General features: G+C 52.3%; 7 protein-coding genes across 11 annotated transcripts; 5 read left to right on the top strand and 2 right to left on the bottom strand.

Annotated features, from left to right (window-relative positions):
• Positions 1-1219: 1219 nt before the first annotated feature.
• WDR81 (WD repeat domain 81) lies at positions 1220-18659 on the top strand. 2 transcript variants are annotated; one of them, XM_079955363.1, is made up of 11 exons: positions 1220-1349; positions 2458-6125; positions 6366-6473; positions 7184-7374; positions 9460-9650; positions 9873-10026; positions 10551-10683; positions 11354-12043; positions 12828-12973; positions 14450-14629; positions 17373-18659. In XM_079955363.1, exons 2-11 carry the CDS (start codon positions 2483-2485, stop codon positions 17694-17696), a joined length of 5760 nt encoding a protein of 1919 aa, XP_079811489.1. In that variant the 5' UTR covers positions 1220-1349; positions 2458-2482; the 3' UTR covers positions 17697-18659. The 2 variants fall into 2 exon arrangements, with proteins under 2 accessions (XP_079811489.1, XP_079811490.1); XM_079955364.1 differs by lacking the exon at positions 1220-1349 and adding an exon at positions 1915-2047.
• Positions 18660-19579: 920 nt separating this feature from the next.
• SERPINF2 (serpin family F member 2) lies at positions 19580-29842 on the top strand. Of its 2 annotated transcripts, none has more exons than XM_079955678.1 (9): positions 19580-19735; positions 20560-20656; positions 20996-21046; positions 23038-23413; positions 24215-24355; positions 25378-25581; positions 27238-27380; positions 27657-27861; positions 28870-29842. In XM_079955678.1, the coding sequence occupies exons 2-9, from the start codon at positions 20582-20584 to the stop codon at positions 29205-29207; spliced, it is 1533 nt and encodes a 510-aa protein (XP_079811804.1). In that variant the 5' UTR covers positions 19580-19735; positions 20560-20581; the 3' UTR covers positions 29208-29842. The 2 variants fall into 2 exon arrangements, with proteins under 2 accessions (XP_079811804.1, XP_079811803.1); XM_079955677.1 differs by having other exon boundaries at positions 23014-23413.
• A 3508-nt stretch (positions 29843-33350) lies between these two features.
• On the top strand, positions 33351-41438 carry SERPINF1 (serpin family F member 1). The gene is made up of 8 exons (XM_079955768.1): positions 33351-33510; positions 35916-36010; positions 36386-36578; positions 36665-36820; positions 37368-37571; positions 37811-37953; positions 39947-40157; positions 41022-41438. Exons 2-8 carry the CDS (start codon positions 35924-35926, stop codon positions 41276-41278), a joined length of 1251 nt encoding a protein of 416 aa, XP_079811894.1. The 5' UTR covers positions 33351-33510; positions 35916-35923; the 3' UTR covers positions 41279-41438.
• A 617-nt stretch (positions 41439-42055) lies between these two features.
• Positions 42056-45522, bottom strand: LOC307204304 (SET and MYND domain-containing protein 4-like). Its single transcript, XM_079955933.1, has 4 exons — positions 45055-45522; positions 44388-44504; positions 43195-43318; positions 42056-42404 (listed from the first exon to the last, which is right to left on the bottom strand). Exons 2-4 carry the CDS (start codon positions 44494-44496, stop codon positions 42230-42232), a joined length of 408 nt encoding a protein of 135 aa, XP_079812059.1. The 5' UTR covers positions 44497-44504; positions 45055-45522; the 3' UTR covers positions 42056-42229.
• A 1713-nt stretch (positions 45523-47235) lies between these two features.
• LOC307204201 (pigment epithelium-derived factor-like) lies at positions 47236-52822 on the top strand. The gene is made up of 7 exons (XM_079955769.1): positions 47236-47394; positions 47770-47962; positions 48049-48204; positions 48752-48955; positions 49195-49337; positions 51331-51541; positions 52406-52822. Exons 1-7 carry the CDS (start codon positions 47308-47310, stop codon positions 52660-52662), a joined length of 1251 nt encoding a protein of 416 aa, XP_079811895.1. The 5' UTR covers positions 47236-47307; the 3' UTR covers positions 52663-52822.
• Positions 52823-53439: 617 nt separating this feature from the next.
• LOC307204118 (SET and MYND domain-containing protein 4-like) lies at positions 53440-66681 on the bottom strand. 3 transcript variants are annotated; one of them, XM_079955540.1, is made up of 12 exons: positions 66540-66681; positions 65740-65807; positions 64833-64972; positions 64004-64148; positions 62342-62431; positions 60496-61627; positions 58965-59147; positions 57537-57712; positions 56439-56574; positions 55772-55888; positions 54579-54702; positions 53440-53788 (listed from the first exon to the last, which is right to left on the bottom strand). In XM_079955540.1, the coding sequence occupies exons 2-12, from the start codon at positions 65740-65742 to the stop codon at positions 53614-53616; spliced, it is 2421 nt and encodes an 806-aa protein (XP_079811666.1). In that variant the 5' UTR covers positions 65743-65807; positions 66540-66681; the 3' UTR covers positions 53440-53613. The 3 variants fall into 3 exon arrangements, with proteins under 3 accessions (XP_079811666.1, XP_079811667.1, XP_079811668.1); XM_079955541.1 differs by lacking the exon at positions 66540-66681 and adding an exon at positions 66092-66479; XM_079955542.1 differs by lacking the exon at positions 65740-65807 and having other exon boundaries at positions 66540-66650.
• A 506-nt stretch (positions 66682-67187) lies between these two features.
• RPA1 (replication protein A1) lies at positions 67188-101811 on the top strand. Its single transcript, XM_079955616.1, has 17 exons — positions 67188-67319; positions 68737-68784; positions 70164-70242; positions 71974-72082; positions 74359-74447; positions 75755-75865; positions 78540-78669; positions 79880-79982; positions 82311-82379; positions 83239-83431; positions 85658-85797; positions 87198-87346; positions 91343-91475; positions 92558-92734; positions 96904-97011; positions 99983-100069; positions 100842-101811. Exons 1-17 carry the CDS (start codon positions 67287-67289, stop codon positions 100953-100955), a joined length of 1872 nt encoding a protein of 623 aa, XP_079811742.1. The 5' UTR covers positions 67188-67286; the 3' UTR covers positions 100956-101811.
• Positions 101812-122152: the final 20341 nt, after the last annotated feature.

The following is a 122152-nucleotide window of genomic DNA, read 5'->3' as shown; positions in this document are numbered from 1 at the left end:
ATTGTTGTGACGATAATTTGGGGAAGGGGAGGAACAAGGAACAAGATACACAGCTTTGAACTCTTTGGAGCAACAATTTGCTGTAAATGAATTGCTTTTAGCAGCAGCTGAGATTTGCAGAGTAGTGGGGGCCAGGAAGGCAACCCCCCCCCCCGCAGAACTACAAGGGCTTCATGCAAAGGTGGCGACTCCCACCCCCACCCTTCAGATGTTACTGGACCTACAACTCCCAGCACCATGACCTGCCCATTGGCCATGCTGCGATGGGAGCTGGAGTCCAGCAAGATTTGGGGTGCCCCAGGTGCCCCACCACCCCATAGATCTGATCTTCAGAGAGGGCCCTGGAGTGCTTGTACAATCCAGGGAGGTCACGACCCGACCTTTGGGAACAAAGGAGAAAGCTTCCAGCAGCCTTTGCCCACCCGCTGGGGCTGATGGGAGTTGAAGTCCGAGGCGCCTGGAGGGGCAGAGGGTGGGCTCGCAGGCTCCTCTTCCTCGCGCAGCCTGCCCACCTTTGCCGGCTGTGTAGCAACAGCCGCCACCGCGGAAAAGGACGAGGGTGGCGCCCCAGCAGTTGCCACCAGGGGGCATCGCAGCTCCAGATGCTACAGTGGTGGGTGCGGGGGGGGGGGGAGAAACGGGGGGGGGGTCGGGTCGGGTCTGGAGTTCCCGGGCGGGTCAATGATGTTCCTTCCAACCCGCCCACGCACCAAACTCAAATTCAAAAGAAGGGCGGGGAGGGGGGATGCAGCACGGCAGAGACGGTTTGTGGCTTTTTTTCAGCTTTATAAGGCACAGTATGGATTGTGACCCGCGCCCATCATTCGGGGAAAAATCGTCAGCACATTTCCTTAACTAGACATCTGAGGCGCAGGTGTCGTGATCGCAAAAACAAAACCTCAGAGCGGTTTACAAAAAGATGAAGCAATAAAATCGAGACATTTTTACAGCGTTGCTTTAAAACAGATGAAAAGTTAAAATATTAGATTAAATCCCCCAGCAACTTCCATCTGGGTGGACTTGAGTAAACATTACTCTTCTCAGCAGCTGCCCAGCGGAATAGTGATATCAATAGGCAGGAAGTTCCAAATTTACGTAAATTGGACGTAAATTTAGGTCAACTCGCTCCCCGCGCCCGCCTCTCGAGCGCGCGCCCCCGTGCCTCCTTGGCTGCGCGTGCACGCCGCTCCCCCCCCCTCGGGCCACGTGGAGTTTGTGTCTTTCCCCAGGAAGCGGCGCCACGTGACCCGCGCGTCAGCTGACCCAACATGGCTGTGAGCGGAGCGAGATCGGCCGCCGCCGAGGAAGGCGCCCCCTCGCGCGCCGCCTGAGCCCCGCGCCCACGCCAGGTGAGGCTGCCCCGCCGCCCCTGCTCGGCCCCGAGCCTCGCCCAGCAGCGCTCCCCGCCAGGGAAGCGGGGCAGGCGGGCCTCTGAACATGTGCAGAGTGCCTTGCTGGCTGCCGGAGGTAGGGCAGGCGCGTCCGGCGGGAAGGGGCCGGGGAGGGAAGGACCCGGGAGGGTCCGCCGCTGCCCCGACCCCGGAGCTGAGGGAGGTTGGAGGAGGGGGCCGCCCCACGCCCGGAGTCCGGGCTTGGACCCTCAGCTCGTTTCCCGCGTGGTCCTGGCAGCCCGGTCGCCCGAGCATGTGCAGAGTGGATTTCCCCTTTCCGCGGGGCAGCGCCGGCGAAGCGCTCTGTCAGCTGACAGTTTGCAGCGCGCGAGGCGCGTGATGCGAGGCAGCCTCGGGCTGGGCGCTTCCTCAGTTCTTGGAAATTAATCGTCAAGGAGCTGGTGCCTTTCTCCGGGGTGGGTGGGATCCCTTGGCCTCGTGGGAAGGGGGGTGCCGGGGAGCGAGGTGGGCCTCTGGTTTGATCCTGTCTCTGAGCTCTGCTTGGGCTCAGCTGCCCCTTGTTTGCACGCAGAAGCTCCCAGGCTCAGTCCCAGGCAGCAAATCCAGGAAGGGCAGGGAATGGCCCTGGCCTGAAATCCTGCAGAGCTGCTGCCAGTCAGAGCAGGCAGTCCTGAGCTAGATGGACTCATTTATGTGTAGGTCTCTTATGAGACTGGGCAGCCGCTGTTTGGTGAATGGACCAACATGGTCGGAGCTGGTGTCTGGCGGCTCTCTTCCATAGAACCACAGAACTTTTAGAGTTTGGAGGGACCCAAGGGGTCATCCAGCCCAACCCCTTGTTCAAATGGGGCTTGGGTTCAACAGGCGGCCCACAGGCATTCCAACTTTGCCACAGGCCTCTGGCTGTGAGCCGGGATAGCTCAGAGGGCAGAGCATGAGACTCTCAGTCTCAGTCCGGGTTGTGGGTTTGAGCATTGCAGGGGGGGTGGACCAGATGCCCCTTGTGGTCCCTCCCAGTTCTCTGATTCTAGCCACCCACCCCTTCCACAGACATTCTATGTTCTGCCCCAGTGATCTGTGGCTCTTTGTGTCTCCCCCTCCCCAGGGAATGCTGCTGTGCTGCCCCCAGGATGGACACCCTCCTCAGGCAGGTGGAGAAGGACTTGGGCATTGACCGCAGCCAGCTGGCAGCTGCCACGGGGAGCTCCCACGTCATCGCTCTGGTGCCCACCAAGTGGCTGGCCGGCCTGAAGGAGCGGGGGGTGCTGCCCAGCCTGTGCCCGCACCCCGAAGGGCTCAGTGATGTGGAGGTGCGCACCTGCCTCCAGCACTCGGTGCAGAAGCTGCCGTCCGGCTGGACCCGGGTGGAGATCCACGGCCTGAGGAAGGACCGGCTGTGCTACGGGCTGGCTGTGGTGCCTGGCGACCCGAAGGAGCCCCCGGAGACGCTCCATGGTTTCATGCGCCATGTGGCTTCTCAGAACTACCGGAACCTGTGGAGCCAGGCTCACCGCCTTTACGTCCGCCCGTACTGCCACGCGACCACCCCGCCCACGGCCCCTGCCCTGGAGGTGCTCTGTGGGGCCCTCCAGAGGCTCTACGGCTGCCCCATCGTCCCCGTGGGCAGGGGCGCCCCCTCCTGCACCTCCCCGGCCAAAGAGGGCGGTTGCTCGCCCGGCAGGTGCCCTCCTCTGCGCTGCCCCAGCATCCTCCCGGCGGAGGCGCTGCTGGAGTCCCCAGAGATGTTGTACGTGGTCTTCCCCTACGTCCAGTTCTGCCTCCATGACATCGTGACCTTCAGCCCGGCCAAGCTGACCAACAGCCATGCCAAGCTCCTCTTCATCCTCTTCCAGGTCCTGCAGGCCATGGAGGCCTGCCACCGGGCAGGGCTGGCGTGCGGGGCCTTCTCCTTGCACGACGTGGCCGTGGACGAGAAGCTGTGCGCCCGGCTCAGGGTCCAGCTCCGGGACTACGAGCGGGACGAGGAGGAGGAGGAGGAGGAGGTGGCGGCAGAAGCGGAGGCGGGTACTGCAGGGAGGGACCCGCTGGCGGACGGAGGCGGCATCCCTGCAGCGCCTGGGAAGGGCCTTGGGCAGCTGGTGCTGGAATGGGTGCACGGGCGCCTCAGCAACTTTGACTACCTCCTGCACCTGAACCGCTTGGCCGGCCGCCGGGCGGGTGACCCCAACTACCACCCGGTCCTGCCCTGGGTGGTGGACTTCAGCACCCGCAACGGCCGCTTCCGGGACCTTCGGAAGTCGAAGTTCCGCCTCAACAAGGGCGACAAGCAGCTGGACTTCACCTATGAGATGACCAAGCAGGCCTTTGTGGCCGGGGGCGGCCTGGGCGGGGAGCAGCCCCACGTGCCCCACCACATCTCTGACGTCCTCTCTGACATCACCTACTACGTCTACACCGCCCGGCGGACGCCCCGGGCCGTGCTGTGCTCCCACGTGCGCTCCCAGTGGGAGCCCAACGAGTACCCGGCCAGCATGGAGCGCATGCAGGGCTGGACGCCGGACGAGTGCATCCCCGAGTTCTACTCGGACCCCACCATCTTCCGCTCCATCCACCCGGACATGCCGGACCTGGAGGTGCCGGCCTGGTGCGCCTCCCGCGAGGAGTTTGTGGCTGCCCACCGGGCGCTGCTGGAGAGCTGGGAAGTCTCCCAGGACCTCCACCACTGGATCGACCTCACCTTCGGCTACAAGCTGCTGGGCAAGGAGGCCGTCAAGGAGAAGAACGTCTGCCTGCACCTGGTGGACGGCCACACCCACCTGGCCAGCTACGGGGTGGTGCCTCTCTTTGACCAGCCCCACCCCCGGCGCCTGGCGGGGAGCTGCGCCCTCCTCTCCGCCGAAGCCCCACCCATCACCAGGCCCCTCATCCCACCTGTGCAGGAGACGAGAGTCCTGGAAGGGGGTGCCCCCAAGGGCCAGGCCAGCAATGGGGCCGGCGGGCCGGTCGTGGAAGCGGCGCCATGTGAAGGCGTGTGGGCTGGAGGTCGGTTCACAGTGGCGGCGGAGGAGGAGGTGGAGCAGGGGGCGGAGGCGCTGGAGGCCCTCCCTGCGGGGGCATGCCGGGCCACGGAGCTGCCCGGTCCCCCCGCCCCGCCCCCGGGGATGCCCGCAGAGGGCAAGCACCTCGGCCGCAGCAGGACCAAGGCGGGGGCTCCTCCTGCGGAAGGGCTAGAGGCCAAGATCGTCGTTCCCGAGGGCTGCAACTTCCTGCAGGCCTTGGAGGAGTTGGAGAAGCTGGAGGCCTTCCTCCTGAAGGGGCTGCACACCCAGGTGGGCCGGCCGGAGCAGCGCCAGCCTCGCTTGCCCCCGGGGCCCTCGGACCTCTTCCAGAGAGACATGCAGGCCCTGGGGGTTGTGGTGGTCGAGATCGTCTTTGCCCCGAAGCTGCGGGCGCTGGAGCCCGGGGCGGCCCTGGCGGAGCGCTTCCAGGCGGCTCGGAGGCTGTGCCGCCAGCACCCCAAGGACATCCCAGCTCCTCTGCAGCACCTGCTGGATACGCTGCTGCGGCTGAGGGTGGCGGATGGGCAGCTCGCCAGGGCGGGGTGGGGACCGCTCCTGTTTGACTACCCCCCTGTCTGGCAGGGCCTCCCTCCGCCCTGCCCCTGGCAGCTGCGGAGCTCCTTCAGCGCGGTGCTGCCCTTCCCCACCTACTTCCCGGCTCTGCACCGCTTCATCTCCACCTACCTGTCTCGCCAGGCGGAGGCCGAGGGCCGGGAGCTGGTGTTCCAGCTGTGGCGGCAGCTGGAGGGCGTCCTGAGCAGCATCACCCCCGAGGGCCTGGAGATCCTGCTGCCCTTCGTCCTGGCGCTGCTGTCCGGGGAGCGCACTGCTGTCCACGCCGCCTGGTACCTCTTTGAGCCCATCGCCAGGGCCCTGGGCCCCCGCAACGCCCACAAATACCTGCTGAAGCTGCTGGTGGGGGCCTACGAAAACCCCCGCTGCCTCCATGGGCGATTCTACCTGTACACCGACTGCTTTGTGGCGCAGCTGATGGCGCGGCTGGGCCTGCAGCTCTTCCTCTCCGCCTTCCTGCCCCACATCCTGCAGGTGCTGGTGGGGTCCGAGGGGGCCGCCCCGGAGGAGAACAAGGCCCTGCTGGGGGTGACGGAGGAGGAGGAGGACGACGAGAGCGGAGGGGGCAGTCCCGGGCCCTGCTCCTTTGGGGAGGAGGCCAAGGCGGAGGCGGAGAGGGGCTCGGCCCTGCAGCTGCTGGGCTACATGTCCGGGGTCAGCCTGCACGACCAGGCTGACCTGCCCGAGAGCGAGGACTTCCAAAACGGGCTCTACGTGGCCGAGGCTCTGCGGGGCACGGAGGAGGAAGAGGAAGAGGCTGCGGCAGCCGAGGAATCCCTCAGCCTGGGCCGCCTGAGCGACAAGAGCAGCGCCAGCGAGATCTCCCTGGGGGAGGACCGGTCAGCCGCCGACGGGGAGTCCCAGAAGGACAAAGGGAGCCTCAAGTCCCTCGACAGCAGCCAGGACCTGAAGCACAGCGAGGAGGAAGAGGAGGAAGAGCAGGAGGAGGAGCAGCCGCAGGAGGAGGAAGACGAGGGCCAGCAGGATGGGGAGGAAGAGCGTGATGACGCCACCACTGTGGTCGCGGAGGAGCTGACGCTCTCCTTGGGACTCAGCGCCTCGGTGGAAGCCAGCCTGGCAGAGGACAATGATGGCGAGGAGGAGGAGGAGGAGGAGGAGGACCGGGTCGGACGGGGCTTGTTGGACCAGGAGGGGGACAAGGAGAGGAGCATTCTGCTGGGTGAGCCAAGGCTCCTTCCGGGGGTGGGGGGGGCCCTAGTCATTCATTCATTGATTTAAAAAATTGTATACCATAGTGGTTTAGAGTAACATAAGTTATAAGCAAAAGAAGAATTCAAAACAAACGCCAGCAGGGACTGGGGAGGTGCTGGGTTGCCAGGCTTCGCCCGCAAAGGGAGCTCCCTTGGGTGTGGGCAGGGTGCCGTCTAACCGCCCGCTCCCGCCCTCTCTTGTCTCCCAGACACAGCCTGCAAGATGGTGAGGTGGCTCTCGCCCAAGCTGGGCCCCACCACCACCTCCCACTACGTGGCCAGGAACCTCCTCCGACTCCTGACCTCCTGCTACATCGGTAATTCTCGCCTGTGGGGTTATGGGGCGGGGGGGGGGGCGGGAAAGGAGGAGGCTGCTTTTCATGGGTCTGGGGGAGGCCTTCTGTTGGAACAACCTTTGCCAACCTGGTGCCCAAGTGGGGCGGGTGGGCAGTTGGGGTCTAGAGTGAGTTTAGCCTGCAGAAGAGGAGATAGAAGAGCCATCTTCCTCTCTCTCTCTCTCTCTCTCTCTCTCTCTCTCTCGAGGGCTGTCACATGGAGGAAGGCGCAAGGTTGCTTTCTCCTCCCCTGGAGGGCAGGACCTGAACAAACAGACTCCTCTTGCAGGAAAGGAGAGTCCAACTAAAAACTTTCTGAGGGTAAGAGCTGTTCAAAGTGGAACAGATTCCCTCTGAAAGTGGTGGACTTGTCTTCACTGGGCTCCAGTTTTCTATCAGCTGCAGCAGCTGGCATGGGCAACCTGGTCAGGGACAGGGACAGGTGTTAGAGCCCAGCAGCCCCACAGGCATTCCCCAGACGGCAGGACTTGGACCAGGGGCACTGAGGGTCTGAGATGCCCCGGGGTTTGTGTGTGTGGACCCTCCTTCACCAGGGGCGTGTAAGCAGTGGCTGAACGGCCGCCTTTCAGGGCTGCTGTCGCAATCGGATTTCCTGCCTTGGGAGCGGGTTGGGCTGGATGACCTTTGAGGGTTCCCCTCACATTCTCTCTCTGCTCTTTCTCCTTCTGCAGGTCCTGGCAGGCAGCAGTTTGTGGCCGGGGCTGAAGAGAGCAGCCCTCTGAGCTCCGGGAACATCTACCAGAAGCGGCTGCTGGTGGGGGATGTGGTGTCCGAGCCGGTGCTGGCCTGCCTCATCCACCTAGCACACCTGTATGGGGAGCCCGTCCTCACCTACCTGTACCTGCCCTATATCAGCTACCTGGTCAGTGTCTCTATCTGAGGGTGACTTTCAGGGCTCCAGGCGTGTCTGTGGGGCCCCTCCACTTTCCCTCTCTCTTCATCTTCCTTGGAGCAAAGTTCCGATGGCCATCTGCCAGGGATTCTGTACCTGAGATTCCTGGATCGCAGGGGGTTGGACTAGATGACCTTGGGGGGTCCCTTCCAGCTCCAGGATTCTCTGATTCCATCTTGCCTTCTCCTACACCATTGCCATATGCTGCGTCAGACCCCGGGCCCACCTGGCACAGTCTTGTCCAGACAGCAATGGCTCTCCAGGGTTTTGGGCAGGGAGTGTCAGTGGGGCTGCTGCTGGGGATTGAAGCTGGGACCTTCTGCATGCCAAGCAGGTGTTCTGCGCTACTGGGCCCTTACCCAGGGCTCTCTCTCATATCCTTCCACTCCAGCACCATTTTTGGGCAGCCTGAGCAGCTTGCTGCAGGGAACACGGGATTCTGTTCAAGATTTCAGCAGCCGGAGAAGCTTAGCTTTAAAAACAAAGCAGCCCAAGCAGACTCGCCTTCCCAAGTTTCTAGCCCTCATGGCTTTAGGGAGAAGCTGAAATGTACCTGAGCAGTACATAGCGAACTCCCAGAGGGCGGGAGTGGGGGGCTGAGCAGAGGAGGGGCCAGTGGGACAGAAGATTGGGCAAATATATGCCAACTAAAGTCCTAGATGTTGCCCCCCCTTCCAAGGAGGGAGTTTGCCTTGCTTTGTGTCCTGGGGGGGGGGGGTGGCAGCTCAGGGAGGAATTTCATTTATTATTATTATCATTTCAAAACCCAAAAAAAATTACAAACATCAAATTCAAAATCCATATTCATTTTCTAACATAAGCCTATTACGTAGATTACCTAAATTAAAATATATCTAATTGCTCTATGCTTCCCTTTGCTGTATGTAAATACAAAGTAATTAACAAATTATAAATTATATTATAGATTCCCATATACCTTCCACTCCCCTTCACCCATGTGTGATCTCAATATTTTACTTCTTCCATCTTGTTGTGTTGTTATAATTTAATAATTATTCAATTGATTCTATTGTTATTTTCTTGCTTACTCCTGCACATTTTACAGGTTCTCTATTAATATTTCAATTCCGGAACCATATTTTTTCAGGGAGGAGTTTCGTTTCCTCCCCGGCGGCTGCTCTGAAAGGAGAAGCTGACTCGCGTTCAGCCTTCTGCACACTCACTTGTTCTCTCTCTGTGTGTGGAGGTCACACTCTGCATTGGGGGACACTTCCCCATTTTAAATTTTTCCCACCATGGAGGGTTGTATTCAGCAAAGTCAGAGGAGGGAGCAGCCCCTTCGCTGGGTGGGAGGAGGAGGAGGAGGAGGCGGCCTCCGGGAAGAGCTGCGCTGAGCCTCACAGCCGTGACGTCCACTTGGCCAGTTTGGCACCAAGGGTGAACCACAAAATGGCGCCCCCTCCCACTAGGGGCAAAGGGGTGGGTGAAGAGCTACATTAGGAACAAGAGGGGAATCAGCCGGATGGTTGAAGTGGGAATCCAAGGACACTGAATCATGCCAGGAGACCCCTGGGGGCGACTACTCAGGAGGTGGCAGATCCAGCCTCCAAGCAGCGCACCACAGCCATGGCGGCCAGAGGCGGCAGCAGCAGCAGGAGGTGATGCCTTCCATGGAGACTGGATCTGCTGCCGCTGTGGATCCTGCCATCTGAGGCAGTCACCTCAGCCTGCTCGTGAGTGGGCAAGGCAGGGGTGCAAATGAGGCCACGGTCTGTTTCATGGAGGAGAAGGCTATCCATAGTTGCTTGAGGACCAGGTGCTGGAAAGCACAGGAGGGCTCTTGTGCACGGATCCTGCTTACAGGTTTCCCCCAGGGGTTGTACTAGATGACCCTGGAGTCCTTTCCAATTCTACCACTCTATGATTTTTCTCAAGTGCCATAGGAAAGGCAGCGGTGACTCTCAAGGATTTTAAGGTGGGGGTTGTCCCCAGCCCTACCTAAAGATGCCTCCTGGGGATTGATCTGAGGACCTTCTGCATGCCAAGCAGGCGTTCTGCCGGTGACCCACCTGGGACCTCCTTTCCCTGTTCCAGGTGGCTCCTGGGGGCGGAGCAGGTGTTGTCCGGCTGAACAGCCGCAAGGAGGCCGGGCTCCTGGCCGCCATGACACTCACCCGCAAGATCGTCGTCTACCTCTCGGACACCACCCTCATGGATATCCTGCCCAAAATCAGCCAGGAGGTCCTTCTGCCTGTCCTGGGCTTCCTCACCTCGGCCACCATCAGGTGAGAGGCTGGGGCGAGAGACCCCCTCTGGCATGCAGCAGGAGGGACCTGTCCCAGGCATCCCTCTCTGGCCACGAGGGCCTCCGCTCTGGAGGCGCTGGCTGGGAGAATCCTGCAGCCTCTGCTGTGCCCCCAGAGCCCTTGTGGGGGAGACTGGGCGGTGTGTGCTGGGATGTCTCTCTTGGGCACCCTTCTTGGCTGACGCCCCACCTCCCCCTCCAGCTTCCCCAGCGGGGCCCAGGCCCGCGTCGGCTTGTGCCTCAAGACCATCAGCCTCGTGGCGCTGGTTTGCTTGCGGATCGGGTCGGAGATGGTGCAGCAGCACCTCAGCCAGACTCTCCGGACGTTCTTCGAGACGTTTTCGCTGCTGGAGCAGGTGAGTCGGGAAGGGAGGGCAGAAGGTCGGGGAGCTTTTTCAGCCTCTGTTGATGGGGGGGGGGAGAAGGACCCCTGGCTCTGGCAAGACTTGAACTCGTGGCACGTGGAAGTGGGATGGAAGGGGTTCTTTCTCATGAGAGGCATCAGGTCAACCCAGGAGACGTTTCTCAGGCCACAAACGTCCAGAAAGTGATCTTTCCTCTGCAGAGCCAAAATGGTCTTATTCGCTGTACGGATCATATCTAGGGAGCCTTGGTGGCAGAGGTTGGGGAGAAACAAACACTGGGTTCCAGTTTCTACAATGCTTTCATGGGGTCTCTTCCAGCTCTACAGTTCTATGAAAAGTGCAGGCAGGGGGGAAATGGCCTCTTCCAAAATGCAGTGCTGTTCTCAGGGCGGCTGTTGGCGCTGGGTGGGAATCCTCTCCCAGAGGTGGGTGCCAGCAAGGCGGAGGTTTGTCTGACTGGTTGCCCCCTCCTCCTCCTCCTCCTCCTCCTCCTCCTCCCCCCCCCCCCCGCCCAGGGTGTGACACAGGAGCCGCCTGCCCTGCCGACGAGGCTGCTGCCCCCGGACCCGTCCGCTGTGTTGGAGCTGCAGAAGGTTTTCAGCCTGGAGATGGCTTACATCACCTTTGTCCCCTTCTCCTGCCTGCTAGGTATGGTGTGAGGCTTGACTCTCCTCCCCTGCTCTCTCTCTCTCGATCCGTGTCTCTTGTGCTCTTGCAGACACATGCACGCACACACGCTCTGCACCTTCTCAAATGGCTCTGGGTGTGAGTCTCGGGCAGCAGGCACAACAGTGAGTCTTGTGGCACCTTGAAGATCGGCCCAGCCTGTGCCCACCTGGTGCCCTCCAGCTGTATTGGGCTGCAGGGACTGGGGTGGCCACGTTGCCCAAAACATTGGGAGGGTGGCAGGCTGGCAAAGCAGAAAGGTATAAGTGTGTTTTTTCCCCCATCTCCTTGAGATGACCTGAAGGCCCCTAAGGAACATCCATTCTTCCTTTTGGACCCTGGACATCTTGAGGCAGTGAGTTCCACAGGTTAATTTGCAGCAGTTTGAATAAACTTTTTTATTCTAGAACTGCATGGGAGAGGGATAAAAACGTCTCCCTGCTTCCTTTCTCCAACCTGTGCACAATTTTTATAAATCCCTCCGACTGTTTCTCTCCCTCCTTTCTAAAAACTTGACAAGCCCCAGACTCTGTTGCCTTCGCAGCTCCTTGACCCCCTTGCGCTTGGTGAGGAGAGGCCTTGGAGCTCCCTGGCCTTGCGTGGGGCCTGGATCCATACCCAGAGCTCTCCCACCTTCCTCCCTTCTCTGCAGGCGACGTGATCCACACCCTCGTCCCCAACCATGCGCTGGTCGGGCGGCTGGCTGGCCTCTACCTGGAGAGCATCAACCCCCGAGGCCTGGCTTCCCAGAGCCAGGATGCGGCCGCGCTAGGCCCGGGTTCCTTGGAGCAAAGCACCCTGGGTGCAGACCCCTCCTCCGGCCCCTGCGAGGACACGCACTCTGGGACTTTTGGGAGCGTGCTGGTGGGCAACCGGATCCAGGTCCCCACGGAGGCCCAGCAGGAGGCCTCGGGGAGCCCCGGCAGCTTCTGCCCCACGGCGGGGCGCCGGGAGGAGGGGGAGGCCCTGAAGCAGGAGCTGCACCGCAGCGCCCACCACCTCTGCGGCAACTGGCTGGCCTACTGGCAGTACGAGATTGGGGTGAGCCAGCACGACGCCCGCTTCCACTTCCACCAGATCAAGCTGCAGAGCTTCGTGGGCCACGCGGGGGCCATCAAGTGCCTGGCCCCCCTGGGTGGGGAGGACTTCTTCCTCAGTGGCAGCAAGGACAAGACGGTGCGCCTCTGGCCCCTCTACAACCGGGGGGACGGCACCTGCGAGGAGGAGCCCCGCCTCACCTACGGGCACCACAAGAAGTCCGTCTTCTACGTTGGCGTCCTGGAGGCCCCACAGCACGTGGTCAGCTGCGACGGCACCGTCCACATCTGGGACCCCTTCACTGGTGAGGTGGGGGAGGGGGGCTTGGCCGGGCCACAGGAGTGTGGCCCCCTGTGGCTGGGTGGTGTAATAATAAAAATAATAATAATAAATTTTATTTATACCCCACCCTCCCCGGCCAGAGCCGGGCTCAGGGTGGCTAACACCAGTAAAATTACAGTAAATACATAATGGGGCGGGGGGGGGGGGGGAGAGAATAAAACAAAAAAAACCCAATTTAAAATGCAGCCTCGTTTTAAAAGTAGCCGATAGAGCAAAACCATAAGGGGAGGGAAACATAAGGGTCAGACTGAGTCCAAACCAAAGGCCAGGCGGAACAGCTCTGTCTTGCAGGCCCTGTGAAAAGATGTCCAGTCCCGCAGGGCCCTGGTTTCTTGTGACAGAGCGTTCCACCAAGTTGGGGCCAGTACAGTGGTATCTCTGGTTACAAACTTAATTCGTTCTGGAGGTCCGTTCTTAACCTGAGGTACCTTAGCTAATGGGGCCTCCTGCTGCCACCACACGATTTCTGTTCTCATCCTGGAGCCAAGTACTTAACCTGAGGTACTATTTCTGGGTTAGTAGAGTCTGTAACCTGAAGTGTCTGTAACCCTAGGTACCACTGTACTGAAAAGGCCCTGGCCCTAGTTGAGGGAAAGCGGGGCTTGGAGCCTCTTCGGAATGCCTCATCTGGTGACGCCCGTGTGCCAGGAGGAAAACACACCAGAGGCGGATTTGGGGCAGCACAACCGGCTCTGGAGCCAGCTGCCCCTTTCGCCCCATCTGAGCAGGCTGTCTCTCTCTTGCAGGCAAAGTCGTCCGCACGTTTGAGGCGCCTGACTGCAAAGTGCCCATCACGGCGGTGAGCGCTATGCCGCCTCCCTACACCAGCATCAGCATGGCCAGCGCCGACTCGGTCCTGCGCTTCATTGACCACCGGAAGCCGGGACTCCAGGTACACTGAGGGTTCGTTGCGCCTGGGGCTGCTTTAGTCGGCGGAGGTGGGGGACATTTCCTGCTCCCCATTGGTCATGCCTGTGAAGAGGAGGCCGTAGCCTTGGGACAGAGCAGCTGCCCTGGTCCAGCTTCCCACTGGAAAGGGGTCTGAGAGCAGGCGATGGTTTTCTCTTCCACAGACACTAGGGAGCCAATACAGGCAACTCCCAATTTATGCAGCAGTTACGTTTCCAAGGAATCTCATGCTCATGTGAAATTGCGTATGTTTGAATTAAATCTTGATCACTTTGAAAAAAAATAAATCTTGATCACTCAAATATAACCTAAAATTATCATTTAAAACCTTAATCATTTTTGCAGTACAGCTTTTCCCCTAAGTTTTATGGCAGTCCCCCTTTTGATGATGTTTTTGGGTCGTTCCGAGCTTGGCGTGTTGCATGAATACGTGTAAATGGGGTGTCGTTGCCTGTACTGCCAGGACTGAGCTGGATAGAGAAAGGCAGGAAGGCAGCTCAGAATAACAGCCTTGTCGAGTCCTCCAATCCAACTCCCTATAATGTCAGAATCACAACAGAAGCATCTCTGGCAGACGGCCAGCCAACTTGACGGGACATTTGGAAGAATGTCTTGGTGGTCAGAGCTGCTCAAAAACCTCCGCTGCCAAACAGCTCTTAGGAAGTTCTTTCTAATGTTCTGCCAGAATCTTTCTTGCCATTTGGTATCTGTTGGTTCGGCTCCTGCCCTCCAGAACAGCAGAAAACAAGCTTCCGCCACCTTCCATGTGGCAGCCCTTCAGAGACGGGAAATGGCTCTCATGTCACCTCCGAGTCTCTTTTCCGGGATCCCTCAGCCGCTTCCCTATGGGATCTGTCACTCGGAGACAAAACATCTGCTTTGCATGTAGGTCTCTGGTTTGCTCCCAGCCTCTTGGAAAAGTGTCAGGTGATGGGGAAGACCCTTCCTTGCCTGAGGCCCTGGAGAGATGCTGCTAGTCAGAGCAAGCAGTACTGGACCAGATGGACAGGGAGTCTGGCCTGCAGCCAGGCAGTGCCCTGTGAGGGTGGGCCTGGGGGCTGGAGGGGCCTCACATTTATCTGGGAGTCATGAATTGTGACCCCAAGCGACAACTTTGGGAGTTGGGAGGCACCCAGCTTGCAGGCAGGAGGTCCCCAGTCCAGCCCCACACCAGTCCCCTCACTTACAAAGGGGGCCACGTGGCAGGTGCTGGGAGGGTCTCCCTTTCCCAGGGCCCTGGAGGGCCTGACGTCGTTCCCCTGATCCTCTGAGGCAGAGCAGTGGCCTTGCAGGCAGAAGGTCTCAGGTCCAATCCCTGATGGGGAAATGCTGGGGGGAAACCCTGGAGAGCTGCTGCTGCCAGTCAGAGCAGGTGACACCGGGGGAGAATTGCCACAGGTTCTGACTGGGAGAAGCTGCTTCTGACACCCCTCTGCCTCCCCTCCTTCTGTGCCCCCAGCATGAATTCCGCCTGGCCTGTGGGGCCAACGCTGGCCTTGTCCGCTGCCTGGCCGTCAGCCCCAGTGGCCGGAGCGTGGTAGCCGGCTTCTCCTCTGGCTTCATGGCCCTGCTGGACACCCGGACAGGCCTCATCCTGAAGGTGTGGCCAGCACACGAGGGAGACATCTTGCAGATCAAGGTAAGGGGCTGGGCTGGAGGGGTTCATTTGGGTGCATCCCCCCCCCGCCTCGTTCGTCTCAAAGGCAAATTCGTTTACAATTGACCTTTCAAATGCTGGCCAAAACTAGGGACCATCCCATCATAAGAACCCAAGAATAGCCCTGCTGGTTCAGGCCCATCTAAGCAACCTCCTGTGGCCAACCAAGGCCACAGTTTTTGAAATAAAAGCCAGGAATTAGGAGGTGTGGGAGGGCATCCCAGGCGATGCCTGGAGGCACCACTGTGCCCATGGGCACCACCCTGGGAGCCCCAGATTACCTCTCCTGGTCTGACCTAGATGCCTTTTCATTCTCGCTCAGAGATCGGCTGCCCCCCTTTCCCCACTGCTGCACCTCGGACAGCTGAAGATTCCCTTCTGTGGGTCCAAGGTATCGCCTGGTGCTCTTGGGGGCTGGGCTGAGGGACTCGGGTTAAGGGAGCACAAGGAGCCAGGCAATGCTCTGCATGGGGGGGGGTCTCAGGCCCCCTGCCCCAAGGCCCTTGCAGCTTCAGATCTGACACAGGGGCATCATTCACCGTAGCCTTGTCTGCTTACGTGTCTCCAGTGCATTCCCAGATTGCACGCTGAAGAAACCGGGGAATCTGGTATTGCAATGTTGCACACAGACAAACAGAAACCCCTGCCTCCAGCCTTCATGATTCCAGAGAGGAGGGCGGTCGCATGTGAGCAATACCTTGTGGAAGGCGTCCGGTTGTGGAGCGGCTTGTGCTGCGTGGGTGTGGAAGTGGGGTTAGGGCATTGGGGGTTTGGCCGGTTGTTCCCTCTGTTGATCCTTCTCTGGGGGCCATTTCTGAGCTGGTGGGAGGAGGACAAAGGTCTTGTGTGCCAGAGGAGGGGAAGCCGAGAATGTGTGTGTGCTGGCGGTCCCTGCTTTTCCCCCTTAGCACTGGCCGGCTGCCCCCATCTGAATGGCTAACCCTTCTCCCTATTTGCCTTCTCCCTGGGCTGCCCTCCATGTCCTTCACCCAGAGCCAAACAACCCAGCTGCTTGCTGTTCCTCCGCTGACGGGAGGCCCTCGGCCACAAAGCCCCACTGGCAGTTCCCAGGCACTGCTGCTGTCAGGGACTGGGCTGGCTGGGGCATCTGCATCCTGTGTGGCAGCAGGGCCGGCCCACCCACTCTCGCTTGGACTACTGCCATGCGCTCTGCGTGGGGCTACCTTTGAAGGTGACCCAGAAACTACAACTAATCCAGGATGCGGCAGCTAGACTGGTAACTGGGAGCGGCCGCTGAGACCACATAACACCGGTCTTGAAAGACCTACACTGGCACCCAGTATGTTTCCAAGCACAATTCAAAGTGTTGGTGCTGACCTTTAAAGCCCTAAACGGCCTTGATCCAGTATACCTGAAGGAGCGCCTCCACCCCCATTGTTCTGCCCGGACACTGAGCTCCAGCGCCGAGGGCCTTCTGGCTGTTCCCTCGCTACGAGAAGGCAAGTTACAGGGAACCAGGCAGAGGGCCTTTTCAGTAGTGGCACCCGCCCTATGGAATGCCCTCCCACCAGATGTCAAAGAGAAAAATAACTACCAAACTTTTAGAAGACATCTGAAGGCAGCCCTTTTTAGGGAAGCTTTTAATGTTTAATAGGTTATTGTATTTTAGTGTTTTGTTGGAAGCCGCCCAGAGTGGCTGGGGGGACCCAGCCAGATGGGTGGGGTATAAATAATAAATTATTATTATTATTATTATTAGGCAGGCTGCCTTGGCTGGCAGATGCTGAAGGCGGTATCCCACAGGCGCCCTGCTGCCTCTGCTGCCAGCGGCACTGGATTCCGGCAGAATGTTGCCAAAATCTCACGTGATCTTGCCGGAAACTGCTGCTGCTACAGCAAGGGGGGCTTGGGCGGCCGCATGTTCTGGCTTTGCCTCAGGCGGCAAAATGGGATGTGCAACCCCTGTGAGGCAGCCCCCTGGTTCTTCACAACCGATTCTGCATTGGGAGGGGTGGCCTTTGGGAAGGCCCTCCCCACCAGTTCTGCGGAGGCAGTGAGATGCCAGTGGCCGGTTTTGGTTTTGCCACTCTTGCTGGAGAGCACGCTGAGAACGGTGGAGGAGCTGGCAGCACTGGAGTCCTCCATGAAGCATGGGTGGGTGGTGGGTGAGTCCCCCATTTAGTGCTGGGGCTGAATACTAGCCAGAGCTCCTACCTGGAGCACAGGAAGTGAAATTATTTATGTCATAAAATTCATTCACCGCTTGATTGTTAAAAAAGAAAGAAAAGCAAATCATGAAAAATCCGCAAGTTCTTTAAAACAAACAAAAACCTAAAATACTAAAACGGATTAAAATTACCACAACTTTCTGGGCCATCTTGCCTGAACGTGAAATTTTCGTGCTGGAAAGAGTCGAGTGCAGGGGTCTGCCTCATATCAATAGGCGGGGAGTTACAAAGGTTAGGTCCCACCACACTCCAAGGTTGAGTTCTGAGCAAACGTGGGACGGGTGTTATATGTGGCCAGTTGTGGCAATGGAAGAAGTTGAGTGGGCATATGGAGCGTAGGACGATTCTGCTGGGTAAGGAAGAGTGCCTTGAGGCATGTGCAAAGTGCCTTTCTCCTGCCACTTTGTAAAGCAGGATTCAGTGGTGGGGTGCACCTTCCCATTGCGTCAAAGGACTGCTGCCCCCCACATTCTGGGTGGGGTTCCTGGGTGTGGGCCGAGATGCCCCTGAGCTGACGGGTGACGTTTCCCCCACAGGCCACAGAGGGCAACGTGCTGATCAGCTCCTCCTCCGACCACTCCCTGGCCATCTGGAAGGAGCTGGAGCCGAAACCCCTTCAGACCTACAAGCCGGCCTCCTCGGAGCCCATCCACACCTTCGACCTCTACGGCAACGAGGTGGTGGCCGGCACCGTGGCCAACAGGATCAGCGTCTACGCCCTGCAGGAGGCGCTGTCCCCCAGCATCACGAAGCTCAGCTCCGAGAACTTCCGGGGCACCCTCACCAGCCTGGCTGTCCTGCCCACCAAGTGCCAGCTCCTGCTGGGCTCCGACAATGGCACCGTCCGGCTCCTGGCGTAGCCCCGGCGCTCTCCTCCCTTCTGGCAACGGGGGCAGAGCCCCTTTGTGGGAGGACTGGGGGTGGGTGAGAGAGAGGGCAGGGGGCTTCGAGGAGACCTCCGTGCCGGCTTTGACTCTCTGCAAGCAGGCTGCTAAGCAGCCAGAGGCCCCAATCCTCTCATCACCGTATGTGCCTGACTCTCTCTGGGGAGTGGGGTGGGCATTCGCTGAGGAACCCACGGAGGGCAGCAGCTTTGGTGCCCTCTTCCACTGCCCCTCTCCAACGCAGCATTCCTGTTCTTGAACTTTTTCGATTGTGTGTGTGTGTCGCACAAGACTTCTTCTGTCCTCCTGGCTCCCCCCACCCATCCCATATGCCTCTCCCCCCCCCTGCAAGAGCTGGCCTCCGTGCAAAGAGAGAAGGCTTTGCACCTGGACGGCGGCAACACCTGGGCACCGAGGGCTCCTCCAGTTGGACTATGGAGAGTGCCTTCTCTCCACCCTGTGGAGAATGGTCCTCATGTGTTGCTTGGAGAACTGGAACCCTTAGGACCTCCTCCTCCTCCTCCTCTGGGAAGGGGTCAGCCTCTTTCCTGGCTGACCAGCCCTTGCAGATGCCCTTGCCACCCAGTTCTCCAGTCTCCCTGTCTTTGCTCAAGCCCAGTGAGGATGCAAACACACACACACACACACACACAGATTCAGTGGTCCAACTGCCCTGCCATCTTGTGTACTTGGGTGCCACCAAGTGCCATGTTCTGTCTCGCTCTGCCTGTCCTCCTGGAATGATATTTTTCCCATGGGGTGGGAGTGGCAGGGAGTCAGCTTGTGGGAAAACCCCCCACCCAGGCAAGGGTCAGCACACCTGTGCAAGTGCTTGCCCCCTTTTCCTGGGGGGAGGGGAGCAGACCCCCCCTTGCTGATTAACTGATTGCAATAGATTATATATATATACATATTCTAATAAACACCCTGGAGCTCGCAGTTGCCTTCTCTCTCTCTCTATGTGTGGCATGAATTTGGTGTGCTGCTGCTGCTGCTTCCTTCTCTCCCCCCTCCCCAGACCTCCTCCTCCTCCTCCGTAAGGGACAACAGGGCGCCACAAAAGGGCCAAGATGTTCCAAAACTTTCTGTGGTGACTCAAAAGTTAATCTGTGCTAGATAGTGAGACAGCCTGGCTATTTATTTATTTAGTAAGCGTATGTCCGGTCCCTGACAAGAAACAAACACACCAGATAGTCAAGGAGATGAGTGCCCTCTAGGCCAGGCAAAGCTGCAATTCCTGACTTCAAGGGGTTGGACTAGATGACCCTTGGGGTCGCCTCCAGCTCCACAATTCCATGACTGTTGATTTCAAAGGAGGCCTCCAAAGGCCAAGCAGGGAGGAATTATTAGGGTAGCATTCCGCTAAGTTTTGCCGGGAGTGGACCTGCTAGAAATCATTGGACTTCACTTGGGCATGTTCCTCAATTTCTCCCAAGGCAGGCTGCTTGTTCAGCTCTTGTTTTCAAGGGGGGGAGTGCATGTCCCTTTTGCATGCAGAGTTTCGAGAGTCGTCTTTCCCTTTCTTGCTGCCCCCTCCCCAGATGCCTCTGCTTTGGCCAGGATCCAGCGGGCGGGTGCTTGAGGGCTGGGTGGTCCCAGCTGGGCCGGCTGAGGAATGCCGCGTTGCTCGCCTCTGCACGGAGGCTGCAGCTGGGCTCGGGGTGCAAAGGGCCCCCGTTCTTGCCCTCTAGGAGGCTCCCCAGCCCACCCCAAACACACGTCGGGCAACAGGCAGGGAGGCGGTTCGGTCCTGTTGCTCAGGTCCCTTCCTACGCCGCCACACAGTTCCCGGAGAAATGTTTAACCAGATGCAGAAAAAGTCAATATTTGCCCACGGAGGGTGGTGAAGTAGTGAGGAAGGGGGAGAGATTCCGCGAGTAGGCGTTGCTCCTGCAGCTGGTCCCTGGCGAAACTTGGGGGCCACTTCTGCAAAATCGCCCCCCCTCCACGAAGCTGGCAGTGGTGGCGGCGGCGGCGGGAGACAGGCGCAAGGAAGAGCCCCGTGCAGGACCAACGTGAGATGGGGGGCTTGAGCTGGGGGGGGGGAGGGGAGCCGGAGCGTGGAGTCCTTGCGCAATGGGCAGTTTGGGTTCCTCTGAGTGAAGACAGAGAAAGGCTGCTTTGCTAAGCGGGGCTTTGGGGGAATCTCCTGGCTCTGCTTTCCTGGCTTTTATTATTTTAATTTAATTGCATTTCATATCCCACCAAGGAGCTCAAGGCGGCATGTCCAATTATCCCCCTCCTCATTTAATCCCCACGACAACCCTGCGAGGTAGGCTAGGCCGGGAGGCAGGAGTGACTGGCCCCCAGGCTCACACCCCGTGGGAGCTTCATGCCTGAGCTGCGGGATCTGAACCCGGGTCTCTCCCGAGGTCCGACACTGACTCACTACGCCACCCCTGGCTTCTGTGGCCGTGGAAGGGAAAGAGCACATGCCCTCACGCACCGGCTGGAGCTTCCAGCACCCCCTCCTGCCCTTTCTCTCGGCCTGCAGCTGGGGGGGGCGGGGGGCTCAGCCTCCTTCACTCCCAAACTTGCGCCCAGGAAGCGTTAAGGAGCCGAGCGAGTCCCTGAAGAGCTTCGTTTCAAAAAGCAAGGACAGCCACCCACCAAAGTCCCAACTCCAAGGGACGCGGGGTGGAATTTAAACGTAGTCTAGAAGAGGATGGTGACTGGAAGGGGGGCTTGCCGTGGAGATCTCCTTTTGGGGGGCAGGCAGGGGGTGAGCTGAAGGGAAAGCGTCTGGGGAGGCTGTGAGTCCCTCTCTCGGGTCTGTCTGGAAGGGGGGACGGGACCCCGAAGCCACCCTAGGCATCACTTATCCGCCCATCTCCGGCAGATTTCCACCCCTCCGTCGAAAGATGGCTGCCCCGCCCTGGCCTCTGCTGATGCTCCTGCTGGCCCGCCTGCCTGCTCTGCGCGCGACGCACCACGGGGTAAGTCCCGGCCACGGTCCGGCCAGCTCCTCCTCTCCGACCGGGGCAGAAGAGCCCAGCCGAGGGAGACTCGCGGGGAGACAGGCAGGGGCAGGAGAGGGCGTGGGGACCAGGGGTGGGGGGACTGGCCCCTGGAATGTGCTGCTGGTCTCCCAAGTGGGGGGAGCTTCCTGTGGAACAAACCCCCTCGCCTTGGGAAGGTGGTGGAGGTCTTTAATCAGGAGGTTGGTTGGCCAGATGTCAGGGATTTTTCAGCCGTGGCTCTTGCACTGCAGGAAGTTGGCTACAAGACCGTTGGGGGGGGGGATCCCTTCCAACTCTAAGATTCTATTATTTTAGGTCTCGCTTGCCCATGCCTTTGAAGATGACGGGCAGAGGAACATTCTCCAGGTAAGGGGAGATGAATCTCACAGCTTCTCTTTTCTAAAGATTTGTTTATTTTTAATTAAAAGGCAAATACTGTCGAATTCGGGACTTGGGAATGGAGAGCAGGGTGGGTAACATTGCTGCGTGATGGTTCTGGTCCTGGGTCATCACCACATTTTAATCATATATGGAGGCCAACACCAATGGCGTGAGCAAACATAGCCAGTCCCAGAAGCAGAATTTAGGTTGACAAGTAGAAAGTTCAAAGACAGGACCTGTTGAGGCAGCATTCTCTAAAAAGTTCCCCACAGAAGGGCTTGGGCACGTGGCTGTCAGGAAGAAGGGCTTGGTTTTGTTTGGGGCTGGGGGGGCATCTTCTGGAAGGTGGGCCTCTGGACAACCAGGGAGCCAAAGCTGTGCAAAAGGAGATGGTCGAGAGGATGAATCGCTGCAGGAGATGTAGGGCAGATTTCTCAGCCTCGAATGACATTTTCGAGAAAGGGAGTTTTGGGAGCAGAGGCAAAAACAAGAGAGGAGATGGCAGGCCGTGCTGGATAATTTGGATGGTATTGCCTAAGAGCTCTTAAGGAACTCAAATGTGAAACTGATCTTCTAACAAAAATATGTACCGTTCCTAAGAGTGTCCTTGGTCCCAGAGGACTGGAAAGCAGCCAGCGCAACACCAATATTTACAAAGGGATTCAGGAAGTTACAGGCTTGGCGTCTCTTCCAGGTAAATTGCTGAGAAGTACTATTAAAGGTGAAATAATCAAGCACATGCAGGATTTCCTCAGCGGAGACCCCACACTGTCATGAGGACTCCCTGCCAGAAGAAGCTTTTAAAAAGGGCCTTGCAAACCTAGTCAATTCAGGCGGCTTTCTCCCAAAGCAGCTGTGGAGAACCGATCGCTGGCCCTTCAGATGCTGCTGAACTAGAACTCCCATGATGATAGGAGTTGCAGTTCAGAGACGCCTGGAAGGGCACAAGCTCTGTCTTAAAGGACCTGACAGTGACACTGATGCTGAAACTTCTTTCAGGTTTTTTCTCCAGGCCTATGCTGCTTTTAAATGATTGTTTTTTGCTGAAATGTGATTTTGTGTGTTGCTTATATTTTTCTGTATGCTGCCTTATGAGGGTTTAAGGAATACTTAGGCTAGCTCTGATTCATTTATGTGTTCTGTCTCTGAAGACCAGCTGCTGGGAATCACAAGGGGGGGGGAGAGTCCTGCCGTTGCACCTCAGGTCCTGCTTGTGAGCTTCCCTTGGGGCATTTAGATGCCACGCTGAGGACGGGAGGCTGGACCAGATGGGGCCCCTTTAGTTTGATCCAGCAAGGCCTTTCTTATGCTTATGAAAACTACCATCTATCAGGCCAGTCTCTGTGTCCATGCAGTCCAGCACTGCCTGCTCTGACTGGCAGCAGCTCCCTGGTCTCCCGACGAGCAGAGAACTTGCCAGCTTTTAGGTAAAGGTAAAGGTACCCCTGCCCGTACGGGCCAGTCTTGACAGACTCTGGGGTTGTGCGCCCATCTCACTTAAGAGGCCAGGGGCCAGCGCTGTCCGGAGACACTTCCGGGTCACGTGGCCAGCGTGACATCGCTGCTCTGGCGAGCCAGAGCCGCACACGGAAACGCCGTTTACCTTCCCGCTGGTAAGCGGTCCCTATTTATCTACTTGCACCCGGAGGTGCTTTCGAACTGCTAGGTTGGCAGGCGCTGGGACCGAGCAGCGGGAGCGCACCCCGCCGCAGGGATTCGAACCGCTGACCTTTCAATCGGCAAGTCCTAAGCGCTGAGGCTTTAACCCACAGTGCCACCTGCGTCCACCTGCCACCTGCCAGCTTTTACCCAGTGTGAAAACAAGGTGCTTCTTTCTTTAGAGGGTGAGCCTGGGCCCTCTTGCCTGGCCAGCCCATCCTCTGCCCCTCGGCTACCCAGATGTCTCCTTCCATCCCAGACTTAGCTGCCCATTCTTTCCCCCCCACCCTCAGCTCCTAGGGCCCGTTTATTCACAGGGCGATGAAGCAGATGGATTGGTGGAAGAAGCATTGCTGCCAGAGGTTGCTTTGCCTGAGGCGGAGGTGCTCCCACCTGCATCCGAGACCCCAGAGAGCCTCCTTGGCACCATGCTGCCACCCTCTGATCCAAGCCTGGCAGAGGAGGTTTCAGCCACAGAGCTGGGCGAGCCCCAGAGCTCTTCTGAGGCAGAGGACGACGACCGTGGAAGAAGCTGTGACAGGGACATCCCTCTGGAGAAGACGCAGGCGGTGGCCGAGGCTGTGATGAAGCTGGGTGCTAAACTCCTGCGGCAGGTGGAACTGGAGAACAGCAAAGGCAACCTCTTCTTCTCTCCCCTCAGCATCAGCCTGGCGCTGGCTCACTTGGCTCTAGGTCAGTATCCCCAAATCCCTCAAAGACAGCCTGTTTGTTGACTTCTTCTGAACTCAAAAGCAAAGGTGCTTTTCGTGGTTAACAGCAATGAAGGGTTTTGCTTTTAGGATGTGGAAAAGGTGAGATGCTGCTCTCCCTCCAAGTAATGATGGCTCCTATGTGCATCTCTCCTGTCATCTCTCTGAATGAACAACCAGTGGCAGGAGAAATGTCCAGCAGGGGTGAAAGCAAAGCAGGCTGCCAGCCGCTGAGTGCTCTGGACTCCAGTTAACTGAATTTCCTCCAGCACATGAGCAGCCTTGTTGGCTGCACAGTCTGAGAATTTCTGCAATGGAGATGGGAAGAGTAGGAGCAGAAGACACTGTCTTGTACAGGGTCTGACCAGCAGTCCATCTAGTTTGGTGTTTTCCACACTGTCAGCTGTGGCTCTCCAGGGTCTCAGGCAGGAAGTCTTTCCCAGCCGTTGGGGCTGCACCAGAGACCTTCTGCCTGCAACGCTGGTGCTCTGTTACTGAAGGATAACAGAGTGCTAAGCATAGAAGCCTCCCTCTTCCTGCTTGTGTGATGAAAGGTCTTTAGCCCTCTTCTGCTTTAACATGGGGCCTACAGTGGCAACTCTCTCACTCCTGGCTGATGTGACAAGCGCTTTGGAGCACAGTGGCCCAATGCAAGCAAGAGGGCTTCCATGCCTGACTGCCACGCTCATACGCTCGGTGCTGCTGCATCTGAAGGGTCAGGTTACCACGTTCCTAGGTTAGCTGAGTGTTAACTGTGCTGCTGTTAATCTGGTTTCCCTTTCAGGCGCAGCCAACCGGACAGAGGAGCAGCTGCTGAAGGCTCTGCATGTGGAGTCTGTGCCCTGCCCACACCAGGCTCTGCGCACCGTCTCCCAGCACCTCAGCCAGACGCTCAGCATCGCGGCCCGGCTTTACCTACAGAAAGGTGAGAGGTGTGGGCAGGCAGGTATGGAATAGGAGAAGTCGAGTGAGCCTGCCCTTTGGGCGTGAGAGGGAAGAACGGGCGCTTCCACATGGTGTGGCTTGAATTTCTCTCCTTATTTTACTTATTAAAAAATATTTGTATGCCGCTGTATCATTAAAAAAAATGTATCACAACGGCTCCTACCAATATAAAAACAGAAAGTAGAATCATAAAAAGTTAAAAACAGGTTAAAAGCCAAAGAATTAAAAACAAACATCAGTAGACCATTGTGGGAGATGTATTCTTAACTGCCTGTGTAGGCTTGTCAGGGAAAAAGGCAAGGTATAACAAAATAACAATAATAATATAGCTGGCAGAATATAAAGGTTTTTAGCAGGCATTTAAAAGTTGGCATAGAAGGTGCCACTGAATCTCCAATGGTGGAGGCTAATGACACTAAAAGCTTGGTCTCTTGTTATCAAATGAGCCTCACCAACTCAGGGAACAACCAGCGACACTTCTGTGAGTGATCTCAGTGACTGAGCTGAGGATATATATAAGGGTTCAGGCGAACCTCTACTAAACCTTTAATGGATAGCAGATACTGAGGGATGGGGCAGGGGGAGAAGCTGTATTGGGACTGGAGAGGAATAGTAGTGTTTTTTCTTAACCCTTTTGCCCATGTAATTTTCCCAACTAATGTCACCACCATCCATCTCCCTGCACCAGTAGCAAAGCACCATAATGTGAATGGTGCAAATAGTATTGGTTGGATGGGTGGTAGCAGTTTTCATTAGGATAACAGCACTGGGAGGGGTCAGCACCCCTCTCTGTCCCCATCTGGATCAAGAGTCCCCACCCCGGCAGCTGCTATTCGCAAATAAGTTTGAATCCCGAGGACCTTGAGTGCAGGGGAGGAGGGAAATCCACGCAGCGGCAGTCCCCTGGCCCAAAAATAGGTTGGGGAGAATCCTAGCAGGCTTATCCCAGTCTTAGGGGGAGGGCGGAAACTCCTGACTGCCTCACATCCAGTGCTTTTGCAGGATTCCTAGTGAAAGAGCAGTTCCTGGAGGACTCAGAGACGTTCTACGGGGCCAAGCCAGCCACCCTGTCTGGGAACAGCGAGGCGGACCTGGCGGCCATCAACACCTGGGTGAAAGAGGCGACCCATGGACAGATCCCCACCATGCTGACTGAGCTGCCGGCCAGTGTCGTGATGCTGCTGCTCAATGCCGTGCACTTCCGAGGTGAGCTGGGCTGCTCCTCCCCACCCCCAGCCCCCTGATTTGCTGGGACAGCCAGCAGAGCAGTCAACCTTTAAGTTATTGCAGCAGCCCAAGAAGTAACTGTGTGAACAAGGCCTCTGTTTCTCCCGTTTTAATCCATCCTAATAACTTAATATTGTTGTGATTTTATGGACCGTAGTTTTTACCACCTACAAGAAAAGCAAAATTGTCATAGAATCACAGTTGGGAGGGAGCCCGAGTGTCATCTAGTCCAACCCCATGTAGTAGTAGTAGTTGTTGTAGTAATAATAATTTTATTATTTATACCCCTCCCATCTGGCTGGGTTTCCCCAGCCACTCTGGGTGGCTTCCAACAAAATATTAAAATACAATACTCTGTTAAACATTAAAACTTCCCTAAACAGCGCTGCAGTAGAGACATCACCTTGGCCAATAAAGGTCCATATAGTAAAAGCTATGGTTTTCCCAGTAGTGGTGTATGGAAGTGAAAGCTGGACCATAAAGAAGGCTGATCGCCGAAGAATGGATGCTTTTGAATTCTGGTGCTGGAGGAGACTCTTGAGAGTCCCATGGACTGCAAGAAAATCAAACCTCTCCATTCTGAAGGAAATCAGCCCTGAGTGCTCACTGGAAGGACAGATCCTGAAGCTGAGGCTCCAAGACTTTGGCCACCTCGTGAGAAGAGAAGACTCCCTGGAAAAGACCCTTATGTTGAGAAAGATGGAGGGCACAAGGAGAAGGGGACGACAGAGGACGAGATGGCTGGACAGTGTTCTCGAAGCTACCAGCATGAGTTTGACCAAACTGCGGGAGGCAGTGGAAGACAGGAGTGCCTGGCGTGCTCTGGTCCAGGGGGTCACGAAGAGGCGGACACGACTAAACGACTAAGCAACAACAACAACAAAAAGCGCTGCCTTCAGATGTCTTCTAAAATTCTGGCAGTTGTTTTTCTCTTTGACATCGGGTGGGAGGGTGTTCCACAGGGCGGGTGCCATTACCAAGAAGGCCCTCTGCCTGGTTCCCTGTAACTTGGCTTCTTACAGCAAGGGAACCGGCAGAAGCCCTCAGCGCTGGGCCTCAGTGTCCGGGCAGAACAATGGGGATGGAGACGCTCCTTCAGGTATACTGGACCGAGGCTTTAAAGGTCAGCACCAACACTTTGAATTGTGCTTGGAAACAATGCAGGAATCACAATTAAGGCATCCCTGACAAATGGCCATCCAACCTCTGCTGAGAAACCTCCAGGGAAGAAGAGTCTGCCACCTCCCACTCCACTGTCAAGCCATCAGAAAGTTCTTCCTAATCATTAGTTTCTTGCAATTTGATCCATTGGCTCAGGTCCTACCCTCTGGAGCAGCAGAAAATAAGCTCTTTCTCTATCTTCCCTGTAACAGCCCTTCAGTTATCTGAATATGACTATCATGGCACCTTTTAGTCTCCTATCACACAGGCTAAACATGCCCAGCTCCCTCAACCATTCCTCATAGGGGTTGTTTTCCAGAACCCTCATTATTTCAGTCGCCCTCCTCTCCCCACCTTCCAGCTTGTCAATATCCTCTGCAGTGCCCAGAACTGGAGACAGGACTCCAGGTGGCTTGGTTTCCAGATGCTGCCTTTCCTCTCCTCAACCAATTTTTTATTCCCTCTTTTGGGCAGGGTTTTGGAAGACCAAGTTTGATCCCCTTCTGACTGAGCCTGACACATTCTACCTGGATGATGAATTCACCGTCTCCGTGGAAATGATGCGGGCTCGCGTCTACCCTCTCAGCTGGTTCAACCTGGAGGCCCAGGATGTCCAGGTGGGGTAACAGGGGGGTGGGAACTTTTGTTGTTGACGCTGCCCAAGGGTCTGGCATCAGGTCAAAGTGCCTGGGAGATCGTTGGCCTCCTTCCCTTCCCACGTGGGGTGAGCCTGGGCCTTTCTCCTGCCCCTGGAGCAGACGAGAGGAGGGCTCAAGGCAAAGGCCATCCTGTTGCTGCTCCTCTCCTCTGTTCTCTGCAGTTGCCCTTTCATATCCACAAATAATGTTCTGTTGGGCTGCCCCTGCTGACGCTTCCCTGTGCTTCTCTCCCAGGTGGCCAGGTTCCCCTTCAAGGGCAACACGAGCTTTGTGGCCATCCTTCCAAACCACCCTGAGCAGAACTTCTCTCGGCTGCTCTCCGATCTCAGCCAGGCCAACTTCCAAAGCCACTTCCCCAAGGAGAGGCCCACCATGGTGAAGATGCCCAAACTGCACCTGCAGCACCACCTGAACCTAGAGCAAGCCCTCCGCCAGTTGGGTAAGAGGAGGGAGGGATTGAGGGGGCCAGCCTGCTTCACTGTTCGCCTTTACAGGACGGTTTTGGATACCCTCAGCCACCTTGCTGCCAAACAGCTTGATGGGCCACGCTTCATAACTCCTGCTTTGCATGCAGAAGGTCCCAGGTTCTGTCCCCCTGCCCCAAGCCCTGGAGAAGCCACGGCTGCCAGTTGGCACAGACCAGAGTGGGGGGCTTCACCTCCCGGCAGCCCCAGCAGCCAGCAAGGCCAGCTGTCAAAGATGGTGGAGTCTGCCGTCCAAGGAGAGCCAGAGATCTACAGGTTCTGCACTCCTGACATGCTCTGTGCGAGGATAGCTGGGCAAGCAAGGCAGATCCCTGTGTTAAATACAGTCCCTGCCTTGTGCTCCTGTGACCTCAGACAAACAACATTATCTGAAGACTTGTCTGTTGAAATGGGCGCAGGCAGCTTCTGATATGTTCTGGAGTCCTCACCAGACGGAGGTTGGAAAGAGCTTTCAGACCCTTAGCAGGGCATGTTGGCGAGTGGGTGTTTGTGTCCTCGTTTCCCTCTGCTTCCTCCACAGTGGCTCTTCAGATGCTTCCAGATGGAGGCTTAATGTTGCGAAATGGGCTGCTCAGGTATTGCAAGCAAGTCACTGGCAGCAGTTTTCTTTTTCACTCACGGATTAAACGTGTGTGACTTTTTCCTAACTCTTCCGCCATCTCCGCTCCAGAAGTCCAGGTTCTGTTTCAAGCTAGTCTTGGAAGCAGCAGAAATTCTGCCTCCTTAGTAAAACATACAGGCGCTCCATTTTAACGATTTTAATGCAGTGGCAGAATTCAGGCTGTGGGTGGGGGGAAATTCTCCTCACCCCCCAAATATGTACAGCCCTGAGAACAGTCTTGGGTCACAAACGCTGCTGATGTTCTGCACCAGCACCATCCTGACTGACGGCTGCTTTCTCTCTGGAGAAGCCTGCAGCTTCCCCCTTGGCACTGCCTTCACTCCCTTCTCTTTCTTTGCAGGCCTTGGCGAGCTGTTCTCTGCCCCAAATTTCCACCCCATAACAGAGGGTCCCCTCGTGGTCTCCAGTGTCCAGCACAGAGCTGCCCTGGAGCTTTCTGAGGACGGGGTAGAGGCATCGGCCGCCACCAGTGTCTCCATGTTCCGCTCCCTCTCTGTTTTCAACCTCAACCAGCCCTTCCTCTTCATCATCCAAGAGGACACCACCGGCATCCCTCTCTTCCTGGGCGCCATCCGGAACCCCAACCCCAGCGCCCCTCAGGAGAGGAAGACGAGTGACTGTGCTGTGGGAGATGATGGAAAGCTCTTTCCGTGCTTCACGGACCAAGAGAAGCCCTGAAAGCCTCAGAGGCCTCCAGGATGCATGAAAGCCAGGAGGGCAAGTGTGTTGTGGCCAGTCAGGGTTTTTTTCAGCAGCCTCTCCCCAAATGTCCAGAAAACAAAACAAAAAGCCACCCTTTCACCTAACTGGCTGCTGATGTGGGTTGCCATCCTGTACCCAGTCCTGCAAGCTATAAAATATGGCCCTGTTGACTCATCTTCTTCTCAATGGCCCTTGCGGATGGGATCCTGCACCCTGACCTGCAGGCCTTTGGCCCTAGAATTAAAGCTGAGCAAAAGGTCACAAGGTTGCACCTCCTCCTCTGGTTCTGTGTTCTGCAGGGACACTGGCTGAGGAATCTGAAGCGCCACATATGAATGAGCTGTGAGTGCTGTGAAATAAAAGGATGCAGAGAATACAAGAACCACCACCAGCAGCAGCAGCAGCCCAGGCCCTGGGGAGTTTACGGGCTCACTTCCCATCTTGGCGCCAGCTTCTCTTCAGTATTGCAGCCCCACAATATATCCAGACCACAACTTTTCCTTTCAGGTGGCCACAAAAATGCAACAGAATAGACTGCGTAGTGCTGCACAACTCAAGAAAAAATAAGAGTGTTGGGAATTGCTAGGAAAATAAACCTGCTGGTATCCTAATGCCTGTTGCCACTAATGTGTGTGACTGACCACACTTCGAATCCTGCAAACAGTTCTCAAGAAGGGCATTGCAGAGCACTGTGGAGTCTTTGTTCTCTTTGCTTGTTGGGTTTGTGTAAAGTGCCTCTGCCCTTTCTGTGCAAAGTCCCACTTGGGCTGTTTTACACTTACATTGCTGTAGCAACAGAGCATGTGTGAGAGAGAATATGAATGTGAATGCCAATTGCCTTGATAGACAAGGAGGCTACTGGGTGTGGGGAGAGAATTGCTTGGGGATCTCCAGTGACTCATGGGGGGGATGAGGCTGAGGTTGGTTAAGACTTCCCAGTTCTGTATTCCCAGCTCCTTATTTAAAGCAGCTGCACAAGCAGCCACAATGCGGAACTGAAAGTTGGTATGTGCTTCTTGGCTGCACTCCGGAATCCATTAGACTGCCTCCCCACATTGCACACCTGTGACCAGCAAACTGCTCCCCTCCAGATGCTCAAACCTTCTTTCCATAGAACTTTAGAGTTGGAAGGGAACCCCAGGGTCATCTAGTCCAACCCCCTGCAATGCATGAATCATGGCTAAAGAATCCCTGACAAGTGGCCATCCAACCTCGGCGGAAAAACCTCCGATGAAGCAGAGCCCACCACCTCCTGAGGGAGACTGTTCTAATGTCAAACAGCTCTTCTTGTCTGAAAGGTCTTCCTAATGTTGAGCCAGAGTCTCATTTCTTGTCATTTGAATCCATTCACTTGGGTCCTAACCTCTGCAGCAGGAGAAAACGAGCTTGCTCGCATCTTCCATGTGACAGTCCTTCAGATATCTGGAGATGGCTCTCATATCTCCTCTCAGTCTCCTCTTTTCCAAGCTAAACATACCCAACTCCCTCAACTAGTCCAAGCTAAACATACCCAACTCCCTCAACTAGTCCTCATAAGGATTGGTTTCCAGACCCTTGACCATCTTTGTTGCCCTCCTCTGCACACACTGCAGCTTACCAATGGCATTTTAAAATTGTGGCACCCAGAACTGGACACAGTATTCCAGGTGTGGTCCAACCCAGGCAGAATAGAGCAGTACTATTACTTCCCTTGATCTGGACACTAGACTTCTGTTGATTCAGCCTAGTATAGCATTAGCTTTTTTTGCTGTTGCATCACACTGTGGACTCATGTTCAGCTTGAGGTCTACTAAGACCCCTAGATCCTTTTCACATGTACTACTGGCAAGACAGGTGTCCCCCATCTTCCATTTATGCAGTTGGTTCTTCCTTCCTAAGTTTATAACCTGGCATTTGTCCCTTTTGAAATTCATTTTATTAGTTTGGGCCCAGGTGTCCAATCTGTTAAGGTCATCTTGAATTCCAATTCTGTATTCTGTGGCATTAGCTACCCCCTCCCAGTTTGTTGTCTTCTGCTAACTTGATGAGCACCCCCTCAATTTCTTCATCCAAGTTGTTTATAAATAATGTTGAACAACGACAGGCCCAGGACAGAACCCCGTGGCACCCCATTTGTCACTTTATTCCAGGATGATGAGGAACCCTTAGTGAGCACTCGTTTGGATTCAGCCAATCACCTACAACAAAACCACTTAACAGTTACTTCATCCAGGCCACATATTACTAGCTTCTCTGTAAGAGAATCATGGGGAACTTTGTCAAAAGTCTTTCGGAAATCAAGATACACTATGTCCACAACATTCCCCTGATCCACCAAGCTTATAACTATCAAAAAAAGAAATGAGATTCGTCTGGCATGAGAAACCCATGCTGGGTCTTAGTAGTCACAGCATCCTTTTCTAAGTGCTCATAGACTTAATTATCTGATGTAGGACATTTCCTGGTATCCACATCAAGCTGACTGGTCGGTAGTTACATGGGCCTTCAATATTTCACCTTTAAGAAACTCCCATTCATCTTCTCTTTGAGTATTTCTGTTCATGGGATCTCACCCAGTAGTTCCTTAAGCTTTTTGAAATTGGCCTTCTTAAAGTCCAGAGTACATGTCTGTCTACACTCCGCTTTCCCTTTTTTTCATGAAACCCAAGAGGACATGATCACTTCCTCCCAAGGTTGATCAGTTCCTCAGTTGGTGAGGGTCCGGTCCAAGACAGATGATCCCATTGTTGCTTCTTTCACCTTCAGGGTGATGGTGTCACTGTCAACAGAGGCAACTGAGGAATTTGTTGGACCTTATGTTCTTGGCAGAGTTTGAGTTCCTACAGATATTGGAGTAGTTGAAATCTTCCATGACTACGATATGTCTCCTTTTTGAATGTGTGGCAGTCTGCTCTAGGAAGGTATCATTCAAGTCTTCAGACTGGCTTGGCAGTCTATGGCATAAGATGCTCTTTCCTCATTTTAGAATCCCACTGCTGAACAAGCAAAACACTGCTCTATGCTAGCCAGGGACTGTGGCACCCAGAGGACGAATTCTCAAGGTTAGGTTATTGCCACAAAGGTAAAGGTAAAGGGGATGCGGGTGACACTGTGGTCTAAACCACTGAGCCCCTTGGGCTTGCCAATCAGAAGGTTGGCGGTTCGAATCCGCACGACGGGGTGAACTCCCATTGCTCTGTCACAGCTCCTGCCAACTTAGCAGTTCAAAAGCACACCAGTGCAAGTAGATAAATAGGTACCGCTGTGGCAGGAAGGTAAACGGTGTTTCCGTGCGCTCTGGCTTCTGTCACGGGGTTCCGTTGTGCCAGAAGCAGCTTAGTCATGCTGGCCACATGACTCGGAAAGCTGTCTGTGGACAAACGCCGGCTCCCTCGGCCTGAAAAGCGAGAAAAGCACCACACCCTATAGTCGCCTTTGACTGGACTTAATTGTCCAGGGGTCCTTTACCTATTGCCACAACAGAATTTCCTTGGGCAGAAGCAAATAACTGAGCAAAGCCCTGACCACCGAGAACCAGGACTCCTGCTGAGCCCTTTCGTCTCTCTGCCATCACCAGGTTTTGCCCACACTTCCAAGCCAATCTTTGCAGGGTTAAGGATGAGGAACTTTGCCAAAGTAGCAGAATGTCAGAAAAGTGTTTAGCAGTCTAGCATCTAGGTTATGAAGAAATTAAACTTGGTTGGTTAATTATTAATCTGTCCCAGCATTTGAATAAATACAAGAGTGTGCACCCACAAAGCATGTTCTGTGTCTGCACATGTGTGTGCAGGGTGGGTAATTAAGACTCCACCCCATCTCATACTAGCAGCACACCTCCAATCCCAGGACTCGTTTGCTGGCAAGATGATCTTGGCTCTGCTAGGCTCCCCTTTTCCAGCCTGGGCCAAGCTTCATGGAGCAGGGGTGTCGTCAATGGCTACTGGCCAATGGTGATTATGCTCTGATCCCATAGAAGGGGAGAGCGCTCTTGTACTCGGGTCTTGGAAAGGATGCTGGACTAGATGGGTCTCTCACTCCTCCCTGATCCAGCAGCCAGGCTCTTATGCTCTGCCTCGCAGCACAGCTGTCCATGCAGTGTGGAAAACAAAAGGAGGCTGCTTTAAGAGGGGAGCTGTAACTTGAAGCCTGCTGATGGCTTGGCTGGGCTGGGATAGCCTGTGGGCTGGCAGCTACAGCAGCAGCAGCAGCAGCAGCAGCCCAGGCAGATGTGAAGCTCCACACACACACACTCACACACAGCCTGGTCAAGAAGGACTGCAGTGGAGGACAGGAGCCTGAGGTAAGGAGGTGCTCAGAGGAGCTTATTCCAACTGCCCAGGGGGGTGGGTGGGTGTAAGGCTACTTTCCTTTGGGGCGTAGAGCACAGCGCAGCAGGAAGGCAAAACTCAAAAGGAAAAAAAGGTCATATTGGGGTGGGGTGGGGGACATGGGAGCAATGTCCATTTTTTCACCCTCTTCCGTCAACTTGTGCCCTACTTTAGAAGTATTGTCTCTGCAACAGAAACCAAATGAGAGTTTAAGAGAAAGCACCATCAGCTCCACTGGTTCTGCCCAGGAGGCAGCATCAGTTAAGAGCCAGGCAACACCTCCATTTTTTCACTTGGAGAAAGAAGGTCCCAGTGTGAGATTTTGTAGGAATAGGACTGTTTTTGTAAATCCTACCCAGGGCGCCAGGGTGCTAATGGCAAATCCTCTGACAGCTGCACAAATTCCACCCTGAGAGAACAAAGCCTCAGTCCACCTTTTAAAAAGAAACCTGCCTTTTTATTTCAGACTTGCAGATGGCAGAGATCACCCACCACCTCATCTGACAGCTCCTTTTATCTTGCCTCAGGTGCCTCTGGTGTGTGTGTGTGTGGGGGGGAGAGAAGTTCAGAGTCTAGATTCTTCTCCTTCATAGAAGCAACTTACAAAGGGGGGGGGGGTGGACCACCCTGTCCCAGGAACCACCCAATGTTGGCTAAAGTAGTAGCTCTTATTTTTCTCATTTTGGCTGTGTGCTTAAGTTTTGTGCTAATGGGATCCAGATGTCTAGGCCCACTCAAGCAAGCAAGCAAGCAAGCAGAGTTTCAGCATAGGTTTTTGGCAAATGTGGAAATTCTCAGCCTGGCAATGGTGATCAAGCTGGAGCACGATCATCTCCTTTCTGAGGCCCTCTTCCCCAGTGTGGAATGGGGTTACGACCAACATGCCAATAGCCATTTGCATCTAAATAAGGTATAACACACACACACACACACACACACACACACACACAATCTCTCTCTCTCTCTCTCTCTCTCTTCTCTGGTCACCTCACACAATTAGAAGGGACTGAGAATAAAACTGCCAATGACAGAATGCCATTATAAAAATCTATGGTGTGGCTGCATTTGGAATACGTGTCCAGTTCTGGTCGCTTCATAACAACAACAACAACAACAACAACAACAACTTTTTTATTTATACCCCGCCCATATAGCTGCGTTTCCCCAGCCACTCTGGCGGCTTCCAACAAAATATTAAAATACAGTAGTCCGTCAAACAAACTAGAAAGGGATATTGGACAGCTGGAAAAGGTTCAGGAAAGGGCAACGTTTGGGAAAGGCAGCTAAGAAGAGACTGGACAGAGGTGTCTAAAGCCAAGCACAGTGTGGAGAAAATGGACAGAGAGAAGTTTCTCTCTCTCCTAAGACTAGAACTTGTGGCTTAGGCTGAATGTTGGAAGATTCAGAGTAGAGGAAAGAAAACCCTTCTCTGTGGAACTCGCTCTTGCAGGAGGCAGTGATGGCTACGAACCTGGATGGCTTTAAAAGAGGATTAGAGAAATGCACAGAGGAGAGGGCTATGGATGGCTGCTAGCCACAATGGCTGTGTTCTGCGCCTCCACTATTGGAAATAGTAAATGCCTCTCCATACCACTTGCTGGGAATCACAAGTGGGGAGAAAAGCCTGCTTCAGACATGATCACTCTAGATCTGCAGTAATTTGAAACTTTTGTGCCATCCTGGTGATTTGGCTGCCTTCCCTTTAATTGTAGCCTTTTAAAGACCTAACTACTATTTCCACATAGCCCTTGTGGCGCCAGCTTTCAGGGACATGACTTTGGTGTCTGCTGAGGTTGCAGGCTACCCTTTGGACTGGATGAGGCATTATCTAAGTCTATCCCCTGCAAACACAAGTGATGAATTCATGCCAGAATCCTGCAAAACAAGAGGTCTGCTTCACCTGCCCCAGTCCAATTGTCCCGATGGGAGAAATAGGTGCCTGTGGCAGTCCAAGGAATTGCTGGTCTGGAGTTATTGCACAAATTATTAGAAGTTATAGGGAAGTCTTAAAAGCTCAAGGTTTTGATTCATGTTTAGGACCGTGACAAGCATTGGACTTGAGCTGTGATTCTTTCATTGTTTCTTGCTTGGAATATTCACAAGGGGGTGGAAATAGTAAATATTACTTGTAGTTTTATTGCTTCTGCTGGCTCATGGGAGCAGGGCAGTTAGTAAGACATCAGCAAGTACCAAAGCCAATGCCCACTGCAGTCTTCTCTTTAATGAAACAGGAAGTGAGGTTTTGTTGGTTTGTTTTAAATGAAAGTCCTGGGAAATGAGTTCCTGCCTCAGTGCTCTGTCCTGTATTTGCAGCTCCAGCTACAGAGAAAAGGCTGAGGGGGACAGCAGTTAAACTTGTTTGTTCTTTCCTCTCCAGGCCCCGCCATGCGACATCTGGTGGTTCTTCTGTGGCTGGGACTCCTAGCCATCTCCTGCAGAAGCCAGGACTCTGGTACCAGGAGCAGCCCACAGGTCTGTCTGAGGCTTCAGGGCTCCTCCCAAAATACTGAACACGACCCCTGAGGCATTCTTCATGTCCCCTTTTGTTTAAAAACTAGAAAAACGGGGCAGGGACGGGCTGCATAACCTAGCCCATGGCAAGCTGGGGATGAAAACCCATATGCTGCCTTCTCGCTTTTGTACTTTGAGAAGTCCCTAGGATGTTTCTACAGCGGCCTCTGTTAACCTGATGCCCTCCAGATGTTTTAGACTACAGCTCCCATCAACCCTTGTCCAAAACATCTGGAGGGCGTGGCAGCGGCGAAGGCTCTCTTTAAGGCATTCAGACAAATGGAAGGAGTCTTAGGGACGGGAGAATTCTGAGCAAGCAAATTTTGCCTTTCACAGGATCCTGAACCCGACAACACAGAGGGAACTGAGGAAGAGGACCCCTTCTTCAAGAGCCCTCTCAATAAGCTAGCAGCTGCCGTCTCCAACTTTGGCTATGACCTGTACCGCCAGCAATCCAGCCAGGCTCCCAGCGCCAACGTCCTGCTGTCCCCCTTCAGCATTGCCACTGCTCTCTCTGGCATCTCCCTTGGTGAGCTCAGTTCTGTTCCATCCTTTCCTAATATCACCCATCCCGGGAAGGCGAATTTCACAGGCCTTTTTCTTTGTGGTTTGTAGGGGCAGGAGAACGGACCGAAGGTATAATCTCTCGTGCTCTGTTCTACGACATGCTTGACAAGGCCGGGATCCACAGCACATACAAGGAGCTCCTGACCACCATGGCGGCTCCCTCCAAAGGCCTGAAGAGCGTCTTCCGCCTCATCATGGAGAGAAGTAAACCTTGTGGCCCTGCTCCCCATGTCACAGGGGATGGCAAGGAGGCAGAGTGGGCGGCCACGGGGAACATGGTCCAGCAAGCAGCAATTCCTGGTCCCCAAATCAAATCATCCGTACTTGCAGGATGTACCCATTTGCCTTGGTAGGATTGGATATTTGGGCAGCAGGCGCCACCTAACCTAGCCACTCTATTTAAAAGTCCGTCAGTCTCATGAGCAATTTGGCCCAGGCTGTTTGGAGCCAGTGAGCACCAGCCCAGCCTCAAAGTCCAAGGCAGAATTAACGCCTGCCTTCTGCACAATTCTCATTGTTTTCTACGAAACAGGTCCTGTTGAGAACTGCTAAAGTTACTTCAGATTTAGTGCCTGGAAGGGTTTTTTCATTGGCTGCCTCTGGGCAAGTGGCTCTATACAAGTAGGCTGGACCAGGTCACCTTTGGCTGCCTCCACATCTGTGGCTGCATGAGTACAGGCTGTTAAGACATCACCTCCAAGTACTGAGCAGGATGGGAGCTTTCTAGTCTCATCCCTTCCCACTCCCCTAGGGCTGAAAATGAAAATTGGGTTTGTGAATGAGCTGGACAAGGCCTATGGAGTCCGCCCCAGAGTGCTGAGTGGAAACGCCCGGGCAGACCTGCAAGAGATCAACAACTGGGTGCAGCAGCGGACTGGCGGGAAGGTCACGAGGTTATTTGGCGAGATCCCTGCTGGAATTAGCATCCTGCTCCTTGGGGCAGCCTATTTCAAAGGTAAGGGGAGACATGCCGAGAGAGGTGCTCAAGGAAAGGAGAAGGTAAGGTCCAGTGGCGGGCACCTTGGGGTGACAAGAGGTGTCTCAAATTCCTTGAGGTTAGGATCACAGAGGAGGGTGAAGGCTGGGCTGTGTCTTCTGCTTCTCCCCAGGGGGAGTCACTGTTCCAGCTGAAGCTTTTCGAAGGAAGAGGGAATTAGGAACTCAATAACATTTCTTTCCCTTCTCTAATAACAGGGCAGTGGGTCACCAGGTTTGACACCAGGCTGACTAAGCTGCAGGACTTCCATCTGGATGAGGGCCGGACGGTGAAAGTGCCCATGATGTCAGATCCCAAAGCCATCCTCAAGTACGGCTTTGACTCTGAGCTCAACTGCAAGGTCAGTACAGGGAGCAGACCCTGCAGAAAGGGTCTCCCTGCCTGCTTCACAGTATAAGGGCAGGCAGGCCTTCCTTCACCAGTTGCTCCCTCTCATCACTAAATTTGGGACAAGAAGGGAACAGCTTCATTTGGCCAGCTAAACTAGGTGAGGGTAGCCAAAGCGTCTCAAACCCTCAGTGAGTTAGGGACTTCCCCTGCATGTGAAGACAGGCTCTGGCGGATAGAGGAGGTGAGAGCAATAGTGGTCCAATGGTCAAGAAGGCAGTTTCAGCACGTGCCGTAGAGAGGTGAGGAGCAGGTGGGGTTTGTCAACTTGGGAAGGCAGTCTATCTAGAAGGAAAATTCTGGTCCTAAACCTCCACTGCCTTGTGGGATATCTTCAGAAGAAACGGCTCAGGAGTCAACCCTATACAAGTCCGGAGCGGAGTCCTTAAGATAGTTGGATGGCGCTTTGTAGGTCTCCTTCCAGGAACTCCTGCCGCCAAACATATTGCTCTGCTTTCCTTTGGACCACATAAATGAGGCTGAGAGAGGCATCTTGTCTTCTGGGCAGCCCATATACTGCCCAGACTTGCTCCTCAGGGAAGTCACTTCGGTGCTGCTAGTGGTTTGACTTCGCCTCTGAAGGCACATTCCTTTGTCTCTCAAAACAGACGGATACAAACAACAACAACATTAATTGTTGCACTTTCAGTGGCCCAGATTTGTTATTTGCCCTTGTCCCCCTCTTCTTCCCAAGAAGCCATTCCTGTTTAGCAACGCTGCCACTGAGAAGCGGCCAGATATTGCCATCTGCCCAAGATCCACCCTGAGGATGGATTTGAACCTCTGCATGGATATGCTATTGAAATATAAATGTGTGCCAATGATGTACCTCCATGGGTGGCTCTGCCCTGCTATAAGCTAAAACTGGCCAGCAAAGATTCCTCATTCACACATGTGGAGCAGTCCCTCCCACCCTGTGGCTTCTCTCAGAGGTCCAGGTCAGAGAGCAGCACAATCCATTGCTTGTTTGGGCTGAAGGCCAGGAGAACCAGGCTACATAAGATGGGGATATTTTGGTTCATGAAGAATTGCAAATTTTGCAAGTACAATGGTACCTCAGGTTACATACGCTTCAGGTTACAGACTCTGCTAACCCAGAAATAGTGCTTCAGGTTAAGAACTTTGCTTCAGGATAAGAACAGAAATCATGATCCGGCAGCGTGGCAACAGCATTAGCCCCATTAGCTAAAGTGGTGTTTCAGGTTAAGAACAGTTTCAGGTTAGATACGGACCTCCAGAATGAATTAAGTCCTTAACCCAAGGTACCACTGTATGTCAATTTCTGCAGCACATTTGCAAGCTAAACTTGGAAGCTGGGGATGAAAAAGAAGGGATTGTAAACTGCAGCTTATGCACTGAGAACAACTTTGATTGGGCCATCTCTTTCATTTTCAAAAGTGCCTCTCTTCAAGTGGTAGGACCCTAGCCAGCTGCTGCAATAGAGAATGAAGGGTGTTCTTAAGTGTTGCAGGTACAAATGCCCCATGGATATATGTGTGCGTGTGCAAATATGTGTGTAGGCAGGATTCAAGCCTTCTAAACATCCCAAGACCCCAGTTTCCACCTGCCTACGACTGTTGCCCCGGCTCAGTCAACAACTCCCCCTTTTGCTTCCCAAAGAACTGCACCCATAGTCCCAGTGACAAACACATCCAAAAATCCTCCTCTGGAGCTTAAGCTTCTTCCCACAGGCTGGGAACAAACAGGATCCCCTGGGCCGTGGCAACATTTCTCAAGCCATCTATGATGGCTAAGACATGAATGAGCAGAGGGAAATTAATTACCTTTGTAACAGTGGGGCAGACAGCTCACTCTGCAACGTTCTTTGGGGGGTGGGGTCCTGGGCTGAGCAAGTGGCTCAAAGCCCTGCAAGGAGCACAGATGGAGGAACTCCTTTGAAATGTCAGCACCTAACACCTTTCACTTTCTCCGGCTTCCATTTCTAGATTGCTCAGCTGCCCCTGGCAGGAAGTGTCAGCATCATGTTCTTCCTGCCCCAGAGTGTGACCCAAAACATGACGCTGATTGAAGAGAGCCTCACCTCCGAGTTCATTCATGACATAGACAGGCAGCTGAAGACCGTCCAGGCGGTGCTGAGCCTACCCCAGCTCAAGATGACCTCTGAGACGAACCTTGCCAGCACACTCCAGGAAATGCGTATGTACCCAGCCCAGTTCTGCAGCTGAGGTGGGGCGAGAGCGTCAGTGCAGTGCTGCACTTGGCAAAATAGATACACCCAGTAGGGTGGATGAAGCACTGCAGGTTACAAGCCCCTTCCCTTCCCTTATTTTTGCACTGGCTGCCTTTGAACATGGAAGGCCATTCCTAGTTGCCAAAGCTAATGGACACAAAGATACTCTGTCCACGTTGGGGATGGGCAGGATAAGAGGCACATGCTTTGCCTGAAGAAGGGCCTCAGGTTCGATTTGTGGAGTCTCCAGGTGGACTGTTTCCCTTCCAGTCAGCGCAGACACTGCTGAGCTAGATGGCTTGGTCTAGGGCTGCTTCCTCTACTCTTCCAGTGAACCAGTCTAATCTTCTGAACAAGTAAACTGCACTTGTGGCAGCCATAGGGCAACTGCAGGAAGCAATGTGACCCTTGGTGCCAGTTTTTAGTTTACTGGATGGCGAGAGGTCTAGTATCACTCATGTAACTTCCAGCCAACTGGACTGTACACTGAGGGCCACAGCGCTATGGTGGAGCCCCCGTCCTGCATATTGAAGGTCTCGGGTTCAGATACCTGGATGGACTCCCTGCCTGAAACCCTGGAGCGTTAGTGCCAGTCCTGCCCAAACCAGGCTGAGCTCAGTGGACTTATGGTCTCAGGATAAAGCAGCCTCCTCTTTTCCCATGCACTGCCTTGGTCCAGCCATGTCAGCACCGATCTTCCTTGCTGGCCAACTCTCCCTAGTTTGTCAGTGTTGCCTTCTTCTTTTTGGCTAGGAGCCCAGGAGACGCAGCTTGGCTGCACCCCTGGTCAGTTCTCCCCCCAGCTAATGAGACATCCTCCTTCCTCACAGGGCTCCAGGCACTCTTCTCGACTCCCGACTTCAGCAAGATCGCTGTGAAGCCTGTCAAGCTCACCCACGCACAGCACAAAGTAGTCCTTGAGCTCAGAGAAGACGGCGCACGCCCTGTGTCTGCTCCAGAGATGACCGGACCCCTGAACTTCGCCATAGACTACCACCTGGACAGACCCTTCCTGTTTGTGCTTCGGGACAATGACACAGGCACTCTCCTTTTTATTGGGAAAATTCTGGACCCTCGGAGTGCTTAGACTCCCCCCCCCAAAAAAAACCCCATCAGAACAGCCTGTGGTCATCGGGGAGGAAATGGGTTGGGGGTAGGTAGGTGGGGCCCGACTGCCCTGTTGCACTCTTGTTGTGCCCCACAACTGTTTATGCTTACGTGCTGCAATAAACATGCCCCAAGAACAACTGTGTGGGTCTCGGTAGTTCATTATCTTGTTGGTGACAGAGAAAGCATACCAGGGGAGACAGAATTATTGAGAAGGATGGAAGAGATAGCAGAGAAAAGTTACCTCTGTTCCCCGTTTTTCCTTCCCAGTGTCCAACACAATGTTCTCACCACTAGGCAATACCCTACTCCCCAGGGATCCAGAGAATCTTGTGTGTGCTTTGGGGGAGGAGGGGGCTGCCTTCCAGCAGTCCCGCCTGTACCTCTGGAGGGGCTCTGACCTGTGTGTATGCACCTGTATGAACCAACAGGTACCTCCCAATCCTGTGACTTGAGGACCCCACTCCCCCCCCCGAGACACAGATGCATCTGCCCCTCCCAAAGCATGTATTTGATGGCAGCCACCTTCAATGCACTGAGGAAAATTTCATGGCAAAGGATTGCTGCTTCAGTGGTGAAGAGAGCATGTTTTGCATGGGAAAGGTCCAGCCCAACCATCTCCCAGTGGGAAAAACCCTTCTCCACCTGGGATCCTGCCTATGAGAGGAGACCATCCTGGGTTTGTTGGCCCAAAAGTCTGACTTGGCACAAGGCAACTTTCTATGTCCTCCTTGGAACAAGTGGACAGAGGCAGGAATGGTTTTTCAAGCCTTTGGGGAAGTTTAATGAAGTTTGCCAATATCACATGATTTGCTCCCTGCCTCTGGCTGCCCAGAGTACAAACGGCGTGTCCTTCCCATCATTCAGGTGTCTTCATCCCCGCCAAGGGTACCAAACAGCAGGCTAAGCGGGCGGCCTGCATGTTTCTCACTTACGACATCTTGGGTCTTGCACTGGCAACAGAGGCTCTGCCTCCTCTGAGCAACTCCTCCAGGCAGGCTTTCATCTCTTGCAGCTCTTGCAGCTGGGTACTCTGGGGGCCGAAGTGCCTAGACAAAACATGCTCAGCCTCCTGGATGGTGGGCAGGGCTTCTGGTACAGCACGCCTGGCCACAGAAGAAAAGGAGGAGGCATTCTTGAAAGGGCTGCAGCAATGGCTCCCTCCCCTCAACAGAACCCCAAGCTGAGCTCTGGACCTAATCTCAGCCACCCAAGATGAAGAAGAGTCCAGAAGGAGGAGAGGCTGAAGGGAGGGAGAGCAGGAGGCCTCAGGAAGGATGAGGAGGCAGCGAAAAATAGGGATGGAGGTTCTGGGGAGTTAATTATTAGGAAGAACTTTGTGTTATGTAACAGCAATTTGTCCACAATCTGGACAAAAATCTCTCTGAAAAGCAATTCATCCTGACCGTGGCAGGGAGGGGGAGAGAGAGGGGGGGAAACTAAACCTCCCCCTCCACATGCCTTCCGGGCTTAGCAGCTGCTATTTACATTAAAAATATACATACACATGTTCTTAACATACAATGAACTTCCCATGTGATTCAGCCCTTGAGTAACACAGCGAAGTGCTCAGGCTCTTTTTGGAGGGTTCCAGTGAAAAGTTGGCTCTTGCGGACACTTCCAGAACAGGACTTTCCGCTTTGAATAGAGGCAGGGGTCAGATGAGGCAACCCCAAGACATGCCTCCCAGTCCTATGACACAGGCAAGTCCATTTTCTCCACAGCCCCTAAGGGGATGCAGGGTGGGCCACAAAACCCCTCTGTGTGAACCCTTCAGCTGCTTTCCCTAGGCCAGCACTGAAAAGCCCCTTCTGAAAAGCACGCTGCTCCTGTCCACTGCTATGCGGAAGCATGTACCTTGTGAGCCACCATAGGGAGCGGGGGAGGGGCACTTACCCATTGAAGAGGACTTGTGCCAGTTTGAAGAGCTCCTGGCCTGCTTCTATGCTGGAGGGGCCGTAATGGGCTTCCACAGTCTGGATGCTGCTGCGTAGATGCCCTGCTGCTTCCTGCCACTTCCCTGGGAAAGATTGGGAGCGAGGTAGGAGAAATAATGTGGGAATCATTTTACTGGGCACCAGAGTGCTTCCTTAGCCTCCTCACAGCTACTGCTTCATGCTCTCATTATCTTAAATGCTATCTATTTACGGATTACAGAGGGCTCTAGCTCTAAGCAATGGTGGTTGCCTGTATGTACGTACGTATTATCTCATGGGCTGTTATCATCACAGCCCTGCTGCCAAGCTCCCATTTTAAGATTATATGACCCTTGTAAAATCAATCAATCATGCAAACTTATTACTCAAGTGCAAACTGCCAAATATCAGTGCAAAGTGATGCATATTGGAGAAAACAAGCAGACAGACAAACAAACCCACCCCTAACTCCATATATGCAGACTTAGGGGATCTTAGCTGGCAGGGCTTCGGGTCACCGTGGTTAGCTCAAGGACAATGATAATTCAGAGTCTGATTGTGTCAAAAAAAGGCAGATTCCATGCTGGAGGATGTTGGGGAAGTGGCTGAAAATAAAACTGCAATTATCGTAATGCCTTATGTAATTATTTGTTGCAACCAAACTTGGAATAAACATAGTGTACACAGTTCCGGTCACCCTGATTCAAGAAAGGATATCAGAGAGCTGGCCAAAGGTGTCCTCAAAAGAGGACAAAATGATGAAAAAGCTGGCACACCATTTTTACAAGGAAAGGTTGGTGCATTTGGGCCTTTTCGGTTTAGAAAGACAATGAATGCTGTGTGGGATGTGCTAGGGATATATGCAGTCATGATCAGCTGATGGGCAGGAGAGCTGAAGCAGGCTGCATTGCCTGCACAGGGATTGCAAAGCGCATTGCTTGGGATTCCCAAGGGCCTGACAGCCAGCAGAGCGCTTGGGATTTTGACAGTTGGGCCGGACAGGTTACCTGTCACTCATCTGTTATCATAATTACATCATGTGATTAGCAGGTAGGTTTCTCCATGCACACACACACCCTGCATCAAAGTTGGTCTGCAGGGGTGGGGCCAGATAAGGCTCTGGCTGGCAGAGCCAAAAAGGGTTTCCCCCCTTAGTTTAAAAGAGCACCTTACCCAGGGTGACGCAGGCCTGCGCCAGGCGATCCTCAATCTCTCCCACCATCAAGTGCGCTGGAGAGAGGAATCTCTTGGCATCCAACCTGCATTTCAGAAGCAGCTCCATCGACTGATCTGGAAATTCAAGAAGCCCAGGCCCAATGCAATTGTGAGATGGACACATGACAGCCTTGGCCATATTCACAAGAGGCCTGTGGGGCAGATTTCTATTAAGATCTCTGTATTGTTTTGCATATGTGCGGCTGTGGAGGTTTGCTGTTGAGACAGATAAAAGTGTCACCTTTTGCTTTTAATGTTATTAAGGGCTGATTTGCTGTGAGATGCCTTGAGTGGCTCATAATGCTGCAGAAAGGCGTGGCAGAAACGTTTAAGTAGCTAAACCCAGGGCTTCCTGGTTCCTACCCGACTCTTCTAGATACATAAGCTACCCAGGGAGAGGCCCTGCCTGAGTTTCTTGGGTGTTTTTAAGCCTCACACTTTATCTGGCCTCTCCCCTTCAGAATTTCCCAAAAGGCGGCTCCTTAAGAGGGAACAGCCTGAATACAACAATGCTGCCCCCATGTGGTCATCAGGAACACGACATCGTAGGCAAGGTCATTTCTACTTGTGCCAACTGGTCAGTGAGGAAGCAGCAGCACAGGCACTTGTTGCAGAAGATGCTCACCTGGGTGGCCACACTGCAGAAGCTCCAAGGCTGCCTCGGACTGCAGTCGAAGGTCACAGAGCTGATGCTGGAAGTGATCCTCATGAACTCGTACTTCGCAGGCCCCACTGGAGCAATGGAGCAAACCCTCTGCACCCTGGAAAAACCCACCGGACAGCTCCCTGTTTGTATCACATTACAGAGCCTCATCCATCACACCCCTGAGCCAGGTGGTGCTTGGGGGAAAAGGGCACCCCATAAACTGACTCAGGCACAGATCCAGCCCAATTTATGCAAAAAACGGTTTGAGTGTCTTTGCAGCAAATGACATGAGCGTTACTCTCACAATGAAAAACATTTAGAAGGGCACCGTAACTGGATCAGGCCAAAGGGGCCCCAAGTAGTACATCCTCCTGTTCTCACAACAGCCAACTCAGCAAGAAGCCTGCTATCAGGACCTGAGTGCAACAGCAACTCCCCCCACTTGTGTTTCCCAGGAGGGCATATAAAAATTTAATGAATTAAAAAAATCAACCAACCAACTGCAATTGTTCAGAGGCCTTTACTGCTTCCAGCAGTAGCAGCAGAACACAGCCATTCTGGCTAGCAGCCATCAATAGCCATCTCCTTCTCCATGAATGTGTCTGATCCTGTTTTAAAGCCATCCAAGTTGGCAGCAATCACTGCCTCTTCTGGGAGTGAGTTCCACAACTATGTGTGGAGGAATTCCTTTTCAAATATTCCTTTAGTTATATCATGAAAGGGGAAAGCAAAGGAAGAACCAACTGCATAAATGGAAGATGGGGGACACCTGTCTTGCCAGTAGTACATGTGAAAAGGATCTAGGGGTCTTAGTAGACCTCAAGCTGAACATGAGTCACACAATTAGAAGGGACTGAGAATAAAACTGCCAATGACAGAATGCCATTATAAAAATCTATGGTGTGGCTGCATTTGGAATACGTGTCCAGTTCTGGTCGCTTCATAACAACAACAACAACAACAACAACAACAACTTTTTTATTTATACCCCGCCCATATAGCTGCGTTTCCCCAGCCACTCTGGCGGCTTCCAACAAAATATTAAAATACAGTAGTCCGTCAAACAAACTAGAAAGGGATATTGGACAGCTGGAAAAGGTTCAGGAAAGGGCAACGTTTGGGAAAGGCAGCTAAGAAGAGACTGGACAGAGGTGTCTAAAGCCAAGCACAGTGTGGAGAAAATGGACAGAGAGAAGTTTCTCTCTCTCCTAAGACTAGAACTTGTGGCTTAGGCTGAATGTTGGAAGATTCAGAGTAGAGGAAAGAAAACCCTTCTCTGTGGAACTCGCTCTTGCAGGAGGCAGTGATGGCTACGAACCTGGATGGCTTTAAAAGAGGATTAGAGAAATGCACAGAGGAGAGGGCTATGGATGGCTGCTAGCCACAATGGCTGTGTTCTGCGCCTCCACTATTGGAAATAGTAAATGCCTCTCCATACCACTTGCTGGGAATCACAAGTGGGGAGAAAAGCCTGCTTCAGACATGATCACTCTAGATCTGCAGTAATTTGAAACTTTTGTGCCATCCTGGTGATTTGGCTGCCTTCCCTTTAATTGTAGCCTTTTAAAGACCTAACTACTATTTCCACATAGCCCTTGTGGCGCCAGCTTTCAGGGACATGACTTTGGTGTCTGCTGAGGTTGCAGGCTACCCTTTGGACTGGATGAGGCATTATCTAAGTCTATCCCCTGCAAACACAAGTGATGAATTCATGCCAGAATCCTGCAAAACAAGAGGTCTGCTTCACCTGCCCCAGTCCAATTGTCCCGATGGGAGAAATAGGTGCCTGTGGCAGTCCAAGGAATTGCTGGTCTGGAGTTATTGCACAAATTATTAGAAGTTATAGGGAAGTCTTAAAAGCTCAAGGTTTTGATTCATGTTTAGGACCGTGACAAGCATTGGACTTGAGCTGTGATTCTTTCATTGTTTCTTGCTTGGAATATTCACAAGGGGGTGGAAATAGTAAATATTACTTGTAGTTTTATTGCTTCTGCTGGCTCATGGGAGCAGGGCAGTTAGTAAGACATCAGCAAGTACCAAAGCCAATGCCCACTGCAGTCTTCTCTTTAATGAAACAGGAAGTGAGGTTTTGTTGGTTTGTTTTAAATGAAAGTCCTGGGAAATGAGTTCCTGCCTCAGTGCTCTGTCCTGTATTTGCAGCTCCAGCTACAGAGAAAAGGCTGAGGGGGACAGCAGTTAAACTTGTTTGTTCTTTCCTCTCCAGGCCCCGCCATGCGACATCTGGTGGTTCTTCTGTGGCTGGGACTCCTAGCCATCTCCTGCAGAAGCCAGGACTCTGGTACCAGGAGCAGCCCACAGGTCTGTCTGAGGCTTCAGGGCTCCTCCCAAAATACTGAACACGACCCCTGAGGCATTCTTCATGTCCCCTTTTGTTTAAAAACTAGAAAAACGGGGCAGGGACGGGCTGCATAACCTAGCCCATGGCAAGCTGGGGATGAAAACCCATATGCTGCCTTCTCGCTTTTGTACTTTGAGAAGTCCCTAGGATGTTTCTACAGCGGCCTCTGTTAACCTGATGCCCTCCAGATGTTTTAGACTACAGCTCCCATCAACCCTTGTCCAAAACATCTGGAGGGCGTGGCAGCGGCGAAGGCTCTCTTTAAGGCATTCAGACAAATGGAAGGAGTCTTAGGGACGGGAGAATTCTGAGCAAGCAAATTTTGCCTTTCACAGGATCCTGAACCCGACAACACAGAGGGAACTGAGGAAGAGGACCCCTTCTTCAAGAGCCCTCTCAATAAGCTAGCAGCTGCCGTCTCCAACTTTGGCTATGACCTGTACCGCCAGCAATCCAGCCAGGCTCCCAGCGCCAACGTCCTGCTGTCCCCCTTCAGCATTGCCACTGCTCTCTCTGGCATCTCCCTTGGTGAGCTCAGTTCTGTTCCATCCTTTCCTAATATCACCCATCCCGGGAAGGCGAATTTCACAGGCCTTTTTCTTTGTGGTTTGTAGGGGCAGGAGAACGGACCGAAGGTATAATCTCTCGTGCTCTGTTCTACGACATGCTTGACAAGGCCGGGATCCACAGCACATACAAGGAGCTCCTGACCACCATGGCGGCTCCCTCCAAAGGCCTGAAGAGCGTCTTCCGCCTCATCATGGAGAGAAGTAAACCTTGTGGCCCTGCTCCCCATGTCACAGGGGATGGCAAGGAGGCAGAGTGGGCGGCCACGGGGAACATGGTCCAGCAAGCAGCAATTCCTGGTCCCCAAATCAAATCATCCGTACTTGCAGGATGTACCCATTTGCCTTGGTAGGATTGGATATTTGGGCAGCAGGCGCCACCTAACCTAGCCACTCTATTTAAAAGTCCGTCAGTCTCATGAGCAATTTGGCCCAGGCTGTTTGGAGCCAGTGAGCACCAGCCCAGCCTCAAAGTCCAAGGCAGAATTAACGCCTGCCTTCTGCACAATTCTCATTGTTTTCTACGAAACAGGTCCTGTTGAGAACTGCTAAAGTTACTTCAGATTTAGTGCCTGGAAGGGTTTTTTCATTGGCTGCCTCTGGGCAAGTGGCTCTATACAAGTAGGCTGGACCAGGTCACCTTTGGCTGCCTCCACATCTGTGGCTGCATGAGTACAGGCTGTTAAGACATCACCTCCAAGTACTGAGCAGGATGGGAGCTTTCTAGTCTCATCCCTTCCCACTCCCCTAGGGCTGAAAATGAAAATTGGGTTTGTGAATGAGCTGGACAAGGCCTATGGAGTCCGCCCCAGAGTGCTGAGTGGAAACGCCCGGGCAGACCTGCAAGAGATCAACAACTGGGTGCAGCAGCGGACTGGCGGGAAGGTCACGAGGTTATTTGGCGAGATCCCTGCTGGAATTAGCATCCTGCTCCTTGGGGCAGCCTATTTCAAAGGTAAGGGGAGACATGCCGAGAGAGGTGCTCAAGGAAAGGAGAAGGTAAGGTCCAGTGGCGGGCACCTTGGGGTGACAAGAGGTGTCTCAAATTCCTTGAGGTTAGGATCACAGAGGAGGGTGAAGGCTGGGCTGTGTCTTCTGCTTCTCCCCAGGGGGAGTCACTGTTCCAGCTGAAGCTTTTCGAAGGAAGAGGGAATTAGGAACTCAATAACATTTCTTTCCCTTCTCTAATAACAGGGCAGTGGGTCACCAGGTTTGACACCAGGCTGACTAAGCTGCAGGACTTCCATCTGGATGAGGGCCGGACGGTGAAAGTGCCCATGATGTCAGATCCCAAAGCCATCCTCAAGTACGGCTTTGACTCTGAGCTCAACTGCAAGGTCAGTACAGGGAGCAGACCCTGCAGAAAGGGTCTCCCTGCCTGCTTCACAGTATAAGGGCAGGCAGGCCTTCCTTCACCAGTTGCTCCCTCTCATCACTAAATTTGGGACAAGAAGGGAACAGCTTCATTTGGCCAGCTAAACTAGGTGAGGGTAGCCAAAGCGTCTCAAACCCTCAGTGAGTTAGGGACTTCCCCTGCATGTGAAGACAGGCTCTGGCGGATAGAGGAGGTGAGAGCAATAGTGGTCCAATGGTCAAGAAGGCAGTTTCAGCACGTGCCGTAGAGAGGTGAGGAGCAGGTGGGGTTTGTCAACTTGGGAAGGCAGTCTATCTAGAAGGAAAATTCTGGTCCTAAACCTCCACTGCCTTGTGGGATATCTTCAGAAGAAACGGCTCAGGAGTCAACCCTATACAAGTCCGGAGCGGAGTCCTTAAGATAGTTGGATGGCGCTTTGTAGGTCTCCTTCCAGGAACTCCTGCCGCCAAACATATTGCTCTGCTTTCCTTTGGACCACATAAATGAGGCTGAGAGAGGCATCTTGTCTTCTGGGCAGCCCATATACTGCCCAGACTTGCTCCTCAGGGAAGTCACTTCGGTGCTGCTAGTGGTTTGACTTCGCCTCTGAAGGCACATTCCTTTGTCTCTCAAAACAGACGGATACAAACAACAACAACATTAATTGTTGCACTTTCAGTGGCCCAGATTTGTTATTTGCCCTTGTCCCCCTCTTCTTCCCAAGAAGCCATTCCTGTTTAGCAACGCTGCCACTGAGAAGCGGCCAGATATTGCCATCTGCCCAAGATCCACCCTGAGGATGGATTTGAACCTCTGCATGGATATGCTATTGAAATATAAATGTGTGCCAATGATGTACCTCCATGGGTGGCTCTGCCCTGCTATAAGCTAAAACTGGCCAGCAAAGATTCCTCATTCACACATGTGGAGCAGTCCCTCCCACCCTGTGGCTTCTCTCAGAGGTCCAGGTCAGAGAGCAGCACAATCCATTGCTTGTTTGGGCTGAAGGCCAGGAGAACCAGGCTACATAAGATGGGGATATTTTGGTTCATGAAGAATTGCAAATTTTGCAAGTACAATGGTACCTCAGGTTACATACGCTTCAGGTTACAGACTCTGCTAACCCAGAAATAGTGCTTCAGGTTAAGAACTTTGCTTCAGGATAAGAACAGAAATCATGATCCGGCAGCGTGGCAACAGCATTAGCCCCATTAGCTAAAGTGGTGTTTCAGGTTAAGAACAGTTTCAGGTTAGATACGGACCTCCAGAATGAATTAAGTCCTTAACCCAAGGTACCACTGTATGTCAATTTCTGCAGCACATTTGCAAGCTAAACTTGGAAGCTGGGGATGAAAAAGAAGGGATTGTAAACTGCAGCTTATGCACTGAGAACAACTTTGATTGGGCCATCTCTTTCATTTTCAAAAGTGCCTCTCTTCAAGTGGTAGGACCCTAGCCAGCTGCTGCAATAGAGAATGAAGGGTGTTCTTAAGTGTTGCAGGTACAAATGCCCCATGGATATATGTGTGCGTGTGCAAATATGTGTGTAGGCAGGATTCAAGCCTTCTAAACATCCCAAGACCCCAGTTTCCACCTGCCTACGACTGTTGCCCCGGCTCAGTCAACAACTCCCCCTTTTGCTTCCCAAAGAACTGCACCCATAGTCCCAGTGACAAACACATCCAAAAATCCTCCTCTGGAGCTTAAGCTTCTTCCCACAGGCTGGGAACAAACAGGATCCCCTGGGCCGTGGCAACATTTCTCAAGCCATCTATGATGGCTAAGACATGAATGAGCAGAGGGAAATTAATTACCTTTGTAACAGTGGGGCAGACAGCTCACTCTGCAACGTTCTTTGGGGGGTGGGGTCCTGGGCTGAGCAAGTGGCTCAAAGCCCTGCAAGGAGCACAGATGGAGGAACTCCTTTGAAATGTCAGCACCTAACACCTTTCACTTTCTCCGGCTTCCATTTCTAGATTGCTCAGCTGCCCCTGGCAGGAAGTGTCAGCATCATGTTCTTCCTGCCCCAGAGTGTGACCCAAAACATGACGCTGATTGAAGAGAGCCTCACCTCCGAGTTCATTCATGACATAGACAGGCAGCTGAAGACCGTCCAGGCGGTGCTGAGCCTACCCCAGCTCAAGATGACCTCTGAGACGAACCTTGCCAGCACACTCCAGGAAATGCGTATGTACCCAGCCCAGTTCTGCAGCTGAGGTGGGGCGAGAGCGTCAGTGCAGTGCTGCACTTGGCAAAATAGATACACCCAGTAGGGTGGATGAAGCACTGCAGGTTACAAGCCCCTTCCCTTCCCTTATTTTTGCACTGGCTGCCTTTGAACATGGAAGGCCATTCCTAGTTGCCAAAGCTAATGGACACAAAGATACTCTGTCCACGTTGGGGATGGGCAGGATAAGAGGCACATGCTTTGCCTGAAGAAGGGCCTCAGGTTCGATTTGTGGAGTCTCCAGGTGGACTGTTTCCCTTCCAGTCAGCGCAGACACTGCTGAGCTAGATGGCTTGGTCTAGGGCTGCTTCCTCTACTCTTCCAGTGAACCAGTCTAATCTTCTGAACAAGTAAACTGCACTTGTGGCAGCCATAGGGCAACTGCAGGAAGCAATGTGACCCTTGGTGCCAGTTTTTAGTTTACTGGATGGCGAGAGGTCTAGTATCACTCATGTAACTTCCAGCCAACTGGACTGTACACTGAGGGCCACAGCGCTATGGTGGAGCCCCCGTCCTGCATATTGAAGGTCTCGGGTTCAGATACCTGGATGGACTCCCTGCCTGAAACCCTGGAGCGTTAGTGCCAGTCCTGCCCAAACCAGGCTGAGCTCAGTGGACTTATGGTCTCAGGATAAAGCAGCCTCCTCTTTTCCCATGCACTGCCTTGGTCCAGCCATGTCAGCACCGATCTTCCTTGCTGGCCAACTCTCCCTAGTTTGTCAGTGTTGCCTTCTTCTTTTTGGCTAGGAGCCCAGGAGACGCAGCTTGGCTGCACCCCTGGTCAGTTCTCCCCCCAGCTAATGAGACATCCTCCTTCCTCACAGGGCTCCAGGCACTCTTCTCGACTCCCGACTTCAGCAAGATCGCTGTGAAGCCTGTCAAGCTCACCCACGCACAGCACAAAGTAGTCCTTGAGCTCAGAGAAGACGGCGCACGCCCTGTGTCTGCTCCAGAGATGACCGGACCCCTGAACTTCGCCATAGACTACCACCTGGACAGACCCTTCCTGTTTGTGCTTCGGGACAATGACACAGGCACTCTCCTTTTTATTGGGAAAATTCTGGACCCTCGGAGTGCTTAGACTCCCCCCCCCAAAAAAAACCCCATCAGAACAGCCTGTGGTCATCGGGGAGGAAATGGGTTGGGGGTAGGTAGGTGGGGCCCGACTGCCCTGTTGCACTCTTGTTGTGCCCCACAACTGTTTATGCTTACGTGCTGCAATAAACATGCCCCAAGAACAACTGTGTGGGTCTCGGTAGTTCATTATCTTGTTGGTGACAGAGAAAGCATACCAGGGGAGACAGAATTATTGAGAAGGATGGAAGAGATAGCAGAGAAAAGTTACCTCTGTTCCCCGTTTTTCCTTCCCAGTGTCCAACACAATGTTCTCACCACTAGGCAATACCCTACTCCCCAGGGATCCAGAGAATCTTGTGTGTGCTTTGGGGGAGGAGGGGGCTGCCTTCCAGCAGTCCCGCCTGTACCTCTGGAGGGGCTCTGACCTGTGTGTATGCACCTGTATGAACCAACAGGTACCTCCCAATCCTGTGACTTGAGGACCCCACTCCCCCCCCCGAGACACAGATGCATCTGCCCCTCCCAAAGCATGTATTTGATGGCAGCCACCTTCAATGCACTGAGGAAAATTTCATGGCAAAGGATTGCTGCTTCAGTGGTGAAGAGAGCATGTTTTGCATGGGAAAGGTCCAGCCCAACCATCTCCCAGTGGGAAAAACCCTTCTCCACCTGGGATCCTGCCTATGAGAGGAGACCATCCTGGGTTTGTTGGCCCAAAAGTCTGACTTGGCACAAGGCAACTTTCTATGTCCTCCTTGGAACAAGTGGACAGAGGCAGGAATGGTTTTTCAAGCCTTTGGGGAAGTTTAATGAAGTTTGCCAATATCACATGATTTGCTCCCTGCCTCTGGCTGCCCAGAGTACAAACGGCGTGTCCTTCCCATCATTCAGGTGTCTTCATCCCCGCCAAGGGTACCAAACAGCAGGCTAAGCGGGCGGCCTGCATGTTTCTCACTTACGACATCTTGGGTCTTGCACTGGCAACAGAGGCTCTGCCTCCTCTGAGCAACTCCTCCAGGCAGGCTTTCATCTCTTGCAGCTCTTGCAGCTGGGTACTCTGGGGGCCGAAGTGCCTAGACAAAACATGCTCAGCCTCCTGGATGGTGGGCAGGGCTTCTGGTACAGCACGCCTGGCCACAGAAGAAAAGGAGGAGGCATTCTTGAAAGGGCTGCAGCAATGGCTCCCTCCCCTCAACAGAACCCCAAGCTGAGCTCTGGACCTAATCTCAGCCACCCAAGATGAAGAAGAGTCCAGAAGGAGGAGAGGCTGAAGGGAGGGAGAGCAGGAGGCCTCAGGAAGGATGAGGAGGCAGCGAAAAATAGGGATGGAGGTTCTGGGGAGTTAATTATTAGGAAGAACTTTGTGTTATGTAACAGCAATTTGTCCACAATCTGGACAAAAATCTCTCTGAAAAGCAATTCATCCTGACCGTGGCAGGGAGGGGGAGAGAGAGGGGGGGAAACTAAACCTCCCCCTCCACATGCCTTCCGGGCTTAGCAGCTGCTATTTACATTAAAAATATACATACACATGTTCTTAACATACAATGAACTTCCCATGTGATTCAGCCCTTGAGTAACACAGCGAAGTGCTCAGGCTCTTTTTGGAGGGTTCCAGTGAAAAGTTGGCTCTTGCGGACACTTCCAGAACAGGACTTTCCGCCTTGAATAGAGGCAGGGGTCAGATGAGGCAACCCCAAGACATGCCTCCCAGTCCTATGACACAGGCAAGTCCATTTTCTCCACAGCCCCTAAGGGGATGCAGGGTGGGCCACAAAACCCCTCTGTGTGAACCCTTCAGCTGCTTTCCCTAGGCCAGCGCTGAAAAGCCCCTTCTGAAAAGCACGCTGCTCCTGTCCACTGCTATGCGGAAGCATGTGCCTTGTGAGCCACCATAGGGAGCGGGGGAGGGGCACTTACCCATTGAAGAGGACTTGTGCCAGTTTGAAGAGCTCCTGGCCTGCTTCTATGCTGGAGGGGCCGTAATGGGCTTCCACAGTCTGGATGCTGCTGCGTAGATGCCCTGCTGCTTCCTGCCACTTCCCTGGGAAAGATTGGGAGCGAGGTAGGAGAAATAATGTGGGAATCATTTTACTGGGCACCAGAGTGCTTCCTTAGCCTCCTCACAGCTACTGCTTCATGCTCTCATCATCTTAAATGCTATCTATTTACGGATTACGGAGGGCTCTAGCTCTAAGCAATGGTGGTTGCCTGTATGCACGTACGTATTATCTCATGGGCTGTTATCATCACAGCCCTGCTGCCAAGCTCCCATTTTAAGATTATATGACCCTTGTAAAATCAATCAATCATGCAAACTTATTACTCAAGTGCAAACTGCCAAATATCAGTGCAAAGTGATGCATATTGGAGAAAACAAGCAGACAGACAAACAAACCCACCCCTAACTCCATATATGCAGACTTAGGGGATCTTAGCTGGCAGGGCTTCGGGTCACCGTGGTTAGCTCAAGGACAATGATAATTCAGAGTCTGATTGTGTCAAAAAAAGGCAGATTCCATGCTGGAGGATGTTGGGGAAGTGGCTGAAAATAAAACTGCACTTATCGTAATGCCTTATGTAATTATTTGTTGCAACCAAACTTGGAATAAACATAGTGTACACAGTTCCGGTCACCCTGATTCAAGAAAGGATATCAGAGAGCTGGCCAAAGGTGTCCTCAAAAGAGGACAAAATGATGAAGAAGCTGGCACACCATTTTTACAAGGAAAGGTTGGTGCATTTGGGCCTTTTCGGTTTAGAAAGACAATGAATGCTGTGGGGGATGTGCTAGGGATATATGCAGTCATGATCAGCTGATGGGCAGGAGAGCTGAAGCAGGCTGCATTGCCTGCACAGGGATTGCAAAGCGCATTGCTTGGGATTCCCAAGGGCCTGACAGCCAGCAGAGCGCTTGGGATTTTGACAGTTGGGCCGGACAGGTTACCTGTCACTCATCTGTTATCATAATTACATCATGTGATTAGCAGGTAGGTTTCTCCATGCACACACACCCCCTGCATCAAAGTTGGTCTGCAGGGGTGGGGCTAGATAAGGCTCTGGCTGGCAGAGCCAAAAAGGGTTTCCCCCCTTAGTTTAAAAGAGCACCTTACCCAGGGTGACGCAGGCCTGCGCCAGGCGATCCTCAATCTCTCCCACCATCAAGTGCGCTGGAGAGAGGAATCTCTTGGCATCCAACCTGCATTTCAGAAGCAGCTCCATCGACTGATCTGGAAATTCAAGAAGCCCAGGCCCAATGCAATTGTGAGATGGACACATGACAGCCTTGGCCATATTCACAAGAGGCCTGTGGGGCAGATTTCTATTAAGATCTCTGTATTGTTTTGCATATGTGCGGCTGTGGAGGTTTGCTGTCGAGACAGATAAAAGTGTCACCTTTTGCTTTTAATGTTATTAAGGGCTGATTTGCTGTGAGATGCCTTGAGTGGCTCATAATGCTGCAGAAAGGCGTGGCAGAAACGTTTAAGTAGCTAAACCCAGGGCTTCCTGGTTCCTACCCGACTCTTCTAGATACATAAGCTACCCAGGGAGAGGCCCTGCCTGAGTTTCTTGGGTGTTTTTAAGCCTCACACTTTATCTGGCCTCTCCCCTTCAGAATTTCCCAAAAGGCGGCTCCTTAAGAGGGAACAGCCTGAATACAACAATGCTGCCCCCATGTGGTCATCAGGAACACGACATCGTAGGCAAGGTCATTTCTACTTGTGCCAACTGGTCAGTGAGGAAGCAGCAGCACAGGCACTTGTTGCAGAAGATGCTCACCTGGGTGGCCACACTGCAGAAGCTCCAAGGCTGCCTCGGACTGCAGTCGAAGGTCACAGAGCTGATGCTGGAAGTGATCCTCATGAACTCGTACTTCGCAGGCCCCACTGGAGCAATGGAGCAAACCCTCTGCACCCTGGAAAAACCCACCGGACAGCTCCCTGTTTGTATCACATTACAGAGCCTCATCCATCACACCCCTGAGTCAGGTGGTGCTTGGGGGAAAAGGGCACCCCATAAACTGACTCAGGCACAGATCCAGCCCAATTTATGCAAAAAACGGTTTGAGTGTCTTTGCAGCAAATGACATGAGCGTTACTCTCACAATGAAAAACATTTAAAAGGGCACCGTAACTGGATCAGGCCAAAGGGGCCCCAAGTAGTACATCCTCCTGTTCTCACAACAGCCAACTCAGCAAGAAGCCTGCTATCAGGACCTGAGTGCAACAGCAACTCCCCCCACTTGTGTTTCCCAGGAAGGCATATAAAAATTTAATGAATTAAAAAAATCAACCAACCAACCAACTGCAATTGTTCAGAGGCCTTTACTGCTTCCAGCAGTAGCAGCAGAACACAGCCATTCTGGCTAGCAGCCATCAATAGCCATCTCCTTCTCCATGAATGTGTCTGATCCTGTTTTAAAGCCATCCAAGTTGGCAGCAATCACTGCCTCTTCTGGGAGTGAGTTCCACAACTATGTGTGGAGGAATTCCTTTTCAAATATTCCTTTAGTTATATCATGAAAGGGGAAAGCAAAGGGATGCGAGGAAGGCTAAAACCACCAGGCAAACACACCACAGTGTGGACTGGTGTCCAGAAGCTGCAATGGCCATACTATGCCTCTTCCATGTCTAGGTGCCAATTGGTGGGGAATGACAGCGGGAAAGGCCTGTTTGCCTTCATGCTGGCTCATGGGAACAGAATGCCTGCCTGGAGAGGCCTGTGACTTGATGCAGAAGGGCTGCTCTTACCATCTTAACTATCATAAGCGGAGAACGTCCTCAGCTTGTAAACTGGAGGGCTGTGCCCTGCCCCCCCCCTGTCAAGGATGCAGCTGCCCCATTCAATACTGCAGAAGCAACCCTGTCAGAGCATTACCTGCTGCATGGGCTTGTGGCAGGCAGGGCAATAGAAGAGACCGCCTTGGGAGGATGCTCTCTTTCCTGAGTTGGGCTGCAGCTCCTCCAAGCAGGGCAGACAGCAACATTCAAAGAAATACTGAGAAAGGAGCCGCTTACGCCTTTCGGCAGCCCCCATCCTGCACCTGTGAGGCCCTGTTGAGAGAGGACACAAAGAACAGCCACAGGAGCCACAGCCACAAGGGGAAACTGATCTGGAGTGTAGGGTGCTTGCAAAAGCAGATCAAAGCCACTGCTCCCGCACCACGCTTTTCTGTGGTTCTGAGTCCAGCTTCCTCCTGCTGCCTTTGCTTTGCCAGAAACAAGCAGACTTGCCAGCAATCCCAATGTTATTTGAGCTCTCAGGTCTTGCCCCTCCCAGTAACGTGGGCAGGTTGATGGCCATTAAAAAACGTATAGAAGGGTTAGAACGCTGCCTTATTCAATTTAATGTTTAATGGATGGCTTTTAAAGGAAATAAGCATGGTCATTTTTTCTAAAGGTTGTAAAACAGATTTGGAGAGGTGAGGCTGACATCTTGACCAACAGCATGCCATCTCCCACTGCAAAACCAGAAAGCTTATTTCCCCCGAGTTTGGCCCTGAACAGGCACAAACACTTTCCCCCTTCCCTGTCCCATGGGGTCCTCATCCACTATCAACTCGCCTACGGGGAGGATTCCAGGAGAGAGCAGGAGGCAGGCGAAGGCCACCTCAGGGGGGACCTTAAAAGCTTTTGGTTGTTTGGTATACTTTTTTAAAAAATAGTTGTTTATAGTGTCTTGGCATTGGAATGATTTGTATCATGAAAGGTGGGATATAAATAACTGAAATGAATAATTGGACACTTTCAAGAGCGTGGCTCTTTTGGTGCCTTCCTGTGTGCACCTTTCACTCTGGCCTGAGCTTTCTTGAGCTGGAAAAATTCCATGCGCTCGGGTCACCCAGAAATACGATATTGTGCTAACTACTTAAAAATTTATATCTCGCTCATCAGTTGGCTGGGTTCTCAAATTCACTTTCAATCCCAGATACAGTAATTGAAATAAAAATGATAAAATCGTAGAACTCAGCTGTAATCGTTTTGACAAAAAGCATGTTGAAATGTTGGAAAGAAGCAGAGAAATTGTTTTCCAAATTCCAGCCTCCTGAGGAATTTGAGAGCAGCTCCCCAGAACTTTTTCAGCATCACCAAGAAACTAATGAGGCTGATCTGCAGGCATGAGGCCCTTAAGCCCCGTTTTCAGTCAAGGAGGGGGGAAAGGGAAAGGGAGGAGGTACAAGCAAATATAAGATCCCAATACCTACGCCACTGGTACATTTTGGCCTCTCTTGAGAAAAGCGTGACAGGGTTTCCAGGCATCAGTTCACCTGGCCCCCTCCTCAGCCAAATGAGAGCAGTTACTCACCATAGCAGTGGAGAATCTCCTGCCCTCTTGGAATTGACTGCAAAGCTCTGACCTCTGCGGTTCTGCTGCTGAAAGTCACGCTGGTGTTTGGCTCACAAGAGTGGTTCAGGAGGCTGACCACGGGGTAGAGAGCTGTGGCTACACGCACCTGTTTGCTGCTAACCACTGGCCCATTCTCAGCCCCTGAGTGAAAGTGACAATGAGGCTTTTAGGGACAAGACGAATCAGAACATCAGAAGAGGCTGGCTGGACATCCAAAAAGGCAAGATGGTGAGACCACCATGGCTCAGTGGAGCACCTGAGGACCGCCAGCACCAATGGGGGGGGTGGCAGGTCCTGGACCTGGCTGGTCCCTGTGCCAACACTGCCACCACCACGGGGGGGGGGGGGACAAAAACCAGGGGTGTCCAACGCAACAACTAGGGAGGCCACACAGAGCCCCCAGCCCCACCAGTGGCCTCAACCCCACCAGGACTGGGAGCACCCCACCAACGGCCCAGTGGACAACATTCTTTTATAAATTTTACACCCAACACAAGTGCCACAAAGGCGCTTGGCACCACCTCACTAACCCACCCCTATTGCAAGTGAAAGGGGGGACAGCCTATTCTCAAACAAGGCCGTCTATGCCAGATGAGACACAGGACCAACTGGCTGGGAGCCAAATGGTCTAAGCTACCCCAAGCAAACACCTATATAACTACATAAAGATTACCCTCTATAACCTACCCCCCAATCTTCAGCCCATTCCTAACACTAACCTTTGCTCTTCCCCCACCCACCACACCCACCCATCAGCATATTAGGTTCAATAGCCAATATAAGGTGAGAAACACAGGACAACCCAGACAGGTTAGCAGGGAATCATCCCGTAAAATAGACAAACAAAATGGCTAGCTTAAAAGCAATTACACTAAATGTGAGGGGACTGGGAAACCTGATCAAAACAAAGAGCACCAACTTGTAAGTAAACACCATGAAACCACACATTGCCTTCCTACAAGAAATACACAACCCACCCAAAGGAAGCCAACTCCTGAGCGAACCCCGCTTCAGTCAACAAAGGGTGGCACCTGGCTCAGGATAGGCCCTTCCTAGAAAAGCTAACCAATAAACTGAAACTGACAAGGGGATAAATAGAAGAGCATGCGTTCACCCTGGTATGGCTCCCCTTAATCACATTCGTAGCCCAACAAGACCAAAAGAATCCATCAGCAGCATACAAATCAGTCTGGCTTCCTGACCCAACAAGCCCTCCCCTCCTCACAAATGCAAACAAACCCCATTGCAGCCAACCAACCACACCCTGCCGTCCAATATCTCTCACTACCAATGAAATGTATAATGTGAGTGGTAACTGGTATTCAGAGGCATTTACTGCCTTCAGCAGTGAAGGAGAGAACCCAGCCAGAAGAATCTGGAGGCCTTTACAGCTTCCAGTTCTTAAAAGTGCTTCCTCATGTATAACACACTCTGCCCATCTCCTCTAGGGAGTCCAAGCATGAGAAAGAGCAATCCCCTGTGTACTCACCTGACACGTGGAGTGCAGACACTGCCTGCGCATTGCACTGCAGCTGCAGCATGTGCCTCAGCATGGCCTCCCCTGGGACTTCCCACTCAGGACATGCTTTGCCAGCTTCTGGTCCTCCCTGGTCTTCCGGTGTGCTCTTCCCTGAAATGAAAGCCTCCAGACCAGCTTCTCCAAGCCTCTTACACAAGGCAGCAACGCTCAGGCTGCAGAGGAGCCTGAGCTCAAGGCTGTGCTTTTCAGTGTGTGGCAAAAGGCAGAAGATGGCTTGGTAGGAACTGCTGTACCGCCCATCAGCATCACAGCCAGGAATGGAGGAGGCCAAGTTCTCTTCTACAACCACACTGGGAGCTGGTGCTTCAGCAACAGGTTCTGCCACCACTTCCTCTGTGTGCGACTGCTTTATTAAAGTGCTGACCTCTGCAAAGCCTGCCACCAGAACCGATCTTAAGGCGACATGGCAGAACACTCCCAATGTCAGAAGCAGTCCCCCGAAGGAGCACTCTTTGCTGTGGTAGGTCCTCCATGCCAGCTGGGCACAGGCATGGCTGCAGTACTTGGCATAGCTGCACCCCTGGCAGGGAACAGGCGATAGCAGCTGCTTCAAGCAATGGTGGCAGTGAAGATCTTCGTTAGCCAGCTGCCCATTCAACATGGCCTCTGCACTGCCTTGAAGCAAGAGGCTTTCCCCGGGGCATAGCACGCTCACAAACGCCTCTTCCCTCACTAAGAGTTCGCCAGGAAGGATATCATTGGCTGCAACTAAATGGCGCCCTTTGCACGCAGAGAAGTTTAAGCTCACTGATGCAGAGGCACATGAAATCCTACTGCTCTCCTCCCAAGGCTCCAAATCCTTCTGGATCCTGTCAGACACAGCAGGCTGACAGACTGAACCACTCTTCCCTTTGCAGGCTTTGAGTTTCAGCTGGATGAATTTACTAAGCAGCACATGATGGCTGGCAGCTTCCGGACTCTGGACTGCAGACATTTTCTCCTCCATGCTGTCTAGGGCTTCTGTCACCTCCTGAAATCGACCTAGAGAAAAGAGGCAGTTGGCCTTCCGCAGCAACAGCTTGGGGAGCAGTTCTTCTGGGTAGCCCCCTCCCTGTGCCCTCTTAATGTCCTCCAAACAAACCTGAGGGGAAAATAAAGATTTTCTGAAAGCTTGAAAAGGGGGTTGTGGATACTACAATGTCCTAAGCTCTGCTTATTCTGTTGCTCAACTTTCTTATTACATTTACAGCTACAACTAGGTCCTCATCTGCCCCACCACTTGCCAGCTTGCTAGTAACAAGTGCCATGTATACCATGCAAGGTTCTCTTTGTGTTGTAAATGGCTTCCCCCAGAAGTGCTTACACATTAATGATACTTCCCACACCCCTGCTCCCCCAAGCTGTCACCTTTCTACTTACAGGAAATCACTATTCTGCAGTTAACCTCAGCCAGGCACAATAAGCAGTGAGAGCTATTTTACAATCTTTAGAATCAGAGAGTGCATTACCATGTTAGAAACACAGGAAGCTGCATTATGCTGAGTGAGAATATTGGGCCATCTAGCTCAGTAAAATCTACACTGACTGACAGAGGCTCAGGCAGAAGAAGCCCTTCTTGGAAAAGCCAGGGGTTGAACCTGGGATTGTCGGAATGCAAGAACAATGCTCTAACTCTAAGCGATAACCCGGATTCCCCAAAGGTTGAGGAGCCCTACACATTGCAGTGCTTGCACTATACACACAGACACACAAAGCAAATGGTTCTGCTTCTGGGGCATGTGACTTTCTGACTGCCGGGCCTCCAACTGGAAACAATGGCTTTGGACAATGTGATGCTTGGTTGGCCCCAACTCACCTCAAACTGACCCAGGTGGAAAAGAGCTGCCGAGTGGTTGGCATAACACACTGCCATTTCTGGGCTGCCGGCCTCTGCATGGGAAAGTGCCTGGAAAGATCAGAGAAAGAGGCCAAAATAAGTGGAGTGGCTAAAGGGCGAGAGCTGGGAGGTTTCAGGTTGGAACCTCAGTTCAGCCACAGGACACAGCTAACTGAAGGCAAAATGCATTGGTCTGCCTTCAAAAGAGAACACACCCCTTCACACCCATCTCTCTTATGAGTGGAAAAGACTTTGATGGGGGCCTTCTCTGTGGCAGTGCCCAAAATGCTGAACTCCCCGCCCTATGTTGGAATTTGCCTGGCCCATCCTTTTTATGGCTTCTCACTCCCAAGCTTTCTCTCTCACACACCCCTTTGATGGCTTTTAGTCTCCCCGTTATAGTTTTTGCTCTGCTATGGTTTAGCTTTGTTAACATACTAGCAGTCTCATACGTGGCACTACTCAGGATTTCTAAGAAACAAAAGAAGCAGAGCAGTTTTGAAATCAGTAGTTAAAATCAGTGAAGTGCTGAAAGCTTCAGTCTGCTATCCAAACACCATCCAACTGATTCCAAACACAGATGAAAACCTGCTCCTTGATCTCAGAAACGACCATGTAAGAAGACTGAGCTAAATTCCATTTTGAAAGGTTCAGTCCAGCATCTTGATTCAAAAGGGCATCCAGTTCTACCCAAACACAAGACAAAAACATGCTCCTTGATCTCAGGAACAGCCATGCAAAATTGGCACTGTGGGTTAAACCACTGAGCCTAGGATTTGCCAATCAGAAGGTCGGCGGTTCGAATCCCCGCGACGGGGTGAGCTCCCGTTGCTTGGTCCCTGCTCCTGCCAACCTAGCAGTTCGAAAGCACATCAAAGTGCAGGTAGATAAATAGGTACCGCTCCGGCGGGAAGGTAAACGGCGTTTCCGTAAGCTGCTCTGGTTCGCCAGAAGCAGCTTAGTCATGCTGGCCACATGATCCGGAAGCTGTATGCCGGCTCCCTCGGCCAATAAAGCGAGATAAGCGCCACAACCCCAGAGTCGGCCACGACTGGACCTAATGGTCAGGGGTCCCTTTACCTTTACCTATCTTAAAGAGGTGTCCAAATGCAGACAACTTTGCAAAATGTATATTAGATCACTGTTTTTTCTGTATATAAGATGTTTTTTGAAAGAAAAAAAGAAGTTAAAAATTAGGGGGCATCTTATAAAGGGACAGTGAATGCACAGGGGGTAAAAAAAAACAACCATTCAACTTCCTGCAGCTGCTGTGAAGAAGCTGCCAGAACCGCCAAAGCCACTGTCCATCTCATGTAGCTGGCTTGGGCTGGTGCCCGTGTGTGCACCCCCCCCCCCAGTGCTTTGAATATTTAATGAAATATCAAAGTTGTTGTCTGGTATTTAAAATATTGATTTCTTAATTTGGGGTTCAAAAAAATAGGGGTCGTCTCATACATGGGGGCGTCTTATACATGGAAAAATATGCTAGATGGATTTCAGTGTATTTTTGCATTATTTGTGTTATACTGTAAGCTTTACTGAGGGTGCTCTGAGTGGAAAGGAGGGGGGGGATAAAAATCAACAAAATAAATAAATAAATAAACAGGTGTTGAGCGCCCTCACCCAGCCCCAGGTCTTTACCCTGGAATAGAGTACTGCTGCTGTTCTATACTCCTTTTTTCGAAACCATTTGTTCCCTTCCTCCTTGCAGGACAGAGTCATCTTAGGATCTTTCTTCACACAATAGTACCTGGACAGCCTCAGCAAATACTCTTCATCTTCAGGACTACAAGAGGGAGAAAAGAGCAAGAGAGAGGGGGAGAGATTTGAGACAGGTGTGAAGGAGAGTCAGCACTAGAGATGTCACAGAATTCTGTCAAAACAGGAAATGAGAGCTGGAATGGCATTAGTTTGTGTGCCCCTCTGCAAATAGGAATACATATCAGGCAGCAAATACAATTGGTATTGGCTGTTATAATCCAATGCAAGAACATAAGAAGAACCAAAGGGGGCCCATTTAGTCCAGCATCCTGTTCCCACAGTGGCTTGTGGGAAAGCTGCAAGCAGGAATTGAGCACAAAAGCAACTCTTCCCTACTTTGATTTCCAGCAGCTGGTATTCAGAAGTATTGTTACCCCCAGCTGTGAAAGCAGAGCATAGCCATCATAGCTACTAGCCATTGATAGTGCTCTCCATGCACTTGTCTAATCTTCTTTAGAGCCATCTAGGTTGGTGGCCATTACTGCCTTTTCTGTCCACGATTCGCTGTCATTATTTGCAACATGCTCCCCTCCGAGAAATGAATGGCGTGGCACTGCATAACAATCACAAATTAACGGTGTTATTAAATTTCACCATAGTCAAGCAGCTAGCTCAACGTTTTTGGGTTTTTTTCAGAACTCGAACTGCAGAGGAACAGCATGCAGGCTTCTCAGCAAAATATTCACACACATCACTCAAAGTTACTTACTGCAGAAGAGTCAAGGAAAGAAGAAAGCTGTCCCTGAGCGACATGGAGTGACAAAGTTGTTCCTTCAATAATGGCTGCAGTGAAGTCAGTTTCTGGCTAATGTAAAGCTTCCATTTTTCCACAGGTAAGTCCATGATGAGCTAGAAATAAACCCATCCAAATTTTGTTTAACCATTCAGAGGCTATATAATCTACAGCTATTTGATAATGCACTGGTGTTCAGCTGGTGGGTTGGGACTCACTTGTGGGTCACAGAATCACATAACTGTAGAGTTGGAAGGGACCCCAAGGCATAGCTGTCAACTTTTCCCTTTTCTTGCGAGGAATCCTATTCGGAATAAGGGAATTTCCCTTAAAAAAGGGGAAACGTTGACAGCTATGCCCCAAGGGTCATCTAGTGCAAGCCTCTGCAATGGAAGGTTAAAACAATAGCACTACTACAATGCAAATATATGGTAAAAGATTAGGAAAAGTGCCCCAAATGCACATTTGTGTTAAAAGTGGGTCCTGGGCTTGAAAAGGTTGAAGATACCTGATTTAACAGAAGGTGAATTTAGACCAGAGCAGGTGGAAAATTAGTAGTAGTAGTAGTTTATTAAAGTTATCCTTCATCCAAGGATCACAGGGCGGTTTACAATTCAGTATAAAAACACAAAAATACATACTCTAATAATGACAAAAATACATAATCTAATAAATTGGGCCTTTAAAAAAAATCTCTTGCATCAAAGACATATGAGGGTGTGCTTCTGGGTGCTAACCAGGGATGAGGAACCTGCTGTGGCTCTCCCTTCAAATGCCTTTGGGCTCCCAATTCTTCTTGGCTCCAGCAGTCAGCATGGCTTGCGGCCAGGGGCTGCGATGACATCTACAGATATCCCCCCCCCAATATATCCCCCACACCTACCATGCAGCCTATTTCACAGGGTTGTTGTGAAGGCAAAGCTGGGGCAGGCGAGTACGGTGCTTGTCACCCTGGAGGGAAGAAGAAGCAGGACAAGGACGATGACAGCAATAATGGTCATGCTCCAAAAAGAACTACAAATTCCATCCCCAGAGCTTTCATCCTATGCTGAAACCACACCTCTTCCCCCTGGCATTTGGCACTTGAGGTAGAACCATAGGGCTGTAGAGTTGGAAAGGTCCCTGAGGGTCATCTAGTCCAACCCCCTGCAATGCAGAAATCTCAACCAACACATATATGACAGAAGGCCTTCCGACCTCTGCTTAAAAACCTCCAATGAAAGAGAGTCCACCACCTTCTGAGGGGGACTGTTCCACTTTGAACATCCCTTATGGTCAGAAAGTTCTTCCTGATGTTGAGTCGGAATCTCCTTTCTTGCAACTTGAAGCCATGGGTTCGAGTCCTACCCTCTGGAGCAGAAGCAAGCAGGCATGTTCCTCTTCCACGCGACAGCCCTTGAGATATTTGAAGATGGCTCTATCTCCTGTTTTCCAGGCTAAACATCCCCAGCTCCTTCAACTGTTCCTCATCAGGCTTGGTCTCAAGACCCTTTGCCATCTTGGGCACCTTCGTTTCTGCTTCTCAATATCCTTCTTAAATGGGGATAGCCAGAACTGAACATTGGTCTCTTTCTCTCTACCCACCCTCACAAATATTCATACACTTAATACCCAGCCTAGCATTGTGATTGCAGTGTTTTTTTCATTCTTTTTAATTCAGAATTTTAAACTGTTGTGACTCACCCTGGAACCTGCAGGTGAAGGTTGAGTAGTAAGTTGTAAGTATACTGATAATAGAACTATAATAGCAGTGCTACAAAAGGAGGGGATGAGAAGAACAATTGTTGTACCCAGTTCCCTAACCTCCCGCTCTTGCTTCTCGTACCCCGCCTTTCCCCGAGAGAGGCTCAAGGCGGCTTACAGCTGCGGCAGAGAAATCTCTTGGCCCCTCGCCTGTCAGAGAAGGGGTCTAGTCCGAGTAAAACTTAGACACAACCCCGTCATGCTACTTGAGCGAGGATAATAATAATAATAATAATAATAATAATAATAATAATAATAATAGCAGCAGCAATGGCGGCAATAACACCGCACCAAGAAAGGGCGGGGGGAGGCTGTTCGGTGCCCCCCCCAGTCTTCTCGCCCCCGCCGCCCCGACCACCAAAGGCGCCTCGCAAGAAGCGCCCGCGCGGGAATCTGCGCGCCTTTCCTCCTCCCGTTGTTTTCCACCTCAGAGCGAAAAGGCGCGAAAGCGAGAGGAGGGCCCGGCGCGGCTGCGGCGCTGCCAGCGGTGAAGCGGGGAGGCGGCTCCGGGGCCCGCCTTCCGCCCTCACCAGGCTCCCCTCGGCCAATGGCGCCTCCGCGGCAGCAGCACGTGACGGAGGGAAAGGAGGCGGCGGCTGCCTCGCGCGCGCGGGACGAGGAGGCCGGCTCCGCCCCCGCCCCGCTCTCCTCAGAAGCGCCGTCGGCGAGGAAGAAGAGGAGGCCGGGATGGCGGCGCGGCTCAGCGAGGGGGCCATCGCGGTGAGAGGGGAGGCGGGGAGGGGGCCGCACTCTGCACATGCTCGCGCGCACGCGCTCCCGCTTTCTCTGCCGTGGCTTTTTTAGTGAGGCTGAGGAGAGCGGGAGCCGCCAACCCCGGATTAATGACTCCTAGCGCTTTTCTGGAGACTTTGCAAGTAATATTCATGTATTTGCACGTGGTTAGAAATCCAGTTCGGGAATACACGAAAGTACACGTGTGTGTGTGTGTATGCAAGAACGTGCATAACTTACAATTGGTTACATAAGTTTGCTTATACGTGTATGTTTTCCATTTTACATACTTGCATATACAGTGGTACCTCGGGTTACATACGCTTCAGGTTACAGACTCTGCTAACCCAGAAATATTGCCTCGGGTTAAGAACTTTGCTTCAGGATGAGAACAGAAATCGCGCGGCAGCAGGAGGCCCCATTAGCTAAAGTGGTACCTTGGGTTAAGAACAGTTTCAGGTTAAGAATGGACCTCTGGAACGAATTAAGATCTTAACCCGAGATACCACTGTAATCCCTAAATCGTAGGCACTTTATGTGTGCATGTGCCTATTGTATGTTACCCTGCCAGGGTGGTCTGCAGCCACAACAAAAACATCAGAAACCATTTTTTAAAGTACAGAACAGTCTGGCTACTGAAGAATGCCTGTGTATCCACACACTTACTTGCATCAATATGAATTGCAAGGGGAGAGAGACTTTCCATCTGGCAATGGCTCTTTCCACCTGCCTTGCCCCCCCCAACCCTGGCAGCCTTCATGGGAGAGCTGCTCCAGAGGAAGAACTGCAAGGGGAGAGAGACTTATTGTTATTTATTTGTTCATATCCCACCTTTTCGCCAAAACAGGGACTCAAGGCGACACAGGGTAGAGTTGTATCAAGCATTAGCCCTGCTCAAAGTAAACCTTTTTTCATTAACGTGTGATGAATAGCTTAGTCTTTTAACCCTGAGCCTGGTTTTGGCCGGGGAGGGTGGGATACAAATAAAAGTTGCTTATTCTTATTATTATTATTATTTCAGTGGGTCTACTTTGAGTGATATGTAGTCCAGAAAAATACTATAATTTATTACCTGCCTTTCACCATAAGTTTCCTGGGCAGGTTACAATAATTAAAACACAATGTTTAAAACAGTTTAAAACAACTTAAAATCGCAGATAAAAGGTCGGCTCTCTTTGGGTGCCAAAAACTGGAGGGCTGCAGGTTCCCCACTCCCTGTCTCCTAGATATGCTCCTTTTGCAGGCTGGGGAAGCTGGAATTGCCTCCCTGGGGAACCACCTGTAAATGTGCTGATCCTTGCTCCAGGAGAATGAAAAACTTCATTTAGTCCAAGGAAACCTTTTCCTGAGATCAGGCCATTCACCCTCTTGCTCAAAGGAGTCAGCTGTCTATTTCTTTTTTCAGGCCATGATGCAAGGAGAGAATGTTAATAATCCTGTCTTGCAGCTCATTGTGAGTATTCCCTGCTCCCTGTCCAATAAGCTTCAAGATAAATGTACAGGAGGCCAGGTACTGGCCTTCGGGGGGGGGGGGAGCTTTACCATCTTGACCCAGGGGGCAAAGCGTTGGGGTGTTAAGGAAAAATCTAGATGTAAGGCTGCTCAGTCACCCAGCTCATCGGGCAGAGCCCGTGGGTCCCTGCGGAATAAAGGAAGGAGTCCAGCCACCAACCGGAGCAAAGAGCTGTAGACCAAAGTTTATTGTGCAATAGGTTCAAAGAGCAAATTTGAACCCCAAGGATGGGGTGACAAAGACTTTTAAAACTTTCCCACCATATCCCAGACTACAGTTCGTACAGCATCATTGCTACATCACTAACATGTCACAAAAGGGGAGGGGTTAACCTTGGCAAATATGTCCAGACAAGTCCTTGGTACAAGATTAGCATAAGCAGACATGTCAGGGCAAGACTCAGGTATAAGATTAGCATAGACAAATACCGTATTTTTCGCCCTATAGGATGCACCATCCCATAAGGCTCACCTAGTTTTTTGGGGGGGGAAATAAAGGGGGGAAAATTATTTCCCCCCCAGGTGCGGGGCTGGGGTGGGGGAAGCCCGAGCTTCCCCCGACCCCAGCCCCCAGAACAGGCAACTCTCCGCAAGCCGTGGGAGCCCGGTGCCGGGCTCCCGCACCTTGCAGAGAGCTGCGCAAAGTCTGGGCGTGCTGAGCTCAGCGCGCCCAGCCTTCGGCATGCAGGCAACTCTCTGCAAGCCGCGGGAGCCCGGCGCGGGCTCCCACGGTTTGCGGAGATATGCGCGAAGCCTGGAGAGCGAGAGGGGTCGGTGCGCACCGACCCCTCTCGCTCTCCAGGCTTCAGCTAAAGCCTGCATTTGCCCCATAGGACGCACAGATTTCCCCTTCATTTTTGGAGGGGGAAAAGTGCGTCCTATGGGGTGAAAAATACGGTATGTCTTAAGTACCCACCACCCAAAAGTACAATAGAAGTTCCTTTGCATGTCTGGAGCCTGAGGCGAGTCAGGTGATGAGATTTGGCTTCCTTTGGCTAACAATGAGCCCAGCAATTGTCACCTCTGGGAACTTGCTGGAGTCCTTTTTCAAGGGGAAAATAGCTTTGGAATGGAGGAAACTGGGAAATGAGATGATTTTATATTATTTTTAAAGCTAGGTAACTTCCCTGAGCTGTCAAGTTGAAAGCATACATTCAGGCATAATATTTGTAATATTTAACTTTAAAGATGTGCTCTCCCCCCCCCCCCCCGGTAATTTCTGTAACAGGGACACTGTATGTGTCCTTCACATTACTGTTCTTGCCTTAAGTCAACTCTCCTTGTTGGACCTAACCGTGCCTCTTGTGCTTTTCTGTGCAGACCATCCGAGCTATCTCCGCTGGAACCGGCCCACAGCGTTACCGGATGCTGATGAGTGATGGCGTGCAAACCCTTTCCTGTAAGCATCACGTGCACAGAGACAGTTGGCTGGGGCGACATTGCTGCAAGATGCTCCTGGACATCAGCACTGGCGATTTGGAGGGGTGTTGGTATAGCTCAGTTGTAGAGCCACCCAGAAGATCCCAGGCTCAGCCCTTGGCACACCCTTCTTAAAAAAGGACCCTGAGTTAGACAGGCTAGGAGAACCCTCTGCCTGAGACCTTGGGGGGCCACCATCAGCCAAACATGGTACTTATAGGCTAAATAGACCATATGCCGTTGTGACTAGAGGCCCACTGCCAATGTGCATTTACAAGAGGGTGTGGAGTGCAATCACAAGGTCTTAAGAGTTTACCCTACACTGGTGAAATTACCTACAGTAACTTTCCTAATTCCTGCTCTAGTGAAGTTTGACTTACTCTCTCTCCACCTTGCTGCTTGGCCACTGGTTAGGTAAAGACTAAAGAATTGGTGATTTTGGTTTTACTTCCTTCCAAAGAATCCTGGGGACTGTAGTTTACCCTTCTCAGAGCTACAGTTCTCAGCACCCTTAACAAACTGCATTTCCCAGCATTCCTTAGTGGTGATGGAACATGCTTTTAAATGTATGGTGTATTCACAGCCCTTTTTCCCCTCCAGAAAAATAGGAACTTGCTTTGGTAGGGTTTGGTGGAAGCCTTCTTGTGCTAGGGGCCTCAGCATGTTCTTGAGCCTTTGGGTTTGAGAGCTTTTTATGTTCTTTATTAAAAACATAAAAGGAAAAAGAAAAGGGGGGAGAAAACTTAAAGGATTGTTATTATACATATCCTGAACTTTATCTAATGCAGTGTTTATACAGTGGTACCTTGGGTTAGTACCTCGGGTTAAGAACTTTGCTTCAGGTTGAGAACAGAAATCATGCTCCGGTGGCGCAGCGGCAGCAGGAGGCCCCATTAGCTAAAGTGGTGTTTCAGGTTAAGAACAGTTTCAGGTTAAGAACGGACCTCCGGAACGAATTTAAGTACGTAACCAGAGGTACCACTGTGCAACTGATTTCCATATATTGACTTTGTCTATAGCAAGTCTAGGTTTATATGTAATTTGCTCATGCATTGTGAGTTTATACATATCTTTTATTCATTCGCTGAAGGGAGACGCATTTATGTTCTTCCGGTTCATTAAAACCAGTCTTTTTGCTGTAGTAAGGGCATGTAGAATCCATTCATACTGTCTCTTAGTTAGATTGCATGTATTGGGAATATAATTCAAAGGGATATTTTCCTCTGCAAATTCAAGATTTTTCTGTATAGTCTTGTTAATCATTTCTATTACCCCCTCCCAAAAATTTACCTATGTGGGACACTGTATGAACTTAGGTTTTTTAAAGAGTTTGAGAGCTGCTGTGTCACGCGGCTTAACATGGCTTCAGTTTCTTGGCTTAATGTAAAGGCTATTCCGTCTCAAATTGTCTTTTTGGAAACGGAATGTTGGTTTGCATTTCAACTATATTCGTAGAATCATAATCAGTGCAAGATGCAGTTGCAGGCCTCCTTGGCGTGTGGCTGTCCTCCAGCTTTTATTCAGGCACCTCTATCAAAGCAGAGTCTGTCTTTGGGTGATGGTTGATGAGATGAGTGTTGATTTAAGTCAAGCAGTTCCTAGATCTCTGAGCAGTAACCTGAAGTCCTATCACAACCAGGCCACAATCATGCTGTGCCTCCTTTCACCTCATAAAATACTTTCCCCCTCCTTTCTTCTTTTTCTTCTACAGCTTTCATGCTGGCAACACAGCTGAACGACCTGGTTAATGACCAGGGCTTGAGTGCGAATGCCATCTGCAAGATTAACAGGTTCATCATTAACGTCCTGAAGGATGGAAGGTAACTGCTCAATCTGTGATAAAAGTGAGGGCCTATGATTCTGCTTTACAATCCAATCCCCTCTAGTGTGACATTAAGGTCCAGGCATGGTGTTTTATTCCTCTTGGTATGGTTTTGCGGTGTTTCATCTTAGCCCTCAGTTCTGCCACGGCAACCTGGGAAGGAAGTTTGCAACAGCAATTTTTCCTTAGATTTTCGAATTGCCTTGTTTACCTACACATAGCCATATTAGTCACTTTTGTGGCACATTGAGAGTCTAGAAGAACAAAAAGGACCAGCTCTCGGAAGATTCGGACTACAACTCACATCAGCCCCAGCATCATAATGGCTGTACAATGCTGGTGCTGATAGGAGATGTAGTCCAAAACATCTAGAGTGAGCGCTGGCTTCTGGGGAGCCTGATCTAGGGTTCAAGACTCTGATACAGCATTGTGTCCCCTCCTTGTGGAGAGCAGGCAAGCAGGCAGCAATTTCTTACACATTTTGTGTTTTCTGTTTCAGATTTTGGATAATTTTTAATGCTTTTTTATCTCCGTTGTAAACCCCTCACAGAGCTTCACTTATTGGGTAAAGGTCCAGTCGTGGCCGACTCTGGGGTTGTGGCGCTCATCTCGCTTTACTGGCCGAGGGAGCCAGCGTACAGCTTTCGGGTCATGTGGCCAGCATGACTAAGCCGCTTCTGGCGAAACCAGAGCAGCGCACGGAAACGCCGTTTACCTTCCTGCCGGAGCAGTACCTATTTATCTACTTGCACTTTGACGTGCTTTCAAACTGCTAGGTTGGCAGGAGCAGGGACTGAGCAACGGGAGTTCACCCCGTCGCGGGGATTTGAACCGCCGACCTTCTGATCGGCAAGTCCTAGGCTCTGTGGTTTAGCCCGCAGCGTCACCTGCGTCCCTCACTTATTGGGTAGTGTTGAGCAAATAAATCACAAAATCATATGTGACAAAAGTGGTTTCTTTTATGAGCCATAACATGTGAAACCACCATCTGATCCAATGGTAGTTAAAATGCATTCAAAACAAGAAAACAATGGGCAGACAGAATGTATTATTTCCAGTTCGCCTTTCTCTGCTTCCTCAAGATTTCCAAATCTTGGACTGTAAACCCCCACCCCCACCCCAATACTCTAAATCCAGTACAGTGGTACCTCAGGTTACATACGCTTCATGTTACAGACGCTTCAGGTTACAAACTCCGCTAACCCAGAAATAGTGCTACAGGTTAAGAACTTTGCTTCAGGATGAGAACAGAAATCGGGCTCCGGTAGCGCGGCAGCAGCTGGAGGCCCCATTAGCTAAAGTGATGCCTCAGGTTAAGAACAGTTTCAGGTTAAGTACGGACCTGTGGAACGAATTAAGTACAGTGGTGCCCCGCAAGACGAACGCCTCGCAAGACGAAAAACCCGCTAGACGAAAGGGTTTTCCGTTTTGGAGGCGCTTCGCAAAACGAATTTCCCTATGGGCTTGCTTTGCAAGACGAAATGTCTTGCGAGTTTTTCCGACTTTTTTTTCCTCCCCCCCTTTTTCTAAGCAGCTAAGCCGCTTATCTGCTTATCCGCTAAACTGATAAGCTGCTAAAAGCCGCTAATCCGCTAAGCCGTCAATGGGCTTGCTTCGCAAGACAAAAAAACCGCTAGACGAAGAGAATCGCGGAACGGATTATTTTCGTCTTGCGAGGCACCACTGTACTTAACCTGAGGTACCACTGTACTAATACAGGGGTGAGTAAACTCAGACCTGAGCCCTTTCTGACTCTCCAACATGATTCTCCAGCCCTCTCTGCCTGGCCTGCAAAACTTGACCCAGCTTTGCACCTTGAGTATTTTAGCAGGCCTGGGAAAGTAACCTTAAACCCTGGTGATGCTCCTTGGTTTCCTGAATGGAAGATCGAGAGGGGTTTGTGTGTAGAAACTAGCTGACTGTACAAAGGTAAAAACTGGCGTGTGTTGCTCTGTCTACTTTTCCCTCTGGTCCTGCTTACTGCTGCCATGGGACCCTTGGAAAATTGCTGTGAAGGAAATGCGGCCCTTGCATGCAGCCTCCCCACCCCTATTCTAACATATGTAGGGTGGTATATAAATTCAATAATTAAAATTAAAGTGCAGCATGGATTGTAGGTGCTGTAGCACTTAAATCCCCAGTTTGGGTTACCTCTGCCTCTCAGCTATTGCCCTGTGGCAAAAGATCCTGGCTCCTGTTTACCTTCCCAGCTCACAGTCTCTTAACAAGCAAAACAGGCACCAGGCGGGTAAAACTTCAGCTTTTTCTTTGCAGGAAGGTGGTTATTGTGATGGATTTAAAAGTCCTCCAGACGGCTGACATGGTGGCGGGGAAGATAGGCAATCCAGTGCCGTACACTGAAGGTAAGGAGCTTTCCTGAGCGATGGGTCTGCAGGGGCCTTGTTCTGGCATCTTAACTGCTGCGATGCCCTTTTCAATGATGTGTTTTCCCCGTCCTAATGAGAAACAGGGATTTTGTGTTTTGGCTTGAAATGCCTTTGTGTCTGGATTAGCGATTTCTTCTCTGCTGACGTCCCCTGTTACTCCGGGATCACTTCTCTCATTCATAACTCCTTCCGCTTTGGTGAGCGGTCGCCACCGTCGGAATGTGTTCGGCCCTTTGGAACAGAGTCGGATGACGCTAAAATTAAGTTTTCGGCAGGGCACATCTCAGACGAAGGATTAAATCCATCAGCCCAAGAGAAGGTGGCAAGTGTTCTAGGGAGAACTCATATTTAAGAACGCTATGAGTTATTTGCAACACACTGGTGAACCACAAAATTTCCTTGTCCTCACAGAGAGGAGCCGCGGGAGTTAGTTGGTTCATAAGTTGAGTCAAATCAGCCAGATTTAATGCAGATGATTTGAACTTCACAAATTTTTGGAGCGTAAATCTAAAGCATAAATTCAGGTCCAGAAGGAAAATATTCTGGTGTACAAAAACAGTTTTTGTTGTCCATTTGCTGAAGTGTGGAAATAAACAACCCTACAGCCTGGATATCCACAGCCCTTAAAGCTTAGTGTGTGCCTGTTTTAAATGCAGCATAGATGAAAATGAGATTTTATAATGAGACTTCACTATACAGCTGCTAGAGTTATTATTGTTTATTGAAATATTTTTTTTATCCCCCTCTTAACCCCCCCCCCCCCCGAGGCTCACAGTCTTGAAGAGGTGGGGGGGGGAAGAGAGAGACAGTCCCTGCCCTCATGAGACATGGCACAAAATGAATATGGGTTGGGAGAAAGTTAGAAACAAGCAATCTGAAGTTCAAGTTCTTGAGTTTACAAATTGTTCCAGGAGTTTCCTCCATCCTCTGCATTTTATTTTATTTGAAGAAGTGTATGCGGCTTAAATTTAGGTAAAAGTTTTGAGCAGTTTACAAAGAATGTACAAGGTTCTGGGCAGTGCTACTCCTCAGAGTAGACCCATTGAAATTAATGGACACGAGCAGCCAAAATGCAACTGATAAACTGTACAGTTTATCAGCATTCGCCAATGTGGTGCCCTCCGTGGTGCCTGGGACTAGCGTGAGCTGGGAGCTCAACAGCCCCCTGCTCTGTACACTGCTTTGACTGGTTGAGCAGCTGCACGGAAGTCCGCAAGGGAGCATGTTAGACTTTCCTTGCCAGCTCTTGCCACTGAAATGGCTTTCCCCCCTTTGCTTCCCAGGCACTTTGCAAGCAGGGCAGCAGCAGAGCTCTGGGAGCCTGGCAACCAACCAAGCCCCTAGCAGGCCAGCACATCCGAATGAGAGCACAGCCGCAGCAGCCACAGCAGCAGGTAAATGGTCCAGGATGTGTGAAGCAGAGAGAGAAGGAGGTTTGATGAGCAGCAAGAGAAGGTAGTGTCTTGCTGCTCCCATGCAGCTTGGCTTCTCTTGTCTGTGTGAGGTCAGGGTTGCATTAAAAACCACTGGTCAAAATGTTACTTGCTGCAATTTGAAGGGGGGGAAGTGGTGGTGGTTGGTTGGTTTATGGCTGAAGGCCCTTCCCAATCAGTTAGGGGTAGCCAATGTGGTGCACTGCAGATACTGCCAGGCTCCAGCTCCCGACAGCACCTCTGACCATTGGCCAAGGTGGCTGCTGGGAGTTGGAAGCCAGCTGTGTCTGGTGGAGGGGCCATCCCTGCGCTAAGCTCATTCTGGCCTCACAAGAACTGGAGAGATTTGGGCTGCCCTGTGCTAAGTCAGGGCTGCTACCGTTCTTAAATACCCAGAGCAAACCCATGGGAATTGATGTACGTGGCTCACATAGGCCCATTACTTCCAGTGGATCTACTTTGTTGTATGCGGCTATAGGATCTTTTGAGCGAAAGGGCAAAGAGGTTTTGCTCAGTGGGCGCCCATTTCATAGGGATGTAGGAAGCTGCCTTATACAATGCCCCTCTAGCGCAGTATTGTCTGCACTGGTTGGCAGAAGCTCTTGAGCAAATTATTTCAGCAGGGGGCCGGTCCACTGTCCCTCAGACCTTGTGGGGGGCCAGACTATATATATATTTTTTTTGGGGGGGGGATGAACGAATTCCTATGCCCCACAAATAACCCAGAGATGCATTTTAAATAAAATGACACATTCTACTCATATAAAAACACGCTAATTCCTGGACCGTCCGTGGGCCGGATTTAGAAGGCGATTGGGCCGGATTTAGCCCCTGGGCCTTAGTTTGCCTGCCCATGCTCTTGGGGGTTTCAGGCAGGGAGCCTTTCCCAACCCTAGGTGGATGGAACCTGCATGCAAGGCAAGTACTCTGTCACGGTCGTTCGCTCTGCTGGCCTCTGCACGGAGCTGGCCTTGAGATGGGGATGGGGGAGCACCTCTGGCCCTCCAGCTGTTGCTGGACTCTCAGCTCCCATCATCCCCAGCATGGCCAGCGGTCAGGGTTGGTGGGGATTGTAGCCCAGCAGCATCGGGGGGGGGGTACAGATAGTTCCTTCCCCCTACTTTAAATGGAAAGCCAGAAAGTCCAGCAGGTGGGGGAAAGTAACATCAAAGCATACTGGACTTGATTTGCCAAAGGTTTCTCTTGGTGCTTCGCTTGACTCTGAGCTCTTTGAGTTTGGCTCCTGGCTCGTTGGCAACAAACATTTATAATTAAAATTGCCTTTTTGTTTCCAAGGGGTGAGTGGTGCTAACAGGGAGGATGGTGACACAGAGTTGAAAGGCAAATTGAAAAAGAGAGGCGGACGCTGAAATTGAAACAGAAAAATAATTTTTAGCCCCTGTCAGGTTACAGCGGAGCTTCATTAATAATGATAGAGCCAGTCATTTTCGTAGCTTGCAGAAAATTATCTGAGGTGCACACTGTAATTGTTATCTAAATGAGGAAACACAGCTTTGTGCTGGCATTTGATAGGCAGCTTAATTCTTTTTCTCTCCCCCCCCTTTTTTTTTTTACTTTTTATTAAGGCATTATTTCACAACAGCGAAACAAACTGTGGTGCAGCGTAAATTATTCAGCATAAGAGAAAAGGAAATACATGTCTTGCAAAAGGAGTTTACATATCAGAACAGCTTGTGTATATATTGCTAACATTATAAAACTTCCGGAGGCAGACTAGTCACTTGCAACAAAAACCCCTGCAAAAGTGTCTTGTTGCCACCTCAGAAAAGACAATGCACATTCATTAAGGTGCGATCCCTCGTAGGTGGCAGCCCATTTCACTAGAGGTGCAAAGCGTAGGCCAGAATAAGTATGTTTTAAGTCTTTAAGATGCTGAAAGGATCTGTGTTGATTTTAATATTGTAAACACCCTCCCTCACCCCCCACTGGTGCTGCAGTTTGTCCTCTTTTTCATGGAATGTGCAGTTCAAGTGATAACAGAGAATGTTAGCAAACTGCATAATGAGGCTTTCCCCTCCTTGCAATACTCAGTGTGGCTGGTGGGGGGCAGCGTTTGCACACAGAATTGCTATAGAAGGGTACAAGGCACTAGACTGTGAACTGTCACAGGGTGCCAGCTGAGTGTTGCGGTGATTGTTCCCTTTGGGCAGAGCAGGATGCTCTTGGCCATAAAAGCTAAATGCAAAACAACAACAACAAAAAGTTGTGGTAATAGCTTGTACCAGCTCTTGCCTTTGCTTGAGATATTGAAGGGGTGGGGGGTGGGGGAAGTGGCCGAGTGGCGCCAGAACCAGTCTGTCCTGGGTTTTGGTCAATACATGGAAGGAGCTCAAGTGCCAGGGTATCTTGATGTCGCTGCTGCGCCGCAGAGCTGAATCCCTAATCGTAGGATTGTAGAGTCGGAAGGGACAGTGAGAGGCATCTAGTCCAACCCCCTGCACTGCAGGAGTCACTGCTAAATAACCCCCAATTTATGGCCACCCAAGCTCTGTTTAAACAAACTCCAGCAAACGAGAGTCTGCCACCTTCTGAGGAAGTCTTTTCCACCATCGAACAGCCTTTGCTGCCAGAAAGTTCTTCCTAATGTTTAGCCCGATACATCTCTTGTCTTTAGGGTCAGCGTCAAAATACATCACCCCTTCAAAGGTGCCTGGGAAGGCAGGCGGCTCCAGCTTCCTGAGCACCCCTGGGGGCTCCCAGACCAAAGTGGTGCCCATTGCCAGTCTGAACCCGTACCAGTCCAGGTAAGTTCTCCAGCTTGAGGGCCTGCCACCACCATGGCCTGAACTCCCTGGGCACTCAGAGCTGCGTTAGCTTCACGTCAGGGCTTGCTGCCCCATTGCCCTACACTTGTGTCTCTGGTCTTAATTGCTTAGCCCCAACTACTGTGGGATTAACCTCTCCCGGTTGGGTGACAAATTAATTTTTAGGAAGTTTATTTTGAAGCCTGCAGGTGCCTCTCTTTTTTTTGGGGGGGGGAAGGGCTTTGCTCCTGTGGCACAAAGTCTGCAGAATCCAATGCAAGCTGTGCTCTTGAGTGCACGTGCATGCGTCTTTGCCTTGTTTTTCTTCCCAGCGAAAACAGAGTGTCCTTCCCGACTGCGTTCCTAGCAGGTGGCTTGGGCATGGCAGGCTTCCATTGTGCCTGTTTACCGTCCTTGTTCCTTTGCGTTTCGGGTTTCCAATGCTGCCGTGCTTCATTCAGCAAGTCACTGGCTGTAGTCATTGGTGTAAATTGTGGGGGAAGGCAAAGAATAGGGAGTCTTACTCCTACTGCGGCAGAACAAAGGGGCTTTTGTGCTGCGAGATGTACGAGAGCTATGAGCTGAATGCCACTTATTCCATATGCACATCTGATGAAGTAGGCTGTTGCCTACAGAAGTGCCTGCCAGGCGTGTTCCTTTGTCTCTGCCCTGTGGGTGCTCTGCTGGGTGAGCGGGAGGCGGTCCCTGGATCAGCCATTGGCTGTCATGAGGCTCGTAAGGCGGGGTTGGAGGCCCTTTCAGCCTCATTCTCTTGTGGTGGGCAACCTTCTGGAGAGCCCACATGCCAGTGCTGGGCATGGCTGGAGGCAGAATTGGGTGGAACACCAGATTTGATCAGAGAACTGTATTCCAGTGGGATCGGTGCCAGTGGTTTCTGTAGGACCACATCTCTTACCCTGGCAAAAGCACTCTAGGAGAGAGGGGTGCAGGGAAGGGGTGGAGTGGGAAGGGGAGGGGGAGTCCAGAGGGCTGGACAGACAGGCCTAGAGGGCTTCATTCTCCCCCCTCTCCACACACACACACACACACACACACACACAGTAAGAGACTGCAGCACTTCCTGTGTGGTTCTTCCCTAATATTAAAATGGATTTCAAGGCCGTCCGTCTATAAAGGCTCTTGAAGAGATTTTGGCAGGAGCTAGTCCAAGTGGGCTGGCAAGGTTCCTAATTCTCCCCTGTGGTTCTAGGTGGACAATTTGCGCCCGGGTGACTCAGAAGGGCCAGGTCCGTGCATGGAGCAACTCACGTGGGGAAGGGAAGCTTTTCTCCATCGAATTGGTTGATGAAAGTGTAAGTGTTCGTGGCGAGGAGTGAATTGAAGGCTGGGTTGGGGTTGATGGGAGTTGTAGTCCAAACCCTCCCGAGGGCACCCAGCTGGCAAAGGCTGTTGCAGAAGAAAGCTACAGAGAGATCAGCCAAAAGCTCTGAACTTACTACATGCTCCCGTCTCTGCTGCTGCCGCTGGATTCAACAGCCCGCCTTTCCTTGAACGCTCCAAGTTCAAATCAACCATCCCTCCCCCCCCCCATTCCCAGTCTTGAAGTGGAATATGTACGCTGCTTATTCCCTGAGAGATAGAGACTGGCCCAAGGTCACTCAGTGAGTAGGACCATGTCTCCTCCAGACCTTCTCTAGCCTTCTACCCCACAGGTTCTCTGTCCACCGAAAACCTTGTGTCAGTAAGGAGGAACTTTTAGAGAGAGTAGAGCAGCCTGCTGGTTTCTGTTGCTGCACCCCTTTAATGGACAGCTGGCTCTGCTGCTGCTGCTGCAGTGTGGATTGCAGGTTCTCTCTCCCCCCCCCCCCCCGCAGCCCTGTGGAATCAGGGAGGTATGGTATGCAAATGATTAGCATCTCCAAACAGAACATCTTTTTAATTAGAAAATAAATATGTAACTGGAGGAAAACTCCTGCCTCCAGTTTGTTTGCGAGGAGGGAAGCTTGATTAGCCAAGCCCTGTACTTAAGCTCTGTAATTCCAAGCTTTTGATCAAATTACAGCTCTCTTCGCTGCGCAGAGGCTTGTTGCCTATTTGTTTGTGTGTGTGGAAACATTTTTTGGGGGGGAGGTGTGGCTCTGAACTCCTGGCACATCCTCGTCAGCTGTTCCTTTTGCTTCCTCTCTATCTCCGTGCTGTCAGGTTCCTGACTGACGGTTTTTATTACAATTTTAATACTCCTCCTGCATAAACATCTTAGCTGGTGGTGCTCTAGCTCCGCTTTTAATTATCACTTTGGGAAGGGCCTGTCACAACACTCTGGGTGCCTCTGCTCCTGCTGCTATGTGGGTGATGTCATCCGCTAATTTGTGGAGCGAGAAGCAGGTATCAGGGAGCTTGTGAGACAACGACACTGTCGTGGAGCCGGAAGAGGGCTCTCAGCTGGGCGGCAGCACAAGGGGCTCATTGCTGCTCTGTATGGGCCAGGTGTGGGGGACCTTTGCTGGACTACAGTTCCCATCAGCCCCAGCAAGCATCGTCAGTGGCAGGGGAGGATGGGAGTTGTAGTTCAGCAGCACCGGGGGGGGGGGCAAAGATTCCCTATGCGTGGCATAGGCCCTGTTCTTCTGGAGTTTATTTTCAGGGGACTATAGGGAAGCATGCAACCCAGAGAGTCTTCTTGGAGTCCAGGTGGGGAGAGGAATATGTTCATAGGTATTATTTTTATACTTATCTATTCATTTGCAAAAAATATTACATCACTGACATTAAGGATGGGGAAACAACATGGCAGCGAACAGCATAAAATCAACAGTAAGATTACGTTCATAAAGCAAATACAAAATACCTCGCATCATTAGGATTGTCAGCTGATTTGGCAACTAGAAATCATCTGCCCTTTTAACAGATTGATTGATTTTAAATTCATGTGAAATTTACATGCTACCCAAGCCTGCCTCTCTGGGATAATGGTGGAACTGTGAGAAGGTGCAAAAGGTTTCCTCGCCTGTTGCTGAAAGGGAAGGCCACCTTTTCACCTTTTCCATCTTCTGTGGTAACAGATCAGCACTGGTGCCTGGTGGGAACAGACCGGTGCCACTTCTGCTGTGGCCCTGGGGTACATTCAGGTGGTTTGTGGCATGCCTGCAGATTTATGGTTGAAGATAGAAGACTGCATATCCATCACACTAGACTTTTTTAAAAAACAACAAATCCTGTTAGTCACTTTTTTGCTACAGGCAACTCAAAGCAACTTAACAAAATAAAAAAATCATGCATTAAAGAAAACATTGAATCACCCTACCCACTCTAAAAAGCCCCAGATCATTAAAAGCCAAAGGCCTGATTACAAAGGAATGTTCTTGCCTGGCGCCTGAAATATATAACATTCATATTGACTGCTAATTGTAATTTAATTGCTGCTTTTATTTCTTACCTGTTGTATCTTATTGAATTGCAATTTGAATTCTGTGGAATGGTAATACAATATGTAAGCAGTGAAAGAAGCAGTAAAAATACTGCTGCTTTCACGTACAGCATCTAGCACAGCACATTGCTTCAACAGGCGAAAGAACCGTTAAGGGGTCTGCAAAGACCCCCCAGCAATTTTCATGTGGTCTGGGGGTGGGGGTGGAATCCCCTTTTTTGTGCTGATTGCCCTTCCTGCTTCCTTATTTCAGGGTGAGATCAGAGCAACGGCCTTCAATGAACAAGTGGACAAGTTTTTCCCCCTCATTGAGTTGAACAAGGTACTGTGCCCTTGGCTGGATCAGCGGGGGTGGGGATGTATTTTAAACGTGTTAAAGCAGAATGTGCACAGCCTGCCTTCATCCTTGCCTGGAGGAATAAACCTTGTGTGGGTCTGGCTGATCTGTGGGCCTGATAACTGGAATCTCTTAAGGCTAAGGGGGAGAGTTTTTCAGTTACTCTTGCCTAAGGGGTGAAGGGTTGCAGTACAGCTTGATTTGCCCATAGCCAAACCTCCCCCCTCCCCTGCAGGGTCTCTGGGTTAGCTCACAGGTTAGGAGGCGTGGCTGCCCTGTCCACATGCCTGAAAACAAGAGCAGAGCTCTCGTGTAGTAGTAATCATGGTTATTTAATTTATCAGCGGTGTTATACGAAAGAAAAAGCCTCAGAGCAGCTTGGCAAGTTAAAATGCAACAAACTAAAAGGAGAAACATTCAAAGCAGGGAACAATTCAAAAGCACAAGGGGCTCCTCTGCTAACATAAAAGGCCACAAGACCTCCCTGCCCCACTGAAAGACGAGCATCACCGTGGGAGGCAGCCTAGTTGTCAAAGGCCAGGAGAGTATTCTGCAACTGGAGCCCGTTCTGTGTGGTCACCCTCCACCCCTCCCTTGGGTGGGGCACCTGGAGAAGGGCCTTTGATAAAGACAACAGGGTTTGGGCTAGCCCATATAAATTTGAGGTTCCCCTTTCAGGAGACAGCAAGTGGACTTGTCTGAAAGCGCAGGTTCCTCTGTGTTTCTGGACGCGACCCTGATCTCCCACCCCCTTGGAATTTCCTTAGTTGGGGTTGAGAGGGGAGCAGCGGAGCACTTGAATCGGGGTGTGTGTGGTTGCTTCACTCTTTTTTCTCTGCCTCAGGTCTATTACTTCTCAAAGGGCCACCTGAAGACGGCTAACAAGCAGTACACGACCGTGAAGAACGACTACGAGATCACGTTCTCGAACGAGACGTCCGTCGTCGCCTGCGATGAAGCGCAGCACCTCCCCTCTGTGAAGTTTGACTTCATCCCCATTGGTGACCTGGAGAGCGCAGACAGAGACGCCCTTGTGGGTGAGGGAGGCAGTGGGGGCATTGCTTGGGTGTTTAGCAAAATGTTTCTGGGCAGCACTGGGCAGATAACAATCCAGCCATGTGAGGATATTAAAAACAACAACAGCAACACCACAGCAAAGTGGTTTACAGCACACAAAATTACACTCAAATCATCAATACTGCCTGGTAAAGAAAAAGGTCACCATTGCAAAGACCTTGTCTGAATAACAGTTTTTAGGAGATGTCTGAAAGAAGGCAGGAATGATTCCTGCTGAACCTTCATCGGCAGGGAGTTCCAGAGGGCCTGCCGCCCTAAAGGCTCAGTCCTTAGTGAAGGCAGCCCAAGCCTCAGAGGGTGTGAGGGGAACCACATGATAGGCCACATCAAAGCATCTTTAAAGGTCCCAAAGACCTTGGGCAGTCACTCCCAACCTGGCGCCTTCCAGGGTGTTTTTGACTACAATTCCCATCAGCCCAAGTCAGTACTGTGCTGCTGCCTTAGGTACTGAGGTATGAGTCTCTCATGCTCACTCCTTGGAAAGCTCCCCTGGCACAGTCCCAGTGCTGCTCCTTGTTGCCAAGAGACCAGCAGCCTTCCTCCTTCACGCAGAGACCTAACCACCAGCTGGGGTACATAGTATTTTGTGTTTTCACAAGAAGAGGACCATTGAATTGCTCTCTCGACCTTCCTCCTCTTGGGCTGTTGCCTGCCGCATTAGCCCTCTTGGCTTGCTTTCTAGACTGACTCTGCCAGACTTCCCCTCCCCTCAGTGATCTCAGCTCTTGTAGTAGCTCAGGTGAAAGGTTCCAGACTGCCTTAGTGCACTAAGGCACAGCTTTCCAGGGCCTCACTAATTCGAAAGGTGCATAAGCAAACTGGGCTGCGGGTCAGGGCCTTGCTGCTGCAGTACTTCCCTTCAGGGTGATGATATTAAAGGTAAAGGTACCCCTGCCCATACGGGCCAGTCTTGACAGACTCTAGGGTTGTGCGCCCATCTCACTTAAGAGGCCGGGGGCCAGCGCTGTCCGGAGACACTTCCGGGTCACATGGCCAGCGTGACATCGCTGCTCTGGCGAGCCAGAGCTGCACACGGAAACGCCGTTTACCTTCCCGCTGGTAAGCGGTCCCTATTTATCTACTTGCACCCAGGGGTGCTTTCGAACTGCTAGGTTGGCAGGCGCTGGGACCGAACGGCGGGAGCGCACCCCGCCGCAGGGATTCGAACTGCCGACCTTTCGATCGGCAAGCCCTAGGCGCTGAGGCTTTTACCCACAGCGCCACCCGCGTCCCACCAAGAAGTGTTCCCTGACCGGGAATCGAACCCGGGCCGCGGCGGTGAGAGCGCCGAATCCTAACCACTAGACCACCAGGGTCTATTAATTATTAATTAATTATTAATTGATATTATTAATTATTAATTATTTCTATGCTGCTTATCTGACTGCGTTGGCCCAACCACTCTGGGCAGCTTCCAACAAATTAAAGCACCAAACACAGTGAAACGTCAAACATTAAAAACTTCCTTATCCACATTTAACAACTCAGAATGATACTTTTGAAGGCAGCCGCCACCAAGCTCCTCCGTGGCCATGCTTCTGTCCTGCACGTCAGCCAAGGGTTTGTGCCCTCCCCACAGGAAAAACCCCCGTTCATGAAATGGATCCAAAGCCCTACCTCTGGTGATGCATGGAGTGGCAAATGATAAGTGTACGGTGCTAATTAGGATCATAATGTCAGAAGAGGCTGGCAGCTGGCCAAAGGAGGCCCTTCTAGTCCCACGTCCTGTTCCCCACAGCGGCCAGTCAGATGCTCTTCCTCTCCACTTGTGTTTCCCAGCAACTGGTATTTGGAGGCATACCACACTGGAGGGAGAACACAGCCACTGTAGCTAATAGCCACTGACAAGCCTTGTTCTAAGCAGTTTACAGGTATAAAATCAATTATAAAATCTATACATAATTAACAATATGCAGTGAAACTATTCCATCAAAGCATTAAAAGCATCCATAATTTAATATGCAGTAAAACAAGCCAGTTAAAAAGCATAGCAATTAAAGGAGTTATTTTTAAAAGCTATCAGATCAGGAAGTTCGGGTTCAGGTGTGTCTTCATGAGCCGGCGGAATGCCAATACGGATGGACCGTCTCCTATTTCAGCAGGGCTGATCTGGGCTACTCCACTAACATGGGCTGTGCCATAAATGTATGGAGAACGCTCCTAACATCCCTCTGCTTGCCTTTCAGATGTAATTGGGATCTGCAAGAGCTGCGAGGACCTCACGAAAATCACCATAAAGTCTTCCAATCGAGAGGTGTTGAAGAGAGTTGTGCACTTGATGGACATGACTGGGAAAGGAGTGAACGTCACTCTGTGGGGAAACGACGTAAGTTGCCAGAGGAGTAGGGAGCCCATTCAGGGCAGAACATTGCTCTTAGAACCTTAAGATCGTAGAAATCATGCAATTGTAGAGTTGGAAGGGACCCCAAGGGTCATCCAGTCCAACCCTCTGCAATACAGGGTCAAAGCATCCAAGAGAGAGGGCCACTCAACCTCTTCATTTCTGCTGCTCTGTTGACCAGCTTGCCTCACCTGTGGACCCAGGAGAATGGCACCCTTTGACAGGTGCCTCTTGGCCCTGGATCTGGGAGGAGCCATAGTAGAGCCCGTGGTTTTGTATGTAGAAGGTCCGAGGTTCCGTCTGGCATTTCCTGTTCAAAAGGATCAGAGGGGAGGCAGTGAGGAAGACACAGTCCTGACAGTCCTAGCAGACCAACCTCCTCCCGCCTGGCACTGTCCTATCAGGCTCAGCCAGCACCACTGAAGAAAGCTGAGGCTGCTGGGACTTGCAGTGTCTGAAACATCTGGAGGGCGCCAGGTCGGGGAAGGCCAGGCAGGGCGCAGATCTCACGAGAGGGAAGCTCCCTGAGCTGTAGTTTATTCTCAGCTCCTTGCTTTAAAAGCCAGGGACATATTTTTTTTTATGTCCTAAGGTTTTTGTTCCCTGCAATTCCCCTCCCCCGCCTCCAAATAGGGTTGATGGGTTTAACGCTGTTCTGCTCAGAAAGCACTGAGGGAGTCATTTCCATACGTTGCACCGCGGCTTCCTAGGTCGATATTGCAAACTCCTCTTGCTTTTGAAACATTGGGGAGTTATGCAGGGGGGTGAGCAGAGCCCACGCGAGCACCACTTTTCCTGCCACCTTTCGTAGAGACCCGAGAACCAAGGGCTAGTTGAGAAAGTGCTGTGGGCACTTCATGGGCTTGCTGCACTTGCGCCCACGGAGACTCAGGGCCACCCAGACCCCATAGGCATGCTGCTTCTCGTGCCATACATAGGGACGAACAAGGAGTGCCTGCTGCGTCAGGGCAGTGGCTCACCAATCCCATGCCTGGTCCATTTAGTGACCAGGGCCCAGCAGGGCTCTCTCTCCTCTTGGGATTCCCTGCCACTGCCATTCAGGTGCATTTACTGTCCCTGACAGTGGAAGCAGAACATAAGCATGAGCGTTAGTAACTATGGTTACTACCTACTTTCTTTGTGGATTTGTCTAATTGTCTTTTAAAGCCACCCAGATTGGTGGCCATCACTGCCAACTGTGGGAGGGAGTTCCAGAGTTCATGTGCTATGATGTGGAGGAAATACTTGCTTTTCAGCCTAGTTCTAGTGCTTTCCCCCCACCATGTGTAATTTTCTCAAGCTCTATCATGCTGCTTCTTACCTTTCCCCTGAACTCAAATGCCCTCTTGTGGAATGAGTGTGCCCCTTCCTCTTTATCTTCGCAGGCAGAGAACTTTGACGGCTCTAAGCAGCCTGTGGTGGCCATCAAGGGAGTCAAAGTCTCGGATTTTGGTGGCCGGACTCTGTCTGTTGTTTCATCGAGCAGCATCCTCATCAACCCTGACATCCCAGAGTCCTTCAAGCTGCGTGGATGGTACGCTTGCTCGCTTCTGTGAGCGCCGCACGGCATGTGTTGGATTTAAGATCTTGGCTGGAGTGGGGTGGGGGAAGGCAAACCCCACGCCATTCCTGCCCACATACTTGCATGAAAAAACTAGGCACTAGGAAGTTGAGGTGTTGTTCCTCTTGAGAGAGGCAAAACACGCACACCCGTAATCCTGTGACCAAACCTTGAAGGATTGGGCGTTGAAACAGATGTAGGGTGTGGGGAGAGGGTCAGGCAGAAGCAGTTCCCTGTTCTGTGCAAGGCAGCATGAAATGGGATTCTGCTCTGGGAGCCAAGGGGGCAAGGTGTTGGCTCCACAGGGCAGGTTCTGGGCACCCTGGAGGACAGTGGAGGGCGAGGCAGATCCGACCCATCCGCTGGGAGCTCTTTGCAGGCGGCTGCTCTTGCAGCACAGCTCCTTAGAACATAAGCAGAACCCGCTGGATCAGGCCAATGACCCATCTAGCCCATCATCCTGTTCACACAGTGGCCAACCAGATTTTGAATTTTTATGTTGTGAGAACCGCCCTGTGATTTTCGGATGAAGGGCGGCATACAAATTTAATAAATAAATAAACCTGAGGCCTGTGAGAAACCAGCAAGCAGGATTGAAGCGCAAGAGCTTCTCTTCTCCCTCTGGGTCCCATCATCTGGTATTCAGAAGCATCACTGCCTCCGACTGCAGAGGCAGCGCAGAGCCGTCCTTGATAGCAGCCACCCATAGCCCTCTCCTCCTCCATGAATGTGTCCAATCCCCGTTTAAAGCCGCTCAAGTTGGTGACCATCTCTGCCATCTGCCGGAGGGAGTTCCATGGTTGGACTCTGTGCTGATCGTTTCAGCGAGGTCTCCCGGTGATTCCTGACCATTTCAGTGAGATCTGCCCACTAGGCCAGCCTGCTACCCTCCAGGTGGTTTGGACTACGATTCTGATTGGCTGCACTGGTTGGGGTAGGGGAGAGAGTTGTGGTCCACATCACACCAGGCTGCCCCACAAGGCTTCCCTCCTGTGTTGCACCCCATCTTTGAATCAATCAGGAGGGGGTTTGTCCCACCTCACCCACCAGATGCCCATTAGGCCAGCCTTCTTCGGGAACCCCCCCCCCCCGCTTGTGTTTCCTTCCACTTGCTCTCATTTGTAGAATACTCCTGCTTCCTTTGAGCCTCTTCAGGGGGAGGCGATGCTGCTTTCTTGTTCTGGGAGAGGCTTGCCATTTATTTTCACTCTGGCTTCTGTGTTGATTACAGCATTTGACATGATGCCAAAAGGGCATTTAGTGCTGGCAACTGCGCAGAGGCTGTAGCCACTCCACACTTGCCTGCTGAAGCACAAGGTTCTGGGGCCAGGGTAGGGGAAGAGTTTTTCCTGCCCCGCCAGTTGACGTGTGAGGAATCCGGACATGGCCAAAACATGCTCAGGGAAGCTTGCCTGCATTCCTGAATCAGCCGTAACAAGTTTTGAGAAAGTTGCTTGGTTAACCTTGGGCTTCAGTGCCCCCCCTCCAGTTTAGAAATGGGGCGCAGACAACCCCTCTCTGCTACCTCGTGTGTGTTGCTGAGGAAAGGAATCCATTAGCGACGGAGGCACTTCAATAATGCACTCCGTTTCATTTGGCGCATTGTTCCTCTCTAAGTGCTCTTGGCACACTCAAGGCTGTGCCAGAGACAGAAGAGGAGGCAGCCGTGCTCGCCTCCTCCCCCTGCCAAACACTTCTCTTCTGAATTGCTGGCCAGCCTGAGAAGCCACCAGGAGAGGCACAGGATGGTGGCGTCTCTTGTCTCTGGGCACCTGCATGCTTGGAGTGCCGGTGCGTGGGCTGGCATTCATGGACGGCTCTGCAGGCGTGATGGAGGTTTGGAGAGGGGCTTGGAAAGGAGGCCGAGCCTGCCTTCTTGGTAACCGTGTTGGGGGAGGAAGTGAGCACCGGAGAGAGGTGGGGCAGGCAGCTGTGAGGCAGAAGCAGCCGTGGTGCAGAACGTGGTCAAGGAGGACCAAGCAGGTGGTTGTGAGATAGAGCCTCAAAAGTGCCAAGGACCTTGGCCACCCTGCCTGACTTCGTCCCTCTGGGACAGAGGTCAGCAACCTTTTTCAGCCGTGGGCCGGTCCACCGTCCAGACTCTATTTTGGAAAAAAAAAATATGAACGAATTCCTATGCCCCAGAAATAACCCAGAGATGCATTTTAAATAAAAGCACACATTCTATTCATGAAAAAACATGCTGACTCCCGGACCATCCGTGGGCCGGATTGAGAAGGCGATTGGGCCGCATCCGGCCCGCGGGCCTTAGGTTGCCTACCCCTGCTCTGGGAACATTCTTGGAAGGGAAGAGCCACAGCTCCGTGGGATAGATGCCGTTTTGCATGCAGAAGGTTCCAGGTTCAACCCCGGCAGCATCCCCAGGTAGGGCTGGGAACGACCCCCTGCCTTGACCCCTGGAGAGCCTCTGCCAGTTAGTGTGGACAGTACTGGGCTAGGTGGAGCCAGTGGTCTGACTCTGTATAAGGCAGCTTCTGTTGCTCCTCTTAAACACTTCAGTTCAGACTCTCAGGGCCTGTTTACCTCTTGGATGTCAGAGCTGAGCTGCTTAAGATGTGCAAGCGATGGGCTCATGGGCATATGAAACTCAAGTGCCAAGGGCTTGGCTCCACTCCTTTCCCTTCTGCCTCTGTCCGCAGGCAAGGAATGCTGTTGCTTTGGTATGGAGGAGCACTGGTCCATGTGAGCCCCGCAAGTTGCCACCTTGATTATTGGTGGGTCCTTCTCAAGCACAGAGTCACCATTTTTCCAGAGGGGGGTGTGGCTGCATCCCTCCAGAACAGGGTCAGTAGCTCAGGCTGGCTCTCTTCCCCGAGGTGCCTGCTTCCACTTGCAGGCTTGAGAGGGGAATCCTTGGAACAGGAACTCAGGCAGTGCCCTGCCTGCATGGCTGCCTAGACTGCTGCTCACCCCTTCAGGGAGGTTTTGCAAAGGCGGGCCTGAGGAGCCTCCTGGGAAGAAAGACAGGACTATGCCTGGGCTCTCTCCTCAGCCGCCTTCCTGGCTCTTTTCCTAGCAGGCCCTGTGTCCTGCCTCCGTTGAGGGAGGGCTTCGCCTTTGCTCTGGCCCTTGCACACTCCCACCTGGCATTCTGCCTCAGGCACCTTCAGAAGCCAGCAGTGTTCACAAGCGGAAAATGCTGCGTTCAGCCCTTTCTTTCTCTCTCCCTTCCTTGGTGAAATTTTGTGGAGGGGAACAAAAATCTCCTGAAGCAAAGCGCCCTCCCCTCCCTGCTCTGATGGCTTCTTGCTGCTGTTGGTGTGGGCTGCTGCTTCTCTCCTCTTTCCTCTCTTCTCTGTTTCTCTTTCCGCCTGCGGTACCCGAGAGGTTGTCACTGAGCCCCTCTCCTCCGCCCGACGTGAGCTGCTCTCTCGCTTCCTTGCTTGTTAGCCGTGCCTGATGGGTCTGATGAAACAAAGGCCAGTGCTTCGTGCGAAAAAACAAATTAAACTGCGGTGCTGCTTGTTGGTGCAGGGGTGGTAGCACCAGCTTATCTGGTTGGCAGAGGGGCCGGCTGGTTTTTACTTCAGGCATGGGATCTATTAAGCTCTCCCTGCATTTCTCTCCCAAGCTTCTGCAAAGATAATGTGAGCATGTAATTTAGCTCTCACCGTGCAAATGTCCCAGTGCCCTCAGCTCTCCTCTGAAGCGGCTGCAGTGCTGAGCCATGGCCTCTAGTTGGCGCACGAGCGAAATGGAGCGTGTCCCCGTTTTCCAAGATTATAAAATATTGCACTAATTAAAATGGAGTATTAGCGTATCCTGAAATGCTATTTTAGTGAGTAATATACACAAGTTACTGCAATTGTTTCCTGTGCAAGCCATTGATAAAAATCCCTCTTGCATTGAGCACAGGAGGGTAAAAATAAAAACCCTGGTATGTTCCTGTTTCTTCTTGGAACCGAGCGAAATACCCCACACCCCAGCTTTATTTTGTTTTACTTCCAGGTTTGACTCTGAAGGGCAGCTCCTGGAGTCCACCTCCATCTCAGGCACAAGGACTGGGCCTGTGGGAGGTGCAGACACCAACTGGAAGAGTCTGCATGAGGCCAAATCTGAGAACCTGGGGCAAGGAGATAAGGTACAATGGGGACTCAGTGTTTTGGGCTGTTCCCTGGGGCTCCTGTGGTGGAGGTGGCAGAGGCAGGCAGTCAGCAGAGCCCTGCAGCTAGAAGGGTCCCCCTTGCTGCCTGCAAAGTCATGCGCAGAGCCTTAGACAAGTTCCCCCTTCAGCATCCCTTCCCTTTCTCGGAAATGAAAGTAGCAGCTACGTTCAGGGGACGGGCCATAGCACCTGCCTGACAAGCAGAAGGTCCTCAACAGCATCTCCAGGTGGGGCTGGGAAGGAGGCTCCGGCCTAAGACCCCGGAGGATGCAGGAGACGCTCCTGAGCTGGCTGGGCACAACGGTTCCTACCTTCCTTGCAGAGTCACTAAGGACAAAAAGCAAAATAATTTAAAAATTGCATGTTGGAATTCATTAAGTGTTTCATACTGAAGTGGCTGTATTTTATTCTTAAGAATGCATCAGACGTTCCTAAACCTTAACAGTAAATAACCAGTTAAAAGCAATGCAGTTAAACCACATTAAATCATACCGTGTCTGGAGGCAATTCAATTCCAGTGGAGCAGAAACGTGAAGGAAACACTTTGGTAGCCTAAATGTCAGTCTTGATAACAGCTCATTATCTTTTAAAATAAGAATTAAGAGCAATAGCCCTGGTGTCTTGAGGTGTTGGGATGTTAATAAGGCAAGACAAAGGGCCTCACATTTGCAATGGAGGGAAATGTCGGCCGCACAGCCAGTCAGGCTCCTCAGCCAGCTCAATTAGTTCACTCTCTAAACGGTTTGTCCATTAATCAGTCAATTAAAACACACATGCGCAGGTTACAATATCTCAATTCAGGTAATGTGTTGGAGGATATTTAATGAACACAGTTCTTTATCTTGACTCCTAACTAGCACAGGCGCATTCTTCAACTCGCTGTTGGGAGTTTGCCTGATTATGCGAAGGAATGATTAGGCAGTGGACCCTTCTGGTTTTGAGCAGGAGGTGTGGCATGGGGGGGGGGCTGGGGGTGTTGATTCCAGCAGGGCTGGAGCTGCAGCGGCCTGCCTGTCTCCCTGAGGGGCTGCTCTGGTGGTGGCTTGTCCCATCCGCAGGCAGACTACTTCAGCTGCTTGGCCACAGTGGTCTACCTGCGCAAGGAGAACTGCATGTACCAGGCCTGTCCATCCCAGGACTGCAACAAGAAGCTGGTCGACCTGCAGAACGGGCTCTACCGCTGCGAGAAATGTGACCGGGAGTTCTCCAACTTCAAGTACCGCATGATCCTCTCGGTGAGTCCCTTTTCCAGCAGGTCCTGTGCCCTTTGCAGGCAGGCTCCTTTTCGGCTTGGGAGGAGCAGAGAGCGCTGTGTGTGCAGGCCAGCCTGCTCTTGCTAAGGGGAAAGATGAGCACCAGAGAGCTTCTGTCTCCTGCTCCAGCGGACGAGAGAAGATTATGCTGAGCCAATCGGCATTTGCAGTGGTCTTTCCCAGACCACGTGAGCGTGCATAGAGACCACCTTCTGTTTCTCCCTCTCTGGAGCTGCGGGGGAAGGCTCACTGTCAGAACCCCTGCAGGGAGGGAGGAAGGGAGAGAGAGAGAGACTCCCCTCCAAAAGCCTGGAGAGCTGCTGCCAGTCAACGCAGGCAGTGCTGAGCCAGATGTCCTGACTTGGCATCAGGCAAGGCTCCCCGGCATTCCCATGGAAAGGTGCGCTGTTCATATGCCACACAGAGGGGCCAAGCAACCCTTCTTCCTGCTCCTCACTGCAGCCTCTGCAAGGAGCACAGCAGCAACAGCTGCTCTCCTGCCCACCCAGGCCAAATAGGCCCCTTTCAGCCATGACCATCCTTTCCTTTTCTATATTGATATTTTCTTAGTAGAATTTCCTTTATAAAGAAATAAAGCGATAAAAGGACAAAAGGGTGGGGAAAAGAAAAGTGAAGAAAGTTCAGTGTAATACAGTTAGTAAAATCAGCTACACATTTTACACAGCCATACATTTTACACACACACGTATACATATATATGTGTGTGTGTGTGTGTATAAATAAAACCGTAGAGTTGGAAGGGACACAAAGGGTCATTTAGTCCAACCCCCTGCAAGGCAGGAATCTCAGCTAAAGCATCCATGACAGTGATATTACCTTAAGTGCTATTTTAATACATCTATGGTCATTAATAATCTACTACATTCTGTATAAATTCATTCCAAATGTCAGTATATTTGTCCAAACCAAGTCTAAAAGCAATATGACCATCTCTTTATTTGTGCTAAACCATCCAGGCTATTGCTCTGTGAGGGCCTTGCAGCCTCTTGAACTGTGCGCCCTGTTTGTTGACTGCAGTTCAGAACATGCCCCTTTTTAATGGCTAAGCTTTTAAAGTTGGCCTTGCCTGTTCATTGTGCATCTTTCTGGCTGCTCTGCTGCCATTGTGGCGCTGCTGCTGCTGCTGCACAGCCTAGATGGTGCTGTGCCGTTAAACGTCCCTTATCCCTGCTGCTCTTTTCCTACTGAACCGGGAACTGGTGCGTTAGGATCCCTGTTGCTGAGAACTGTGTAGTCACAACACCTTTGTGCGCTTTGCTTAGTGGCTGGTTTTGGAGAGCGTTTTCAGATGTCTGACTGCGGCAGGGGAACGATCCTTTTTGCCCCCACTCAAGGGGGTACTGTTCAACTGGCTCCTGCGGTCCTTGCGCCCTTCTGAGCCCTTTGCCCTTCCTCCCTCCCCACCCCAAGTGCCTCTTGCCCAGCGGAGCCCCTTTGCGAGCATCGCAGCCTTCAGCGCAGGAGCGTCGCTGGCCCACGTTTCTTTGTTAGGAAGATAAGCTAATGTGGAATGGCATTTCTGGAGAGCTGTAATTGCACTCATTCAGCTGCTCCCTATATTTAGTTCTCTCTTTTGTGGCTAATGTTCTGTGTCTCGCGCATTAACGGGAACCGGCTTTGGAGCAGAGCATCTGAGGGCTGAAATTGTGACGCCTGCTTGCACCTCCAGAGCAACGCTGCTGCTTTCCTCCATCCTTCGGTTCATGAAAGTGCCCCCAAATTAGGGCCCCTGCGACTCGCCTTTAGAAACTCCCATGCAGGAAGCCTGCAAAGGGGAGGTTGGCGGCTGCTGGAGGCTTCACTTCAGCTAATAGAGCGGCTAAATGAACAGCCTCTCCAAATCAACGGCCTCACCTTATTAGAATGTTTGAGGACGTGGCGGTGGGGGGAGCTGTCCCCCTGGGGGAAGGATTTATTGTACGGAGTGGAGGTGGGAGGGCAAGAGGGAGAGGGAAGCCGGAGAAGTGCTTCTGAATTACGGGCCACTCGAGTTCACCTTCCACATTTGTTCTGCTAGACTCTGCGGTGAGCAAGAGATTTTGCCTGGTGCTTGACAGGAGCTCCTTTTGAAATCCCTTCTCTGCCTGCCCCTGCGCCCCAAATGGTGAAGATAGCGAGCGTGAGGAGGGGGAGAGCAAGAGGGAGGAATATAATTGCAGAATGGGAAAGGACCCCGAGGGTCATCTAGTGAAACTCCCTGCAATGTATTGGCTCCCAGTATGTTTCCAAGCACAATTCAAAGTGTTGGTGCTGACCTTTAAAGCCCTAAACGGCCTCGGTCCAGGATACCTGAAGAAGCGTCTCCAACCCCATCGTTCAGCCCGGACACTGAGATCCAGCACCAAGGGCCTTCTGGCGGTTCCCTCATTGCGAGAAGTGAGGTTACAGGGAACCAGACAGAGGGCCTTCTCGGTGGTGGCGCCCGCCCTGTGGAATGCCCTCCCTTCAGATGTGAAGGAAATAAGCAGCTATCTTCTTTTTAAAAGACACCTGAAGGCAGCCCTGTTTAGGGAAGTTTTTAAAATTTAATGCTGTATTGTTTTTAACTTTTGATTGGAAGCCGCCCAGAGTGGCTGGGGAAACTCAGCCAGATGGGCGGGGTATAAATAATAAATTATTATTATTAAATTATTATATAATGCAGGAATCTCGGCTAAAGTGTCCGTGACAGGTGACCAGCCAACCTCTGCTTCTAAACCTCCAAGGAAGGAGGGAGTGTGTTTGGCTGTGAGGCCCAAGCAGGCAGCGGGTGGCTGGGCCAGAAATAGAGAGAGATGCTGGTGGTCCCAGGAAGGAGCTACAGAGCAGAAGAGGCGGGCACTGTGCACTCCTAGGGATGTTTTTGGGCGGCTTCTCCAGAGGTCTTGCACGCCCAGTTCCTGTTGAAAGTGTGTCTGTGTTTGAGTGACACTGTTGAGTGAAGTGAGAGCTGTCTCAAATCCCTAAAGAGTGGAAGGCTCTGCCCTGTCCGTCCAGAAGGGGGTCAATTTGCAAGTCAGAAAGTGGGACGAAGGGAAGGCTGCCCTGGACTATAAACCCTTTCCTTGCTCTGAAGTTGGTTCTGGCCCCTGGAAATACACCAAAGTGTCTTGGCTTTTTCAGAAGGCCCATCAGGCATTATCAACCTGCTTTCTCTGGCTGCCCTGGTTCCTTCCTCCACCATGGTGGGCGCCAGTTCCTGCCAGAATCAAAGCCCCAGAGCCCAGCCTCTTTGTCTTTAAGGTCATAATTGAGAGCCAGGCTTGCCCTTGACCAGGCTCTTCTGACTCGCCTGTCCCGCCTCCTCCCTCCTCGTTATTGGCGCCACCACTAAGGAGGCATCCCTTGCTTCTTTTCCACGGCTGGGGATGGCCACAGAACCGTCCAGGTTGCGCCCCCCAGCCACAGACAAATTAGCTCTTCTTTCCGCCTCTCCTCCAACCCCCCACCTTCCACCCATTCAATTCACCCTCTATTTAAAATGATTTCTTATGAGGCAATAATCGATACTTATATTTATGGACAAATGTTTGCCGAATTTGCGTGGCCCCCCCCCATTGCCTGTGCCCCTGGCGGGGGCCCACCTCACCACCCCCTATCTACAGCCCTGATTGTCCCACATGGTCCCAGCAGGATGTGGCCGGTTGAAGTGAAGCCTCTTGGCCAGGCTCCTACTCCCCATCCCTTCCTCATCTCTCTCTCTCTCTCTCTTGGTTTTAGAAAACAAAACAAACTTGCCCAAGAACCCCTGAGCTGCTTTCACAGCACAGAAACACTGCTTTGAATAATGGATGTGGGCACTGATGGGGATAAAATGGAAGGGCTTTGAAAGACAGAGGTTTTGGGAAGGGCTGTGCAGAGGAGCCCTGTGATCTGCCCTGACTTGTGGCTCTGTGCTGCCTGGTTGTGCGAGAGGAGCTCCTTTCCACTGACACCCCCCTGACACGTCGTTTTCTTTGGGGGGTGGCCGCTGCCCCCTGGCATGTGTGCCTCCACTTGTGGTGGCTGCCTGCAGGCAGTGGAAACAGGAGGGGTCAAGGCTGGGGGGGGGGCGTGTTGGAGGGGCTGAGCTGGGGGCTCCAGGCTGCCCTTGCTGGTGGGCTGAAGCTGTGCTGCTTTATCATTGGTCTTCTTATCTCCTCCCGCCTCAGGTCAACATTGCTGATTTCCAGGACAATTTGTGGTTGACTTGTTTCCAGGATTCGGCAGAGACCATCCTTGGGCAGAATACAGCCTTCCTGGGAGAATTGAAGGAAAAGGTCAGGCCACTTGTGTCGCTTGCCTTGGGGGCTTCTCTTCCCTTTGTCACCCTGCGGGGTCTCAGGCTCCTTGACAACGATGAGCTTTCTGGGGAGGGGAGACTGGGGGGCTTGCCCTGAGGGGTCTGCCTACTGCTGGCTGTTAAGTTGTGGGTTGACATAGCAGACGACACAGCAATTTCTCCAAAGCAGCTCTTTATTTTGTAAGCTGGAATAGAACTGACTGCAAACAGCTCAGCCGGCCTGCTTTTATAGGCAGCCGGCTGTCAACATTGTAGCAACAACAACCCAGAGTTTCCCGCCTAAAATAACTGACGTGGACCTGAGTGAAAACTATCTACAGTATCCCTCTGCCAGGCCCAGGTACTTCAGTACATAACACTGGCAGTGTTTTGGGGGGGGCTGTGTCTGAAGGCTGCTTGGCAGCCAGTGGCGGGAGGACTGCAGGCAAGGCAGCATGTAACAATTTTGTCTGAAAATGGGAGGCACTCAGGGCACAGTCCTGCTTCTCTCTTGAGGACACACCCCACCCCAGTGAGAAAATACCTGAAATCCTGAGTAGCTGCGCAAGGCAGCCTGGACGGTTTGGCTTCTTGTGTTTCCGGGGGGTGGGGGGGTGAGGAGTCCTTAGCAAGTGCTGTGCACTGCCTTCCCTGGGATCCATTTACTTTGGGAGACTTGTGCCTTGCCTTTCAATCAGAATACTTTGTTTATTTGTTTATTTTGCTCGATTTCTTAATGTGCTTTTCACCACAAGGTCCCTGGGCAGTTCGCAGCATACGCAAAATACATACTTATGAAACAAATGAAGCAGTTACAACGAGAATGAAAATCAGTTCCACTTCAGTTCTGTATAAGAGAACAATGCAGGCTTTAAGAAATATTGTAAATACAAACATTTAAAAACAGTTACACCTATAGTGACGGTGTAAGATAATAATAACAGATTGTAACAATGCACACAAAACAACACACACCCCAGTGGACCCACAGCAGATGAATTTCCCTGAAGTCTGCTTCCCTTCTGCTCTGCACTCTGAGCGTTCTCTTTTGCAGGGAGAGCAGCTTTCTCCAGCCCATAAATGGACCCAGGCTTGTCTTTCCCTCATAGTGATGCTCTTTCTGGGAGGTGGTGGGGCTGAGCAGAACCTCCCAGTGGCCTGTGGTCTCTTGGCAGAGGCCCATGTACTTTCCTACTGCTGTGCTGTCCCAGATCAACTCTTTCCCAGCAACTGACATTTGGGGCGTATGGCCTCATTGAGGTGGTCTCTGCCCTTCTTGCCTGGTGTTGCCTCGCCAGGGATAACCTCCTGTGAATTCCTCTAACCCCTTGTTGTCACATGGAAGGATGCTCTTGCTCGCTTTGAAAAGATACCTATCCATATTCTGCAAATAAATAAATAAATTATTTTGATACTATACTGTACTACACTGAAAATTTTTTAATGTTTCCTGGATTGTCCTTGCATCTTCCTGCCACCCTTTCCATCCTCTCTTGCCATGTCCTTTGAAAACCACTGTCCTATAGGGTTGTTCCTTAAATTGCTTTTCATATATGTAGGAGTAGCTGGATGTTTTATGAGAAACCAGAGTTGGTTGGGGGCACATCTCTGTTGCTGCCCTTTCCAGAAAGGGCTGGCCAGGAGTTGTGCTGGCTCTGTGCTTCCTCCAGGGCCAGAGGCCCTGCGCCTGTCATTACCAGGCGCTCTCATGCGCTGCTTGCAGGCTTCTTCCCATTGGGACAACTGCTTGGCCACTGTGAGAACAGGATGCTGGCCTAGATGAGCCCCAGCCTGATCTGGCTGCAGCTTTTCTTACTAAATCTTTCCAGATTGCAGCCGAAATGCTGTGCTTTTGGAAGAGCGAGTCCTTCGTGCCCTGAAGAACCTGTGTTCGTTTAATGTGACAACCCTTCCCCCCCCCATCCATTTCCTTCCTGTGGTGCAGAGTCTGCCTTTGCGTTAGCAGCTCACCTGCTTTCCTGAACTAGAAAAAGGGCTTCCAACTGACACAGTTAAAGTTCCTGGCATGCGGTTTCGCTTCTGCGACGCAATCTGCCCTCTCGTCGGGTAGACTCCGGCAAGAACGAAAGGTTTTGCTGTGTCTTAATTTTGGGGGAACAGAGATGTTGTGGCTGGCAAAAGAGCCGTGCTCCGTAGGGGTAGATGGGCAGCGGTGCTCTCTAGCAAGGCGTCTTGCCTCGCTGCTTTCAAAGCAGCCATTTTGCCAAGGAGGACGCAAGCTGTGCGTTTAGCACAACAAGATAATAGCATTTCCTTGTTTCTCCGCAGGCCCCTTTCCTGGGCAGCCAGTGCCTGATCATTAACCTAAAGCTCTGAGGGTTGGGCTAGCCTTGCTTAGATCGGCACAGATGATGAGCACATCTTAAAAGGCTGTGGAGAGAGGGAAGATGCAGATGGAGGGAAGGCAAAGGGTCATGCAGTGGCCGGAGAGCCGGAGAGTTTGGCTGGTTTCGGGTGGAATGAAGGGAAGCAGCTCCTGTGAGGTGTGTCCTGGGCACAAGTGCTTGGCATCCGAGCTGCTAGTCCATTGCTTTTCTCTCCTACGCGCTGAAGCCAGTGGCTCTATAGCGCTGGTGCTATGGATGACCAGAGAGCATTCAGCACCTGCCCATCCCCTACCCCCCCCCCCAGCTGGAACAACTGCAGCTTCAGGATGTGGCTTGCAAGATAAGCAGGGACAGCTGACTGCCTCTGATAAGGCTCCTGGCAACAAGGAAAGGGCCATCCACGCTTGTGTTTTAAGCACCCGCCTTTAATCGCAGTGGAGAAGCCTCCCACACCTTCTGCTGATAGCGTCTCATGGTGAACCTGCGTGTCTGTCTGGCTTGGGAAGGAACTTCTGAGCTGGCTTAGCTGAAGGTGCCACAATGCCTTTTCTGCTGGGCTCCCCATGCTCCCTTCCAGCTTAGGGTTGGCCTCAACGCGTCTGTTCTGCTGTTCTTCCACAGAATGAAAGCGCGTTTGATGAGGTGCTCCAGAAAGCCAGCTTCACCACCCATGTATTCCGGGTCAGAGTCAAGCAAGAGACTTTCAATGTAAGACGGACACACAGAGATGTGCACACAGAAACAAGCAGATCTGTATCTTGTGGGGTTAGGGTGTTTGTTTGTTAAGCAATTTGGGCTCTTCTTTGGCAGAGGTGGAAGAATGAGCATTATAATGAAAAAGTAGGAGAGAGGGGGCCCTGCCAGAATAGAACTGGAGGCTGTCCAGTGGAACGTCACACACAGAGCTTAGACAAAATTAAAGAGGGTTTGAAAACCAGCAGCAGGAAATGCTGCGTGATGATCAGTAGCTGCAAGGAGTTAAAACTATATCTGGGGGAATTCCATGCAGGTGTTTTTTGCTTGGGATTGAGGGGAGTGTCTGCACTAGAAACTGAGATGGGTTTGAAACAGGTCCCACCTCTGTGGCTCTTCCAAAAGAATCTGTGTGTGTGTTTTATATATATAAAGGCACTTTCCCCCTTCTCCCTCTTTCCCTTTAAGTAGAGATGTTCCTTTGCTGGAGGCTCCTGCGGGGGGGGGGGGGGGGGCTAAGAGGCTTTTGCCTGTGGCGACTTTGTGAACCTGAGCCAGCTCAAAAGGCAGGCTCTTAACCACTACACTGCTCCCTCAATCCGCACACTGTGTAGGATTCTGCCTTTGCCAGAGAATTAGCCTTTGAGAATTGGGCCTCTCCCAATCAATTCCGGGTTTTGCTTGCAATGCCGGGAACTGTGCAGCCGCGCCAGGTGGTTTGCTAGCAGCGCAGCTGAGTCTGGAGACCGTACCGTGTCCTCACCTGAAGCCTTTTCTCTTTCCCAAGGACGAATCGCGCCTGAAGGCGACAGCATTAGATGTCAAGCCTGTCAACCACCAGGAGTACAGCAGGAGGCTGATCGGGACCATCAGGAAGAATGCTGCCCAGCTGGGATGCTGACGAGGGCGACGAGCAGCCTGGCACTGGTGCCCCCCTGCCCCTTGGCAGAGCCAGGGTCCTCTCTGTAGAAAAACTAGAGACAAATGTTTGAATTGGTTTCTCCACACTCTTGCACATACCCAAGTTCCAGAATGCATTGCATCCCCTTCTTTGCCTCCGTTGATTCTGTGTTCCTGTGCCGTGGCTGAGTGCCATCGTTGACTGGGGTGGGGGGTGGAGAAGACCTGCCGGCACAAAGGGAATACCTGCAGGCTGAGCTGGAAAGGGGAGACCCCAGGCTGCGATAAACCCCCTTATCCCCCCACAAACTTGGGAAATGCTCAACGACCTGGGTGGGAGGGGCCAGGACTTCTGTGAGGGGGGTGTTGTTGTGTGGAAGGGGTCCCTTAGCTCAACAGAGGCTCCCCTCCCCCCCCCCAATGTTCAAAGGCTTCATTCCTTCCACAGGTGCCAGGCGACTGTTAATGCTTGGAATGGCAATATGGCAGAATTATTAATCAAAGACGTATCTCTTATATCTGAAGAATATCCTTCCTTCAGGGTTTAATAGACTGAGTCAGATGGGCCCGATATTAATCAAAATTGTCTCTTCTGAGAGAGGCTGATAAGCGTTGACTCTTCATCCCCCTGGGAAATCTAGGCAACTACAAAGCAGTGCTTTAGTTTTGCACTTCAATTAATACTGCATTTTGGGGGCTGCCGACTGCGGTGGCTTTGCTACCTGTCCATAATTTTTGTGTGTGAACGAAATGCCTTCTCTGTTTGTATCACTGAGGACATAGAAGCCTCCGACGGAGGGTGCGCCTGTGCCCCTTCTTCCTCCTGTCTCTTTCTATAAACAGCATTTAGTTCTATATTGTGGTCTCTGCTTTCTGCAAACGCCAGCGGATTCTCATTACTGGAAAGCAATTAATTAGTTTTCATAATACGCTTTCACTTGGGGGAAAGACGCTGGGGCTGAAGTTGGCGAGACGGAAGAGTGGCGATTTTTCTCAGCCTTGTGTCAGCGAGAGCCAATAATGTGATCTTGTTTTGGCTGGTGAAGGTGGCCTCTCTGGCATTTTGGATTATTATTTTTTTTATTAATGTTTACCCAGCAGTCTAAGAACTAACCAGGCTTTACATACACGTGCTCTGTGTGAACTGGTCCCAGGAACAGAGGTGCTGCTGCTGCTGCTGCTGCTGGGCTTTCTAGTTAGCAGAGCCAGAGAGCTGCACCTGCCTCTGGTTGCTTGAATTATGCATTTGCCAGCTGCAGCAAAGCGTTGGCTGCATGGCCGGGCAGCGTTGCAGCTTCCCTGTGGGGTGTGAATTGGAAGGCGGCTCTGGAGCCAACGATGCTTTTGCCCACCTCTCTAGCGATGAGCATGAAAATAGGGCTTCCCTCGACCCCTGACCTCTTGGCCCTCCTCGCTCTCTCCGTGGAGCAGAGCATCCCTCTCTTGCTCTCCCAAGCGAGCTCCCAAGTGCCTTGGCACTTCTTCCTTCTGACCTTGCTCATGAAACGTTGGCTGGGAAATTATGGTCTTCCACCCGCTTCGCGATTGACAAATTGCAGGTTTGGTGTGATCGTCTTTCTTTCTGCTCTGCTAACCAGTCTCTATTCCTTCCTGGCTTCCATTCACTACCACACCCACCCACCCCCAAATTCAGGAAGGAGAAGGGGACACGGGCTGAAATGGTGGAGTTTTCAGTAGGTGTATAGATGGCTCTCTGGCCTGACGGTTGAATGTGGGGTGAGGGGAGAGAAGCAGCCTCCCCCGCAAAGAAAACACCAATAGGTTTGTTTGCAGACAACCATAGTGGGAGTGCTGTGACCAAAGTCTTCTATGCAGCCATATGTCCTAATTAGGTTCAAGCACGGAGTCATTAGCTTCCTCGTAAAGGCTGTAATAAAAGGCCAGTGGTGGCGCTCTGCAATCGAGCCGCTTTTTCACTTAACTCTTTGGGAGTGGTGGGTGGAGAATCGCGTTTCTTCTCTCCCCCTTCTCTCTGTGGGAGGGAGGGAGGGAGAAGTGAACCGAATCATTTCACTTCCAGTTCTTAAATGTTCCTTGAATTCCCCCGTGCCTCGTTGTTCAAGGGACTGAAAAACAGATAGTGATAATCTGGCTCCTGTCTCTTTCCAGTGCTTTATGCTTTCCATTAAAAGGCCCCGGCTGGTCCCTGGTGGGTTCCCCTGGCATTTTGAATCCTCCAGGTCCAAAACGCCCCCCATTTCTCTCTCCCCCCTTCCCTGCCCCCCTACTTAAGGCTGTCTCTGTGAACAGTATAAATATTATTGATCCGGGTATTTAATACACTAATGAAACAGACAGATATCGACTACGTAATTAATACACTCCCTTAAAGTGAAGTTTGGCAGCACAGACGGAGAAAGCCGTATTGACTGGGCTGCTCTGGCAGGGAGCCTGCCTTGGCCATCTTATTTATAGAAAGGGAAGCCGGTTCCCCTCCTCTGGGGCGAGTCTGGCCCCCACACCAAACACAAGAGAGGAAGAGAACTGCTTTTTACCTGCTCAAAGGCTTCCATTTATCTGCGGGGGTGCTAAAATTCCCAGGCATTTAGCTTTTTCACCTGTTATGCTATCTCTTAGCGCAGCAACGCAGGCGTGTGAGTTTGCGCTAATGGCTGTGTTATTCGCAGCCTCCCTTGGTACGGCTGCTGTGCATTAGCAGCACATTGAGCTGGTGGCGGGGGTGGGGGACGCTCTTCCAGAGCAAGGTGGTGCCATCTGCTCCTCACGGGAGCTTCCTACGCTACCCTGTTCATAGAATTGTAGAGTTGTAAGGGACCCACAAGGGGACACGGGTGGCGCTGTGGGTTAAACCACTGAGCCTAGGACTTGCTGATCAGAAGGTCGGCGGTTCGAATCCCCGTGACAGGGTGAGCTCCCGTTGCTCTGCTCCTGCTCCTGCCAACCTAGCAGTTCGAAAGCACGTTGAAGTGCAAGTAGATAAATAGGTACTGCTCCGGCGGGAAAGTGAACGGCGTTTCCGTGCGCTGCTCTGGTTCGCCAGAAGCGGCTTAGTCATGCTGGCCACATGACCCGGAAGCTGTATGCCTGCTCCCTTGGCCAGTAGAGCGAGATGAGCGCTACAACCCCAGAGTCGGTCTTGGCTGGACCTAATGGTCAGGGGTCCCTTTACCTTTAAGGGACCCTCAAGGGTCATCTTGTCCAGCCCCTGGCAATAAAGGAATCTCAGCTAAAGCATCCCTGACAGATGGCCATGGAAGAGAATCCAGCACCTTCCAAGGGAGTCTGCTCCACTGTTGAGTGGCTCTTGCCACCAGGAAGTTCTACCTGTTGTTTAGTCGGAATCTCATTTCTCAGCATTTGAATCCGTTGGCTTGGATCCTCTAGCAGCAGATAGCTTCCTCCATCTTCCACATGACCTTCAGAGATAGCAGGGTGGCTGTTTGGTGCCGCTGCCTAGCCCCCTCCCCATCCACCTGCCTTCCTCTGAGGGGATGGGACTGGCTGCTTTCCCCTTCCTCCCTTAGTCTCAAGTTTGCCTTAATAGAACTCAGGCAGAATTCCTTGGCAGAATATAAATTATCATCATCATCATCATCAGTTCTTCCTACTGTCATTGACTCTGGATCTGCCTGCTGTCTGGCCTACCGGCCACCCAACCCCATGCGTGCCAGCCTCCATAGTTTGCACAGTGAAGATACAGGGCAGATAAAGTCCACGCAGCACAGAGTTAAACTGTGGAACAAACTGAGGATTGGACCAGTTAATGGAAGAGAGGGCTCTTGGCGACTCTTCTCTGCCTCCACAGTCAGAGGCAGCAATGCTTCTGAATCCTGAATAAACAGCCTCGGTCCTGTATACCTGAAGGAGCGTCTCCACCCCCATCGTTCTGCCCGGACACTGAGGTCCAGCTCTGAGGGCCTTCTGGCGGTTCCCTCACTGCGAGAAGCCAAGTTACAGGGAACCAGGCAGAGGGTCTTCTCGGTAGTGGCACCTGCCTTGTGGAACTCCCACCAGATGGCAAGGAGATAAACAACTACCAGACTTTTAGAAGACATCTGATGGCAGCCCTGTTTAGGGAAGCTTTTAATGTTTGATGCATTACTGTATTTTAATATTGTGTTGGAAGCCGCCCAGAGTGGCTGGGGAAACCCAGTCAGATGGGCGGGGTATAAATAATAAATTATTATTATTTATAATCCCAGTTGCTGGAAACCACAGGAGGGGAGAGTGTGGCTCGTGCATGGATCCTGCTTGGGGCATCTCGTTGGCCACTTGTGAGGACAGGAGGCTGGACTTGATTGTGCTGATCCAGCAACTCTTAGGATGTCCCTATGGGACCTCCAGAAAGAGTCTTATCTAGATTCCTAGGGATATTTGGCCACTGTGAGAACAGGAAACTGGACAAAATGGGCTCTTCTTCGTGTTCTTACATGGAAACCGTAAAAGGAGCCCTTCCCTCAATGCATGGGGAAGTTGTCTGAACACACTTATCTCAGCATGGCTTCAAAAGCCTCTTCAAGTGGGCCAGGATTATCAACTCTCTAGAGGGGAAGTCCTTGTGAGCGAGAGGGAGGAAGGGGCTTGCCTTCGCCTCGTTCGTATTTGAATTGCCCCCCCCCCCAGCTGATTCTCATCAAGAGCTGCAACTATCTAGAATCATAGAATCGTGCAGTTGGAAGGCACCCCTGGGTTCATCTAGCCCAACCCCTAGCTCTGCCAAAATCTGCATCTGGTTCCAGAAGCTGTTAGCCATGATGGTCTGGACTCTGGAGGCTGCAGTGCTCACGAACACGGTTGCTGAAAACCAGCCACGGAGGAGGAAGTGGTGGGAGAAAAGTTTGTCTCAGGCGATGTGAGGAGCTCCTGGTCCAGTCCCAGCAAAGCACTTGCAAGACAGAGGACGAAGAGCCAAGGGGGAGAGAGCATCTTAAAGGTGTAGGAAGAGCCCAAAGGGGGCCCATCTAGCTCAGCCTCCATGGTTTCTAATGGGATGAGGGACCGGGGGTTGAGATTGCAGGGGGTTGGGCTAGATGGCCCTCAAAGTCCCTTCCAACTCCATTCTATGATTTCCATCCTCATGGAGACCACCTGGAGGCCCCAGAGGGAAGCCTGCAAGCAAGAGGGATTGGAGTGCCACATCCCCACTCAGGGCCGTCTTTAGCAGATTTGGCACCGGGGTGCAAATATCTGCCCAGCACCCCCAAATTACCACGGATAGTGGGGGGGGCGCAAAGCTGCACACTGCCAGCCATGGGGGGGGTGCGCAACTCTCCCCCATGCCTCTGTGGGAGAGCAATCCCCACAGAGGCATTGGAGGGAAGCTGTGCCCCGCCAACCATATGGCTGGCAGGTACGCAGCTTCCCTCCCAAGTCTCCTTGGGAGGAGAGCGATCCCTGCAGAGGCTTGGAAGGGAAGCTGTGCACCCGCCAGACATATGGCTGGCAGGGCACAGCTGGTGGGCGTGCAGGGAAATGGGAGGCCACTGGCAAAGCTGCGCAGCTCCCCCACTCGCTGGGGCGCCCCTGAGAGGCCGGTGCCCTGGCGCAAAGCACCACTAAGCCCTATGGGGAAGACGGCTCTGTCCCCACTGTGATGCCAAGCATGTCCTCGCCGTGGGCCCCCAGGTGTCCCCAAGGGAAGCCCCAAAGCAAGCAGTGCCTGAGGGCAACAGTGAGCAAGGACCTTTGCACAGAGGATCAAGGCCTTGGCTGCTTGCTTGGGGCCATCTGCAATGGCCCAGGGGCCGTGTGTCTACAGCAAACAGTTCTTCTTCTGGCCCTCTCAGCCCAGGTTGCTCCCTGCAGGGTGGGGTCAGCCTCCGAGCCTTACTCTGCTTCCCCACCCCCACCCCGTCTCCAGCCAGAAGCCCTTTCCCCAACGGGCTTTGTGAGGAGGTCGGGGTGTTCTTCGCATAAATGAGCCTCAACTCTTGGAAGCACTTTGCGAAACGGTTGGGCGTCTTAAGGCCAGGAGTAGCTATTTACATCTGGCTGTGACGCTGGCATCATGAATCTCATTCTTTTTCCTTCCCCAATTTTGAGCAATTTGGTGGGGTTGGGGGCTGGGTGAATAAAACCCTTCAGCTCCCAAGTGTATTGGCTTTCTGGTAATTGGAGCTTGTGCTGTCATTAAAAATGACAGCTTTCTCTGGATAATATCCCTGCCTCACACTTGTAAAAATACAAGGAACACAGCCTATATTTAACTTGCAGTACCTAGAGTTCTCTCTCTTTCCCTCCATCGCTGCTGCCTCCAGAATCCCAGGTGGAGGAATGCAAGAAGCTGCCTTTGGCCCAAGTTGGAAACGTTGGTCCATTTTTCTGTGCAGAAAGGTTTTTGGTTTTGGTGAGGAAAGGTTTTCGGCATTTGTATCCTGATCTATTGGCTAAAAAGGCTCCCCAAGCAGTCTACAGACAATCAAGACAAGAAAGTCCCTTTTAAAAAAAGGCACAGCACACAAGGAAAAAGAGATAGGGAGGGAAGAGGAAAACCAAAACTCGGGCACCGTTTTCTAAATACGTGTTCCTGTAATGCCCAGCTGGCCCAGTTGAGAGGCAGGAGGTGCCTGATGGAGCCAGCCCTGCCATGAACCCCATTCCCCATCTCTCTCCAACTGAGGCAGTCTGATGGCTGCCCCCAGATAGCACTTGGGGAAGAGGAGGCCTGATGGGGCTGGCCTGCCAGACAGGGAGAAGAGCTCTCTCCTAACTTCAGAGCCCAGCAGGGTCATCCAACAAGGCTGAATGTTGGGAGACTCAGGACAGACCAAATAAAGTCCACATAGTGCACAGTGAAACTACGGAACTCCCTCCTGCAGGAGGCAGCAATGGCCACCAATTTGGATGGCTTTGAAAGAGATTTAGGCAAATGCCTGAAGGAGGAGAAGGCTAGCAAGAGGCTAGCAAGAGTTGTCCTCCCCTCCACGAGTGGAGCCAGCAAGTGCTTTTGGATATGTGCTGCAGGGACCTTTCTGAGCTCTGTCTGGAGAGGCTGTTGAGGATTGGGATTGGGGCCTTCTGCACCCAGAGCTGCAGTTCTTCCTTGATTCATTTCATCATGTTCTGGTAGCACAAGGATGGAAGACTGAAGAAACCCCAACTAAAGAATCATGGCAAGAAAAATTGATGGACTATGCAGAACTGGCAAAATTGACATATAAGCTACGGGACAAGGATAACTGGGACTTTAAGGATGAATGGGAATCTTTCACAAAGTATCTGAAGATGCAACAAAGCGAACAGGACTCCTTGGCAGGTTTTGAATAAACATTCACAATTTTTTTACTGATAATAATCAGCTAAACAGTTTGAGGATCTATTCAACTTTGTAACATGCAGAAAATAGCATTATTGGAGAAACCAAAGACTGGAGGGAAGTCGGGTGGGGTGGGGTGGGGGGATGTGTTTTGTGGGGGGGAGGGGGAGGGAGGAAAAATGGGGGGGATAAGGATATGTTTTTGGATAATATGTTTTGTTATAACTTTGAATAATAATAAAAAAGATTCATTTCATCATGGAGCTGCTCCTTCCACACAGGCGAAGTCTACCAGTGCCTTCCCTGAACCTCTCCTTGTCTTGCCCACCAGACTGTCCTGGTCTCCCCCTCCGCACAGCTGAATGTCCCTTAAGATCTCTGCCCCACTTAGGCCTCGCTTCTCCCTTCAAAATCCCCCTACAAGTGCCCCATTTCCCTTGGACTTTCCAGGTCCTTTCTCATCTTCATAGCCCTCCTTGCGGTATTTCCTTTTGCTGCCCACCGACAACATTATCCAGAAAAGCTGTGCCGCTCAGAGCCGAACAACGATCTGGGCATCTGTTTGCAAATCCCAAGCAGAAATTTATGCCAACTTTGGAAGCCTTGAAAACGATTCTCCTGTTGATACAAATGGCAGATTGAGAGCGTTTGTGTACTCTGAGCTCTGGCGATTGCACAAAGGTCTCTCAAATGTTTGTATGGGTTGTTGTTTTTTGGGGGAGTGTGGGATGCAAACTTTGCTCACCTCTCTTGAAAGGCACACACACCCCGCACTCTCAGCGGCCCTTTTGCCAGCCCAGCAAATGTGCGCTTCATGCCGAAGGGCTGAGGGGCTGCCCCACAACTGAGTCACTGCTCTGTCGCAATCTGCTTCCCTTCCTCTGCCTGGAAGAGCGCCACGCATCGCCTGCTAATTAAGCAGGAAAATGGCTTGCGGAGTGCAAAGGTCTCCTTGGCAAACTTCTTTCCGGAGCTGAAGCCCTTTTGAGCCTCTCTCGGAGGGGCAAGAAGCAGCTCCCGCCTCCCCAGGGCACAAGCGGCTGAGTTGGCTTCCTGCCCTTGAAGCGATGCTCCCATCCTGCAAAGTGCAAATTCTCATGAGGGTGGCTGTTGAAAATGGTCAGTGCTCAGGGAACCAGAGCAGGCCTCTCTGCTGTTCCTAGAAGTGTGTGAGATGAGGTAGGGAGGTTGTGGCTCTTCCTCCAGACAGCATTAGACTCTTACCAGCCCCATCTAGCATGGCTGATAGGGGTGGGTGAACCTAAGAAGAGCCTGATGGATCGGCCAATGGACCATCTATTGGAAAAATGCCTGGGAAGGCCACCACCTTCCCAAGACACCGGGGCGTCTCTCCGGTGGTCACTCTCTGGCTGTAATTCTTCCTCAGTCCAGAGAGACCGGCAATAAGAGACCCCTCCCTCCTGAGAGGAGCACGCTCGTCTTCTGGCATCTCATAGCAGAAGAAAGAGACAGTCAGTAGCTCTAAACTGCTTTATTTACAGTCTATGTACAAAGAATCCATCAGCATGCCTGTGCTCTCTCAGCAGCAGTACAGAAAAACATCACACACAGAAGTGAAACTAAACTCCAGCAATAGTCCAACAGTCCTGAGACTTCCTGTCTCATGCTCTCACTCACATGATATAAACAACATAGTGATACTTGCTGAGCAGCTTAGGTGGATAAAAATCCTAACACCATCTAGGCTGGCATCCTGTTCTCACAGTGGCCAACCAGATTCCCATGATGGGGAGCTGACAAACGAGACCCAAACACCAGAGCAAAGCTCCCTGTGGCTTCCATCAACAGGTTTTCAGAAGCACTGTTGCCTCTGACCAAGAGGCAGAGCCGAGCCATCATAATCACCACCATTCTTTATTAAATTTGTGTACCACCCTTCAGCTGTTGATCCCACAAAACAAGATAAAAAAAGCACATAATAAAAGCAAGAACAAAAACAAACCAATAGCTACCCACAACACATTTAAAAGGGTATTGGATGTTAATCAGCCAAAGGCCTGGTTGGAGAGGAATGTTTTCTCCTGGAGCCTGAAGGTGTATACTGAAGGTGCCAGCTGAACCTCCCTGGGGAGAGCATTCTGCAAATGGGGAGCCGCCACAGAAAAGGCCCCGTTCTCGGCTTGCCACTCTCCAGACATATTGTGGAGGAGTCGCATGAAGAAGGGCTTCAGAGAACAATCTCAGCCCTCTCCTCTATGAATTTGTAAATGGGAGTTGTAGCCTAACAACATCTGGAGTGAAAGTCAGTGGAGGCTGATACAGTAGGGTGACGGGAAGGCACTGCCCTACCAACTTCTGCCTGCCAACCTCCACCTTCTCTCCTTGCTGCCTGCCAGTCTCTGGGCTGCCAGCTTCCTCCTCTTCCTTAGTCTCAGTGTTGCTCCTTGTGCAACACAAGGGAGGAGGAAATGAGACTTACTTGGCTCTGCCTGTCATTCTCTCTGACTCTGCCTACAGTCTGGACTGCCCGCCTTGCTACCTGTTATGTACTGAAGTTCTCACCCTGGGCCAGCAGAGAGATACTGTAGATAGTTATGCAAATGAAGGATCGAAAGTGACGTTCAGTGATTGGATAGTTTTAGAAAGTTGTTACAGTAACAAGGTACTGGAGCTCTATATAAGCAGGCTGACTGAGCCCTTCAGTTCAGTTCTGTTCTGGCCTCAGAATAAAGAAGAGCTGTTTGAAGAATCGCTGTGTCGTCTGATATGTTCGCCCACAACTTAACACTACCCACCAACCCCGGCGGGCAGAAGCCATCTCCTGAACAGAGGTCTGTTGCCCAGGGCTTGGTGCTGCTCCTCCCTTCCTGGAGGGAGACAAAGCAGCAGCTCCCCCACCTGCGCTCTGCCCTGCCCACCTTGCCCACCTCTTCCCAGGGAAAGCCATTAGCTCCTCTCTCTTAATGGAGAGAGGAAAACTCAGTCCATGGTGCCTGCAGGCCTGGTCCGGATGGAATAGCGATAGCGGCACTGATTACCAGGTGAAATTGGCTTTTCCCCTCTTTCCCCATCCTTCTTGCCCAGCTCCCTGCCAAACTCCAGCTCATAAGCCGGTGCTTGGAGAAAGATTCTCTCCGCCTAAGAGGCCTCTTGCTACCAGTTAGGCCCTGTGCTATGTCTGGCTCGCCGAAGCCTTAATTTAGTGCCTTCATTACCCCCAAAGCCCTTCCGGCGTTGGAATTAGCAGCTCTGTGGGTCTGTGGCTTTTTCAGGGCAGGGAGGAGAGCTCTTGGTGCTTCCTTCTCCTCCCCCCAGAAAGAAAACTGCAGATGGGCAGAGTGTGCAGGGGCGTTGGTTCATCGAAAGGGTCCTCGTGGGCTCCCAGCTTGGGCAACGACCATCTCCTTCCTCTCCCGCCATATGGCTCTCGCAGGACAGCTTCCGTGGGAGGGAGATGACAAATGTCTTCTTTGCTCTCCAATATCTAACCAGAAGCGGGGGGAGGGTGCTGCAGGTCTGCTGTTCAGCTTTAAATGCTGCAGCCCCCCATCTTCGGCTCCAGAGTTAATGGGAGGCTGAGCTGACTCCCATCACTGCCTTGGAGTGTATTTATAACTCGGATGCTAATTGATCCTCCCATTGACTCATAAAGGAGAAATCTCCGGCTGTTGCATTCCGGATCCTCGTAGCTAAGATTAATCCGTTCGGATCAGTTGGGGAAGTTCGCAATTATAATTGGGAGAGGTAATGCCAGTTTGCTGCTCTCTTCGGCTGTTTCATTTCGCAGGGATGAAGCCTCATCAGCAAGGAGATGGGAGAGCACTCCTTAGGCGTTGGCAGAAGGCGTCCTATTTATATAGAAGGGTGGGAGGTGGAACAAGGAGGCTGCTGCGGTCACACATCTCAGAAAGAGAGTAATCTACACTCACCTGGTTCGCCTCCATCCACTTAACGCTTTTCAAAATGTCTCATTAGTTGCTTTCTTAACAATAATTTGAAGAAGTTTCAAGAGTGAGCCACGGGGCTGACAACCTCCTCCACAAGTTTGCCTAATCCCCTTTCAAACCATTCAAGCTGTTGGCCATCACTGCATCTTGTGGCAGCCACTTTCCTTCTTCATCTATCAACCGTGTGAAGAATTCCTTTGGTCTGTCCTAAATCTCCCTCCATCCAGCTTCTTTCGATGGCCTACGGTGGTTCTGGTATTGTGGGAGAGGGAGAGGAAGCTCAGTGACTCTGTGTGACAACTGTCCCACTTGGGTCTTCCCAAGAAGCCCTGTGAGGCTGGCTAGGCAGAGAGAGAGAGAAAGAGCCTGGCTCAAGACGAGTGTCCTATCTGAGCAGGCGTCTGAACCCTGGTCTCTCTAGGCCCACGTCAAAGAACTTGCTCTATGCTGAGTTCTGGTGAAGATGCTGAAATTCTGGATGCTGAGTGAATGAAGTGTGTAAACGCACAAAAGATCTGATGAACCTCCCTTGCCAGTGGACTGCTGGAACAGCCACGTGGAATCCACGGTGAACAACCCTGGATCCAGGATTTGGCTTTCCAGTGCAGCATCTGAGGTTGTGCCCGCAAACTTCCCCAGACAGATGTATGATGCTTCTTGACACTTTTTGAGATTCCTTCCCCCCGCCCCCACTTCCCAATTGCTCTCAACCAGCTAGTAACTCTCACACACCGTTTGTGTTCTCTTAGCGCCGTTTTGGGTTATAACTTCTGCCATGAAAAGTGTGCCAGTTGAACAGCTCAAGAGGCAATGCAAAAGCCCTGCATCTTGAAGTGGTGTGTGTGTGTGTGTGTGTGTGTGTGTGTGTGTGTGTGTGTGTGTGACGGCTGCTCTCTGCAGAGAACCTGATTGAAATGTGCGCTGCCTTGACTCCTCGGAAAGTGGATTGGGAGGGTGGGGGGAGAGGAGAGGAGAGAGCAAGGACCAGCGTCTTCCCAGCAGCCCAGCAGCTCTTCTGGGGAGGCTGCGCTTGTCAGATCCAGCCTGGAAGCTAAATGCACCGGAGCAGTTTATAGAAACACTCGAGAGCAAGCAGGAAGGTGCAGCCAATAGGCAGGTTCCAGCAATGAGGGCATAAATGTTCCAAATGTGCTCAGGGTAATTAGTTCTGAATTACCATGTGCATATTTTAAATATCTCACGATCAACCAAGGACTCTATAAACAGCTTTCGTGCAGCTTTGCGTGAGAGTGGGCTTGGGGGACGCCCCCCTTTCTGCCAAGCGCTTCGTGCTTCAGTCTGGCCTGGAGAGTGCAGATAATTTTGGCTGGGAGATCAGAGCCTGGAGACTGGCTGTCCTGCTAATTCCGTTCGCCATGCCGTGGGCATGCGCTGAACATGAGAAGAGCCTGCTGGATCCACCCAGCATCCTATTTTCACGGTGGCCACCCAGATACCCCAATGGGAAGCCCACAAACAGGACCTGAGCCCCAGAGCCCTCTCCCCTCCTGGGGCTTCCTGGGAGCCATTGTGGCTAGGAGCCATTGGTAGCCTCCTCTGTGAATCTGTCCAGTTCTCTTTTAAAGCCATCCAGGTTGGTGGCCCTCACTGCCTCCTGCGGAATGGAGTTCCACAGTTCCTCCACTGTGTGAAGATGTACTTTCATCCGTCCTGATGCTTTTGAGCCTTGGCCTGGGCAGAGGGAGGCACACAGAGCCACAGACGGGGAAGAGCTTGTGTTCCTCCAGCTGCCGTCGGACTCCAACTTCCGTCATTGCTGACTCTTGGCCTGCTGGTGGCTGCGGCTGTTGGGATCCACCTGCCTGGACAGACTGGGGATTGAGCCTGGGACTTTCTGAAGGCAAACCGTGTGCTCTGCTACTGACCTGCAGTAAGAACGTAAAAAGAGCCTGGCTGCTGGATCAGACGAAAGGCCCATCTTGTCCGGCTCTCACAGAAGCCAGCCAGAGGCCTGTGGGAAGTCCTCAAGCAGCCTCTCAGGTGTGGGGTGGCCCTCTCCTGCGCTTGTGTCCAGGGGCCCTTGCTGCCTCCGACAGTGGAGGTGGCACATAGAATAATAGAATTGTAGCCTTGGAAGGGACCCTGAGGGTGCTCTAGGTCAACCCCCTGCAATGCAGGAATCTCTCTCTTTTTAAAAAATATTTTTATTAGTTTTTTTTAACATATAATTTCCAACATTCATATAACATACCGGTAATTTCTTATACAATATTTTTTACTTCCGTCAACTCATCTGGTGATTTTCCATTTTTATCACTTATTCTGCATTTCCTAATTTTTCTATTACTCTTAATTGTCATTAACTAATAATTTTCTTCATAGTCTTTTTTGCAATATTTCAAATAATCCTCCTTACAAATCTTCTTGTGACCCTACTAGCATGATCTGTTCATTACAATTACTTGTCAAATAGTTCGTATATTTACTCCAGTCTCTGGTCCCGCAGGTTTGGAATCCTTCCTGTTTATCTAGCTCTGCATAGCCTATCAGTTTCATCCTCCATTCTTCTTTCGTCAGTCATTCTTCTTGTTTCCATTTTTGTGCCAGCAAGGCAGGAATCTCAGCTAAAGCCTCCCCGACAGATGGCCACCCAACCTCTGCTTAAAAACCTCCCAGGACGGAGAGCCCACCACCCTCGGAGGGAGACCGCTCCACTTCCAAACAGCTCTTACTGTCAGAAAGTTCTCCCAGATGTTTAACTGGAGTCTCTTGTAACCTGAACATAGCCATAAGAACATCAGAGTGAGCCCTGCTGGATGAGGCCAGTGGGCCATCTAGCCCAGCCTCCTCCTCCTCTCACCATGGGATTCGCACCTAATGCCTTGATCATGTCAGTGTCTCAGGAAAAAGTTCTTCATTGAAGGGTTCTGAAGACTCTTCAGGATAAATATATTACTCTGCATTTATTAAAAGACCCCCCCTTTTTTTGTCTACATGCAGAAGTCCTATTTCTGTCCTGCACAAAAGATACAGGACTTTCTCCGAATCATGACCTCTGTCTCCTCTCCCAGCCGTTCTCCGTCTGCAGCTGGACTTAATCGCTTCTAGAACTAAATTGGCTGGATTTCCAGGTCTGGTCTCTTGCCTGCTTTTGAAGCTGGGTCTTCTCTGGATTTACGCGTGTTCACATGTTTGGCTCAGAGCGTGGAGAATCGCAAGCAGCTGTCACAAAGCGCCTCGCTGTTTAATTGCGGGGTTTTTTGGGAACAGTCTTTGCTGGCTGGTTTCCTGAAGGAGTTTTATAAAGTGTCATCTCCAGGGGGAAAAGGTCATTGTGTTATCCGGCAAAGGTATGGTAGCTGGAAATGCTAATCCTTGGGGCAAGGAAAGCAGGGGACCATGCACACACCCCTTTCCTCACTGCGGTGCTTGGGTGGCCCTTCTCTTGCGTCAACACGGCCTCCCTGGGCTACTGGGGAGCAGGCGTCAGCAATACATTTCTGGAAAGGGGCAGTGGGGACTGGATGCCTCTTGCAAAGGTGGTCCAGCATAGAAGGTGGCAGTAAGAATGGAAGAAAGCCTGCTGAATCAAGTCAATGGCCCACCTCGCCTCCTGCCCTCACAGTGGCCAGCCAGGTGCCCCAAAGGGAAGCACAAGAGCCCTCCTAGTGGTCTCCAGGAGCATTGCTGCCTCCAGCTGGCGAGGCAGAGCAGAGCCACCCTGGCCAGGAGCCATTGACAGTCTTGTCAAATGTGCCGTTCTATAATCTTTTAAGGTTGTTGCTTTTCTTCGTCTTTTGTGTATTGTGTAAAACTGTCATGGTGGTGGGGGGTGACTTATCGTCCTTGCCCCAAATGAAACAAGCATGGACTAGGCCCGGTCTTCCTGCCTTCAGTACCAGAAGTCTGCTTTCAGCCATGGTTTAATAAAGGAATATGTTCCTTTTTTAAATTAACAGGGAGAGAACACACACTTCTAAACACCCAAGCCCACAGGCTGATATTAACTTATGTCTAACTTCTAACCTTTTAAGGGAGGGGAAAACTTTTTTAAAAATTGCTTTGAATGCTGGAAGACACCTGTGTACCTTCCAGCTGCATCCGTTTCCAGACAGAGGTTGGGCAGCATCTGTCAGGGACTCTTAAGTCGCTTTGCAGCGGGTTGAGCTGGATGTCCCTTGGGGGTCCCTTCCAACTCAAAGAGTCTATGATTCTCCCCTTGCTTTTTTTGTGATCCAATCGGCCGCCCCCCAGCTTGGTATTCCCCCGGTGTCCGGCAGGTGGCGTTGCGAGGACAAGAAACCACTCCCCAAAGATGCGCCCCTCCCTCCCTTATTTGATATATAGAGAAAGAAAGACCACGGAGTGGGAGCCTTATCTCGCAGCGCGATCCTGATCGCATGGAAATGGCTCATTATGCAAACTCTCTCTGCTTTGGCGCGCAGAGGGAGCCCCGGAGGCACGAGGACCCCGAGTCGAGAACAGCTCTTGCCTCCGCTCCGATTAAAACGAACGAGCTGCTTTGGATGTAATCGCGCAACAAAAGTTTAATGGGGATTTTCTTTCTTCTGAAGTCAGCTGTCTCCTCCACGCATCGCCCCTCGCGCCGCAGCCCCTTAATGCGGGGCGACGCCGGAGGGGCCCAGCCCGAAGGACAAAAGGGCTTTTTAAAATTTAAAAACAAAAATCTAAATCTTCCCGTCGTTACGTCACGGATCACAATGCATTTAATCTCACGGCCTCGTTTGGAGTTTTTGCCCCCCTTCTCCCCCCGCCCCTCCGAGGCTGTTTGTCATTTTAATAGGGATGCCGCAAAATATATATATCGCAGAAGACAACATGTAAGCAAATGGGCTGGGATGTTTTGGCGGAGGAAAAGAGGGTTTTGCAGGAGATTTTCCCATTAGCGGGCGAAAGGGTTTGCGCAATAAGGAGCCCTGTCCCTGTCCCCCGGGAGTCCCTTGGAGAGCCAGTGCCTGGCCCAGCGGCGAGAATGTCGGGCTACGACCTGTGTTCGAATCCCGCTCTCGGCCAATCACCGTGGGCCAATCACCGTCTTTCTCAGCCTAAGTCTACATCGCAGGGTTGTTGTGTGGATTAAATGACGAGGAGGAGAGAACTATCTACTTAACCCTTAGCGCCCTGGAGGAAAAGTTGGGGGCGGTCATCAATGCAATAAATCAAGAATAAAACGATCAGCCTGGTCATTACTAGTGGCGAGAAGGAGGGCGAGAGAGGGAGCGTTCTTCTCCCAGAGCCCACCCTGGACTGGGGTCCAGGGCGAGAAAAGAACGGGCGGAGACAAGAGAGAATATAAGACTTATTCCAGGCTTCCCTGAGCGCGGAGCAGCCCCTGTCCCGCTTGCAAGCTCCAAGGATGTGGGCAGGGCCGGACGGGGGCACCTGCGGGCCTCTCGGCCTTGCTGGACGAGCATTTCTCACCTGGGAGGCCAGCAGGGCGACGCGCGGCTTATACAGGCCCGAGACCCTCCTAGCGCAAAGCGAGCTTTCTTTGCAGGAAGATGGGCTCTGCTTTAATGGGGGGCGACGGCGGAGTTTAAGCCTGCGTGTGCTGAAGGAAAGCGCACCCCGCCCTTTCATTGCGCTGCATTCCCCCTTTTTTGAGCCAGGCGCCTTCTTTTCAGAGCCCACCCGGGACCACAACCAGAGACGCCGCGCAACGCCTGCCTCGCCGGATGCGCCAAGGAGTCTCCTGCTACTCCTGGCCGCGCCTCGAAGGGCCAGCTTGGGCAAAGGCGAGCCTCGCAGCCGCCTTCCCGTCTCTCAAGGGCGAGTGACTCCGCGACGCGGGGAGCCCGCGGGGACAAAGGGAGGCCCCCTTAGACCGCGGCCGACGCCTTGCCGGAGCGCAGCCGGCCTGGCGTGGAGGGGCGAAGGGGTGGTGGGTCTCCTCCTCTCGCCCCGCTAAGCCTTTCGGCCTTGCGGGGGCCACCTGCCTGGGAGACGGTCGGCTTTGGGCTAAGGTTCCCAGCAGCACCCGAGACAAACTACAGTTCCCAATATTATTTGGGGAGGGCGTTGCGCGCTGTGAAGGCGCGCGCTTAGCCTTCCAAGTACATGGGTATTGGAGAGTAAAGGGAGCGGCGCCTCCGTCCACTCGCCTGGCGCGCCCAGCCTTGGCCACGTGCGTCTGCTTGAGGTGCACAGCTCCCCAGTAGCATCTACAGCTGACCGCCCAGCTCGGCTCAAGCACCCTCGGGCCGGCTACCTGCAGGGTCGGGGGAAGAAGCGGCAACGCCCGGCTATTTATATTCATCCATGGGGCAGGGTGTGTGCGCGCGCCTGCGGGGCTGCAGCCCCCCAAAGTTGCTGTATTGGCTTTTGAAACTGCCCTGATGGCGGCCGAATCTCCACGGCCCTCTTGGTCTTTGCGCAGTTTCTTATTTCTTGCGGGGGGGGGGGCTAGTTTGCCACGCCGTGCCTTGATAGACCTGCCTAGTTGCGCAGCGGGACTTACCCCCCCCCCCTTTAAAAAATGCTTCATTACTGCCGCTCCGGCAAGAGGCCCCGTCATCCCCCGTTCCGGCGGCTAAATGTCAGAAGGAGCGCGGAGGGGGCTGATCCTGGCCGGCCGCTTCTCCACCTGGCGGGCGAGGGCTGTTGCTCTGCCGGCTGGCAGCGCTCGGCCTCCCTCGGGGCTCGGGCGGGTTGCCAAGGAGCGCCGCGCGAGGCACCTGCCGGGGACATAGCCGGCGCGTCTCCGGGCGACGGCGCCTCGGGAGCGCCCCCCCCCCCGCCGGGTCCCTGCCCCGCCCGCCAGGGGGCGAGCAGAAGCTCCTCCGCGGGCCGGCGGCGGGTGTGTCCGCGCGCGCGCGCTGTGTGCCGTCGGACACGTAGTGCTGCCTGCGGAGGAATGTGGAGGAGAGGCTGAATGGAGGGGGGGGGTCATCAGGAAAGACCCGCCTAGCTCTGTGTAAAGTGAGGGGGGCGGGTGTCCGAAGGAAGCGCCTTGGCTAGTCCGGCGCCAGGTAACCTTCGAGGCAAAGGCCGGTGCGCTCCGCCCGAGGGGGCTCCTTGCCGGCCCGCCCAGGCCCTTCCCGGCTGCTGCTGCTGCTCCTTCTCTCTCTCGGTCGCCGGAATGAATCCTGCCCTGCCCAGCAGCCGGGAAAGTAGGTCACTCGCTCACTCCCCGCCTTGGCGGCAGCGCGCGTGTGTACCGAATCGCGGCGCGCCCTGTTCTCCCAAGGGGGCGTTTGCGGGCCAAGGAGCGCTCTTGGGACGGCGCGGGGGCGCTTGCCTGACCAGCCTCCCCCTCCGGCCACTCCTGCGGCGCGGGTCCCTCTCCAAGCGCCATTGTGGGCGGGTGGGGGGTCCGGCCTCTCTCTCTTTGGCAGCATCATATCTGGGCGGCGGGGTGGGGTAGGGGACGCGATAAGATGCTTTTTGGGCTGGGGCAGCCGCAGCCCGCATGTCCCCCCAAAAAAGGCGACCGTCACCCTGTCCCAAGCATATTCTACGAAACCGGAGATCATAGAATTGTAGAGCTGGAAGGGACCCTGAGGACCATCTAGTCCAACCACCTGCGATGCAGGAATATGGAGCTGTCCTTTACGGGGCACGAACCTGCGACCTCTGTGTTCTCAGCACTAGGTACCAACCGACGGAACTATCCAGAACAAGACGGAGGCCGTCCGGCTCCCGTCAGTCGCCCAGCGGGGCCGGTGGCTCCGGGGGGCGGGAGGCCGAGGCCGGCCACACCGGGAGGAAGCCCCTCTTGAAGGATGGTCTTGAGACGGGCCCACCTCGCGGAGTTGTCGTGAGGAGACGCAACACGGGTCTCCCCGTTCCCACGAGGCACAGCCGTCAACGAGGAGCCTCGATGGGCAGATGTGGGGGGGGGGGCTCCCGGGATCTCCCCGTCTCTGCTGCCATGCAAACCCTCATGATTTGGACGGAGGGGGTTTCCTAAGGGTTCTTGGGCGTTGGGAGGGTGTTAGAAATGTGCCGGGGCGTCGGCGCAGCCGGGAGAGCCTCACTGGGCTTGGTTCTGCAGCAGAGCCGCTTCCCAGCGCGGGGCCGGGCGGGAAGAGCGGCCGGCGTGCCTCTCCGTCTCTCCCCCCGGAGGGGCCCGGCAGCCTGCGCCCCCTCCTCGCGATCCTCTCCCGCAGCCGCGATCCGCGCCCCTCCGCGTGGCCCCTCTAGGGCAGCCCGCCACGCTGGCTGCAGAGCCTTTGGGGAAAAACGTGTCCACCGGGCGCTTTGGACGGGCGGCGCCTCCTCCCGGCCCCGGGGGTCGCCCTCGCTCGGCTGGGCGCTGCTTTGGGGGCTTCCTAGGGAGGGGCCCGGCCTGCGCGAGGCAGCTTCGCGAGCAGTCCCCCCCCCCCCACGGGCCTGGCCTAGAAAGCGACTCCGACTCCCCTTTCTGTAGAGGTGAAGCTGCCGAGGGTTGCCTGGAAGTCAGGCGGAGGGGAGCCTCCGAGACGCCGGGAAAGAGGGCAGGAGGGGCCACAAGACTCTCCCTTCTTCACACCGGAGGCAACAGGTGATGCTCCACAGAAGGAAGAGCCAATGATGTTGGGGAGGGGGCTGGAGGTTGCAGGTGGAGAAGAAGGGCCTCAGCAGGACTGACCCCAAAGGGGTTTAGTCTGTTAGAGGGCAAACACCCCCCCCCCAGTTCCCAGTTAGGCCACGATAATGTTAGTGTTGGTTTCTGCTCTCTTCACTGTGCAGCGAAGTGCTTGTCACGAGACAGGTGTTTACATTCCACAGTCAGTTGCTGTTGGGTTTTCCCACGGGAAAGGGAGACTGGATGTGACGTACACTGGTTTCCTGTTTTTCACTGTTCTCACACAGTGCTTCTCTCCGTGCTTTAGAGGAGAGAGGATGCTTTCTCTGCTCCGGCAGAGGCAAGATGTTTTTCTGTAATCTACCAGCTTTGAAATGTAAATAAAGCAACATAGAGTATGTGCACGTATTCCTCATCATTCCGCTGTGCACGGGACACTGCAAATTCAACAGTTAGAACTGGATCTGAGGTCCATGAAGGCCCACCTGGTCCAAAAGGGGGGCATTTCAGGCACTGCGGCCGCATGTGGCCCTCCAGAACTCTCTTAGTGGGCCCTGTAACTCTCCCCAGGCCACACCCCCTCACTCGCCCTGCTGCACACCCTCCTTGAGCGTTTGCCCGGCTGGGAGGAGAGGATCCCCAGACTCTGACCCTGCCTTTCCCTTGCCAGCGTGGAGGGTGGAGTTTGCATCTACTGCACTGCCCTCTTTCTTTCTGGCTCCGCCTACCCATGGCATGTCGCCCCCCCCCAAGGTCCAGTGGGGGCTGTGAAACCCACCATCTCATTCTGCTCTCAGTAGCGGGCAGAGGCCCTTGCCTGCCACTTGTCCTCAATATCTGGCAGATCGGCCTTGCACCTAGGGGCTCCCGTTAACTGACACCATTCATAGCCCCTGACATGGGCGCGTTCTCTCTCCAGTCCTAAATCGTCTAAGGCGAAAGTCTCACGGTTGAACACAGAAGTTCCCAGGCGCAATCCCCAAAGGGCATCTCTAGGGAGAGCCTTGTTCTCTGAAACTTTGGGGAGCGGCTGCCAGTCAGTCCGGAGCTAGCTGGACCAAGGGTTTCGCTCGTCCGAGGCGGCTTGGGCCTGGGCTCAGTGGCAGAGTTGGGACTGTTGCATGGAGACAGCCCCATCTTCGACCTCCCAAACTCCTTGCCTGAAACAGTCCCAGAGAGCTGTTGCCAGTCAATGCAGGCCTAAGTGGATCAACGGCCTGTGCCTGAGGCAGCTTCCTGTGTCCAAATGTATCTTTCCGTACATGGGAGCCCTGGGTCAGTGGGGGGGGGGTCCTTCTGCAGGGAGGGGGGGGCCTTTGGGTGCCTCCCAGCTTAATTTAACGGCAAACCTCCCTCGCCCCATTGCATTGTCTTCTGTGGCTGTTTGGGAGCTGATGAGCTTGCACATAAGGCTATGTGGCTGCCTTTCGGCTTGAATTTTCGTTATGTGCCCTCTCACTGCCCTGGTGTCCCCTGCCCCCACTCCCTGCCTGCTAACCCACGGATCAAACCCTGCAGAGGGCAGAAGCTCTCTTCCACTGACAGCAGTGAGCAAGCAGGACCAA

Source organism: Podarcis cretensis, assembly GCF_951804945.1.
Source record: "Podarcis cretensis genome assembly, chromosome: 15".
Lineage (NCBI taxonomy): Eukaryota > Metazoa > Chordata > Lepidosauria > Squamata > Lacertidae > Podarcis > Podarcis cretensis.
This window is presented reverse-complemented; position numbering and strand designations above follow the sequence as displayed.

Bases quoted from the DNA above. Each gene is read 5' to 3' on its own strand.
- LOC307204304 (XM_079955933.1), bottom strand. From the start codon at position 44,496: ATGGAGCTGCTTCTGAAATGCAGGTTGGATGCCAAGAGATTCCTCTCT. The intron at 43,319-44,387 runs GTAAGGTGCTCT...AATCTTTCCCAG, and splicing joins GCAGGCCTGCGTCACCCTGG to GGAAGTGGCAGGAAGCAGCA. The intron at 42,405-43,194 runs GTAAGTGCCCCT...TTCTGTGGCCAG, and splicing joins GCACAAGTCCTCTTCAATGG to GCGTGCTGTACCAGAAGCCC.
- WDR81 (XM_079955363.1), top strand. From the start codon at position 2,483: ATGGACACCCTCCTCAGGCAGGTGGAGAAGGACTTGGGCATTGACCGC. The intron at 6,474-7,183 runs GTAATTCTCGCC...CTCCTTCTGCAG, and splicing joins CCTGACCTCCTGCTACATCG to GTCCTGGCAGGCAGCAGTTT. The intron at 10,027-10,550 runs GTGAGTCGGGAA...CCCCCCGCCCAG, and splicing joins CGTTTTCGCTGCTGGAGCAG to GGTGTGACACAGGAGCCGCC.
- LOC307204201 (XM_079955769.1), top strand. From the start codon at position 47,308: ATGCGACATCTGGTGGTTCTTCTGTGGCTGGGACTCCTAGCCATCTCC. The intron at 49,338-51,330 runs GTCAGTACAGGG...TTCCATTTCTAG, and splicing joins ACTCTGAGCTCAACTGCAAG to ATTGCTCAGCTGCCCCTGGC. The intron at 51,542-52,405 runs GTATGTACCCAG...CCTTCCTCACAG, and splicing joins CAGCACACTCCAGGAAATGC to GGCTCCAGGCACTCTTCTCG.
- SERPINF1 (XM_079955768.1), top strand. From the start codon at position 35,924: ATGCGACATCTGGTGGTTCTTCTGTGGCTGGGACTCCTAGCCATCTCC. The intron at 36,579-36,664 runs GTGAGCTCAGTT...TGTGGTTTGTAG, and splicing joins TCTCTCTGGCATCTCCCTTG to GGGCAGGAGAACGGACCGAA. The intron at 37,954-39,946 runs GTCAGTACAGGG...TTCCATTTCTAG, and splicing joins ACTCTGAGCTCAACTGCAAG to ATTGCTCAGCTGCCCCTGGC.
- RPA1 (XM_079955616.1), top strand. From the start codon at position 67,287: ATGGCGGCGCGGCTCAGCGAGGGGGCCATCGCG. The intron at 74,448-75,754 runs GTAAGGAGCTTT...TTTGCTTCCCAG, and splicing joins TCCAGTGCCGTACACTGAAG to GCACTTTGCAAGCAGGGCAG. The intron at 85,798-87,197 runs GTAAGTTGCCAG...TTATCTTCGCAG, and splicing joins TCACTCTGTGGGGAAACGAC to GCAGAGAACTTTGACGGCTC.
- SERPINF2 (XM_079955677.1), top strand. From the start codon at position 20,582: ATGGCTGCCCCGCCCTGGCCTCTGCTGATGCTCCTGCTGGCCCGCCTG. The intron at 20,657-20,995 runs GTAAGTCCCGGC...CTATTATTTTAG, and splicing joins TGCGCGCGACGCACCACGGG to GTCTCGCTTGCCCATGCCTT. The intron at 24,356-25,377 runs GTGAGAGGTGTG...GTGCTTTTGCAG, and splicing joins CCGGCTTTACCTACAGAAAG to GATTCCTAGTGAAAGAGCAG.
- LOC307204118 (XM_079955540.1), bottom strand. The intron at 64,149-64,832 runs GTAAGTAACTTT...TCCCTCTTGTAG, and splicing joins CTTTCCTTGACTCTTCTGCA to TCCTGAAGATGAAGAGTATT. The intron at 62,432-64,003 runs GTAAAGACCTGG...TGATCTTTCCAG, and splicing joins CAGCAGTACTCTATTCCAGG to GCACTTTCCCATGCAGAGGC.